At 40.8% G+C, this 124510-nt stretch overlaps 1 protein-coding gene across 2 annotated transcripts; it reads right to left on the reverse strand.

The window, feature by feature from the left end:
• Positions 1-24177: 24177 nt before the first annotated feature.
• Positions 24178-115705, reverse strand: LOC137499019 (trypsin-like). 2 transcript variants are annotated; one of them, XM_068227048.1, is made up of 7 exons: positions 115613-115705; positions 102595-102668; positions 90674-90767; positions 84937-85090; positions 44898-45014; positions 42400-42546; positions 24178-24385 (listed from the first exon to the last, which is right to left on the reverse strand). In XM_068227048.1, the coding sequence occupies exons 3-7, from the start codon at positions 90700-90702 to the stop codon at positions 24224-24226; spliced, it is 609 nt and encodes a 202-aa protein (XP_068083149.1). In that variant the 5' UTR covers positions 90703-90767; positions 102595-102668; positions 115613-115705; the 3' UTR covers positions 24178-24223. The 2 variants fall into 2 exon arrangements, with proteins under 2 accessions (XP_068083149.1, XP_068083150.1); XM_068227049.1 differs by lacking the exons at positions 90674-90767; positions 102595-102668 and having other exon boundaries at positions 115613-115700.
• Positions 115706-124510: the final 8805 nt, after the last annotated feature.

Below are 124510 nucleotides of genomic sequence, written 5' to 3' on the forward strand. Positions count from 1 at the left end.
CCACCATCTTTGTTTGCGTTTTTCTGAGAGGGATGCCTATACTTTTGGAAGCTTCTACAAATGCTTCTTTGAATTCTAACTACTTGTATGGATTCTGGTTGGAAATATTTGTTATAAAAGGGCACGAGTTTTCTTCAAGATTCGCAGTTTTCTTTTTTTTCTGATTTTGGGTCTGTTAGGTTGAAAATTTACTTTGACTAGGGATAAGTGGTGATCAGAGTCAATAAAACTCCTTTCTCAATTTTAACATTCATAACTTTCCTTAGATTTTTCTTAAAAATCGCTACATTATCTAGTGTGTTTGTTAGTTGTTTTAGCTTCCCACTTTGAAAGAAGAGTATTGATGTTTAAGGTACTAATGAAATGTTTGCGCTTGGGGTGAAGAGACTTGGTAAGCTCCGATCCATTCCCGCATGATGTTCTCGGTCCCTCAGAATCCAACGACCAAGAAAGACTAGTATGAATACTAGAGCCTGGCGTAGTAGTGTCCTGAACTGACTTTTCCATCATGCTAGTAACTTGAAGTAAATGGGGAGATTGACCTCAACCTCATTGGTATCACTAAATTGTTGAGCCTTAGCGGTTGCCTCATGATGTTTCCTTGTTGTACCTCTTTTTGGTCCGCGAGAGGTATTGTATTTCCCTCAGACCTCTGGACAAGTCCGGCGAGGCCCCCGATACGCCACATGGGACGCACCCGATAGAGGAACAGGAAAACCCCCACTATTATTATTATTATTATTATTATTATTATTATTATTATTATTATTATTATTATTATTATTATTATTATTATTATTATTATTTCTTAATCTGGATACACTCCAGGGTTGATTTTTCTCTCCAACTAAGAATGGGATCCCACCTCTACCGCCTCAATGGTAGTGTGCTGGAGCTTTAGAGGGTAGGAAGCGGCCCTGGCATTAAGTTAGGTACCATCCCGGCATTAGCTTGGAGGAGAAGTGGGAAACCACGGAAAACCACTTCCAGGATGGCTGAGGTGGGAATCGAACCCACCTCTACTCAGTTGACCTCCCGAGGCTGAGTAGATACGTTCCAGCCCTCGTACCGCTTTTCAAATTTTCGTGGCAGGAACGGGAATCAAACCCCGGCCTCCGGGGGTGGCAGCTAATCACACTAACCACTACACTACAGATGCGGACTATTATTAATATTATTATTGTTATTTTTATTACAAAGTATTTTACATGCCACTAACTACTTGCACAGTATTTCAGAGCCGCAGAGGCGCCGTCACTTTGTCCCACTGTAACTTTTTTTTTTTCCTGCTAGTAAAGCTACGGGTACGGGGTTGGCAAATTTGAGGACTTTAAAATAACAACGTACTGAGTCAGGATCGAACCCGCCAGCTTGAGCTCAAAAATCCAGCCGTCTACCATCTGAGCTACTCATCCCGGCTTTAGTTACGCAATGGCCATTCGACCGAAAATGAAACGGGAAACAAAGAAAGCCAAATCTCTACTCAGTGTCATGTAAAATTACGCGTGTTGCCGGTGGTCTCATGAAGTAATTTGTTAAAAAACCTTCTTACGAGGAACACACAACATATATCGTAATCACAGTTTAATGAGGAGCTATAGTTTAATATGGCTGCGTAATATGCTGCCACTTTGGAATAAATCCTGTGCCAATTGATGTTTGCAGTTTTCTTCAGACAATGTTAGTGCTGGAAATCAGTAGGCAGAACTGTTCCCAACCAATATTTATGTGTGACCATATTTGCGCTAATCGTTTCTTGAACCTCAACATCCCACCACTAAATCTGTTTTTTAATATATAGTGTGGTTGACCGGGTATTCTTGTTCCCAAGATCCTTGCAGCACACGACTGGATATGACATAACTTCAGATTTTACCGCATTGTGTAGCCGCAGATGTCCTATTGCAGGTTTCAGCCCAGCTTTGTGTTTATGAAGTTGCAACCACAAAATATCTTGTGGTATCGCTTCGAATACTGGCCGTATTTTAGGATGCATCCTAAGTCGAGATTAAGTGAGCGATGCTATGCTTTGATGTTATTTAATGGGACAACTTTAGTATCAATCACAAGCTTGAGATAACATCTGCGCTTAAACCTATGTAATGTATCTACAGTATGCACTGTGCCCTCCACTGCTATAAGTTATGTGGTGAGATAAGATTTTCATAAAGGAGGTGTTAGCTAACACCAAGTCAAATGGCTCTGCGAAATCTAAACGCGAATACAATCTTCACTTCGTGCATCATACCCGTGGCCTCCATGGCCTCTGAGGAAGTCATTCAGCAGATTCCCTACATGACGATTATGGTCAACATTTACTAAAAGCTTCTCATGTTCACAATTGGCATGCACAGAAGCTGTAAGGCTAACCCAGAAGGTAATTATTTTCGTCTTCACTGCACCATATTTATGCCGAATAGTTGGAAATAATTGGCAGAGTATGATCATCGATGTTAAATCTAATTGATTTGACTCGATAAGATATTCGTGCGTCTCCGGTAAAATTATCACGAAATTATTTCTTAACAGCAATAGCTACACCATTGCGGTAGGTCCTGGTCCCATTAGAGAACAGTTTGAATCCGTCTCCGATTTCATATGTTTTAACACCAGTCCTTTTAGGTTTCCAATATGCATGGGCAATTTTACATTTTGTTAATTACTGTGCGCACGGCCTCGACCAACCAGCATATCGATGTCGATGATAGCAAGCCGAATGTGTTGTTGTGGATTGTGAACTATGAGCAAATAGCCTTGCTGGTCATTTCTCACTTGATTCAGGTGAGAGTGATGATTGTCGCTTACGCGGGACACCCCAAATATTATCAAGAATACTTGCTGTGTTACATTCACGGGAAGTGACAAAAGAGGTTTTTCACAATGCCTAGCTTCAAAACAATCCTATCTTCATGCTTGAGAATGACACTGGAAACCCAGGAATTCTTGCCATTATCGGAGATAATATAACAATAAACACGAACATTTAAAATATCACAAACATATAACGCACCCTGTTAGGAATTGAATGCCTCTTACTGTTCGTCGTATTTTACGCAACATGCACATGGGGCTTGATATAGGCTTCCCCATTCAAGAGACGGTAAGTGAGATCCATCTTGTAAACAACGTACCCTTTTATTTAAATCGGAGTTCACATCTCCAATCACTCTTTATCAAATGTTACTGTACTCTACAAACTATATTCGCCCCCTGTAGCTTTTGCTGGAGAAATGTGTATCTGATTGGTTCAAGAGCCATATTACTTTGAGAGATAGAAGCTTTCGCGGATTACACAAGTCGTTATAGGTTAAGACAATTCACCCTCTGTTGTGTGCAGTCTCGGTACATGAAAATTTATACGAGAAAATAATTTCAAATTATAGTACAGACTGTGGCACGTAAAGAGCATAGACTAGCGGTGCTCAACTGGGCGCCCGTTGAGCCTAGCCAACGCCACCTGGATAACAAAGCCTTCCAGCTCTCTGCTCTGAAGCTGGTGACGTCACTATCATTAGGCGAACGGGTGTTCCGTGGTCGTATTGTCGACAGTACTCTTGTGCACGTGGTGTTTGATTTATCAATGTGAATTTTTTAAACAGGTTATTGCTGTTGATATAATAATGGATTTTAAGTGTTGTGTCCCTAATTGCAGGGGGAATTACAATAATGCAAACAAAGTGCATGTTTTTAAATTTCCCCAAAATGAAGAGTTGAGGAACAAATGCTTACGAGGCATCAAGAGGAATTATTTTGAACCTACAAGGAATTCAGTGGTGAGTACAGTTATTGACTTTATTTGTCGTGACATATGTTACACTGTTCGGGACAACCAGTTTCTCTCCTTCTCAAATATGAGCAGGCTTATAAGAATAAGAGATTCAGCAATGAGGTTATGTCAGGAATCTAATACATTATTACCCAACGTGTAGTTAAACTAAATCATACAGATAAAAGCTGACGTCCTGTCATTCCCTGGGTTATTATAGAAGGTTCATGAAACAGCAGTAGGTACATTTAGGCCCATTTGAATAATTTATTTGGTTATGGTAATCTACCTAGCTCATGTCATGTTTTTAATTTTCAACAGGTGTGTCACTTACATTTCATGGAAAATTACATATTGTGGGAATCAAAAGCTGCAGATTCAAAGACTGGGAAGACCTTAACTGTGCCATTAAGTAAACCACAGTTAACTAAAACAGCTGTACAATGTAAACTTCCAAACTGTCCATCATATTTAAACAAGACATCCGCATTCCATCGAGATGCACCATCAGAAAAGAAAGAAACACATGAAGCAAGAGCATTACAGACAGCTATTGCCAACAGTTTAAACACATTAAGTGAATTCAGGGAAAAATATTCCTTTCGAACATTTGATGACTTAACTAAGAGATTAAGTTATGTAAGAGTTGGTGATAAGTGGTCATAAATAAGAACCAGAGTGTTATTTTTCTGTACATAGATTCTGACAATGTGCCACATGATATCTATACTAACATTATAAAGAGAAAAAAATATTTGTTTGTAACGGATAGACTCAAAAACTACTGAACCGATTTTAAAAATGTCTTCACCTATAGAAAGCTACATTGCTAGCGAGTAACATGGGCTGTATTTTGTTTTCAAAACAATTCGAGGTGGGGGGCACGGGGGGTAGATATAAAAATAATAGGCTAATATAGGCAAAATATCGAATTTGTCGTATAAGGACGAGACAAAGCTCAATTTAATCCTCTTGGCGCAAAGAATAAAACTCGGTAAGCCCTACGGGCCCGAAAACCATGTTTTCCGGAGATATTGGCGCTACGCTACCCCTGCTCTAAGAATCGGATAAAGTAATGAACTGCCGTAACCATGGCAACGTCAGCTCCAGGATTCTACAGCAGCGAAATTATCTACAACAATAAATCACCAAAATCTAACATGTTACAGACATGAAAATTGATATTTGGAATCCTTTTTGAAAATAAAAGTACACAAATATTCGTTTTCAGAAAATCCACTTAAGGGGGAGGAGGGTTGAAAGGAAGTGTAGAAGGAGTTGAATTATTTATATGAGGATACATATATCTAAAAAAAATGAAGATCTTACAGACTTCAAAATTGGTACTTGGAATCTCCTTTAAAAATTAACACACTCTTTTTGGAAAATCCACTAAAGGGGGTGAAAATAATAAAAAAGCGGGTAAATTTTTAAAAATGAGTATCTTCTTCTTCTATTGCTTTACCCACACCTGTGAGGTTGCGGGTGCGAACTGTGTCGCATATGCGTATTAAACCCAGTTTTACGGCTGGATGCCCTTCCTGACGGCAAACGTATGTGTGGGGATGTAATATATACTTCTATACTAATATTATAAAAAGGAAAAATTTGTATATTTGTTTGTAACGGATAGACTCAAACACTACTGAACCGATTTTAATAATTACTTCACCTATAGAAAGCTCCATTGCCAGTGAGTAAGGTGGGCTGCATTTTATTTTCAAAACAATTCGAGTGGGCGGGGCGACGGGGGGGGGTAGATATAAAAATATTAAAATAATAGGCTAATATAGGCGAAATCGAATTTGTCGTACAAGGACGAGACAAAGCTCATTTTAAGCCCCTTGACGCAAAGAACAAAACTCGGTAAACCCTTCGGGCCCGAAAACCATGTCTTAAGGCCCAAAAACCAACCGTTATGGAGATATTGGAACTTCACTACCCCTGCTGTAGGAATCGGATAAAGACACGAACGGCCGTTTGCAACGTCACCTCCAGGATTCTATAGCAGCGAGATTATGCATGTACGTTTGGGCATAGCTGCCAACCAAAATTGATACACATATGCACACATGACTTACTATCTGGAAAAATGAACTGTTGTGTAAGACGCTCATAGCACTCCTTTGGGCGGGGATGGAAAGGGAGTGAAGTATAAAAATAACAGCCCCGGAGATATCCGTAGTACAGCGACCAGGGGTTGTCGACGAGCCTCCGTTTTTACGTACTGGCTTAGGTTTCAGCATTTTGCGGAGTCTGTTACCTATAGTTTAAACTATTTTCTGTCAAATAATGGAGTATTAGGATCACTTATGTTATTAGTGCCGATATTTTGGTCCACTTTTACGATCATTGTAACATGAAAACAACCTATATACTGTACACAATTGTCAAGATGGTGCGCCCAGAACTTGAAAAAATTTCTCAACATTTATACTCAGATTCATTATATGATGTGCGACATGAGTGGCAAGCCCTGAGAATTATAATTCTCGATAATTATGGTAGTTTCTTTTATGCATCACGTATTTCCTTGATCATTTGTAATAGTTACGAAATGTCGGATCAATCAAATACATTCAATAATATTTATATTTGTGGTACAATCTAGCGAAAGTATGCCTACACCAAACCGGCAGCTTTGTGAAGGGAGCAGGTATATCTAGGTGGGAATAAGGAAAAACATGGTAGCAAAAGATCTTAGAGGTCGACGCTAATTAGGAACTAATATTTAGAGGCCCCCATGAAGAAAAGAAGAAGAAGATACACTATAATTCCAAACATGACAAATAATACACCAGTGATATAAATATCTAATGAAGTCAGTCACACCGATAGTATGAGTGACTAAAGCCAGTTTCTGATAACCCGTACGAAGAACAGGTACTTCTGCTAGTTGTACATATAATTATAGATGAAAACCTCAAAGTTAGTGTATTTTTAGGTACTTATGGAATTAACTGTAAAGATATTCCTAAAGTAGTGCTTTCTATTCCAGAAATAGAAAATATCATGAAAACCTGTCAGAGTTTCATGTTAGAAAAAACTAGTAGTGATCTCATTGTGCAACTCATGGACAACTTAAATTGTGGAGAAAAGAAGCAAAAAAAACTGTTGAATTCTTAAAATCTCAACTTCGGTTATATGTTACACAACCTGAAAGACATAGGTTTGACTCAAACGTATTGATATTCCCATCTTTACTGTTTTTCATATCAGCCCATGCATATAAATCCTTAAGAAGTTATGGATGTATTATTCTACCTCACCCAAACACCATAAGAGAGTTATGCGGATGTGTGAATGTTGATCCTAGTAATGAAAACTTTTTTGTCATACATGAAAGATAAGGTGCCACAACTAAAGGACTATGAGCATTAGTAACACTCATGTTAGATGAAATGCATCTGAAATCATACTTAGATTATAAAGGTAGTAATGTTGTTAGAATGGCATATGATACAGCTTGCTTGCTACAACAGCACATGTGTTTATGGTTCAGGGGGTTGTTTCCTCTCTCAAGGATGTGGTTAATATTTTGCCTGTCAATAAAATGACTGCAGATAAATTGTTTGATGTAACAAAAAATGTTGTGTTTGGCTTGAAGAAATTATACAAATGACCGTAAAACCTAATCACTGATAATAACTCTATAAAAAGGAGAGCTATTTCTAATTTTACAAACCCACCTCAAATGAGTATTGTGTACCCCCACCCAGCTGAACCTACAAGGCCATTATTCTTTTTAATTGATGCTGTCCATATATTTAAGTGCATAAGGAATAACTGGATAAATTTGAACAATGATGGCTGTACATTTGTCTATCCTGATTTCATTGAAAGGGGCAACACTAACTATGCTTCATTTTCTGCTCTTCGGTGTCTGTTTGACTATGAGTCATAAATTGTTAAAATTTGGGTATGGTTTGAGTATTAAGGCTGTATGGCCATCAAATTTAGAGAGGTAAAATGTCAAGCTTGTAATGCAATTATTTAGTGGTCATATTGCAAACAGTCTCTTAAAACTAGGTCCTGCAGTCTCCAGAACTACGAAGGCACTGCCAAGTTTATTGAAATAATAAATAAATGGTGGAGTATTGTAAATGTAAAGACACCACTCAAAGGATTACGATCAAGGGAGGAGATGCAGAAACCCTTAACTAACAACCTATCAGATGAACGAAGTAATTTCTTGAAACAGTTTCTTCTTTGGCTTGATGATTGGGAAAGTATGAATTTAACAGGTGGAACCCTAACAAAAGAGACTCACTCTGCTCTTAAATTAACCACTTATGGTTTACTTGAATTGGCTGAATATTGTCTGTCTGAGCTCAAAATGTCGCATCTTCTACCTGGTAAGTTTCAAACTGATGCGTTGGAAGCAAGGTTTGGCTTATATAGGCAGTTGTCTGGTTCTCAGTATCATGTTTCTGTTAGACAGATATTTGAAGCTGAAAAAAAATTAAGACTTTCAAGTTCATTGCAACTATCTTTAAAGCATTGTACCTCCAATAAGCTAACCATAAGCAAACTAAATGTAGATGAAGAAGATTTTCCGCTCCATAATGATTGTTTAGAAACTGAACATTTCAAGCACATAAATGTATCTGAAACTGATTTGAAAATATCTGATTCAGACCTGGCAGTGCTGACATATGTTGCTGGTTATTGCTGTTATTCTATTTTAAGGAAGCTCAAGTGTCAAAAGTGTTCTGAATTTTCAGTACTGGATAAGAAATTGGCATGTGGCAAAGAGTTAGATAGGGGAGGATTAAAATATCCTCAGAAATTGCCAGTAATGATTGTTACATATACATTTGTGTTCATGCAGAAGCTGTTAGGTGAGGAGAATATTGAAACCTTTTTTAAATTAAAAAATCAAAGATCAACAGCTTTGAAACTGATATCTGAATTAATCTGGTCGATTGATGAATTTGTTATGTATCAGTTTTGTACACAGCATGAATGTAAGGAGGTTTGGGGAAAAGTTACATGGATTTGTATTAATATTGTGATGAACAATTATTGCAAAATGGTGAACAATGACAAAACTGTCCCAACAAACATATTGGTAAAATAAAGTTGAATACTCTTACCAGCAAAACAAGCCCATGTGTTGTCAGAAAGAAACTAATTTAGTTTCCACACTGTTACTTAAAAGCTCCTGCACATAATCATTGTAAATAAAATGTTCATGTTATTAGATTGTGGGCTTATTATACTTTGTTTAGTGATAAAGTATTATTTTATGGTATCTTTTATAAGTATATAGCTATTAGGTTGTAGACACTTAATTATACAGTATTTTTGTATGAAAACATTTGATTTGCTTACATTTTAAGTCTGTTAAAATTATCATGATTATCTGTTATAGTCTAATCATAGCGTATCGAAGAGGAAATGCGACATCTTCTCCGTTCGCCCGTAAGAGAGCTCAAGAGGTTGGTGGGTGGCAGCACAGGCGGTTGTGATGTCAGCGAGGCCCTTGGGCATCAGCCCGCGTTATATTCACCTTCAGTTGTAGTAATTTTTATTGCTCATTATTGTCGCTGTCAGAAATGTTTCGACAGTTTGCATTATTAGTGTATTCACGATTGAGTGATGTGAGAAGTGTTATGTTTTAAATACCTGGGTCTTTGTAAGGCAACGTGTATCAGTGCGGGAGGAAACTACCACATCATGCCCTCGTGTCTTGTACACGGCTGTAGATCTGGATATGACCGATCTTCAGGTAGGCATTTCTTTAGGCTCCCTTAAGAGAGTGGTGTTTTACTGAAATGGGAGAAGGCTATCCATAGAAAAGACCGAAAATTAACTCATAACATTACTGTTTCGTGTGTGACATTCATTTTTGTGATGACCTTCTAGTAAAAGTAGACCCGTTTACGGTGAATGGTGAAAGAGTAAAGATAGGAAGACAGCGCTGGAAATTAAAACCAGAAACATTTCCTCACATATTTCCTAATCTACCCAAGTATTTTTCTAAGGCAGTTAAGAAACGCAACTCCCCCACGAATAGGAAATCCACGCGAAGAGATTTCTCTAATAAAGGCCCTGAACAGATCGTAAATATCAGTGATAGTGATCAACCTGTATGCTCAGCAGTTGAAGATAGCTCTAATGTCGCAGATGCTGGGGAAACAATTGCGCTATTAAAGAGGAGATTGAAGAAACGTAATTTCATTAGAACGCAGAATCAACTCAATGTCACTAAAGCTACATTTGCTTGAAAAATACATATCTGATATAAAATCGAAGAGAAACTTCACTCAGTCAAAACAATTCGGTTCTCTCAGCAAACAACAGAAAATTATAGTCGATACAATGCTAAAGAAATGTCAAGCGAAAAGTAAACAAAGAATGAGAGTGATGAATTTCATCTTCATGCACTCCTTTTAAAAATAAAGTCTCCCAAGGGTTATCGGCACTGTTTAAATCATGACTTGCTGCCTTTGCCTTCTGAATCCCACTTGAGAAATTTGGTGAAGGGCCTAAAATGTTCGTACGGCATAAATCAGTATGCTTCCGCTGCCTTAGCAGATTTTTTTTAATGGAGAGGAGGAACATGAAAGCTTAGGGATGTTGATATTTGACGAGGTAATGTTACGAGAAGAAATTCGCTTTAACTCGGAATCGCTGGAAGTGAATTGTTTTGTTGATTTGGGGAAATTTACTGAAGATAAAAGCAAGGATCAGTTGGCAAATCATGCTCTAGTTTTTATGTTGTTCTTTTTCTATATAACTGGATACAACCCATCGTGATATATGCTAGCAGGAACGCCAGCCCTGGTGATATAATTGCAAACATTCTCAATTCAAGTCATCATACAATTAGAGCAAGTAGATGTTATTAAAGTGAAGTCATCGCAGCTGGGGAGCTTGAAGTTCATGTGCTGTGTTTGCTACAAAAACTCGTATTTCACTACTTGAAATGTCGATTCTTCTTCCGCACGAAGGAGATAAGAAGGGAGCTGGTTACTTCGAAGGCAGCGAAATAATCTAGGAAATATTCCAAAGTGTCCAGCAGATGAAATCATTTTCAAACGTAAGTTGCATGCTTGAGTTTCTTAGTAGATTTTGAAGTATTATTCCCGATAATGCCTCTGTTATCCTCGCGCTGTCATCACTGTGGATGGCAGTGCCATCTGTGCGACGGTCCACGGTAACTCGTGAAGATGTCGCACTTCCTCTTCGATACGCTATGGTCTAATTGTGAAGAATAATACTGATGGTACCGGTAATATTTTCATGAAAATAAAATTGCAGTTAGTTCAATACTAAGGTGTATATATTGGAGACACTGTGCTAATAAGATTAAGCTGTGAAATTAACGAGCCAAAGTACTGTTTTCAACCTTACCATTTTGGATTTTACTGGTTTGATATAAATGTAGGCCTAATAATATGTGGAACTGATACTTTATACAGAGTATTACAAGCATATTCCTAGATAGGCCTTTTGGAGTTATTGGTTTTATAAAATCAGCAAAACTGCCAGAATATCAGGTGCAGGCAATTATGTATTTTTAAAAATACATCTGACAAAGGCTGTTTAAGTTAGTGAGTAGTAATTCCATGTGCACCAAGTTATTTATACAATAACTTAGCTCTTACTTGGTAATTCAATTTAACTGTGCTATACATAGTAAGTATTATGTATCAGCATACTATAATCATATGTGTAAATTATGTGGAAGTCTGTGCAGCTGTAATACAGTAAGTAGTTCCATCCTAGTTTTCACATCAAATTTTGTAATAGATTTCTGAAAATTATTATGAATGTCTGGTTTTGGGGGACACAAATAAGATGAACCTAGCCCATTAGGATACTCAGAACACATACAATCAATCATTAATGGTATTACCATAACAACAAGTGAACTGAGTTGGCTATGCCGGTCACATAGTTGTTTCCTTTCATTCAGAAGGTAGAGGTTCAAACCCCACTGTTGGCAGACTTGAATATTCATTCTCACATGAGGCATATGCAGTGGCTGTCCTTCAATTAAAACCACAGTTGCATGCTTGTTGCTATGAGCCCTGTCTGTATCGGTGTGATTTAAAACATATAGGAAAACAAAAACAAGCAACAAATGCTGAAATATCTTCAAACTTTACCTCTTCCTGATGCAGTGTTATGTTTTCTTCCAGTATTTATTAGACTTTGAGTAACATTTAGTTAGTAATTTGTGTAAACTGATCGGAATGAAGGTACTGTACGGTATATAATCTCAAAGTTCCTGCCGGCGTTCTTGCGTTTATAAACAAATAAGTTCTTTTTGGCGATGCTCTTTAGTTGTAAGGTATGCAAAATTACAGCTGTACCAGTCATAAAGCTGAAGAGGTGCCAAAATTTGATTGCTGTGGTCTGGCATGTGTAGCTAGTTGCTTAACAGTTCCTGCCACACCATCATATGCACTCTTCCCTTTGGATGTTGCATTAAACCATACACATTAAAACCAGTCTCATTGTTACAAAGGTTAATCAAATCATTTTTATTCCTACACTGTGCAGCTGATCCATCAGAAGAAATGGTATATATGTTTTAATTTTACCTTTCCTCTTTTTGCTCAGAAAGAGCAAGGTTCAAAATTTCAGTAGTGGTGGCCTATCAAACTTTTAATTGTAGGTACGTTACAAAAACATTGTGAGAGTAATTAGACCCAGAATGAACACACCACTTAGCAAAATAAATAGTAATTTTTTTTAGTTATTGCTTCAGACTTTCAGAATACAGTATGGTAGGCAGATTTGAATATACAGTATACTTTTATGAAGATTTATGTTCTAACTTTAGACTTTCAGAGTATGTTTCATTTTAATTAAAATATTTATTTTAAATGTAAGGTGTAGGATTCTGAGAAATTGAAATTACAATTCTTGTCATTTAGTGTTTGAAAATTAAAACATTAAAAAATATGGGAATTGAAAGGTGCTTAAAATGAAAGACCGATATTTTTCCTTGAAAATAAGCTGAAACTAAATTCATTTTCAGCAAAACCAAAGAAATATCAAAATATGTGAAAGGCTGCACCTCTGATTTTAGCAATATTTCAGTAATTCATTTATTAATGACTCTTAAGATAATTATTTGGGAGATATATAATTTTGTAAAATGACATTTATTGCTGTTTGCAACAAGTATTTAAGGCATATTTCAAATCGTAGAGGGTCAGATTGTGAGCCTTGTTGATTTCACAGGGAATGCCTCAATATGTTTTGTATATTTTCAATTATTTTTAACATCAAAATGTGGTAAAAGTAAATACATTTATATCTAACACGAGCATTGCTATTGTGCTATGGTAATAAAATAATTTAAAAATGATATTTTTGTAAGAAACTTACGATGTGATAAATCGCCATAATTAAAATTGAATTCCTTACTTTGAAATGCTAACCAACAATAAATTGCTAACTTTGAATTATTTCCATATATTATTATTGCATTTTATTTATTATGAAGAATAATACTGGTGGTGGCGGCTTTTTCCGAAACGAAACTGGATTTGGTTATTGGCCCTCTCGGATGTCAGGTAGGCAGCGTTCGCCTACAAGTAGTGACGTCATGATTGTGCTGGAAGGCTTTGCCAACTGGGTGCACGTTGAGGCTAGCCCAGAGCGGCCGGGATGGCGTGACGTAAATGCGGGAAGCTTACGTTGCAGTGAAGCGAGAGAGCGGACACACTTTGCAGGGAAGTGAGGGAGCATTGACGTTCACTTGTCATTACGAAGCTCTCCTCCACTCCTCAGCGAAATGCTGACTGGCGTGCCGTATTTAAAACAAAGCGCTATAACCGCTATAAAAACTAACCTTTTAAAGTTATTTCGGATTGGTTTATATGGCGCTCGATAAAAAAACAGTCGGTTTTATTTCCTTATACGTATTTATTCAAAGAAAACTGACACGTTATAATTATTTTGTTACAATCTACATAGGTACAGGGTTTAAGCGTGCACGCTACGATTTACAATTCCTTGGAAAGACATGACACTATTTACATTTTAAATAAAAGTTAAATTCCTGTTATTTATTAAGCAGAAAGTAATGTATGTATGTTGGGTATTCAGCCCAAAGACTGGTTGGATCTTCATCAAGTCCACCATTAGCTGTCATAGATGGCCTAGGTGTCACAGAAGAGGCGTACTAGGAAAATGAGGAGTGAGGCAGTTTCCTGTTGCTTTGCTCACTGAGGCAGAAGTTGCTATTACATATCAGTCTGCCAAGCCCCCTGAAATGCGTGCACCAACCGACCCTATGAGCGATATTTCACACCATTCATAGCAGGGACTGGCTGCATAAGGAATGGCATTACTAACATCACTCATACCTCAGCCACTTTCATATTGTCAATTACAAGTCAATGAAAGTAAAAAAGTTATTCTAGCCCATACCAGAAAACATAGTGCACTTTAAACGGTACATCTTTCCAAAAATTATATAATTCAGCGTGAGCACCTCTAGTATAGACCAACCGTGATAGGTTACGCTTTAACTCACAAGCAAATTTTAAGTGAGGATTTCGGTCTCGCAGCGAATACAGAGTTATAATATGTCAAGTTGCACTCTTCAGGAAGTTGCGAGGAGTTATGTAGGCTAGAAATTTGGCATCTGACATCATGGAGGATTCAAAACTTCCTTCACAAATGGCTTTTTTTTAAATTCCACTTTCTACTCCAGTGGGATTCCTTTATGAAAATTGTACCTTTCAGAAGTCTCTGATATCGTTGTAATGAAGTTACAATAAATAAAGTACAGTAGAAATTATAAATATTACCACATAATCACCGCTTTGTGCTTTGTGTATATTGTTTTCAAAATTATGCTGAACTCATTAAGACGAGTATAATTTCGTGTGGCTATTTCTAGCCGAGTGCAGCCCTTGTAAGGCAGACCATCCGATGAGGGTGGGCGGCATCTGCCATGTGTAGGTAACTGCGTGTTATTGTGGTGGAGGATAGTGTTATGTGTGGTGTGTGAGTTGCAGGGATGTTGGGGACAGCACAAACACCCAGTCCACGGGCCATTGGAATTAACTAATGAAGGTTAAAATCCCCGACCCGGCCGGAAATCGAACCCGGGACCCTCTGAACCGAAGGCCAGTACGCTGACCATTCAGCCAACGAGCCGGACGTTAAGACGAGTGATAAGTACATACTCAATTCGCTGGGAATGGTTTGCAGCTATTAGGGATTAAGAGAAAGATAATTAGTCAATACACTGTAGTGTTTGCAGCAAGTCAAACCTATCGGCACAAACGAGTTATCGTTCTTGTAGAGGCAACCACGATGTATTCACCGTAACGGAGGTTGGGAATTAGAAGTGGGGGCAAAAAAATGTGTAGACAACGAAAAGTACCCAGGTCTGAATAGATGTAGCGAGAGGAGGGGGAGTGTACATAAATTGAATAAATTAACTAGAAACTTGTACATGTTTTATGCTCTCTGAGCAAATTTCGACAGGGAAGTAATGCGGTAATATTTGTTGTTAGAGATATTGATTCAATACTATATGATACAAATTTCACCGAAGGGATAGTAATTACACATGTGTTATAATTAAATAGACGTACGGCGTAATTATACATTAAACCATTAAACAGACTATGCCAGTCAATTAATATTATGCCAAACGTGGACATATTTCACGAGGAGAGTATCTTGTTAAGGTCAGTCTGAGGGGAACTCACACAGTAGCCACAGAAAATATTCGTACACCAACATTTTAACGTATAGCTCGTATATTAAGCACCGTGAACTAATATAAACACATACAGTGAGACATATTTATAAAGAAAAGACACCTCGCTTTACATTTGCTATCAGATTTACAGCACTCAACATAATAAACAAATAAACCCGTCTTTTAACACAACAAAAGTATTCGTACACTAGTAGATAATTCAAACACTTGCCGAAGTCTTTGTTCAAACAAAGTCTTAATATATTGTATGCATGCCTTTAGCTTTGATGACCTGTTCCAGACAACTTGGCATTGAGTTAACTAAATGTTTGGTGTACTCTTCAGATATGTTGGACCATGCATCTGAGAGTATCTCTTTAAGATGTTCTTTATTAGTAGGATGGCGTTTTTGCATATTATTTTTTTGGCTAGATGATCCTACAGGTTCTCTCTGGGATTGAGAATTGGACTCTGCGATGAAGTGAGAAGTCTTCTTCGGGAATTGTACAACCCCCATGCACAGCTTATCATTGCACGGTGCTTAGTGTCATTCTCCTGTTGGAAGAGGAAGTCTCCTTCCAGATGAAGCTTGTGTGTACTGCTGTTTAAATTATGATGCAACACATCTATGTACTTCGTGGCATCCATTCAATAAATGCCAGGTTTCCCACTCTATTCGTAGCCATGCAGCCCCAAACCATCACATTCGCTCCTCCGTGTTTTACCGTGGGATTACGTATTGAGGTGCAAGTTCGATGTTTGGCTTACGCCGTACCTTCCTGAACTTACCAGTTCCAAACTGTATAAACTTCACTTGATCAGAAAAAATAATGGTGTTCCAAAAGTGCATCGTCTTTCCACAATACTCTTTCGCGAACTGTAGGAGCTTCTGCTTATTTATTCCACTTACAAGTGGCTTCTTTCGTGGACAACCACTACGCAGGTTCGCACTCTGAAATACGTTCCTTATAGTTTGCACACTCACCGTTTTTTTGGACCTTGAAGTGAGGTCTGTAGCGATGGATGCAGCACTTCGGAACGGTTCCTTTCGTGCCGATCGCACAATAATGCGTCGCTCCCATACTGTCAACCCTTCTGGAGGACCAAATCTGGGTTTATTTTCTGTTTGTCCGCTGTGCTTGTATTTATTAACTATTGAACTCACCGTAGTAAATCTAATGCGAGCTGTTTTCTTACTTGACGACAACTTTCGCCTTGTTTATACAGTAACACTATATTCTCTCTTTGACTCAATGATAGTTCCTTCGTCTTTCGCCCCCATACAAAATAACCTTGCGGCAACGACAGCACAGTGATGACTGAAGAGATAACAACCCTTCTTGCGGGAACAGCGGCCTAAACCTGTGGCTACAACTGATTTAACCAATCACAAAGGCAGTACATCCGCACTGTACGAATACTTTCTGTGGCCACTGTAAGTTGAAGAGAGTAGCATACTTGTGTACCATGAATAATTTAGATTAATTTAGATTAACAATGTGTATTTTAGACGAATGTAAAATAATAAGTTGAAACACACACTTACCACTGTCCATGGCTCATAAGTATTTTTCTTTTTTTTGCTAGTTGCTTTACGTCGCACCGACACAGATAGGTCTTATGGCGACGATGGGACAGGGAAGGGGTAGGAGTGGGAAGGAAGCGTCCGTGGCCTTAATTAAGGTACAGCCCCGGCATTTGCCTGGTGTGAAAATGGGAAACCACGGAAATCCATTTTCAGGCCTGCCGACAGTGGGGTTCGAACCTACTATCTCCCGAATACTGGATACTGGCCGCACTTTAGCTCATAAGTATAGTATTAGGTTTCATATTTTTATTTTTAATGTAAATAATTTATAAAATTAGAAATAAGAAATGTAAATGTTCTGTAAGTGGGCAGAAATGCCTGTTGAGCAATAAATCAAATACATAAAAAATAAGTAGATAAAAATGTATATAGTATTGGCAGGGTGAGTGGCTCAGACGGTTGAGGTGCTGGCCTTCTGAAACCCAACTTGGTAGATTCGATCCTGGCTCAGTTCGGTGGTATTAGAAGGTGCTCAAAATGCGTCAGCCTGGTGTCGATGGATTTAGTGTCACCTAAAAGAACTTCTGCGGGATTGAATTCCAGCACCTTGGAGCCTCCGAAAATCGTGAAAGTAGTTATTGAGACGTAAAAGCAAATAACTTTGTATTTGACTACACACAATCAAAGAAACATACCTGGACAGAACTGCACAGACACATCGGCTAAGTGAGAATACCGGACTGGCAAATGCACGCGGCAAACAGGTGAATCATACCTCAATGTCCATGACCTTGGCAAAAATATTTCCTGCCTCCCTTCGTCGCCGCACCCGCTACATATTGCTGCGCGGTTCTCCTCTACTTGCTGTGGCGCTGTACAAATGGGTTAGCCGCGATGAACGACATTTTGTGCGTATTTTCGCTAAGTATTTTTCTTAACAATGAAAGAAATTTAAGGAATTAAAGGAAAGAATTAGCTGAAAAGACAGCAGGGTTTGCACAAATTGCTTTTTTATACAAAAAGTTTGTTAATAATTATTAGTTTCAAGCGGCTAAAATGTAATTTTATTTTTCCATAAAGTGGGTAAGGAGCGATTGCCACACACCGCTCCCTTACACACACACACACCACTCACTCCTTCCAATCACCTCCATTGTGTATACGGCTCAAAGGCGCGTGGAAGCAAAAATCATGTTGTAATGCGTCGAAGAGCGACACTTATACCAAGAACGATTTCCTTGACGAAGACTGTCAACTGTGGTTACGTCTCGAAAGGTTGAAAGATGACTGACAAAGGAAGGGGATGGGGGTTTCGTGGGTGGGATCACAACTTTGGGAGGTAGATCTGCGTTAAAAGTAAACAGATGTGTGTCCGGAATAAAGTGTCTGTCTGTCCGGTTATATCGGAAAAAAGAGCCAAACAACATTACTTAAAACTCCGTATTTTATTTCAGGAATACCCGAAGAGTGCCCATACCTTGCACGGCTTTACTTCTAAATTTACGTTTCGCAAACCAAATGAGCATCGCCTTACCTCTGTTGCCAGCGCGCTACTACCGCGAGAACAGCTGGTGCAATACGACCGCTGTAAACAGCCCTCGTAAAATGTAATACCGTACTCAGAAAAGCTAATGAACCGGATTGAAAACAAGTTCACAAAAAATACACTTACTAACAACATCTGACACTAAAGAGATAATACATTTTTAAGAATAAAAGAGAATGAGGAAATAACGCATCACTAATGTCTGGCGCAGTAAGGAGGTTATGGCCTACAAGTGAACACTCCACTGATCTCAGGGTCAATTTCTTGCCACTTGTCTAAAATGAGACATTCTAATCATACAGGAACTAGGTATACTAACGACACACGGACGTAAATAAAACTAAAGCTATTTTGATACACGGAATTATCAAACCTGTATTTTCCTAATGTATGCTTGCTAAACTGTAAACTATGCTATACTGTACTATACTAGAGAGATGAAGACTAATATGAAAGCACTAATTACTGAAGAAATATGCAAAAGTTCCCGAACCATACCGAATACCATACACACTGAGCGACATAGGTTAACCACGTGGTGAATGTAAATATTAGAGTTGGCAACTAGGTTTCGAGATCGCACTCTGTCGATATAAGTCGATATGAAGGGCTGCTTGGGATTGGTTGGATGTCTATGTCAAAGCGCATAACCACCCTTAGCCTACAAGGAATACAAAGCCTGCCCAATAGCCACTCATAGCTGTCCGCCCTATGGATGCTATATTTGCCGCTAGAGGCGCTGCAATTCAACCTCACATGAACACCTCGGTTGGCGGTATTTCTACACGTTGTATGCTTACTGGTGACTACTACGAAAGTTGAATGTTAATACTGGTAGAAATAATGAAACTCAATAATGATTTTATTTTGTCCGAATTCTTGGCTGAATCGTCAGTGTTGAGGCCTTCGATTCAGAAGTCCCCGGATTCGATTGCCGGCCGAATTGGTGATTATAATCACGCCTAATAATTCTTCTGGCTCGGCGACTGGTGTTTGTGCTTGTTCAAACACTTTTCCTTTCATATTCAGACAACACACTACACTTCCAACCACCACAGGAACTTGATATAGTGACTACTAGACCTCGGATTTTTAGGTGCTAAAATGTTATTTTAGCTGCCGAAAACAGACTCTCAAATAGGCTCTATACAATATTTTAGGCAGCTGCAGTTTTACTTATCTTAATATGTGTTACGGAGATATCCGTGGTAGTTAGAGGTGAAAGAAGGTGTGGGCTGGAATAGGTCTCAACTACAAAATTAAAGTTAATTTAAAACTTTAACAAAGGTTATATTTTCTTTTCAAAATCAATCAATAACAAAGTATAACAGGTACCAAGTAGCAGATCAACGAATTAAGAAATTACAAATTACAGTTTGTTACAAGATTTGTGCTTCGAGCCCCACACTCACAATGCTTGAGCTATGAGCCCAACTTTACTACCGTACCAAGTTCAAACAAAGGGGCAGAAAACCCCAATCATGCCAAGGAGCACTTGCTCCCAATTACCATGTTAAGCCTCCTAGAGGCACACAGAAATCAAATTTAGGAAAGAGCCGACCGGCTCTCAAAGTTCAAGCCTATCAAAGGCCACAACGAATTTCACTTCTAATTGCCCTCAAGGCACACATATAATGATACAGGGGTACATCGTACCCAATCTACTGGGCCTTCGCAGAAAGGAAAACAAAACGGGTTGAGTAAGTGGCCCAAAATACGAAGTTGAATGGAGGCGATGCCTTGCACTCCTACACAACGTTTTTGTCTTAAAAACTATGTGGCGCTAGGCCGATAATACAGGGGCTAATCCCAAGCTAGGGAGGTGACCCGTATGAGAAAAATTTACTACATTAAAGAAGAGAAGAACGGTTATGAAAACGTAGTCACCTCCATTTCAAAATGAAGGGGAGTTCGAGAGGGTGAAGCACTATCCCCGCTTTGCAGTAAAAGATATTTGTAGATTTTACATAGACAGAAAAGGAATTTACATTTTAAAGAGATGGGTTACATATTAAAGGATTCGAAACTTCTCCGAGAGTTAAACTGCTGAGCTAGCAAGAAATAAAAATGTTAACAGGCCATTACATTGTTGAAGAACTGCTTGAAGAAAGAGGTGCTTCCCGCCCCCTGCTACATATTCACACACTGAGTTAGACGTTATACTAGTGGCACGGAGACAAGAAAATCAGCAGTTTTTATACCCTCGTGGAAAATTCGAGACCTTTCAGGAATGAGTAGACACACCCCCTCAATTTTATTGGATAGCTAAAAGTTACACATCAATATCGAAAAAGAAAGACACTATTGGTCAGGAATTAATTACAAAAAATAGTGATTGGTTAAATTCAAAACAGGCGGAAAGAAAGGATAACTGTTGCCAACCCACAAACCACAGACCACAGGACAAAATTTAGTAAAAACAAAACTTAGGAATAGAATATTTCTTCAGGAGAGTACATTCCTTTACACCAGGGTGCGTTATCATAGTTTTTGGTAGAGACATCTGTCAGAGATTGTCCACACTCCTTAATCGTTCAAAAACACTCAGTGACATCTTCTGAATAACCATGGAATTAGTTCAGTAGTTAAAGTTCCAAGTTTCTCCAGTAGAGAAGTTTCAATTGGCGCAAGATTTGAACTTGCGTCGTGGAGGTGTACCGCCCGGTACAATATGCATTATTGAAAATACAATGTTGATTTTGCTAAATTCATTATAATTCGTTAGGGGGAATATAAAACAAGTTTCACTCACCTCTTTGCTGCAAACGTCACAGAATATAATTTTACCATCAGATGTGAAATGGGTAAACTCTTGTAAATTGAGGATGATTTGGAACCTGACACTTTCGGGTGAACTCACACACTGACAAAACGGGAAAACGGTATTTTTAAAATATGTCAATTATATTACACTGGTGTACTGCTGTGTACCGTTTTGTAAACAAGGCTCTAGAAATAAAGTTCCAGGAAGTAGTTACCATGAATTTCCTTGCCAAGAGTCAACTAGGGAGTAACGGATTAAAGCAATAAACAGACAAAGTATGGTAAAGTAAATACGCAGACCATGTGACGGCAAAAATTAAATTACTTATTATTATTGCTCCTGTTCTGATGATAATAATTCCCTTATTCCTTATTGTGTAGGTGGTACCAAAGATAAGTTATGGAACCCTAGTGACCGGTCCGTCGAGTACTGCAATGGCATATATTGGAGGGTATTTGCTAAGAGTTGTCGAAGACCACATGTCATGCCAAGAGTGTGTTGATAAAATTAGTACAGTAGTATCCAGAGTCCATCTCAACTAACGTCATTAATAAAAATCAAAGACAGAGGTGGTCTCACGTCTCAGGTATCCGAAGCCTAGTTTTGTTTCACTGCTGATGAAACTGGGGCAAGTAAGGGACGAAATGTTATCGGTAATACTGTGCAGTCCAAAAATAGCACAAACATTAACCGAAATACTGTTGCCACGTGTTGCTAAAACTCCTGTTCTACAGTGTGGGAAAAATTATTATCCTGAGGAACTAAGCGGAATAATACTGCAGAAGTTTCTGCGCCCCTCTGTCACTAACTACGCTAATGGCATGACAGATGAGTATCGCCGAGAATAATTCTCGAGAAGAAAAACAATTTATGAGAAGAAAATATCAAGAAAAATGGTTAAAGGCGTTCCTTTTCACTGAAAATCTACGATGCGGTAGTAAAAATATCTAGTGCAGACCTTATATCCTTTTAAATGACACATAAATTTCGACAGATATGTGTGTTATCTGAAATGAAAATCCACAGCTGAATTGAACTCCTAGGGGTAAAAGGTGAACATTTATTATTTTCTACTTCATTCTGCTCAGTAACGTATATAATATACAGGAAGTGTAGTGTAGAGGTAGATTTGTGCAGGTTTTAACTCCCGTTAGAAATGCTATTGAGTGCTGATGTGAGGTGGTATACTAGCGCTGCAGTGGTCAAGACGCGCACTGCCAGGCGGACACTGTTTCTGAAGAGAACACTGCGAGTGAACAGGCTTTGTATTCCTTGTAGGCTAAGAACCACCAGACAGAGCCAAAATCGGCCACAACGTCAATTTAGAAGTAAAGCAGTACGGAGTATAGGTCATGTATTATTTAGTTAGTATGCAGTGGCGTAGCAATATTACTGGCACCAAGACAGAAAGTGTAAAATTTCTCCGTTAATATTAGCTGTATGGAAAATTGGTCATTGTAAAATATGCAATTTTATCTGAAGAATAATTATTATAACTGAGACTTTTGCGGTTGTTGCATTTTTTAATGACTTCCAAATCTCACCAGAATATTATTTCTAAAGAGTGTACATAACGGAAATAATAGAATAGTTTTTTACTCAACGGCCTCATAAAGTATTGTCATACCGTACCAGGGACCATTTCGGATGGAATTTCGAAACAAGTGAGGCAAATTTATCACCTTAGTGACTATTGGTTCAATGTTTTATTTCATACTTTGCCTAATATACCTATTTTCCATCTCCCTGTGCCTATCCTCTATTGTATGTTTCCCTTTATCACATTTATATTTCTTCTTACCTTCCACCTCCTACGTAGAACTTCCCTCTTCCTGATCTTTCCTCTGCTATTCTAAGTGCAATGACTTACCGATACCTGTCCGAATATATCATCACACGCAGCCCTCTGCATTCGTAAACCTGGAAATCCTAAAGACATTTATCATCACTACAAACTCTATTAGGGGCTGTCTGGCCGTGGCGACAAAGGCGTGCTCGGTTCGCCCGGAAGGACGTGGGTTCGAATCCCCGTCAGGAAGTCGTAAAATTTAAGAAACGGGATTTCCGCTTCCGCAGGTGCATATGGCAGTGAGGTTCACTCAGCCTACATCAGAAATGAGTACCAGGTTATTCCTGTGAGCAAAGGCGGCCGGGCGTAGAGCTAATCACTCTACCCAATCACGTGCCGGGGTTAACAATGGTGGAAGCCTTTACCGTCCACTCCTTCAAGGGCCTACATGGCCTGCACGGAGGTGACTTTGCTTTGCTTTACAAGCTGTAATAGTCATTTGTGAACGAGTTCATTACCATTCACTTTATTACTTTAATACTGCCATATGATTAAGTAAATAAATAATCCATATGATACTACGAATGTGAATTTTTATGTAACTGTGTATCGAGAACACATCGTTGACAGATTATCATAATAATAATATAATTGTCTTTAAGTCCCACTAACTATTTTACGGTTTTAGGAGACGCCGAGGTGCCCGAATTTAGTTCCACAGGAATTCCTTTACGTGCCAGTAAATCTACCGACACGAGCCTGAGCACCTTCAAATACCTTTAGGGTCGAACCTGCCAAGCTGGGGTCAGAATGTCAGTGCCTCTACAATCTGAGCCTCTCAGCCCGGCAGTAAATTATTTTTGTTGATGTCCCAAGGAAAGAGGTACCGTATAGAATAATAATAATAAGAAGAAGTTAGTGTACGTCATAGCCATGATCCGACTCCGATTAAGATTTTGGTAAATCTGTTAAATTATTTCATTCCATTCTATCTACCTTCCAGTGCCTTTTTTAATTTCTTATAAATAAATGAGTCTTTAATCATTTCACCTAGGCCGTTTAGGGATAAGTAAGGACGCAAAAACATGTAGACAAGTAGAATACCCATAACCACCATTATATTTTCAACTTCAATACTCCTTTCACGCTACATTATTTTTCTGAGACCAGTTTTTCGCCTTATCCAATCTCTGAAGTAAGCGACCTTTGTGTACACACTGGGGTATGCAACCGGTATGCAGTTCTCGCCACCGAACGAGGTAATTCCAACCACCATGCCGTCACTGATCAAAGGACCACCGGAGTCTCCCTGAAAGAAAAATATTATCAGTAAACTATTATGGAACTTTCATTGCATGGGGTCTCTCATGATGACACAGGTGAAGAGCATTCTCAATATGTTTTCCCTAAGCATATTAACATTTGTATATATAGGGAGCTAAGTCCAAAACCGGTCATTGGCCGAATTATTTATCCAAACCTAGCTTTTGAAGTTTCATAATTGACAAAGCTTGAATTCGACGATAGATAGTCTCAAATCACAAAAACTAAGTCTGAACATTTCATAATGACCAAAGATCGAATCATTTCTATTTTCCTGACTTTGGCTGTCTTTAAATGAGCAAAGCTAGGATTGTAAAAATGAGAAATGCCCGAAGTTAGAATTTACACTTAATTCAAAGTTTCGAACGTTGGCAGCAGTGAACAGGCTCTGAAAAGATTAAATAATTGTTATCAGTCTTTTTGCATAGTCTAATTACAGTTTTATGGCCATGAACACGTGTAGCACGACATCTATAGTTTGTAAAGAAGATCTGAGTTGAATTTAAGCGAATCTAGTATTTCAAATGCAGACAAGAACTTTGTATTAACGCCTGCAAAGTACAAACTAAGAGTTACCGCTATAGACGTAAGAACAGCTTAAGAGAATCGGAGACGTGGCGAGTTACTCACCTCACTGGATTATCACCATGTTTGAAGATACGATATACTAACTTAATAGAACAGAAGTCTCAGAACAGTTACCAAATAATATATTCCTGCTCTAATGATGAATTGTGTGATAATATTCACAAAAGACACTTGGACATAGGCCACAATCGTTTAAGATGTGTGGATAAAGAACTAAAAACCGTATGGCCTTCCGAGGCCGAACGCCATTTGTAGTAATTTAAACAAAATAACTAAATAAAAATATTCTAACATCACATAATAATTGGCTGATATTTACGTGAGTTTATGCGGGCAAAGCCAACTAAAGAATAGCAAAACAGGAACGGTTTAGTGGCAAATCTGATAAAAAGCAATCCATTTAATTCAACAAGGCAATTAGATCTCACTGATATTCAGACAGAACCTCATGGAGAATGTAACTTTCCACTGAACTACCAGGATCATTTGACAAATTTTTATACCTGAAAACCTTGAAACTCCGAGAGCGGGTAAGTGGCATATAATCAAATAGGCAACTTTTGCGTCTTGCGGAAACACATGATTTACATCACATGAGCAGCTGATCAACATTCTTTTGAGTAAATCAGTAAAGTAAGTTATGTTCCGCGATCTAATGACAGTGCCTAAACGATGTGACTTGTTTATCATGAAACAGGGTCTCTTTTGTAAACAAACTTTGTAAGGGGATGAGCAATCTAAGTTTTAAATACGAGGGTTGTAAATAAAGTAGGGGCAAGGTAGTCCAGACACTCGCAGGAGATCGGGCATGCGTAAATTTGATATATTCATTTATTTAGCGTATGGCTAGAGATACAGCGTCTATTGTTATAAGATCTACACTATATACGTATGTCCAAATTGTTTATATATTCCATAGCCTCTGGAGTCGCAAAAGCAAAGTCACTAGCACTGCCATTGTATTTTCTAGTCCTGCATTCTTCGATGATGTGCTTCACTGTCTGTTGTGTAGCGCCACAGTCACACTCACGCGTTGGGATTCTGTTCCACTTGTAGTGGAAGGCTGCACAGATCCCGTGGTTTGTTCGGACCCTGTACAGTGCGGACCATAGTCTACGAGGGAGGTTGAAAGCAGGTGGCGGCTTCTTCTTGACAGAAGGCATTGTCGGGCAGTATTTTTCGTTGAGTCTCTTCTGCCATTCAGCTGAAGTTTGGTAGTTGTTGTTCCACAAGTTCATGGCATCTCTAGTTGGTGGTTTTCTCGAACGCAAACGATTCATAATCGCATCGCCGATGTCATTATGTATCGGGACTTCTGGGTTATTCACTATTTTACTGAATTCTCTTAGGAGAGCACCTTCACGTCTGAGATCTGGAGGAGGGATATGACTTAACACTGGTAGCCACTGCGTGGGTGTATATTTGATTGTGGCAGTGATGAGACGCATTGTAGTGTTCAGCTGGGTATCTATGATGTTTGTGTGGGCACTATTCAGCGAAACAGCAGCGCAGTATTCAGCAGTCGAGTACACGAACCCTAAAGCTGAACATCTCAGAGTTGCAGCTGTAGATCCCCAAGTTGTTCCACACAGCTTATGAATTATATTGTTGCGAGTTCTTACTTTGGCAGAGATGTTCAGGAGATGTTGTTTATAAGACAGTATTCTATCCAGTGTGATTCCTGGATATTTAGGGTACCTATTATGTCTCAATTTCTGGTTGTCCATGTACACATTTAACTCCCTATTAGCCATTTTATTGTTTAGGTGGAAGCAACAAACTTCAGGTTTGCTGATGTTTGGTTGGAGTCCCCAAATTTTGAAGTAGTATACCAGTGTCTTGAGGTCTTCAGTCAGGACCTATTCTATTTTCTCAACTGTTTTGTCCCTGATAGCAAGTGCCCAGTCATCTGCGTATCCGAATTTCCTTGAAAGTGTCTTCGGCATTTCTGCAGTATATAAACTAAACAGCAAAGGAACGAGAACTGACCCCTGTGGCAGACCGTTGTTCAGCGATCTCTGGCTGCTTACAGCTCTCCCTTTTTATACACGAAATCGTCTTCGACTCAAAATGTTGTTCAGGAGTCGTGCACTTATGCTACATGGGACCACTTTCAGGAACTTGTGGAGTAATCCAACTTTCCAGATTGTGTCATAGGCTGCTGTCAAGTCTATGAATGCCACAGAGGTCTTGAGTTTTCTTTGGAAGCCTGCTTCTATGTAGGTTGTAAGAGACGTAACTTGATCTGTCGTACTTCTCTGTGGTCTAAAGCCCGCCTGTTCCACTGGAATTTTCTTGAGTATTTCCGGACCAATTCTGTTGAGCAGAAGTCTTTCTAGTAGTTTATATGCAACGCTGAGCATGGCCATAGGGCGGTAACTCTCCGGTTTTACACTTGGTTTACCTTTCTTAAACAAGGCAATAATCTTTGTCTGTCTGATTAGTTTTGGTGTCTTGCCTCTTTCGAGGATATCAGTATAGAATTTAGCCAGCCAGGCATGAGCCTTTTCTCCATAGAGAGCGAAGAACTCTGGGTGTATACCATCCTGACCAGGGGCTTTACCTGATTTAGTGTCACTGATAGCTATGTTTATTTCTTCCACGCTAAATGGTTTGGAGTGTGCCACTGGGGAACTACTTTTCAGGAGTTTCAGTTCTTTCTTTAAGTTCTTAGTTTCTTGTTTCGTTTGCTTTTGGAAGTCATGACGAGATGAGAGGCGATCTTGTTTGGATTGATTTCTGACATCGTCCGCCCAGTTGCTTTTCCGTCTTCTAAGCTTCTTTAGGAGAGACCATGCTTGTCGACTCGATTTAGCGAAGTCTGGAGAGCTAAGTTTATATTCCCAAGTTCGCCTCATGGCTGCATCTAGGCTGTGTAGGAGCTGGTCTGAAATTTCATGGTCACTGCTCTCAATAAATTGTTGATAAAGGTTTTCGCTTTCCTCGTTCCATCCAGGGATGTATTCACTGCGAAGCCCTCTAGGGATATGTTTATTTGCTGTTGACACCACAGTTCCTACGAATGTTTCATAAGCGTCATGTGTAGGTGGTATCCGACCTACGCATTTAACAAGTTCATCTGCGCAGCCAGGCCAATCAGCCTTATTGAAATTCCAGCGTGGTCGAGAGCTAGATGTGATCAGAGGGATTCGGATGCCAATTTCGTATAGTACAGGTCTGTGCTCGCTATGAGGGAAGTCGTGGAGCACTTTTCGAGTTGTTGGTAGAGGTTTGTTTCCTTTGTCTCTGGACACAAAGCACAGATCAGGACAATACCCCCGTTTCCAGGCTGCTGATTTGAATGTGTCCCGGTCTTTGACATCAAAGACGTGAAAGAGGAGAGGTTGTTTCTATCAATCCATTCCAGTACTGCTTCTCCATTATCGTCATTAGTTCTGTATTTCCAGTCCTGGTGGTGACTGTTGAAATCACCAATGTAGACTGCTGGTTGTGGTCGAATGTCTACAACATGGTTGGGCCACTTAGAATTCGGAGGTTTGTATATGTTTGAGACCTCCGTGTCACCTATTATGATGACAACGGAGTGGATGTCCTCCTCGGTGCTAGTAGATAGAAGAAAGGCATTATCTACAGCGTTTCGCACGTATGTAGCATTACCATAGGCATGATGATAGGTTGCTCCCAGAAGATCGTAACCCGGAATTTTTCCTCTAGCTTGCAGCTGCTGCTCATTAGTGCAATGTGTTTCCTGTATGACTGCCAGGTCTACTTCATGAGGAAGTAGCAGTTTGGACAAGGCTTCACTTTTAGCACGACTAATACCTTCAATGTTTTGTTGACATACATGAAGGAGAGGTCCCAGGTTCCTAGTGGTTGTTTGGTCCTTAGAAGAGCCTTTGGAAAAATCATTCGTATTCACCGTAATTCTCTACTGTATCTGGACCAGGAGGTAAAACTTTACGTCTGGTCGCCTGTTCGCCGTTGCTCCCTTAGCACCACCCAGGGGTCACGTGTAGGGTACTTTCATGTTAAACCTACGGACGTGGTCAGATGGTGCTGTCATCGATGTGTAGTGTGCATTTGACGGGCATCCAGTTGGGAGTGTTGTTGCTGTGTGGCGTTGAAGTGAAGAGTGTCAATTTCACCGTTCTAAAGCATGTTTTCAAAAGGTATTCAGCGTTCGTGGATTAAAATCAGGTTTGCCTGTGATAAAAGTGCATCATGATGTTATCAAAGATTATGTGAAGCTTGTGGCAAGAATTCATTAACGTACAGGTCGATTGCACGATTGATCAAGTCGTTTCGGAGGGTCGGAAAGAGTCTGCTGATTTTTACTGCACAGGTCAGCCGTCCATTCCTTAAGATCAGATTGACATCGTGAGTGGTCTTTATTCCGAAGACCATCGATGGACTGTTCGGGAATTATCCGTAGAGGTAGGTCTCAGTCATCAAACGGTGTGGGACATACTGATGAAATTTCTCAACATGAGTAAAATTGTGTCCTGGTTAGTTCCACATCAACTCACCGAAGTACAAAAATGCCAGCGGTATGCACTGGCTGACATCCATCTGGACAGATACCGCAACGAAGGAGACGCATTTCTGCAGTGTATTGTTGCCAATGATGAGACGTGGGCATTAGCTTACGAGCCTGAATTTAGGCGTCAGTCGAATGAATGGCGTCACTGAGGTTCACCACGTCCACAGAAATTTCGACAGGAACCCGGTAGGGTGAAGCTTATGCTAATTGTGGCGTACGACTACGAGGGTGTTATTCTTATGCACGCTGTTCCTGAGGGACAAACCGTCAACAGTGACTACTATTACCGATTTCTGGAGCGACATCTGCATCCGGCTATGCGGCCCAAACGTGCACGTTTATTGCGAGTCGATCACCCCATCGTGTTGCATGACAACGCAGGTGTCATGTCGCAAATAATGCCAAGCCATTATTGCAACGGTGGCATTGGGAGGTCTTGGAACACCCTCCGTATTGAGTCCTCGTGACTTCGTCCTGTTTTCGAAGTTGAAAGAACACCTCAGAGGCCACCGATTTCCTGACGTGACGTCTGCACTCCGCGCAGTAGGGCGCTTCGTCGCTGTCATTAACAGAGAACAACAGGCCAACGGTCCCCAACTGCTTCCCGATATTTGACAAAAGGTAAAAAACTTTGCAAGCATTTGCTGACAGGATGTAGTGTTTACAGTACACTATGTCTTCTGGTATGGGCTAGAATAAATTTGTTACTGCGTCTGACTGCTCGGCTTTCAGATATTCAATCAGACGCCAGATTGCACGGCGCAAACCAATTGGAGGCCGCACATTTTCATATAAATACAGCTACTTCCCAAGCAGCCAACACAGTCGCCAGTGGGATAGAGGAAAGAGTATCTACACGACGCCCCAGAAGATGACTACCGCAGCAGTAGTCGAAACGTCTGGACGAAGTCAGAGGATTGGATCACGGCATAACAGCCCGGAAGATTTTTATTATATTGACGCCGGCCGTGAAAGCCTTCATACTTTAATTGTGATAGTGTATCTTATAAGATAGTGATTCAAAATAAGTTAAATACTGTTTGTTAATATTCTGGTAGTATAAGAAATAATAAGTTCGTTGGAATGTATAAATGTACTGTCTTCTGAGGAAATTTGTTATATCGGGTTATCACTGGCGTGTTTGTTTGAAAATTGCCTTGCAGCTAATCAAATTATGTGACTGGTCAGTGGTCCATTTCAGAATTATATTCTTTTTCAAGTGCCATCTTTCGGAAGAAATTTGGTGGTCATCATAGCATACTGTGAATATTGCACCACGGCAGAGTTCTTCTACGTTCTTCTGGTATCAGTACCTCAGGTTCTCAATCTATTGAACTCTTCGTTGGCATGATCCCCGATGACCTTCTATTTTCTTCCCTTGCTTCACGAGTTGTGTGATTCTGCACTTTCCGTTTTGTAGTACGTATTCTAAATGTTGAATTTTCCATCTTTGAATAGATAGCAGTACTTCAGCATTTGTCGTAGCCTAGTCATTAGCTCGGTATTTCTCACTTTTATGTCCACGGGATACTTGACATCCGCCGTAAACCGACATCTCGAAGATATCCAGTTTCTTGTAGAAGAACTCTGTTAATATTCACCATTCCACAGCACACAATAGCGTAAGTAACACACATCTTCTGTTAATTATCATCCTAAGATTCAGGTTTAGGTTGCATTTACGTAGTAGATTTTCTATTTTATGGATGAACTGGGTGGCATTTTAGTTAAGGTCAACAGCAGGACAGCTTAGTGCTAATGGGCGATTCCAATGCAAGAAATGGAAATAGAAATGTAGGATATGAAACGGCAATGAGTAGGATTCGATAACTATGCTCCTAAAATGCCAGAATATGCATTAAAATCTAAAATATGCATTAACTATGCTCCTAAAATGCCAAAATATGCACTACAAACAAATACATATCTGATATTAATTATCAGCTTATATTGTAAGAAATTAATGTTACACTTCAAAGATCGCCAAAATAAAAAAGAAAACATACCGTACAACAATAAAATGCTCCATTTTGTCAATGAAATTCAAACGTCTAGATTACACTTAATCATCGCATGATGTAATAGGTTTTGGAACACAAACGTATGCCTATTTTCGCGTAAAATGGCATTGTACTCCGAAAACACTTTCTCCACATCCCATCCCACAATTGAAGCCTCCAACTTGACGAAATCAGAGACCAACGCACTGTCAAACTAGGCTTTGCCTTAGATAATAGCAGAAAAGCTCTTATGTTTGAGGAGCTCGAAGGTTTTTAGCGCTACACTCTGATTTTTGCCAAGAATACCTGATTATATTTAGGTTCATTGGGGATCGTTCGACTTCTTCAACGACTCCATTACTGATGTGAAGAGGAAGTCCTTTTTGTTGCAATTTTTTGATGGCTGAAGGTATGCAATGCAAATCAGAGTGAAAAAATATAAGTTGCTTACGAAGATAATATTTGCTCAAGAATTTTGAGCTTCTTAAATACAAGCAGCTTCTTCAGAATCGAGATCTTCAACTACATTTCTTACTACCTCAAAATAATCGGCATAATAAACAGCAGCTTCGAGCCACGTTCCCCGTCTTGTATGGAACGGTGATGACTAGAGATGCTCATCATCAACTGTATCCAAAACTAATTTCCTGGGACTTTGAGCCTTCAGGAACACTCTTTTCACTGTAGACATCAACCCGTTTACTTCAGGACAGGAGCCCGGGACTGTTTCAGTGACTCGTTGAAGTGCATGTGCTACACATGTGATGTGTATAATCTTAAGATGTAATATCCCAAGACCTCCTGTGGCTTTACACATGTAAGGTGCAGCATCAGTAATGCAGGTCACCGGAACATGATCGTAAATAATGCATGATGGACACAAACAGGAGAGTGATTCTTGAAAAATGCAGCAACTATTGAGTGATTCACCTTAGGTAACACAGCCATATTTAGTAGATTTGTCTCTATCTTCTTTCTCTCCTAAAATTCCAATCACAAAGTTAGCTACATATCCTTGAGTCACATCCGTTCTTTCATCTGTTGAGCCCGAAATATATTTTTCATCATATTTATCCCTTAGTTTACTTAACATTACTTTATAAAGCTCAGGAAAGTAATTCTTACTAATCGTTGATTCATCTGGAACTGTTTGTTTCGTATACTCCTGCAGAAACCGAACTGAGTTCTTATTTGTTAGCTTAGCCAATGAGATGTTTACCGAGACAAATAATTTACACAGATCTCATTTAATTTACTTCGTGTTGGTGCCGGTTTAACTAAAGCAGTGGTTACAAGAGGCTGGTGTCCTTGTTTCAACTTTACCTCTTTCAGTTTACTATGTTTCGTTGTTTGAAGATGTTGAATTTGATACTTTATAGTTATGGTTACGACTGTGCTACAGTATTTGCAAAACAACACACTTCCGTCAGTTTAAAAGTCTTACTCGCGTACGCTCGCTCTCTGTGCTTCTCTAACATTTCTCTTGATATTGGGATTGTAAATTAAGTATCAGAAATATAGCTATTTAACGTAATGTGAACCACAACCTGTTTCAACTCGACTAAAATAAGACTGACAAGAACTAATTGTGAGTAAAAGTAACTATTTACGAAATGAGGAAAATACAGTCCTGCTGTAAAGGAAATTCCAAGAATCAGTACCCACCTAATTGCAATGCAGGTGCACAAAGCTATGGCCGGATGTAGAGCTGGTGTCGGTAAATTTAAACAAGCTGTTGACCTGACAAACACACTACCTAAGGATAACCAGCACAGCTTAACACTTCAGTCATCTCAAATACATGTGAAATTTTCCAGTAGTATCCTGCAAAAGCTGGTGTCTACATTCAAGACGAAAAATACTTTTGCAATATGCCCTAAGAGGATGAAAACTTCAAAACATGCACTGTTCAGATTAAAACTGCTCCAAGTATGCAATTACGTATTCATTATTCAAATGCATAATTATCGGAAGCCTGGTGTGAATAAATAGGGAAGGATATGGAAGGGAAGTGTTTACTGAACTTTTGTGCTAGTATGAGATTACAAGCTGCGTATCTGTACTTCTGACATAAGCCTACTTACTTTTAAACATGAAATGGTAATTTCACTAGATCTGTAATAGACTATATCATAATTGATTTTTGATGTTAGGAATGTTCTAGTGTTCTGAGCATTTCTTGATTATACATAGCATTATCTGACCTGCTTTAAAGTAAGTACGTCTCAGACCTTTAAAGAATAGAATGAAATCTTTCTGGAAATGGATAATATTAGAGCTATAGGAAGGAATACATTCCTGACTGGACTGATGCAACTGAAAAGTTATACCAAGAATTCCTTGCTAGCGGTGAACAAGGAATCGGGGATGAACTGCTTCATAACCTAGATAATGCTCGAAGAGAAAGATGGACCGAAACTGTAACATCTATGAATTTCAGAGAATCGAGTACAAAGGCATGGTTATTGTTACTGAAGCTTGGTGGGGCCACTCCCATCTTTCGTTAAAGTTCTGCAGTCACTCCAAACAAAATTTCAGCTCATATAGTTGATATGTTTAGATCACCGAGAGACGGAAATCATACAAGGAACATCAAAAAAACAATTAACCAGGCTCAAGTCCACAAGCCCCCATGATTCGGAATACACTCGACCATTTAGTGTGCAAGATATTGAGGCAGCTTTAAAAAACAAAAAAACTGGTAAAGCACGGGGATTTGATGGGATTCATACTGAGTTTCTAATTAATTGTGGAGCAAATAGGAAATTATGGTTATCTAGGTTTCTAACCTACATTCTAAGAACAGGTAATCTACCTCGTTTATTTAAAACGAGTAAGATAATTGCAATCCTAAAGCCAGGAAAGCCTAATGATGCACCAGAGAGCTATAGACCAATAGCATTGCTTAGTGTATGCTATAAATTATTTGAAAGGCTAATCTTGAATAGAATTGCTACAAAAGTGTTGGAAACGATCCCTATTGAACAAGCAAGATTCAGGCCACAAAGAAGCTGTACTGATCAAGTCTTGTCACTAACTACCTTCATTGAAGCAGGATTCCAGCAAGGACTAAAGACTTCAGTAGCATTTATTGACTTAAAGGCAGCTTATGACACAGTATGGAGAGAAGATGTAATCAGCAAACTCCTTTAAAGTGATTCCATGCAGGAGTCTGGCTCATCTTATAAATAACATGCTGAGTGACAGAACATTTCGTGTAGTCTTGGGGGATGAAATCAGTAAACCCAGCAAACTAAATAATGGACTGCCGCAAGGTTCAGTGCTTACCCCACTCTTGTTCAGTTTATATATCTCTGATATACCATCCACAAGATCCAGGAAATTTGGGTATGCAGATGACTGGGCTCTTGCCACTAAAGACCTATGCTTCCAGCAGACAGAGGAAACGTTGACAAAAGATTTCTCTGTTTTAGGAAAATACTTTCGAAAATAGAGACTTCAACCAAGTATGAGTAAAACAGAAGTTTCTTGTTTTCATCTGAACAACCGAATGGCTTCAAGGGACCTCAAAGTATACTTCGATAACACTCTCCTCCGCCACAATAGACACCCCAGATATCTAGGTGTTACACTGGACAGAACACTGTCATTCCAAGGACATCTGAGAAAGAGCGCTGCCAAGATTCAGACACGTAACAACATCATTCGAAAACTGTAAACAAGTAATACGCGATATCAAAAGGATTTCTCTTATCAAATCCCTTGACATGCCCCCAAAATACAAATATATAAGACAGAATTACACTCCTCACACTTACTGGTTATAATTCCATAGGCTTGTATGTGCATATTCTTCCCAAAGTCAACCTATGGTATGCTATCATTCAGAACTGAATTATTTGAGCCCCACGTTGGGCACCACTTTGTCGACGCCCATTAATTTAAAATTAACAGAATTAAATAATGATGAAATAAAATGCTCAATCGTCAGACTATGTAGTCTCACTTATAGACATAAATTGCTGATGGGCTCTAGCTAAACATAAACGTAACGATAACAGAATGGGCATCTTGAATATCTCTAGGGTGTAGGGTAATAAGCTTAGTTTGACAGTATAACATGTAGGTTATGGGAAAAGGACATGGTCGTTTGGTTCCCCAACTAAAATTTGAGGTTATCGGATATACCATTAAAATGAAACAATTAATTGTATTTGATACTATAAAAAATATTCTTTAATATTTGTATTTGAATGGTAAGATTTGCTGCGTTAATTTAAAATATAAAACTTTGAAATTACAATTGAAATAAACTCTAGGCATTAAATTTGAAATCCTCTTTACCCGGCATTTAAAAGTTGTACAAGAAATTTATCCCCCATTGTATCACTTAACAGTACCTTGAACACTTTGAGTGTTGTTACGACGTATTTCTTTGCGTTGGTATCAGTTGTAGGTATCTCAAACCTAATTTGATGAAGCATCCTTTCAGTTTCATAAACGAGATATATCATAGCTTGAAAATATAATCACACTTCACAATCAACTTTACAAGTAATTCACAGATAACTGTTAGTCTGCATTACGACGACTCGTATATTCGGCTGTCACCGAACTGACACAAGAACTCGACCCTTCAGATACACGAAACACACAACGAACATTTAATCCATTTGGTCACTGACGATTACGTATATATGTTACTACCATCTCAGTAGTACTCCTGAAGGCAAGGCACTGTATTCGACTGTAGCCTTACTCTCCATATGACTGACTCTTTCACTGTTCACCATCCTGCTCCACAACACTCTATGCCAAGCCTCTCCATCGAACTGACTGACAGCTATAGGATCCTCCTCTATATATAGACACTAGTTATCACATGGTATAACACCCACGTCATCTCTAAAACAGCCCATGATATCACTCCCACCTAGCTTCAATGTATTACAGATTGTGATGAAATAGCATCAGGCAAAGTAGGAACTCCCTAAATTATCTCATACTTCTACATGCATACAATGACAGAGCGATGACTCGTCAGTTACTGTAACAGTATTGCCCCATATATTGTAATGTCTTAAAGTTATTTCACAAAATATATCAATATCCGATATTAGGCAGAAGCTCACACTCTAAATTATTTTAATGCCAACATACACACATATATAAAATATATGTAGGAACTTCACACTACATATCCGGTGTTACCTAGACTACAGAATCTGTTATGATATATAGAGTAGACCGTACAGCTAGTGTCTCAACGCCGAATGTTGGACGGCGGGAAATAACCCGACCAACCTGAAAGGCCAACCGCTTCGGGCGGTTGAACCTTTACGGAGGGATATGGCCCTCAGTGGAGGAAATGCCACTGGAATCCATAATGACGGAGGGCAGCAGCTTCGCCATTAGTGCACGTTGGCATCAGCCAAGGTATCGGCTGATACGGTGATGTGACACCACTGATCTCTATACCTGGATGGTTGGTAGCTTGGGTAGCAGTAAGCCGAATAGAAGATGACTGGCGTCGAAAGATGGCAGCGAGCGCATGGTGCAATAGACCACGAGGAGCGCGCTTGCTTTGTTTATGCTTAGTTCAGTGACGCCAGGCCTCTTGATTGTAGTTTCACGAGTGTTCTGTGCTGTGTTATTGCAAATTAAATAGTAGTGTATTTTACGAATTTAGGTTCGTTGCCTTGTAGTATGCTTGTGAATTACAAGATTAAATTTAAATATGTATGTGTTTATCTGAAATATGAATGAAGAAACATTCTACGGGGTATTAACATACCGCAGTATTCAGCTTATGGATGTACAAACAGAACCGATCAGCAGAAGGAGAAATCATTTCATCGGGGAGTTTTAATAATAATGTTATTTGCTTTACGTCCCACTAACTACTTTTTTAAGGTCTTCGGAGACGCCGAGGTGCCGGAATTTAGTCCCGCAGGAGTTCTTTTACGTGCCAGTAAATCTACCGACACGGGGCTGTCGTATTTGAGCACCTTCAAATACCACCGGACTGAGCCAGGATCGAACCTGCCAAGTTGGGGTTAGAAGGCCAGCGCCTTAACCGTCTGAGCCACTCAGCCCGGCTCGGGGAGTTTTATACTGTGCATAAGAATCTTCCTAGGGTAGTGTTTTGAGTTTTAGGTTTATTGTATATTATTTCGCATATTCCGGGAGCAAAATGGCAATTAATTTTTGTAGGTTTCCTTTCTCGAGACCCGAACATGTAAGATCATCGATTAGGAGTATCAGGCGGGAGAATTGGGAGCCTTCTAAAACAACTGTTCTCTGCTCGGATCACTTAGAGGAAGACTGTTTTGATAGAAATGGACAAACTGTACACCTTAGAAGTGATGTACAGCCAACTGTTTTCAATTTTGCTGAACATTAACTGCAAGTAAAGATTTACTTATTTTTTTATTTCTCATAATTAAACTGACGGTTTCGATGAAATAATTGACGTGACCTTATAACAATCTTAGAAAATGAAGTCTGGAGGAATTCTAGACCTTATTTACATCAGTAATAATTATGGGTTTCAGACACTGGAGTGGTGGGAGAAGGGAAAGTGTGGTGGATGTTTGGGGCTATTCCATTATACTATTCGTGGTATTTGGGACTCTTTTAACTGGTGTTACATATTTCTGATGATGACTATCAATATCGCTTTGCTAGCTGAATTTAATTAAAGAGGTCTGTAATAGTACATTAAGCTGCAGGTAATGTGACATATTGACTAGTTTTGAATATTTGCTGGTTTTATAAATGTGTACATTTGCTTCAATGATATTTTAATTTGATAATATGCGCGTTATTTCTTGGAAACAGGAAACAGAAATTCATTATCAAGCACCGATTACGATATGTCGAATCTAGGCCTGTATATTGAGCTACGTTTATAGGTACATCATTTTAAGAATGCATGATTTCGTGGCATACATGTAAACAATTTACAGCAATGTTTCCAGAAACTGGTTTTCACTCGTATTGTGTTACCGATCGCTAATTGCATGTATTCAGCACCTAAGTTAATATTTGCCGGCCGTTATTATACACTCACTTTTATTGCTATCCCGGAGATTTACTGACCTCGGAATGACGTGTCAGTGATCCCAATGTCCTTATGCTTTGAGTGAACATGTCTCTATATTTTTAATTATTCCAATGCGCCATTAATTACGACTTAAAATTGACTATATTATCATTGCTTCCCCATAAGGAGAGCTCGAGGTTGGGTACGCCAACATGGCGAACCGCGCGTTCAACTTGGCGTACTTTATCCTGCAGCGGAGACCTGCCATCAGCGATCCATGTATATAGATCAGTGTGTGACACACATTTGGGAGCGTAACCATAGTGGTGTAAGCGGTCTCAAATCTGCGCGAGGTAGGCAACGGGAAGCCACCTCGTATTTAATCCCCAGGAAAATCTTTAGCATGACTGGAAAACATGAAAACAAGGCCCCCAGTCCCCGGCAGCCCTTCAGTGGGCAGGGGGTGCAAAGAATCTCCGGGCCAGTCATGAGAAGGATAGCAACGTGGAATGTTCGCAGCTTGTTTCAAAGTGGAAAGACTCATAACGCCATCAGAGAGATGGAGGGACTCAAGATCGACGTTCTTGGCATTAGCGAAATGCGTTGGCCTCATTCAGGAAAGAGTGTGGTCAGTGGTTATCAAGTATACTACTATTCTGGTAATGACGATCCTCGCCATCTTAATGGCGTGGGTTTCATTGTACATCGAGATATCAGTAAGTCTGTGAAAAAATTTATACCAGTATCAGATAGGATATGTTTATTACAGCTTAATGCACGACCAATTTTAGTGAATATCATCCAAGTATATGCTCCAACATGTGATGCGTCAGACGTTAATGTCAAAGATTTTTACACGAAAATCGAAGCAGCCCTGTCATATACCAAACCATCTGAGATAAACATTGTGATGTGCGATTTGAATGCTAAAGTCGGCCATGGTCGACGGGCTGATGTAGTCGGTGACTACGGATTAGGAACAAGCAATACTCGAGGTGATCGACTGGTCCAGATGTGCCAAGAGCAGAGCCTTATTATAGCAAACACGTATTTCCAGCTACCTCCACGTCGCCTCTATACGTGGACCTCTAATGCTGACAACAGTATTAGGAACCAGATTGATTACATCACAATTAACAAGCGGTTCAGAAATTCCATCAAATGTGTGAAAACATACCCCGGTGCTGATATCAACTCAGACCATAGCCTACTGTTTGCTTCCATGAATCTCAGGCTGAAGAAATGTCATTTAAAGGGGAGTTTTGGTCAGATTGAGATTCAAAAGCTTCAAGATCAAGCACTGAAGGATGAAGTTCAGTCAGCTCTACGTGTAAAACTTGCGGAAGTTCAAAACAGCGTTAATATAAATGATGTTGAAGGCACTTGGAATCACATCAAATGTGCAATTAACGACGTAAGTCAAGTAAAATTAATGAATGCTAGAAGAAGGAAAAACAAGCCGTGTGTGACAGAGGAAATCCTGAAGCTGATGGACCAGAGAAGGTCTTTTAAAAACAAAGATCCTGTAAAGTACAAAAGTTTGCAGACAAAGTATAAGGAATGAAAAAGTACAACAACTCTCTGAGGAATGCAACGAAATAGAATTAATGAATTCCAAACATGATTTTTTCAACATGTACAAGAAAGTGAAACAAGTAACTGGTGCATATAACAGGAAGGGTAGTGGAGTCCTTCTTAATAATAATGGTGACATCTTAGCGAGCACAGAAGGGAAACTGAAGGAATGGATGGAATATGTATAAAATCTCTTCTTGGATCGCAGAAATGTGGATCATGGTGCTTGGGCAGACGATGGTGTGGACATCGCACGTGCAGAAGTAGAATATGCCATAAGAACAGCGAAGAATGGGAAAGCTCCAGGCCCTGATGAGATGTATGCTGAGATACTGAAACTCCTTGAGAAAGAAAAATCCCTTTCATTATTAGTTGACCTATTCAACAGTATTCACCGCAGTGGAACCATTCCTCGAGACTGGCTCAAATCGACTTTCGTAATATTGCCTAAGAGAGCCAATGCAAAATTCTGCAATGAATATAGAACAATTAGTTTGATGAGCCACGTTCTGAAAGTATTCCTAAAAGTCTTGCATGCGAGAATTTATCATAAATGTGAGGAGAATATCGGAACCTCGCAGTTTGGCTTCAGACATGGTTTTGGTACTAGAGAGGCATTATTTAGTCTGCAGGTATTAGTCCAACGATGCCGAGATGTCAATGTCGATGTTTTTGCTTGTTTCATCGATTAAGAAACGGCTTTCAATACAGTCCGCCACGATGAACTTATGAACATTCTTCGGGAATTAGGACTTGATGGACGGGACATTCGTATTATTGGTAATCTCTACTGGAACCAGTGTGCTGGCATAAGAGTTGATGGTCGTGTCTCGGAAGAAGTCTCAATTATGAAAGGAGTTTGCCATAGTACATAGTTGCCCAGCAGCAATACACACTGTAATTGTTGAGAAAACAGGAAGAAACAAGACACATAAAACACAAAGTTTTAAGAATCAATATACAGTAAAACCTCGTTAATTCAAAGTCGTTGGGACTCAAAAATCGGACTTCGAATTATGTGATTTCGAATTAACCGCTAATTCGTAATTCAGAAGCGCCAACCCTTGCCGCGTTACAAAATATTCTAAGGCCCGTTACTGCATGCAGTTAACCTTGATTCATAGTTTAAACCTTTCAAATGCCATGGAATGTAAACTATTTCCAAAATGCATCCAAGAAGGTGCATTTAGAGTAACTCACTGACAATAACATAACCTCTCGCAACGAAAGAAAGAAAGAAAGAAAGAAGCACGGTTCAATAATGAGGAGAAATCTGTGCTGGCTCCCATGTGCAAGTTCTTTATTCATTGGATTATTGTACTGTATGCATTTTAGATGCCCTGTACTTACACAGAAAGTGCCCAATGCCCTTAAAACATCGTGGGTATTTGGACTCTCCTATAAAGAAGGGAGAAAGTCTCTCAATTCCTTCTGCATGACAACACAATACAGCCACTCTATCCTTGTACGATTTCCCATCATGGCACTTATCACATACTTCAGAAATATACACACTTGCCACATCACAAAGTACTCTTAAGATCCATTAATGCATTCAATCACCTTCATTCACAGTTTAAACCTTTCAAATGCCATGGAAAATTTCCGAATGTATCCAAGAAGGTGCATTTACAATGTTCAAATAATGCACTTGGATAAACCACTGACAAACATAACCTCATGCAACAAAAGAAAAAACTCACACAATCCAAAGACGAGGATAAATTATGCTGGTTCCCTTGTGCAAATGCATTATATTATTTTGGATTACTCTACCGTTTGCATTCTTAGATGCCTTGAAAAATGCATGGAATGTGCCTGACGCCCTTAAAACATTGTGGCTTATTGAACTTTCCTATGATGAGGAGAGGAATTCTCTCGCTTCCGTGTGCATTGCAGCATAGTACAATGAACCCCCACCCTTGAACGATTGCCTGGCTGGAACTTTCTCCTTTAAAACAATAAGACCGTTTGGGCTTGGCATTAAAAGAAAACAATGCAGTTTCATCGGCAATGACAATATTATTCAGTGCCTACGAATTGTTTATATGAGCCACGCTTTTTCATCAGCTGTTGGCATCGCCAGTGTCGCGGGTTCTGTTTCTCCACACACTGCCTGCTGTGTGATATTACGGCGTTCTTTAAAACATTGAATACAAAAGAATTCCGATTTCACTCAAACACTGTAGCACACTGTAGACACACCGAAGTGTGTGAAAGTGCAGAAAGCTACCGCTGCCGTTCTGAAAGACGCGTTCTATCATGATGCGGATAAATTTTGAATTTAAAGTACTCTGTAACATACTATTTGAATGGTCATAATTACTTACTTCACATGTTCCCTTTCCATTTAGTCGAGGAAGGGTGCATACGACTCTTCTATCAATGGGTATGGTTGGGCGAATATATTTCTTGCACTGCCGTATGTTCATGATTTCAAGGTTAACCTTCTGTAGAATGTCGGTTGTTTTATTTTCCTGTAACAGAAAATTGCCACTAAAGGTATAATAATCGTATTACATTTAATATTGGTTCATTATGGTACTAGAAACAAGATTAATATTACGAACACAGAATACACTTAAGAAAATGGAAATTGCAACACCTTGAAGGCATTGGTCGTTTGTGTTGGTTTTTTAAGACTTGGAACGATGCCAGGTAGGTATGTAAACGATCAAAGTTTCAGAACCATTGGATTGTTGCTACAGGTCTCCCCACGCGATTGATCATGGAGGATTCAACTCCAGTATACGGACTCTGGTGTAGCGTAGTTGACCTACAGTCTGTGCAGTGAAGTGTTCCCCGTCAAACATGCCTCGACGACAGAGAAGAGCATGCTATCAAAAACTGTCGCCGTTTTAGAGGGCTCGGATAATTGGGCTGTGTAAGGCTGGATTATCGTTAAGGACTGTTGCTGCACGTGTTGGCCGACAGGCATTTACGGTACAACGTGTATGGCAGCAGTGGTCAAATGACGGTACCCACACTCGTAGACCTGGCACAGGCCCAGCGCGACGGACAACTGTGAAAGAGGATCGCCGCATCATTCGGATGGCCCGGATGGAACCCCATGCAACAGCAGCGCAAATTCGAGCAGCTGAGGCACCCCACGTTACACAACAAACAGTTGGTAATCGCCTGCGTGCAGCTGGCTTACGAGCCCGTGTCCCTGCAGAAGGTGTTCCATTGACCCCACAACAGCGACGTGTAAGGCTGGCCTGGTGTCGAGAAAGATCGACGTGGGCCAACGAATAGCATAGGGTCGTCTTTAGAGATGAATCACCCTTTTGTCTTGCCCGCAGTGATCGCCGGAATCGTGTGCGCCGACGTACCGGGGAGAGGGGCCGCCCAGATCTTATTGTCGAGAGGCACACAGGGCCAACACCAAGCATTATGGTCTGGGGAGCTATTGGCTTTAATGTGAAATCACCATTAGTGCTTGTTGAGGGCAATATGACTGCTCGACAGTACGTCGACAGGGTAATCAATTGAGTGGTTTTTCCTATGATGGCGAACATTGCTAATGGGATGTTTCAGCAGGACAATGCCCGGGTTCACACTGCACGCATCTCCAGAGAAGCTCTCCACGACATCACAACCTTAGAATGGCCCTCCAGATCCCCGGACCTCAGTCCTGTTGAGCATGTGTGGGACATGATGGGTCGAGAACTGGCCAACCGTTCTCAGCCACCCACAACTCTGGAACAACTGACCCGTGCAGTGCAGCAAGCATGGGGCACAATTCCTCAGGAAGCGATCCAGGGCCTTATTGACTCCATACCTCGACGAATTCATCAATGTATTGCAGCTCGTGGTGGGCACATATTGTATTGATTGTTGTCCAAACTTGCGGTTAGAGGGACCTAAAAGTGTAATCATCGAATCACAACCGAACACTCGTTCTGCATGTTCAATTGCAGCAATGTAGCACCACTCATTCTGGGTGTTGCAATTTCTATTTTCTTCAGCGTATGTATTCCAAAAAGTTATTATCCTTGAGAAACTATACATTCTTTGGATACCTGTTGCCATTTCTACATCGATGCAATAGTTTTGTATCCGTCTCTTGGCACAGGCCAGAGCAAAGTGCAGCTTACACCGAGGTCAAAGTGTCATTCATGGCTGTAAAAATATGAAAGATGCTGGGGTATGGTTGATGCTAAGTGATGACATTTGGAGCACAACTAGTGTCTTAGTGTTATGAAAGGTGTTGCTCATAGGATCCGTCGTGCTGCAGTAGCACCTTCTGGTCCAGTGAGGAAAGCAATGGCCAACTACTTCACTCCTTATCTTGCCTACTACGCCTCAGTCTGGCTCTGCCATTGGTTTTTGCGGTTTCCCTATAATTGCATTTGGTGGTGCTATTTGAGGATCCACCCAGCCTCCGGGCTGATGACCTAACCGACAGATATTATTTGGTAATAGTTTAAGTCACACCAACTCAGAGAGACTTTCTGGTGGGCATGGGAAAGGAAAACGCTAGGACTGAGGAGAAAGTGATCGAAGCCTTTATTAACGTACAGTCCCAGCCTTTGCCTAGTTTGAAAAAAGTAGAAACCCGGGAATATCATCTTCATGGCTGCCAGTAATGGTGTTTGAACTCACCAACACCCCAATGCAAGCAGCCAACTTGCTCGAATACGAAACAATAAAACTGATTCTTTCACAATAATGAAAACATCATTATATTGAACACCACCGAAGGGCAATCTTCCGTAAACCTTTGATATTTACATCAATTTTACATAAAATTTAAAATCTATATTTACGTTCACCATTGAATAACTCAATAGTACAGCATTCTACCTCGTTAAGAAGTGATACTCACCCCGATATAGCCCCATCCAACAGCGGTCACATGCTTTCCTGGAGGGATGTCCGTTTCTTGAGTTGCCAGTCTAGCAGCCTTGATAGTGAAGTCATTCAAAGGAAAGGGTTTTTCGACCTGCACATTTAAGAAGAACAACACAAATAGCACTACATTACCCCGATAGAGCACTACATTACGATGACAAGTAAAACGTATGTTTTATTCAGTGACGAGGCTACCGACTCAGCAAAACCACTTATCTATTTTTTTGCTCGTTTCTGTAGAAAATAAATTATAAAAGACTTGTCCGTCACTGTTTTCCACATGGACGTTCAGAGGACGTGTGCAGATGACTTCTGGATCAGGGAGAATGTGCACTATCGATTCTAAACACAGGAAATCCGTGTCCGCTTCCATTGCGTAACGGTTATCAATATAGCCGTCGTCCACCGAAGCCCGGCTTCGATTCCCAGTACAACCAGAAATGTTAGAATTATTAAAAAGGTTCATGAAGCTCTTCGCCATTGGACTCTCTTCACACGACACACACTTACTGTGAGAACAGAGCAACGTGGATCTAGAATAATACCAGAGTTGGTTTATGAGCTGCAACAGTTCAGTATAAGAACCGACTCTCCGTTCTAAGAATCCCTGAAAATGTGTCAAAAGGTAAGTAAAAGGGGGAGGCAAACAGCAAAGAAATTATGGGGAAAATAACTGAGCGATCTACAGGGTTATTCAGCTAGGTTGTCCACCTGAAATAAATTCCCGTCCGTTAAAGATAGAGACATTCTGTTTTCATACTCTTAAATATATACATAAAACACTGTCCTGATCATTCTATTAGGTTTGTAATTACCGATAAACTTGTAGCAATTTCGATTTTTTTAATGGGACTATACTAATATTGCACAATTGAACAACAACTAAGAATCGAGTGAAAATATCAGTATTGTGTTTATTTTGCAAATCCGACGAGTACGTTTGGAGATATTAAAGGGTTTCATATATGCAGGCATTATAACTTTAACGAACTTCCAGATGTTGCGGGAAGAATGGAAGGTGGAGGAATATGTTATCCAGTTAACATTCACTGCTGTAGAAGTAGAAGGGGATTGTTGGTTCGTAAATGCTCTTCTTTTGCTCGTGTGCTTCGCTGGGCTGGTTAGCGTGCAATTCAAACCGAACCGTAGGATCAATGATATATACATTGATCTTACTTCTGAAGGCTACCATATCAATCCTACGGGTACAGCTCTTCTCCGATAACCCATGAACCACTTCACAAGCGCACTGTGTAACCGGCGTCTCTTACTGGCTGAGCGATGGATCTATCTCGTTATGGCAATGCCGACAACAGTTCTTGTCCTGCAACCTGCCTGGAAAGGCTGCAATATTAACTCGGCATCTCAGAAGCATCACGCCAGTCACTGCACGATAGACTATCACGGTGTGTTACCGAACTGTTCGCTATATGTTGTTCGTTGAAAAAGATTATACATCTTTACCCTTTGGAGAAAGCCGGCACTGCTTTCCGAACTTCTAATATCTCAGTAAATGCCCTATTTTTCATAATCTATCATATTCATCGTTAATTAAATTTTCTTTTAATTTGCTTTATGAATGGAAGCTGATAGCTACGAAACCCAAACCGCGCTGCTACTTTTTCGATTAACAGATTTTTGTGTCGAAAATAGCATCCCGAATGTATTTGAAATAATAATAAACAGTACAGTGCTCCAAAATAATAGAGGGACATGATTTTGGTCAATTGTAGCATTTAACCAGTTAATTTGTAAGCTATGAAGTGTGTTTTGTCATTATCCGAAATGATTTACAAACATACGCTCCCTAAAGATTGAACCATCTTGACTATTCCTTTTGCGACACAGTGGAACGTTTTGTGTTATGTGGAAAACTAAAGCGGGTGGCCAGCGATGCACATATTCTCTACGTGAAAAGCTCTTGTACCAGACCGTTTAAAACTGTTGTAGAGAGGGTCGATAAACGATTCAAAGAAACACGCTTGCATTCTGGCAGACCAGGCCAGGGTAGAAAGCGAAAAGCTCCGGTGAGAGAGAACAGGTATGTGGTCAATTGTGCAATTCGACGACGTACTGGTACGGCTCGGTAGCACTAAATTGATCTGCAAGCAGCAACCGGTGCAAATGCCGGAGACCAAACCTTCCGCAAGAGGCTGCGAGAGGTAGGCTTAAGGTCAATATAAGCGCTTCGTTACAGGAGAAATTGACTGAGATATTCGGATGCACTTGGAAACTGGCAACTCCGACACTAGCGCAATGTCATGCTCACAGATAAATCGCGCTTTCACCTAACGCAGTGTGAAGGATGTCTGCAGGTGTATCGTCATCATGGATAGTGGTATACAGAGGCAGTAGTCCAGGAAGTGGTGAAGTTTTGTGCTCGTCCCTCATTGTTTGGGGTGGCATCAGTCTCGATGGCCGAACGGACCTTGCGGTGATCGTAATACAGACTTACGGCTACCGAGATATTGTGATCCATCATGTGGTGCCCATTGTAGCTGCTATGGGTCTCCATATTCTGCTGCAACGAGAGAATGCAAGGGCGCCTACAGGAGCCGCTACCAGGACTACCATCGGGGAAATTCAATTTCAAACCATCGAACGACCCGCTATGTGTCTCGACTTCAGTCCAACCGAGCACTTATTGGACAAGGTAGGTCAAGTCCGACAGCGCCTAAGAGCCCCTCAGACACTTCAAGAACTTGCAGATGCTCTGGTCGAAGAATGGGAGAATATCCTCCAGGTGAAGGTTCGTCGACTGATCAGAAGTATGCCTCGTAGATGTGCGGCAGTCGTACAGGCAAATATAAGTCATACCTGATACTGAAGGGTCTCTGTATTACTTTATGTTATAGAACTTCATGGTGACTCCACTTTGGTTTATTACAGTGCTTGCTGCGTCTAAGTTTACAATGCGATGTAAGCAACCTCTTCACTCCTCTTTGATGGAGGTTTGAACTGTCTGGTGGCTACACATAATATAAAACTGTACACCTAACTGGACAGATGCACTAATACCAATGTGAGTGGCTGTATCTTATGACTGCATATGTACTGATTTTGAGTCAGGTGGTGAAGTCGCAGCTAGCACCAAGATGTAGGAACGTGTTGGATGGCAACATCTGGCATGTCTGGGTAATTACAAGTACACGATTAGGGAGAGACATTGCTGCATTAGATGTTAAAAGGGAAAGCGCGAAAAAGAACTTGTTCCTGTTGCAACTTGCTTTACAAAAATTCGGCCGGCCGACGTTTTCACCGATATTTGCTTGGACTTGCCTGTCTACTCTCAAGCTGGGAAGACGTGTTTGTTTGAGCTCCGCTGTGATATCAATTCTCAGATGTGTTCAAGTTAATTCGGACTGCTCGCCAGTAAACTAGTGTCTTATTTAACTCGTGCTTTTAGTGCTCATGTGCATTTGTGTTTATTGACGTTCGTGTGCGTTATTATCACCGGTAATTACTATATTAACCCACAACGAAAAACCATTTGCCTGATACAGGCCAGTTAATGCAGTTCTGGTGACCTTATTTATGACACCGAGCGCATCCAACCAGTACATCAACAGCTGCATTCATCATCATCGAGTTTACCTAAAAATTTCTCCAAGCATCTACCACAGCAACATTGCTATCCAGAAAATTTACGTCAAATTTACGAACTCCGCCAGTCCAACGCTAACGTGCCCCTTACTTCAGATTCACAATCTCTAAGTAAGCAAATACTCCAGCCACCTAGATTTAAGTATGCTCCTCGTGATACAGTGACTGATGACAGTACACAACAGTGTAATGAAGGCATGGACACTACTCAGTCAGTGAATACACACGATCAAATAGGACTATCAGCTTATCAACATACTCTTTCCCCAACTAATGATACACCCACAAACGGCATCGCGTGCCAACATCACCACAGAGTAGCACTCCTTACGTTCTCAATGTTTCTACTCACAATCGCTTTCAACCGCTTAGTGATCTTAACAATATAGATGATCAATGTCACGACTAAGTAACTTCAACAATTACCGAAAGATCTCATCAATCTGCTTACGTGAAGTGAATAATCATCAGCCACTAGTTCATATCTATCTAGCTATTCTGCCTTATGGCAGGTCTTGTCATGGGATGAACCTCTTCCACTGTTGCCTGTCCTGCGCCAAGTTTTTCATGTCCAAATATTTATTTCCTTGGATATTGTCCAACATTTGATATTTTTTCCTTCCTCTTCCTCGTTTGCCTTTCACCATTCCTTCTATTCCTTCTTTCAGTAAACAGTCCCTCCTCAAACAATGTCCGATACAGTTCATTTTTCTCCTAATGGTTTGTAACATACTTCGTTCTTCTCCAACTCTTCGTAATACCTCCTCATTCCTTACCCGGTCTTCCCATTTCACTCGTTCTATTCTCCTCCATACCCACATCTCTAATGCCTCCAATCTTCTTTCTTTCTCAATGTCCGAGTCTCTGCGCCATACAGCGCTATGCTCCAAATGTAACACTTAGCAAGTCTTTTCCTCAAATCTTTGTTTAGTGGTCCACAAAATAATTTTGATTTTTTCTTAAAGCCTTCTTTTGCTATGGCAATTCTTTTCTTAATTTCTGTTGTGCAATACATATCATCTCTGATCATACTTCCCAAATACTTGAAGTTACTGACTTGCTCTATTTCTTCTCCTCATATACTAATATGACAACTTCTACCTTTTCCTCCAGTTATCATACTTTTGGTCTTCTTCTTATTAATTCTCATTCCATATTCTTCTAGTTTCATGTTGAGTTTATCTAACATTTGTATCATTTCACGTTCGCTTTCTCCCATCACAACCATATCATCTGCAAATCTTATACATTCTACTCTCCTACCTCCAACACAAACTCCACTATTTCCATTAAAACTTTCATTGATTATTTCTTCGAGATAGATGTTGAACAGTGTCGGTGATAAAGAGCAGCCCTGTCTTACACCTCTTCCTAATTCAATTTCTTCACTCAACTCATCTCCTTAGTGCTCTTCTGAAGGTTACAGATGATATACGCGCGGCCACCGATAAGAGGCAGCTTACTATCTTATGTCTCTTTGATTTCTCTAAGGCATTTGACTCTGTTAATCATGAGTTGTTTCTTGCTAAGCTGAAGTCAATTGGCTTCTCCCAGAGTGCTCTGTCGTGGTTTGAATCATATCTGTCAAATAGATCACAAAGAGTCACGTTCGTTGACGGTCGATTCTCTAGCTGGGAATCATTAAACTGTGGCGTACCACAAGGATCAGTCCTCGGTCCTTTATGTTTTTCTATTTATATTAATGACATATCTGAAGTCTTTAAAAGCAGTAGCTTTCACATGTATGCGGATGACTTACAAGCTTACTTCCACTTTTGTCCCACTAACGCATCTTCTTCTATAACGCATTTTAACCATGACATCTCTCGATTGATTGAATGGAGCGCAAATCATAACCTCCAATTAAATGTGGCTAAGACCCAGCTTATTTGCATAGGTTACACAAAACTCCTGAAAACTCTTGACCTCAAATCCCTCCCAGCAATAAAAATTCTAGAGGCAGATATTCATTATAGTGACACCGTTAACAATCTAGGTCTAATTTTCGACAGAACCTTATCCTGGTCTGATCATACGTCAAATGTAATCCGAAAAGTTGTGTCATCCATGCATATTTTGAAACGTAACGTGTCATGTACACCACCTTTCATGCGAAAACTACTTGTTCAAAGTCTTATATTTCCAATAATTGACTATGGTTCAGTCGTATACAACGACTTATCTGAAACTTTGAACATAAATCTACAGAGGGTACAAAACGCATGTGTTCGTTACGTTACAAATGAACACATAACACCCTATTACATACAGCTACAATGGTTGAAACTCCATGAACGTCGGGAAATCTCAGTAGCTGTTGCTACGCAGAAAATTCTCAAACTGAAGACACCATCCTACCTTTATAATGCATTTAAACCTATGGAGTCGGTACATAACAGAGATAATAGGTTTACAAAAACCACCCTTCAAATTCCCCTTCATCGTACCACTAAATTTAACAAATCCTTTGTTTGCACTGCATCACGTATCTTTAACGTCTTTAATCTTCACCGTTTCGCAAGTAACACTAACTGTACCCAACTAAAGCAGTTCTTAACATCTATCTTTCTGGAGGAGTACGCAAGAGGCTGAGATCAGGCATTCTTGTGTCGAACAATCAGGAATATGTATATTTCGAAGAAAATTGTTTCTCTGCTTTAGCTTTATATTCTTTAAACCCATGTAGTCCAAAATAACAGAAGGGCTTAATGATTTACTTTCTTACTTATTATATAATGTATGTCTTAACCTTACTGGATTTGGTATCTGTCTTTTCATTTTTTTAAGTTTCTTGTTTAGTTTAATACTTTAATATTATAAAAATGTAGTTACTGTTTTCATAAATCTGCATTGTATTATAAGAAGACGCTGCATAAAGGGGCTTTTCAGTCTCAGTGGCATGTAAATCATGATCAATAAATTCAATTCAAAATTCAATTCTTGCTGTCTGGTTTAAATACAAATTCTTTATTAGCCTTCTATCCCTCCAATCAACTCCATGTTTCTTCAGGATTGTCATCAATTTGTCCCATCTGACACAGTCAAAAGCCTTCTCAAGGTCAATAAATACAGCATAAACCTTCCTGTTTTTCTCTATGTACCTCTCTCCTATCACCCTCAGAAGTCCAGTGGCGTCTTTTGTTCCAACACCTCTCCTGAAACCAAACTGTTCTTCACCTATAAAGTTATTCAGCTTTCCATATATCCTCCTGTTGAGCGTCCGCAGTAAGACTTTGGCTGCATGTGAAATTAGACTCAATGTCCTATGTTCTTCACATTTTTTGCTGTTCTTTTCCTTTCCATAGGGATTAAGATGATTTCACTAAAGTCCTTTGGCCATTTTCCTGTCATGTATATTTGATTACATAATCCAATCAACTCCTTTCTCCCTTCATTATTTAACGCTTTTAACAGTTCAACAGGAATCTCATCTATTCCCATTGCTTTTCTATTTTTCATCTCGTTCAGTGATGCTTCGATCTCTCTTCTCAGTATGGTTTCCCCTTTATCATCCTCTTTAACCATATCTTCCTCCTCTAATTCAAGTTCTTCTTCATTTGGTCGATTGTCCCGATCATATAGCCATTCTATGTATTCTTCCCATCTTTTCATTATTTCTTGGGGTTCATATATCATTGTGCCATCTGTAGCCTCTATTTCCTTATTGCTGTTGTTCCTTCTCTTTTATCTGAATACTATATTTGTTGCTTCTTTGTACATCAAGTCATATTTCCCTTCTTTCTCCAGTTGCTCTATCTCATCACACTTTTCTGTCAACTATTTCTTCTTTGCCTTTTCTGTTTCTCTTCTTAATTCATTATTTAACTTCCTGTAGTTACGCTTTCCTTCTTCTGTATTTACTGTTTTCCATTTACTGCGTTCCTCAATTTTACTTATCATTTCTGATGTTATCCATTCCTTCTTTGCCCGTTTCCTCTCCTTGACTCCAAGCGTTTTCTTAGCTGCTTCTTTTATCCCATTTTTAAAAGTTTCCCATCTCCTTTCTACATTTTCTGTTTCATTTCCTAATGTATTATTGTTAGAATACTCATTCTCTAGTTCTCTACACTTGTCTTTATCTTTCAGTTTCTCAATATTAATTTCTTCTCTCTTCTTTCCTTTCCATACTATTTTCAATTTAATCATTACCTCTGCTACAACTAATATATGGTCAGAATAAATGACTGCTCCTGGGTAACATTTAGCATTCTTTAGGCAGTTTCTGTACCGTTGTTGTATCATTATATAATCAATTTGATATTTCTTGTCATCTAATCGAGATATCCAAGTATACCTTCTCCTTTTGTGGTTGTCAAACAAAGTGTTTCCAACCACCATGCAATTTTCATTACAGAATTCAATCAACCTTTCTCCCCTCTCATTTCTGTCTCCCAATCCAAATTTACCAATGGTCTTACCATTTGATCCTTCACCAACAACCGCATTCCAATCACCCATTACAACAATACATACATTCTTTTCCTCTTTCTCAATGAGTTGATCTATCTTCTCATAACACTCTTCTACCTCTTCATCAGAATGATTACAGGTCGGCATATAAACTAGAATGATCACTAAGTCTTTTCTTTTCCCGTTCAGTCTTATCATCATAATCCTTCCACTGATATATTCAACCTTCATAACTTTGTTCTTCAGTCGTTTTCCAATCAGTATTCCCACTCCATGCAATCCATTTTTATCTTCACCCGAATAGTACATTCGGAAGTCACCGCTTTCTAGTTCTCCACATCCACCCCATCTCACTTCACACATTCCAACTACATCCAAATTATTTCTCTTCATCTCATATTTAGCGTTTTCTAATTTTCCTTCCTGTAAAAGGGTTAGAACATTCCATGTCCCAATTCGCAATAATTCTTCTTTCTTCTTCTCCTTCCTTCCATATTTTAAAAACCTCGTTGTACACCCCTCCCGGAGATCCGAATGAAGGGAATCTTTACCTCCGGAATCTTTTACAAAGAGGTCCATCTCATGAACGTTTTGGAAGATACTGCCAGTGGTGGTTTCCCGTTGCCTTCCACTGTCCTCCACATCCTGTCGGTTCGCTGACCCAGATTCCCGCTGGGGTTGATACCCAACCTTCCGCTGGGTTGCTCAGCTTAACAGGGGCACCACGTGTAGGTAGAATTGTGGAGAACTGGGGTGAGAGAGCCTAAGAGAACTCTCTTGTTGAGTTCTTATATTCGCATCTCACCCCCATTTATTAGCCAGAGCCACAAGGTTGAATTAATGACTCCCCCAGGTCATCTCCTGGGCCCCTACTAGTTCAAGACATACAAAAAATCACCCAGTCCGTCCTCCATACATAGTTAACTGGTGCACCCACTCGCGTTCAAGCAGAGCACAAATAACTGCCCACAGTCAGAATGTAATCCCAAGGTATGCAATTGAATAAGAAAAATATTTACTTTTTTTGTAGGTTTCGATTTACGTGGATTCCGAGAGAAAATGACTCGGCAATACGCGATAATTTCCGAATGAACGTCTCCATCCTTTCGCATAAGCGTAAAATTCACCACCGTCCGCAATATCCTATACGCAATCCGCAAGAAATTCACCTTATAAACTAAGTCCAGGTACTAAATATTACTATAAATTATTACTCATAGAATTATAAAAGTAATTAAAATCATACTTATTAACTTAATAAAATGCAAAAAGAAATGAGAACTGTCTTCATTATGAACTTCCCTAATCGCTACTTGGAATACATAATTCATGAAATCCTACAATTAAGTTAGCGCTGGCGTATTACCAAAAATAACATAACATGAATTCAATTCTTCTGAAATGAAATCAAATGGCAATAAATTGTCCAAATTATTCTTGAGAAATTAAATTAATCACTCGTATACGTTATTATGCCGCAGTTATAACAACATTAAGAAAATTTAGAGTTCCATTTCATAATTACATCTTCTCTATGTAATGAAATCTGAGTCCGTTGATATAGAATATCATTTTAGAAAATTAAACTGGGACGACTGACGTGCTAAGGTTTCACGACCCTATTGCCTCTTGAATTCGGCTCCTAATCTACTATTTCCTTATCTAGTAATTTTTTCAATAATATAAAATAATACTCAATATATAAAATAATCTATCTTCCTACTCCATTCGCATTATTCTTAATTTATAATATTTTGGCTCAATATGCATTAATTCGCCAAGTTCAAATTCCTACTGTGCAAGTCATTTACCAAGTATCTGCAGTATAATACTTCGGTGCTATGTTTCACGTCAACTCCACTATATATGACGTCTCACCTATTTCACATTTCACATGTATTGAGAATATATCACACAGCTCACATGTCTCTACATTAACAGCTGTTTTTGCTATCATATTACCTCCTAAATCTCATCTATAAATGAATATTCACAATCCATACCTTATATCCAGACAGTGCCGCGGTGTATTTCCTTCTTAATAATCGCATCGTCAAATTGAACCAATATCATTACTGAAGATATATCACTCTTTAATGCGCAAGACACTTCTTTTCATTACTCAATTCCTTTCCAATATTTACGATGCATAACCTTAAATACCTTAATTGTACAGCTAATAATGTTGCTTTACCATCAATACTCGATTTTAATTAATCTCTTCTCACGCGCGGTCCATCTGTGACGTAATCTTTAGATGAATAACTTCGCGAGATTTATCGATACTCTTTACCATATGACAATCTTAGCAATCAGCTGTTACATTATTTTCTTTCCGAATCGTATTCTCAACTACTTCATTGACTCACTTGTTCAAACATAGTCATCCGACGCGAGACATATATATAATTCAACACCATCTTAATATAGCACTAGCATCTTAAATGTAATACACTTCACTGCATGGTTTCACTTGCATACTTAAGTATTTCATTTCACAATATTCAAATCTACTGCATATACCAAAACTAAATTAAGAATTATGTTACTAATTGTAAAAACTTATCTCGTCTTTCGCCACATCCGACGTCAGTTGCTCTCGCTCGGTCCGTCACATGGCTGGTTCTACGGCCTCGGTCTGATGTTGGTCTGGACTCTTCCTCTCATCTCAAGTTGGTTTAGGGAGGCGAAATCCTCCTCTCATTTCGGGTAAGCTCATCTGTTCGGATGATACGTCTCTCCAGGTCGGTCCATCTGGACGCTTAGCAGAACATCATCTTCTTCAAATAGCTGGCAATGAAATCAAACATTTCTGAGAAGTAAATATTCATTTAAAGTTCTTGTCAGAATAATATCTCTCTCCAATTATTCTTTAGCTTTCTTCTGCGTCGTAATCGGCTAACTCTCTAACTTCGTGTAAGATATTTTATTTTGTTATGTGAAAATCTTCAAGTTTGGATTATTTATTTTTCACGAATATTTCTTCTTCTTCAACTTTTTCTTTAATGGAATGATTTCTTCTTATCCCTCTTCTCTTCTCGCAGCTTCCAAATTACGTTTCCCGCAGTATCGCTTGACTTGCGCCTTGGGTTTACCAATGTGCGTATTTGAATAAATTGCCGTCTATCTCGACGTATTTTATATTCTCCACAGTGTTTTTATGGGATGTTTTATCGTTTCCTTCTAGTTTAAACAAGTTTTTCCTAAGAATTTCCGCTTAAATTTTGACAATCCTCGTATTTTTATGGTGCAACTGCAATTCACTTCTTGTCTTGACGATTTCAATTTTTCAAGTCAATTTCTATAATAATCCATTCTATTTTACTTGTTTTTTTCGAAACAAGCTGCTTGACCTTGCACTGTTCTGCACTGCCTTTGGAATGCTGTAGCTCCAAGTTAGACATGGCCTCCTGTTATATCCCAATATTAAGATTTCGTTGTGTATTCTCTTTAGCTTGGGTGGTTTATACCTATCTTAGGCGCCATTTTGAAACAGTCCGAAAATGCAACGGGCACACTGGGAAGGTTGTAAAAGTGTTTACTACCACAACAGACTATCGAGCGCTGACTGCATTTTTCGGATCAATTCACCAGCAATACTACACTCATAGAAACCCTGTAGATAAAAAGTTTTCAGTAATAATACGAAATGTATCCTATTCGCTCAGTGATCAAGAGATCTTTGTTGAATTACAAGAGCTCAGATTCCCGGTTTACAAGGTCACTCGCTTTTAAAATAAAGATAAGAAACCCACCCCACTCTGCACTGAACTCTCTGATACTGATGAAGGAAAGGCAATACTTAACCTCACGATGTAGTCTCGCAGTATAGTTAAAGATGAATTACGCCATCATGGCAGCGATATTCCTCCATGTATACGCTGTCATACTTATGGCCACACTAAAAATTGTTGCCAGCTGTCACCACGATGTGTTCACTGCATCGGTTTTCATTATTATTCCCAATGCACGGCTCCCGAATCGGTTCCACTACAATGTGTCAACTGTCAGCAACATCACGCCGCCAACATTAAGGGATGTCCTCACTATTTAAAACTTAAAGAACGCACACTTAACAGGCATCGACCAACATCGGCCCACTGACGACTCCTGTACGCCCAACAACAACAACAACAACAACAACAACAACAGCATTACCGGAAACCAAGACATCCTAAGTCACAGCAACGACTTACGGGGGCATTCCACCACCCAATCATAATGTACGTACATTTTCCACCTCTCACGTCCACTCCCATACAACCCGCGCCACTCAGTACCAACAGCAACGTTGCAGACGGAAGATCATGATCTCCCTCTCAACAACAACGACAGCCTCAACAAGAAACCACGACCGCACCTGCTAACCAATCTCCTTTCAGTGACTTCTCTCAGCTGCTCAGTGTCTTAAAATCAGTTATAGTTTCTTATCTCCCACAAATCCGCGAATTTATCCTCTCTTGCCTATCGTCTACTCTTCAGCATGGAGGTACGCAGCATACAGATAGCTCGCCAATTAATACTTGTAAACCGAAATGCAAACGGTATTCGTTAAAAGCGCTCCATGTTTATAGCTTCCCTTGCAAGGCATAATTTTGACGTTGCTTGTGTTAGTGAAACTCACCATCTTCCAAATGAATGTTTTACAAATTTTGATTACATGGTTTACCGTACGGACAGGACACCACTAGTTGCCTCAGATGGAGCTGCCATCTTGATAAGGATGAGAATTGCTCACTGTAGTTTTCATTTAGAATTCTTTCCCACTATTGAAACAGTATGGATTATACTGAAATACAATGCCATCAATGACCTGCTGATACATGTCTACAAGCCACCGAAATATAAATTAAATGATTAAGCATATTGAACTCCTTCTCACAAGTGGATATTCAACCATATTACTTGGTGATCTTAATGCTAAACATATATCATGGGGTTACAGAATCACAAACCCAAATGGATACCACCTTCTTGACGCAACCCCATGCACCTCAGTCAACAATCCATAATTGATCCCTGGTCGTATGGATTGGTATAAGTTTCAAACGTCACTAGATATCTCGCTGACACAGCCTTATAAATTGAAAAGCTGTGAAGTAATTGACAACGCCGTTCAGAATTTCATGGTTACCATATTAACCTACGTGAAATCTTCAATGTTACACAACTCTAAACATCACGAACCTCCAGTGATCTCCCACAAACTATATTATGCCTGATAAAAGAGAAACATCGAATTCGGCGTCCCTGGCAAAGGAACGCCGTCCCTGGCAACATAGCAGGATAAATGCCCTAATACGTAGGGTCAGAACAGAACTGAACCAATATCGATTTTCTTTATCAAACATTCGCCCAGATGACCACACACTCTGGACAGCAACTAAACGAATTCTCCAAGAACCAACAATCATACCACCTCTGAAAAGTAGCGATCACACATACACAGATGATATCGACAAGTGCAATATTCTGTCAGCATATTATAAGTCCACATGTTCGCCGAACGCAACAGGACCTGAACATTCCCTTATCAGTAGAAGACGCTCTTTAAGCAGAAAACGATAAACTTGCTGCACACACCCAAATAAACTTCACCTCACCGCATGAATTTCGAAGACTTATCAATCGCCTGCCAAAGAAAAGTCACCTGGCCATGATTTAATACAAATATCGTCCTTCAGCATCTCACTAAGAAAGCTATCGTCTACCTGGCATCTATGTTTAAAGCTGCTCTGCATTAGGGTTATTTTCCATCCAAGAGGAAATTCTCCGAAATCTTTGTCTTCCACAAACCTGGCAAACCTACTAGCCTCCCTTCAAGCTATAGACAAATCAGTCTCCTTCCCACCTTATCCAAACATTTAGAGAAGATTCTCTACCGTCGAATATCTGCTGACGTCCTCAAGATTTACATACTGCCAAATTTACAATTTGGTTTTCGACTTATACACTCAACAGTCCACCAGTTTCTACGTGTCACTGAATTCATAATCAAAGGCTATGGACATAAACAATAACCAGCGGCTCTATTCCTTGTTATAGCACAAGCATTCGCCACTGCGTGGCATGAAGGCCTGCTGGTAATTTTACATCGAATTTCCCTCTAACATTACCTAATCACCATAGTCCAGAGCCTACTGACACACGGAAAGTTTGCTGTACGAATCGGAGACAAAACATCCGCACCGAAGAAAATTACAGCCGGAGTACCACAAGGATCCATTCTAGCACCACTTCTGTTTAATGTCTTCATGAGTGATATAACTGATATTACACCTTCATGCACAGCAATGTACACCGACGATACAGTTCTTTCCACCGCCCATTCTGATCTTCATGGAGCCACCTCCAGCCTACAAAATTTCCTCATTCAGCTTTTTCATTGGTTCCAGAATGGCGAATCTCCTTGAATCCAACAAAGACATAAGTGAAGATATTTTTACTCAGACCATACACCGCTCCACCGTCTGTTATGCTCTACAATAAGAGATTTACCTGGCTACCTCCTGACACGGCAGTCAAATGTCTTGGTGTTCCCTTAGACACATGCTTGACTTGGGTTGCTGATATTAAACGACTAACAACATTGGCATACGCTCGTTTACATGAATGTATATCCTATTCTAAATAGGAAAACCTCGCTGTAAACTGACTGCTCATTATTGTTATACAGAGCACTTCTCCGACCAATAATCACCTGCGCTGCTACAGTTTGGGGAGGAACTTTCAACAAGTAACTCAACAAATGCAAAATTTTCAAAATAGAGTGCTGCGCATGATCAGTAACGCTCCCTGGTACCTGCAAAATAAGCAACTCCACAACGAAATGGGAATTCTGACTGTTCGATAATTTATAAAAACGACAGCTAGAGAATTCTTCAACCGCCTTGATGCAGTCGCAGGCGCTGTGTACTACAACATCGGCGTCAAGTCACGTCAGCCAACCCTCTTAAAACGACGATTACCACGAGATATATTTCGCAGTAACTCATCACGTACAGAGGATTCAAACGTATCAGCACATTATTCATTACATTAACTAGTAACTCTATCCTGTGTGAACTCACGTTCTGCTTTCTTCTCAGTGTTCAACGAGATAGAGGAGCCAACATGGCCCACCTCAGATTAATTATTCTCGAGTGCTTGTCAGTGTCAATTATTTCTGTTCTTTTATCTTTCCTTAATGTGCGTGCTTATTATGTGTGTATGTTTATTAAGTACTCTTTACACTCTGATCTTTACGGCACAAGTGCTGGCGATCAATAAATACAGTAAATTTAAAAAAATTAGGAATGATCTTCACATAAATCGAATTGAAAATAAAGGGTACATATCTCTGCACATGGTTATGAGGGTATTTAGGTGTTGTAGTAAGGATGTAAAGGAGGGGGCATATACGCCCCTGGCAAGTCCCCACCTAGAGGTAGTTCCAGTGTATGGGACCCTTACCACGATTACTTGATTCAAGAACTGGAAAAAATTGAAAGATGCAGCTCGATTTTTACTGGGTGTTACACGACAAAAGAATAGCGTTACAAAAATGTTGAGAATTTTGGGCTGGGTAGATTTGGGTGAAAGGAGACGAGCTGCTCGACTGAGTGGTATGTTCCGAGCTGGTTCAGTGGACAGCTGGCGTGGAATGACATTAGTAGACGAATAAGTTCGAGTGGTGTTTTCAAAAGTAGGAAAGATCACAATATGAAGATGAAGTTGGAATTCACGATGACAAATTGGGGCAAATATTCGTTTAGAGGAAGGGGAGTTAGGGATTGGAATAACTTGCCAAGGGAGATGTTCAATAAATTTCCAATATCTTTGAAATCATGCAAGAAAAGGCAAGGATAACAACAGACTGGGAATCTACCACTTGAACGACTGTCCTAAAAGCAGATATTGATTGATTGATTGAGTATAATTGAACCGGAATACAGAAATACTCTGGTTAAAATCTATTTTACGGAAATTGAAGATGACATGGGCCTTCGAAATACTTGCATCAGAATTCAACTACTGTCATTCATTACCGCATCTAATAATATTAGTTGCTTTACGTCCCAATAATTACTTTTACGGTTTTCGGAGACGCCGAGGTGCCGGAATATTGTCCCGAAGGAGCTCTTTTTATGTGCCAGTAAATTTACCGACATGAGGCTGACGTATTTGAGCACCTTGAAATACTACTGGACTGGGCCAGGACCGAAACTGCCAAGTTGGGGTCAGAAGGACAGCGCCTCAGCCGTCTGAGCCACTAAGCCCGGCACCTCCGTATCTGACTATAGAACAACTGTATTCCATTATTTAGCATATCTAGTTTCAGCTTTAACCTGAAAACCTTAAAAATATTTTGGAAGGCCAATAAGCAATAACTGTGTTATATTAAAGTCTTCCGTTTTTTTTTCCGTAAGCATCTGTATTGCATAACCCATTTCTTCAGTCGTGAAATAAGAAACTGGTGTATAAGTGAACTAATAGAGTGATGACATGTTTTAGAAATTACTGCTGCATACTTAATTTATGTATACTATATATATTAATTCAAAGCCTAATTTTTTTTTTTTTTTTTTTTTTTGCTAGTTGCTTTACGTCGCACCGACACAGATAGGTCTTATGACGACGATGGGACAAGGAAGGGCTAGGAGTGGGAAGGAAGCGGCCGTGACCTCTCTGTGTCGGTGCGACGTAAATCAACTTGTAATTAAGTTATTTCTCTTTTAACTATGATACTGTTGCCATATGTTCTCTTTTTTCATGTATTTTTATAAATTCCTTTCTTTCTTCCTTTCTTTCTGGGCTCTATGGAATGGAATTAAGGGAACATTCCTTTCCGATAAACTCGTAGCCTCCTCTTCAAAGAATTCTCTTGTAGCACATATCATTTCTCTTCCTTGGTGAAGAATTGTCACACCATGGCTGGCGGTATTTTTTTCACGAGGTGGACGAGTCCTGGGCCTCCCTCTCCCTCGAGGAGTAGTCATCGTTCTCGAAATATAAATTAAAATACAATCAGAAACTTACTAACGGCCACTCACACTGAACTGCTTGCGACAAGATCTAGCTCACAAGTGAAGTGAGAGGTTTGGCAACTCCCAGCAAGACGACCTGCCCTGAAGTTTTATCTCCATGGCAACCGTCGTTTCCATGGCACCTTCGTTTCCATGGCAACCACACAGCCACTCCCTTTATCCCGCCTTGGCAGGCAGTAAACGGACCTCCCTCTAAGAAATGTCAGACACCAACTCTTATTATTAGCAGTATAGATGCGTTACAACGTGTTCAGTGTTACTAAATATTGTAAATGCAGGATACATGTGAGCAGGAGGGGCCGCCTGGGCGAGATACTGGTCATTCTCTCCAGTTGTAACCCCTGACCCAATGTCTCACTCTCCATGACTCTGCCCTTAAGGCGGTAGAGGTGGGATCCCTCGCTGAGTCCGAGGGAAAAGCCAACCGTGGAGAGTAAGCAGATTAAGGAAGGAAGGAAGGAAGGAAGGAAGGAAGGAAGGAAGGAAGGAAGGATACATGTGACCTAAGAAACGGTGCCTTACTGTATTACAGTATGTAACGTCCGATGAAAAATAGCAAATAAAAAAGCGCCTCAACTCAGGAACGAACCATCGACCTCCCAGATGCTAACCCAAAACTCTATCCAATGCACCAACTGTACAGCACGACTAGCATGTGCTGACAGAGGTAGTTACCCTACATGTGGTTACAGTGTTGACAGATTGTCACTCTTCAACGTTCTTTTTCGGCAGGATATACTCGCAGGACGAACTTTTGTGAGATAATTTTTTCTTTATTGCTGGCAAGGGAGAAGTCGCGCTGCGACGCCTGAGTGCGCGAATTTCGCTTCATCTTATCTTATCTTACTATATATAAAAATGGATGATGTATGTATGTAAATAACACATCTCCTCCTAAACCTCTGGAGCAATTTCAATCAAATTTTGAACACTTATTATTTGCTATCTGGAGACGAGCAATGTGGGGGTAAGCCACCTCTAGCCCCCTTAGGGGTGGGGGTTAGGGAGGTCAGATAAAATAATATCGAAAATAGTGTCGAATCCATAGTTTTGGGGGTCGCTGAGGTGAATAGTGACACTCCCGATTTTTTTAAAAGTCAAATTTCTGATCCCATTTGGGTGGGGCGAGGGGGGAGTGATTTATAAAATTAAACGAAAATAGTGTCGAATACATAGTTTTCGGGGTTGTCGAGGTGAATTGTACACTCCGTATTTTTAGTATCAGGAGACAAACTACGTGGGGGTAAGACAGCCCAGGAAACCCTAGGAGCGCGGGTGGGGGTGGGGGGATAGGGGTCAGATATACAAATTGACGAAAATAGTGTCGAATCCATACTTTTCGGGGTCGCTGAGATGAATAGTGACACTCCAGGTTCTTTAAAGTCCAAGTTCAGCCCCCTTTGGGGGGTGAGGGGGGAGTGATATATAAAAATATACGAAAATGGATGTATGTACGTATGTGTGTAAATGACACATCTCCTCCTAAACCACTGGAGCAATTTCAATCGAATTTTGTACACTTAATATTATTTGCTATCCGGAGACGAGCACTGTGGGGGTAAGCCACGTCTAGCCCCCTTAGGAGTGGGGGGTTAGAGGGTTAAGTAAAAAATTAATCGAAAATAGTGTCGAATCCGTAGTTTTTGGGGTCGCTGAGGTGAATAGTGACACTCCCGATTTGTTAAAAGTCAAATTTCTGCTCCCATTTGGTTGGGGGGCGAGGGGGGACTGATATATAAAATTAAACGAAAATAGTGTCGAGTACATAGTTTTCGGGGTCGTCGAGGTGAATTGTACACTACGGTTTTTAGTATCAGGAGACAAACCACGTGGGGATAAGACAGCCCGTGAAGTCTTAGGGGCGGCGAGGGGCAAGGGGGTCAGATATACAAATTAACGAAAATGGTATCGAATCCATACTTTTCGGGGTCGCTGAGATGAATAGTGACACTCCGGGGTTTTTTAAAGTCCAAGTTCAGCCCCTTTGGGAGGTTGAGGGGGAGATATATATAAAAATAAACGAAAATAGTGTCGAATACATAGTTTTCGGGGTCGCCGAGGGGAATCTTACACTTCGGATTTTTAATATCAGGACATAAACCACGTGGGGGTAAGACAGCACTGGAACCCTTAGGGGCAGGGGGTGAGGGGGTCAGATATACAAATAACGAAAATAGTGTCGAATCTATACTTTTCGGGGTCGCTGGGATGAATAGTGACACTCCGGGTTTTTAGTATCAGGAGGCAAACCACGTTGGGGTAATACATCCCAAGAAACCTTAGGGGCAGGGGGGCAAGGGGGCTCATATACAAAAATCATCAAGAGTATTGTTGAATCCATACTTTTCGTGGTCACTGAGATGTATAGTCACACTCCAGACTTTTTTAAAGTCCAAGTTCAGCCTTCTTCATGGTAGGGGGCAAGGGGGGAGTGATATATGAAAATAATCGAAAGGAGTGTCGAATCCATAGTTGTTAGCGTCGCTGAGATGAATAGTCAGACTCCGGATATTTTATCAGTTCATCCTCCTTTGGAGTGGGGGCGAGGGGGGAGTGATATATAAAATTAATCGAAAATAGTGTCAAATACATAGTTTTCGATTTCGCCGATGTGAATTCTACACTTCGAAAAGTTAGTATCAGGAGACAAACCACGTGGGGGTAGAAAACCACAGGAACCCTTAGGGGCGGGAGAGCGAGGGGCTGAGATATAAAAATCATCGAAAGTAGTGTCGAATCCATATTTTTCGGGGTCGCTGAGATGAATAATGGCACTCCGGAATTTTTTAAAGTTCAGCCCCTTTCGTGGTGTGTGGCATAGGAGAGTGATATATAACAATAAACGAAAATAATGTTGAATCCATAGTTGTAGGGGTCGCTGAGATGAATAGGGAGACGCCGAATATTTTATAAGTCCAAGTTCATCATCCTTTCTGGTGGGGGTTGAGGGGGATTCAGATTTAAAAATAATCGAAAATAGTGTCGAAGCCATAGTTTTCGGGGTCGCTGAGATAAATTGTAACACTCCCGATTTTTTTAAACTCAAAGTTTAACCCCCTTCAGTCGGGAGTGAGATATAATAATAATAATTGAATATACTGTATAATCCATAGTTTTCCGGGTCGCTGAGATGAATAGTAACATTCCGGATTTTTGAAGTCCAACTCAGCCCCATTTGATATAGAGGGTGAGAAAGGGTGAAAAAATAAATTGTCAAAAATGCCCAAGATAATAGACGTGTGTATGTTCCAGTACTGTGGGAGTAAGACGTCCCTAGAACCACTACGGAAGCGGGTGAAATATAATACATATTAATAAATAGAAGTCAGTTTGGCGCGATCTATATATATTTTACTATATATTGTGACCGTTCGTGGATGTGAGTGGTTCGAGATGATGTATTTTTCCAATTAGACCTCGGCTAGAACTGAACGGTTCGCAAGAAACTCCACTCACGGGCATGGTCATTCGGCGAGTACCGGTCACTTCTTTTCCAACGTCAGCTCTGACAGACTAATTTCTACGTCCTACCTAAGTATGTTAACGCTCTTAAATTAAAACTTTGAAATGAAAGATCGCAATAAAATTTTGGAAGGATATTCCATTTAATTAAATAATCATGAAGAGAAATATAATAATAATAATAATAATAATAATAATAATAATAATAATAATAATAATAATAATAATAATAATAATAATAATAATAATCTGATCAAACAACATGACGGAGTAATACCATTAGCACTCATTATCAATCTTTGTTGGTTCGCTAACACATTAAAAGAACAAAATATATTATCTGACGTTAACTTAAAACTCGAAACAATATATTAATCTCAATATCTGAAATATTCTCTACAAATACTGACTTTATTAACAGTCCTGAAAATCTGCCAAACATAAAATCATTCACTTCGTTCATTCATATGAGTCGATATTTGCCCATAGTTTGCCTTCCCCAGTTCTATCTGTTTAATTAATTAAATGTCTGGATATCTGATATACAACTTGAGTATCCTGACGGTTAGTCTCCCTAACGTTGCAAGATAAAATATATCGTCTGTCAATCATCCACAGGACACAAATAAATCATTAAATGAACAATTATGGTGCTGTCACACTCATCGGGATCAACCAGCTTCGCCGGACCTGAAAAATCAACATCTAACTACTGTCATGTTCAATGAAACAATAATATCGAAGGTCTGTACTACCTCTTGCTATCATCCAGTTCCTGGAAATAATGCTACTGCCAAATAACTACAGCAAGCAATTACTTTGAATGCCTACGCACTTCATCAGGTGACATTGCCTGTTAACAACTCATTTTACTATTAACTATGTCATTTATCAAAGATCCTAACAAATCATCTGCTACTACACTGACTGACAGAGCAAATGCAACACCAAGAAGGAGTGGTCAGAACTTTATGCCAATTGCAGGGTAGACTGACGTCACTGAGGTATGCTCATGATGTGAAATGCGCCGCTGTGCTGCGCACGTAGCGAACGATAAATGGGACACGGCGTTGGCGAATGGCCCACTTCGTACCGTGATTTCTCAGCCGACAGTCATTGTAGAACGTGTTTTCGTGTGCCACAGGACACGTGTATAGCTAAGAATGCCAGGCCGCCGTCAACGGAGGCATTTCCAGCAGACAGACGACTTTACGAGGGGTATGGTGATCGGGCTGAGAAGGGCAGGTTGGTCGCTTCGTCAAATCGCAGCCGATACCCATAGGGATGTGTCCACGGTGCAGCGCCTGTGGCGAAGATAGTTGGCGCAGGGACATGTGGCACGTGCGAGGGGTCCAGGCGCAGCCCGAGTGACGTCAGCACGCGAGGATGGGCGCAACCGCCGCCAAGCGGTGGCAGCCCCGCACGGCACGTCAACCGCCATTCTTCAGCATGTGCAAGACACCCTGGCTGTTCCAATATCGACCAGAACAATTTCCCGTCGATTGGTTGAAGGAGGCCTGCACTCCCGGCGTTCGCTCAGAAGACTACCATTGACTCCACAGCATAGACGTGCACGCCTGGCATGGTGCCGGGCTAGAGCGACTTGGATGAGGGAATGGCGGAACGTCGTGTTCTCCGATGAGTCACGCTTCTGTTCTGTCAGTGATAGTCACCGCAGACGGGTGTGGCGTCGGCGTGGAGAAAGGTCAAATCAGGCAGTAACTGTGGAGCGCCCTACCGCTAGACAACGCGGCATCATGGTTTGGGGCGCTATTGCGTATGATTCCACGTCACCTCTAGTGCGTATTCAAGGCACGTTAAATGCCCACCGCTACGTGCAGCATGTGCTGCGGCCGGTGGCACTCCCGTACCTTCAGGGGCTGCCCAATGCTCTGTTTCAGCAGGATAATGTCCGCCCACACACTGCTCGCATCTCCCAACAGGCTCTACGAGGTGTACAGATGCTTCCGTGGCCAGCGTACTCTCCGGATCTCTCACCAATCGAACACGTGTGGGATCTCATTGGACGCCGTTTGCAAACTCTGCCCCAGCCTCGTACGGACGACCAACTGTGGCAAATGGTTGACAGAGAATGGAGAACCATCCCTGAGGACACCATCCGCACTCTTATTGACTCTGTACCTCGACGTGTTTCTGCGTGCATCGAAGCTCGCGGTGGTCCTACATCCTACTGAGTGGATGCCGTGCGCATTGTGTAACCTGCATATCGGTTTGAAATAAACATCAATTATTCATCCGTGCCGTCTCTGTTTTTTCCCCCAACTTTCATCCCTTTCGAACCACTCCTCCTTGGTGTTGCATTGTCACTGTCAGTCAGTGTATATCCATTTTACCTCTATACTGTGCCGAAAATTCGTGCTTAACACTCAACCTCTCCGAAATACCTTTTAAAATACTAGCACTAGAACCTCACTATACACATGCGAACATCATCACGGTAGCGCCCTACCCTAGGCACTCCAGTATATAACACACAACTTCGCGAAGAATTATATATGAATTGTACCTTCAAATCCTTTTGGAAGAGAGATGTGTTCATTACCAATGCTAGGGACCCACCAACCCGCCCAAAAATAAATGTTTACTTTTATAACAACGAAAGTTTTCACGCGCCCAGCTGCGAGCACGGCCATTGGCCGACGTGACGTCATTCCCATAATTCGTAACTCGCTAGTTCCGTTACCAACCCACGCAGAAAAAAAACCGCAGCAAGAAACACACCAAGAAATATATGTAATTTAGTAGCTGTAACCTATCTTTCCAAATCGAGGCCAAGCTCTGTCATGAGAACAGTGGCCCCCTTCGGGGGCCACACTCCCTTCGAGGGGCTCTTAACTATCGCCGCGGCGCATACTGCCCGCACGGCAGGAAAAATAGTAATTTAGTAGCTGTAACCTATCATTGCAGATCCAGGCCAAGCTCTGTCAGAGAACAGTGGCCCCCTTTGGGGGCCACACTCCCTTCGAGAGGCTATTACCTATCGCCGCGGCGCATACTGCCCGCACGGCAAGAAATAAAGTAATTTAGTGGTTGTAACCTAAAACAAATTTCGCAACAGTCCGGTGGACATTTCCTTAACAGTTGGCAACAGTTCGCAGATCGCTGGCAGATCGTTAAGTACGCTCCTATCGGCAATCCCGTGAACTAAAAATAAAAGAGCATCACCGGCCGCGGAGCTTCCGTGTACAGCAAGCGGAGTGAGTGGAGTGCCTACACTAGGGCTATGCCCATCATCATTTACAACATGTACGCACTTCATCAAATTATTCCGTGGCACAAAGTATTCTAAGAGGATCTCGGCATTGACATAAAATTACGTGCAATCGCTCACTGAAACTTATCTACACAGCACTCGATATTATCTCACCGCAAATGGATCACGCTTGCGAATTCAAAATCTTTCAAATCACATGATGAACATCTCATTTCACATTACTACCTTAGGTTCATTGACATTTTCGAAGATTTACCACGTTACCGTAGTCAATTTCAACAAACCACATTCTTATAATCATCACACTACTTACCATAACATATTCGATGACCTTAATTTATTATTTACCACGTCTCATAATAATGTGCACCATGTCTACATCATTACTCAAATATACAAGCGTAAGTATCGAAGAACCTCACTATACACATGCAAACATCATCACTTACAACATGTACGCACTTCATCAAATTATTCCGCGGCACAAATTATTCTACGAGGATTATTATTATTATTATTATTATTATTATTATTATTATTATTATTATTAAAGCATTTATTGTGGTGAAGTTAGGGCTCCCGGCCCTTTCTTACACTTAACCACTTCATGTATATACAATGTATATTTTACTTAAAATTTAAACATATGAAATCTTTACAACCTACAGTATAACTAAAGCAACTAAAGTATCACTAACTAAACTAAGGTGAGTAAAGTATAACTAAATTATATACAGGAACACATTGCCATAAACAACCATATTCACTCTCATTCGTGCATCCCATTCACACTCAAGAAAGACTGGAAGTGCTTAAAAGATGACGCTGGCAAAGGATTTTAAATTTTGTCTTAGATTTAGCTTCCCTGATGTCATTGGGGAGTTCATTCCACCAGCTCGTGGCGGTGATAGTGAACGATCTATTGTAGGTTGCGGTTCGATGCACAGGAATTTCAAGCGTACACCCTGACCGGGTATTGAACAGGTGCAGGGAACTAAGGTAGCGAAATCTGGTGGATAGGTAAGGAGGAGTGTTTTCAGAAAGCACTTGATACACCAAAGTAGTTGCGTGGAGTCTACGTCTGCCATTCAGTCGTAACCAAGATAATTGTGTATAGAATGGGGATACATGGGCGTATGGTTGTATGTCGAATGCATACCTGATGCATGCGTTTTGGGCACGTTGCAGTCTCATGCTTTGCTCGTTATTGATATCAATAAAAACTGTATCACAGTATTCGAGAATTGGAAACAAGAGTGACTGAATGAGCTTTATTTTCAAGGACCGAGGAAATATATTTTTAAACCGCTTCAGAGGATGCAGGCTTTGATATACCTTTTGGCACACTTTCATCACATGTTGCGACCAGTTCAATGTTTCGCTTATAGCCACACCAAGATTCATAACTGTTTCACAAAATGGAATAATGGTATTGTTTAGTGCTACAGGAGGAATTTCGTATTGTTTTAAGGCGTGTAAGTTTTTCGAAGTACCAATGATTATTGCTTGCGTTTTAAGAGGATTAATTTTGAGATTGTTACTCAATGCAAAATTACTTATGAGACTTAAATCAGCATTAACTTTTTCTACAGCACTCTAAATTTTATCAGTTCTTGAGTGGTAGTAGATCTGCAGATCATCAGCATAAAGATGATACTTGTAATGTGTAATCGATTTGGCAACATCGTGTAAGTAAATTGCAAACAGCAATGGTCCAAGTACAGGCCCTTGGGAACACCGAGGGGTTTGTTAAGCCACTCAGATCTGCTATTATTTACTTTGACACACTGACGGCGATTTTTGAGGTACGAACTGAAAAAGTTTATTGCCGTCTTGCTGAAATTTAATGAATCCAATTTTGAAAGTAGCAGTTGAGGAACAACAGTATCAAAAGCACTAGAAAAATCAAGTAGAACCAGTACAGTCACTTGTCGAGTGTCCATTGCCTGTCGGATATCATCAGTTACTTTCAGTAGGGCAGTCGTTGTGCTGTGTCCTTTCTTGAAACCAGATTGGTAAGGGTCAAGCAGTGAGAAGTTAGTCAAGTAAGTGAGGACTTGTTCGTGTACCAAGCGTTCTAGTACTTTGGAAAGGGGTGGGAGAATGGATATAGGGCGATAATCTGATGGTAAACTAGGAGAATTCTTCTTAGGAATAGGAATGACGATACCGTGCTTCCACACAGTTGGGAATACTTCCTGTACGAGGCAATGATTAAATATATGCCTCAGAATAGGTAATATGGCACCAATAATATTTTTTATGAAAGATAATGGTATGTCGTCATTACCCGGAGCATCAGACTTGAGCGAGTAAATTACACGCTTCACATCATTCGCCCCAACATTTTTGAAAGTGAATTTTACTTGATTTACTCGGGAATGAGCATTTATGGCGTTAATATCATCATCAGTTAGGTCATCAACTGGTTGATGATGATGATGATGATGATGATTATTATTATTATTATTATTATTATTATTATTATTATTATTATTATTATTATTATTATTATTATTATTATTATTATTATTATTATTATTATTATTATTATTATTATTATTATTATTATTATTATTAGGATAGTTAGCATCATAGTCATTATTGTTAGTAATATCATTATTAGTGTATGCTGATTTCGTAAAATGAGAATTTAGATCATCAAGTGGTATTCTGGGTGTCTGCATGGTCAGGCTGCGACCTATACCCATCTGATGCAAATGTTTCCATATTAGTGCTGAGTTTCGTCTGTTTGTTATCTCTTGAATATATTTATACTTGCTGTTACGAATTAATTTCTTAACTTGATTTCGAAGAATACGGTAATTTCCGAAATCACTAGTGCTTTCAGTTCACCTAAATCGCCTATACCATGCATCACGATTTGCCATGACCGACTTAATTTCATTTCTTAGCCAAGGAGACGAAGGGTGAGAAACTCGAATTTGCTTCTTCGGAGCGTGTTTGTCATACAGTCCTAATATTAAAGAGTTCAGTCTGTCAACCTTATCATCAATGTCATTAGTCAGTAGAATGTCATTCCACGGCAATTGATATGCTTCATTTCGTATTATCTCAGTATTAAAATGCTTGAAGTCTCTTCGCATTATGTACCTGGTTTTGTACTTTGGTGCCTTGAGACAGTAACATAAGTATATGAGATCGTGGGTCGAAATACCTGGTACAGCAAGTTGTCCATGTTTTACCACTTTCTGCGGATTGTTTGTTATAATAAGGTCAATCAGTGTGTGAGACGTGTGGTTAATTCTGTGAACATGGTTAGTCGCGTCTAGTGTCAGTATATTGTAATCCATGCCATGGAATAAGTTTTGTATTGAACCCTTTAGGTCCATATTGAGGGATACCTACCTTCCTTACCTATCAGCAAAGTTCATGAGATCTGTCTCTTGGGTCGTATCGGGTTCTTCGTCACTAGCTGAGGTAAAGGTAGGGTTCAGTAATTCTAATCTATCTACTGGAATGAAAGGTCTGTTTAAAAGATTCCTATTTATTCAGGAAAATTCTGAAGCCATCTTTTATGTCAATGGTATTGAACCATTCTGTTCATGGAGCAATTGTATTAATTTGAGTATTGGATATTGGAATAATACTAGGCCACCCACGAAGCCGATGTCTTACAGTCTATGTCATAAAGGGGTCCAGAAGAAGCGTTCTTATGTGAAGTGAGTGCGAGCGTCATTATGAGAAATCTCCAGAACTCATTAGAAGGAGTTATGTCCAAAGCGAAGCCTCTTGATGAAGCTTGGGGACGCTTTCCAGTTCCCGGCTAAACTTATTCTAGGAGGGAAGAATGAAATAAATTAATATCTTTGGTTACAGAAGAGTTGCATTGGATTAGAGACAAGAATTGCAACCTGTATTATATCTGCTTTATTTTGATAGGCATTAGGGCTGCATTAATTAATGCATTCGCTAAGTTGCGCTCATGATAATTAATGCGGGAAAATTTTCCCGGGCACGCTAAGATTGCACGCAGCCAAGTGGCGTGATGACGCTACCCGGAATTATAAATTAAGGCCGCCAGGGCATATCAGAGTCATTCGTAGACCGAGAGGCTGCAGGAACGAATCGTCATACGGCGTGTTGGTACTGAGAACAACGCTTTGTCTTCAAGCTACAACGACTACCTGTACTGCGATTTCTGCAAAGATGTAAGTAATCAACTTGAATATTCAGATGAATTGAAGATTTTACCTGTGGGATTATGCTATGGGGAGATGAGGCACTGCTTATAAGAGACTAATGAGCTAGGAGCTTCATATTTCTGTGAGGTCAAGGGATTTCGGACGAAATGCTAGAATTAATATTGGCTCAGGTTAGGAATTCTAAAACTATATGTTGTCCATGTGATAGGGTGATAGAACAGTGACGGAGTGTAGTGAAGAAACTCTTGTGTACCAGGTTAAAACTCTGAACGAGACTTGGTCAGTGTAACGTGTGAGACACGCTAACAGTGAAGACCGGCATCGAGTTTGGACAGTCTGTAATATATGAATTTATTTTCAGTTACCCCAGCATCAAGTCAGAACGAGTGTGTGACAGCATCATTCCAAAGAAGCCACAACCAGGAGCTGAAGCCAACACAACAACGGGCATCGATCCAAGAACGTTGGGAGCACCTGACCAGCACAACATCGAAGAGGACACCTTCCGACTACAGAGGGAGCTGTACGAAGACGCCACACCAGCAAGAATGTCTCCAAATGGTCAGCAGTATCTGATGCAAGCTCTGCAGTCTATCAGAATGTGGTAGATCCAGTGGTCCACAGGGATGGCCGCTCCGCTATGTCCTCTTCAGAATGCTAAATTAAGGTCAGAGCTTTCCAATTCTGTTTCAAGCATGTCATTTAAATTTAGATAGATATATGGGGGCCGTCAGTCAGCAGAAATTAGTGGGAATAGGAGAATTTCCCTTGTAATTTAGAGCTAGGCCTCAAACTCGAACCCCGAACTTTAAGGTAGATGTTATTGGTAGAGTCCTTGTTAGCGTATTTATAGTTCATTTTGATTGCGTTATTTTAAAGTACGTGTTTTTGTAAGGGTCTGATTGAACTCATTTTGTCATAGGAGGTTAATCTACAGATAGGTACTTTTATTAGATCACATTCAGGCATTTGTTTCTGCAGACGTAGAAGTGTATAATTATGACCAAGTTGTGACCAAGCCGTGACCAGTAATTCACCCAGATTCATTGATAGAGCGAGCGAGTCCAGGTATTTAAGAGATTTGAGCCCATTAGAGGCAGAAGTAAGATTTGCAGTCGGCCTGAGAGAGCCCAACCATTGAGAGTTTATTGAATATATTTTGGAAATGCCTAGGATGGCAATGTGATGATCGCTTAATGATTAGGGTTTTGTAGCACTTGGATTTAGCCCATGAGAGGCATAAGTAAGATGAGCGAGATTGCTGAAGGTATCGAGACGAGGGCAGATCGCCCAGGTATATTTAAATGAGGGCTTTAGCAGCTGACTACGTGAAGTGTTCTTTTGAAAGGCAAGATTTTAGCCTGGCTCCCCGGTAGAGCTCATAAATTAGGGGACTGCCGCCAGTGGTGGGGTGAGAATGGAGGTCATTGAGCTTGACGTCACAGGCGGGTGTGTTGGTCGTCTGCAGTATTTCAAGTATGCCAGAAGGGGAAGAAACGACCTTCATGGTTTGAGAGCAGAGAGAGATTTGTTTTATGTCCTATTTGTTTACGTAATCTTTTAACACTGGCCCGTTTTTTTGACTGACACCCTTGTAGGTGTTGATTGGATCCTTTTATATTGTTTGCATAGGTATCTTGGACGCCTTACCTGTCATAGGACTAGGGTTCGTGACCAAGTCAGGTCATTGTAAATTTTGTAGTGATTTTGTTTGCACCGGGGTTCGACGGCGCGAGGCATTGTAAATTTTTATGGGAATCATTGTTTTTGTGTCAGTAAGCAGATATCCATCTTTCTAAACTTCGTTCTTACACTATGGTTACATGCTTGTTGCAGATCACGTGCTTTCGTGAAGGCAGTGAACTGATAGTCATCGGCTCAGCGTCATTTTTCCATCTCATATTAAAATGATATTTTATTTGTAAATAATTCAATTTTATGTAATAAATCCCTATTTGTTAAAATTTGAATGCAGCGGTGTTTTCTGTTAGATATTTATTTTAATTCTTTTTACTTAGTCGTATTCTTACCTGAGTAGGCACATGTCCTAGTGTTTGAGCTTTATGTTGCCCCATTATACCCATATGATCCCTGAGAAGAGCGCTCTCCCGGCTGATTGAAGAGGACAGTGTTCAGGTAAGACTATGTGCACCAGCTCACGTCTGTGAGAGTTCGTTCACTACTGTACTCTAGGTTCGAGACCGGCCTTCGCCTGGACGGAACTTTATAGTGCAGTAGGGCACAGTATCATAGAAGTCAATTGTGTCCACTGGACACCACAATCATTTTTACATAAACGTCAGAACACTGGTGTGAGACTTTAACGTAACTGCCTGACGGGCATTCTTACTAGAAACCATTGTCACAATTATTAATCATTTAAGAAAGGAAAGTCTGGAAATCCTTAAATTCGGCTTCCATGTGAGACCACATGTACCATCATAGTGATTCGTTATGGTCCAGCCCTCGTAACACGAACTCTGGACTCTGGGTATAATTAAGGCCGTCCAATCGGTGTGTGCCACACAGTGGTTCTACGGCATGGACCCTTAATTGAATCGATGTGACCTGCGTCTATGTCATGGACCGACATCTAATCTTCCAAGTTACTTTAAAGTCATTGTGGATGATGACCGCAAGGAAAAGATGCAACAATGGCATATGGCCCTAATCTAAGTCACTGAGGTTGATGACCCCCTGACCATCCTAGTTTCTAGGCTGAAGGCTAAACACAATTAAGTTACATCGGTTGATGACCAAAGTTCCACTTTACTATCCCCAGCACATACACTGCTCAATCAATCAAAGTTCAATAATTACAACAATAGCAATGCTCACAAACTTAGTGGCAGAAACATCCATTTCCTTCGGATATGTCCCCTTAATCGTTACTTTATTTTTTAAAATTCCCCAGAAACAAACTAAAATTTCCAGAATGCATCTCCAAGTTATTCGCTTGATTAAAGTTATTTCAAATGCGGTTTCACTGAATTTAATAATTAAATAAATTTAAATGATTTAACGAAATATTAATGAACAACAAATTTTATCTCCGCGGACTCTGGTTTCTTCACAAATTTCCACGCAGCTGTGATGTGAGTACAATATTGCGATGTTTATCTGGCTGGAAAAGAATTTGTTACATAATTCATGTCCAGCTATATATATCCTGTCTCGTGATATCACACTTAAAATTCTAATCTAGTCCTAACCGATATTAACACTTGGATATCCTAATAATCTACGTACAAACCAAACAACTCGCCATATAATTACGATGTCATATCTCGTCATTACCATTTATGAATTTTGCACACCCCTCACAGACAAACCGATCATCACGACCATCGCTCTATATTTTGGACAACCCTAAATTTGGTTCCTCTGTTCCTTATACTCAAAGTTCGTGATTTCAAACGTTCATTACATCCCCAATTACAGTATCTCACAATACTCAGATCATTACCGGCTATGAATTTCAAATAAATCCAGCATTTTAACGTTTCCCCTGGCCGAGAATTACAGTACAATCTCAACTCCACTCCTTTCCCGTTATCATAGCTGAGGCCTCTCGCCCCCCGACGTTCGCTTGGCAGTTACACGAAACACCTGGTTTATTCACAGTTGACTGGCTTCTCAAAATGCTCCCTTTAAACTCTGCCGACATAATTAAACAAATACGATATTCTAACCAACAAAATGTACAGATTATGCTTCAAGATGCCCACACTAATTATACGCATCGCCAATTTATACCGCTATGGATTTCTATGAATTTCTTTCCATTCCCAACATTATAAAATATTCCTCGGGCTATCATGTCCCGGCTTCAATGACAGGACTCTAAACTGATTCGCACATCTCATCTCAACTCATATAAAACATTCCTCGGGCTTCCGTGTCCCGGCTTCAATGACAGGCCCAACCTGATTCACAAAACTAACCTCTGTTTCCCAGCTCCACAATTATCATCGACAAAGAACTGGAATAAAATCCTCACTAGAAATCCCGACGTCTAATATCGCACAATGCATTAATCATGAATAACTTCGCATAAATGATATCGTATTTAATAACTTGATTTTTACGAGAAATGACTGAAACATTCTACTAGATCTTTTTATTGTCAGTCAGACACAGTTTAAAATGGGCATTAAAAACGTTTCTCTCCGTGACCAAATTCATCTCCCTATGTCCTCACCCGACAGCGCGCTTCCACTCGATTGAAAATGAGTAACCATGGATTATTATTATTAACGTCAAATTGCAGACAGAAGAATTTTACGTCGAATGAACATCTTACTTTGACATCACAAAATACAGGCAGTACACTCACACGGATGACGATCTACATTGGACGTGATATCACTTCGGAACCCTATTCAATAACTTTTACAACATTATACGGCCCTCGCAAGACTTCAAAATTTTATCCAAGTGGAAAATAAAACAAATGACTCTTTTAGTCGTACTCTCACATTTACAAAACTTAGTAGAGGTGACCACTGCGTCGTACATCCCCATTCAAATACACCTTTAGAAATCACGAGACAAGATATAAGAGGTAGTAAGATGGAAAGTCACCTACCTCATGTCGTCACGCCAGTATTCGTCATAGGGCTCACCTGTGACCCTGGCATTTTATTTAGCCATTTTTACATTCATGGATTCACAGTTCATTATTAATTTTCTTCAGGTTTCCTGGAATAAAGCATAAAAAAAAAGAAAATACCCTTCACTTGTTTGTTGAGTGCACACGATGGACTATAGTTATTTACGCACACGAATTACTTAATCACATTAGAATTTATTCAGTATTTTGACCGTCCTATCTGGTACAATTATTTCACTCAAGAAAACTATCTCCTCATGGAGTCAAGACCTAGCCGCAATGGCTAAAATCTGCAGTTGAACTCAGTCTACTTTCGTTGGTTTGAATTCGCAGAGCAGCTCAACAATTTTTCGTCCGCTTTGTATCACAAATGCCGGAGAAGGAAGACTTCGTCATGGCGTCCCTTCATATTTATAGCAGTTACCCCCTCTCTTCGGATATCTCCCTTTGCCGCCAAGAAAATTTCTATAAATTTTCTGACTTACCTAAACTGTAATTTCAAGAGTTTTGAAAGTGACTACATGCTTGCTACATTTCTGGCGGTAGTGTTCATGGACATTTAAAAATTTTACGGGTTCGGTTTGTGAGATTATTGACCCCCTTTGATAGGCACTATATTTTTTTGACTTGGCTTGGTTCGCGTCATGTACACGCGCTTTGAAATAGTTCACAAAATTTTACTTGAGATTCTTCCGCCGTTGACACGTGTGGCTGACGTCACGTACCCCAGAGCGTGGGACCGAAGGTAATCACCCCCTCGTCACGTGTCAAATCCATGCTATCAAGAATCCAACTTTTAATTTAATTGTTACATTATGCATAATGTTCTTAGGGCACAAAGGTCATGGGTTCAGTATGTTGATTCGTTACTTGTAACTAGGAGATTAGTATTGAAGTCACCAAGAATGATTATGTTTTCGTACAGCGGAGTTAACTTCGATAATGCCACTTCTAGGTCAGATATATGTTGTATGTCCGGCGCCTTGTATACCACTCCGATCAGTAGTTTTTGATTATTAACCAAGAGTTCAACAAACATGAATTCAGGTCGAAATGGAGTCTTAGGATCTGAGGTCATAATTATTTTACTTTTTTAAGTCGCTACGGCAATATATAGCGCAACCGCCCCTACACGATTTAAACGATCTAGGCGATGTAACGTCATGTTATTCACCTTTACGAGATCAGATTTGAGTGACTGCTGTAACCATGTCTCTGTTACACAAATACAATGCAAGTTACTATTACTAAATAGAGCCTGTATTTCGTCAAAGTGACAAAGAAGCGATTGTGCATTGATATGACAACACTGAAAATATTGTTGGTGGGGAGCTAACCTTTCCTTAAGAATGTCTCCTGCCACAGCTGGTGAAGGGTAAGGTAAGGGTGAAGGCGGACGACAATGAAGAGGGATAGGGTCAATGACATCACGGACATGCTGTTCGGTATAAATAATTGACTCATTTACGTTAGCCATTGTCAACAGAAAAATTCAAACTACTCACCCTAGTTGTTTCATAAGCACCTCCAGAAATATTTACACAATCACTCTCACACACACTATCACATTCACATACACAAACATTATACGCTATTATATCACTCATTGTTTTTCCTAGTCAATCTCGTCGCTCACATAAGGCTTATTAATTGTGCCATGCTGCTTACAAACATTTTCTGTCCATTGTCTTTCAAAACAACAATGCTCTCGACATTGACATAAAATTACGTACACTCGCTCACTGAAACTTATCTACACAGCACTCGATATTATCTCACCGCAAATGGATCACGATTATTCAGACATTATTAGGACATTAGATGAAATATAATCGCGCCCGTATACCTTTACTACATGACACTGACGATAGACCGAAATATACTATTACCAATGATTAGATCAACACTTCACACCGATACGTAATGATTGACACGTTAGGTTACTCAAGCCGTATTTAAAAAAAAAGTCACCCATGTGATGACAAATCTAACACTACTATAAGCTTCTACAAAATAGAATAAGGGAAGACAAGCTTGGGTACTTAACGTTTGAAGTCTCTGTTGTTCATCCCATCCTTAGGTTGTGGTAGTTATGGACATCTGTTCTCATGTAATTGGGGCCACTCCAGCAGAATTCGGATCCATCAGGATCCCAGTCGACTTAGGGCCAGTTGTACGAACAAGGAATAAAGCTGGGATAACTCTTATTCCGGCGTTAGCGCCAGAAACCAGTTGTACGACGACTGGATAAGTTGTATTCCGAGTATAACCTCGGAATACGTTACACGGGCGTGAGACGAAGGGATAGTGCGTTATTCCGAGAATAAACATGGCGGATATGGTAATAGAGTCTGATAGTGAAGATGAAATCCTTCGTGATTTATTTTTAAGAACAAGGAAGAAGCGGAATGTGAGACCTCGTCCAGATTTATTTAATAAATTTGACGATAATGAGTTTTTCATCAGATTTCGCTTGACGAAAGAGACTGTTTTGCGTCTTCTTGATATGATCAACGATCGCTTGGAGCATATGACTGACAGGTAGGTTAGCCTAATATTATTTTTAATTGATTTAAATTAATCTGCTGTGTCTAAATTGTAGTGTAGCAACGCTTATCATCAAATATAGAACTAGGTTTATTACCGTTGTTGGAAGTAGGCCTATTTTAAGTTTAATAAGTTACTTTGTGGAATTGTATGTCACTAGGAATTTGTTACACATGTGCTCATGTAGAAAACTAGTAGTGCTTCCCTACAGTAGTTCCACAGGATTTCTTGATTTGTGAGCCTGTAATTGTTCTATAGTTTTTAATGTTGTATGGAACAGGAAAACATTTGTGAGGATTTAAGAGGTTTTCGTAATGTTTAGTAAACTGTTAAAATTCGCACCGTGTATTTGTGTGTTCTGCTATGTTTGAGTTTACTTATGGTTTTCCTATATTTTTATTACCGCATTTTGGAATGTACGGTAATGCCTTAAATTCTACAGAAGTTTAACAAAAGCGGGGTTAAAATAGAATGCGGTTAGGCCAGTTCTACGGAAATTTATGAACATTACAGAGTATAAAAAGTTGTTTCTAATTAATGTTCCATAGTAGGCCTATCGCATTAGCATCTCTTGAAGAAAAACAAAATAACTGTAGCCTATATGAAATTGCTGGGATTTGAAAAATCAATTCTTAATATCACAGTACAAACAATGTAGTACCGTACAATTACCGGTATATTGTTTAAAAAGGAATTTGCTTCCACATGATTACTTCATTCGAAAAATGTAATTATTAATCACTATAGGCCTATATGAAAGAAAGAGCACTGCAGATAGAAGGCATCAGACTATAGTTCTATTTCATTGTTCTACTCTTGAAAATATTTCGAAAAAATTTCATGTCTATATGTTAGTACCTACTGTACATAATGGCACATCTAAATATTCTTCGTAACTCAGCTTAGAAAAGTGATCATTATGCTGGCGTGACCTAATGTTTAGTGTGAAGTATATCTGTGGGTATGGGCTAGATCAAATTTGTTACTATTATTGGCCTGCCTCGTCCTTAGATTTGACCATATTAAAGTGACTGAGATATGAGCGATGCTGGTAATGCCATTCCTTGTGCAGCCAGTCCCTGTTATGAATGGTGGGAAAATGTCTCTCATAGGGTCGGTTGGTGCATACATTTCAGTGGGCTTGGCTAACTGGTATGTAATATCAACTTCTGGCTCAGTTAGGTTAGAACAACAGTTGAATAGCTACACTAATAATGGACAAAGTGTCACAGTTTTAAAAGTACACATCTCCGTATTAGTTAGATCCTTCTCAAATAATAACCAGATCCGTTGTTCTTCCATCCTGAAACTTATAAAGACCAAATTAAAAATAGTGCTAAACAGAGTTTTGAAATTCACAATTTTGTTTACTAACTCGCCTTCGTATATCGGCACTATATAATTAGTTATTGAGCTCTTTAAAACTTTATAATATCTTAAAACTCTTATAATCTCCTCAATTCTTTCATTATGTGTCAGAGCTATCCCGAAATCAACCTTCTTCGCTGTTTTTCCTTCATACATTGTCATAAAACAAAATCCCATCTTTAGAACATCACAATAATACTTGGTTCGCATTTTCTGATTCATATAAAATTGCTATGTCGTAATATCCGTTACATATGTTTTTGACATTTGAGGAACTTTGCCTAACACAATCACTCTCTTCATCACGGGACTGCACAAAGGAACACATTCTGCTATTCATTTATTTCCTCAATGCATATGATACGTCATTCCGCATACGCCGATGGTAAAACTTGCACTGCTCCAGACTGTCCCATGGCCATCTGCCGCACGATGTTTCCGGACCTGAATATTACGTATGACATTTCTCCTTCACAGCTGTTAATACGATCTTTCATCTACTGGTCTTTATTGCACCCCAACTTACGTTCTTAATTCAATCCTCCGAATACCACGGGGTTCTGAGCTTGTGAATTCCTTGATTTCATTGTATTAAATTCTCTTTTAATGAGCGAGTTGTCTCGTTTTCCGTACGTGATTGGACATATAAACTGGACGCATTCCGGCTGGTTATGTATTTATTTACCGTTTCTGTTGATTTATTTACTTATAACTTTCAATGGCTCCTTCGCACTTAACCTCAAATCCATTGAAAGGTTATAAAAATTAAGGCATAAAAATGAAAACAGATGTGAATTAATGAGACCATTCTAGGCATCCTAGAATCTTAAGACTTGGTACCAGACAACCTGATGACTTCAATATCCCTAGAAAAATCTAAAATTCTCAAAATTTTATGAGAGGGACACGCTGGGAGTTTCAAATCGGAATAAGAACACAGTCGGTCATATTTATCCAGAACGATAACCTATAGGTTTCATGGACTTAAAAGTTTCCTGAAAGTCCTAATTTTTAACCCCCTCCCCAATATCAAGATGGCAGCACAATCTCCCAGACGAGTTAGAAAATTCAAATTTGGCAAAAATTATAGCTTTTAGCCTGTAACCGACTGAAAATAGACGAGATGTTTAAACATTTTATTTTTTACTCCCGGAAAATATCGAAATATGGAGGCAAATTTAATGACGGTGCAGACCTTCCTTTCGAGGTATTTGGTGGCTAAACGGTAAGTCATATCACAAAACGGATGGCACAATCTCGGTTCAATTTGGAGTGATCTACAACTTTGGTCCTATGACATTTTGTCGTATCTCTAGCCCTTATGTTAAATTTGGCTCTATTTCTGGATTTACCTATATTTTGCACTTTGTACACGTATAATTGATGGTTTGATTCACTTATGGGAAAGATGGGATCATCAAATTCTACACGAATATTGGCCCACCCAAGCCAAATTCTATGTTTGAAGCTGTCGCATAAGTATCTGAAAAGTAATTCACTGTGTGAAAACCTTACACAAATTTCACCCTATTCAACGTTTCTAAAATAATCTTGCCTTTAAATAGATGAGATAAGAGGAAATATCATAGGGCCAGCCATTTAGACCGCTAAATGAGGCCAGAGGCGTCTTTTCATACAATCCGTTTTTCAATATGAATGCACCGTTTTAGCAGCAGTTCTTCTGTAAATGAAGGTGAACACGCATATACTTCCGTATGTCGATCTACATTTATTAAGTCGATTTGTAGCGATCTAGTAGAGGGTGTGTCTTACATTGTAATTAATATTTTACAAATCAATAGTGACTGTCAGCTGTTCTAATCAGTACTCCCCACATCGACTAGCAATAGGAATAGGGTCCTTCTCCAACGCCTGTGTACCATTGTAATGTATAATTCCCTTCTTGATTTGACTAGTAGAAGACAAGGAAGCGTGCATTTTTTTTAAAAAGAACTCTTTTCTTGGATTCTCTTTATCATTAGGTGTATGTGCCTCCGATTATAAACAAATTTACTCATCAAAATGTGACTGACGTTACGCATAATGAATTGCGGCAGACAAGTGGACCTGGCGTTATCATCACAACTCTGCAACTCGCACTTTACATTGGAAACAACGTCTGCGGACCTCCCTATGCTTTTTCTCGGATAACGCCAAGAGACATGCAATTAAAAAATTCTTATTCACTTCATGTACAGCAATTTACTTCGATATCTGTATACAAGTCCGCCTCTGTGGTGTAGTGGTTAGCGTGATTAGCTGCCACCCCCGGAGGCCCGGGTTCGATTCCCGGCTCTGCCACGAAATTTGAAAAGTGGTACGAGGGCTGGAACGGGGTCCACTCAGCCTCGGGAGGTCAACTGAGTAGAGGTAGGTTCGATTCCCACCTCAGCCATCCTGGAAGTGGTTTTCCGTAGTTTCCCACTTCTCCTCCAGGCGAATGCCGGGATGGTACCTAACTTAAGGCCACGGCCGCTTCCTTCCCTCTTCCTTGCCTATCCCTTCCAATCTTCCCATCTCTCCACAAGGCCCCTGTTCAGCATAGCAGGTGAGGCCGCCTGGGCGAGGTGCTGGTCATACTCCCCAGTTGTATCCCCCAACCAAGAGTCTGAAGCTCCAGGACACTGCCCTTGAGGCGGTAGAGGTGGGATCCCTCGCTAAGTCCGAGGAAAAAACCGAACCTGGAGGGTAAACAGATGATGATGATGATGATGATGATCTGTACACATTGTAGAATACCGCAGCGAAGCACGGGTACATTTGCTAGTACTTACAGATATTGAAGAGCAGAATATGGTAATAAGAAACAAAAGCTAAACAGTTTGCAGAAGAGAAAGGTGGCAGTTGAAAATAACAATACACAAGAAGATGACTTACCTACGCACGGAAGGTGTTCGGGGAGGCAACGGCGAAAAATGGATGGGGTTGACTACTTCGTAATCTGTTTACCCTCCAGGGTCGGTTTTTCCCTCGGACTCAGTGAGGGATCCCACCCTCAAGGGCAGTGTCCTGGAGATTCACACTTTAGGTCGGGGATACAACTGGGGAGAATGACCAGTGTCTCACCTGCTATGCTGAACAGGGGCCTTGTGGAGGGATGGGAAGATTGGATGGGACAGGCAAGGAAGAGGGAAGGAAGCGGCCGGGGCCCTAAGTTAGGTACCATTCCGGCATTTGCCTGGAGGAGAAGTGGGAAACCACGGAAAACCACTTCCAGGATGGCCGAGGTTTGAATCGAACCCTCCTCTACTCAGTTGACCTCCCGAGGCTGAGTGGACCCCGTTCCAGCCCTCGTACCACTTCTCAAAATTCGTGGCAGAGCAGGGAATCGAACCCGGACCTCCGGGGATGGCAGCTAATCACGCTAACCACTACACCACAGAGGCGGACAGTTGACTACTTAATGCACATTACCCATTGTCCTCTTACCACAGAGACAAGTGAGAACGAACAAAGGTTATTGAAATAACACATATTCTAATGGATATCTTTCAATCCGACCCTTCTAGTAATGATATAATAGTAAACAGTAGCAATATTGAAGATAAAATATGACAAGTTTTTGTTAAAATTATTGTATTTACCTCCACTACTGCAATATCGTTCTGAATATTGGCTAAGCCGTCATCTTCTTTATGGATGTATTCCTCGTGCATTATAATTCTTGCTGCTCGACGAAGTACTCCTCTATCTATCTTTTCACTGCCGACTTTCACCGTTACATTTGATGCATGGACTCTGGAAATACAACATACACTATGAACAGAAATTCGCGCACTCGGGCGTCACCGCGCGACTCCTCAAATGCCTGCAATAAAAAAATGCCTCTCACAAAAATTCGTCCTGCGAGTATATCCGGCAGAAAAAGAAAGTTGAAGAGTGACAATCTGACAACACTGTAACCACATATAGGGTAACTACCTCTGTCAGCACACATTACTCTTGCTGTACAGTTGATGCAGTGGATAGAGTTTTGGGTTAACATGCAGGAGGTCGAGGGGTCGATCCTAGGTTCAGGCGTATGTTTTTTATTTCGTAAATGTAGTCCAAGTGGTATGGTATCTGGCAACTTAATCGTCAACAGCGATTGCAGCGGGTCCTCTAGAAACCATTTGCACTTACGTACTACGATCCTATAAATGGATGAACAATCGTTTCCATTGGTCAGCTTTGAAAGACGCCCTTTCCACGTTGTAGGCGTGAATTTATTCGCGGAGGGATGGGACAGGCAAGGAATAGGGAAGGAAGCGGTCGTTGCCTTAATTTAGGTACCATCCCGGCATTTGCCTGGAGGAGATGTAGGAAACCACGGAAAACCACTTCCAGGATGGCCGAGGTGGGAATCGAACCCTCCTCTACTCAGTTGACCTCCCGAGGCTGAGTGGACCCCGTTCCAGCCCTCGTACCACTTCTCAAAGTTCGTGGCAGAGCCGGGAATCGAACCCGGACCTCCGGGGGTGGCAGCCAATCACGCTAACCACTACACCACAGAAGTGTATTCTAATGCATATCTTTCAGTTCGACCCCACTAGAAGAAGATATACTCGCAGGACGAACTTTTGTGAGAAATATGTTTTTTGCTGGCATGTGAGGAATCGCGCTGTGACGCCCGAGTGCGCGAATTTCGGTTCATTCTGTATACAGGCACAAAAGTTCATCCCAAGAAAATATGAATCCCTTGGAGGCACTGGAGCCGAATTTCGGGGTGGGGGGAAGGCGTTTTCTGCCCAACAAAACTGATCTTTTGTCCCACCCGGTCAAAAAAAATTCCTCCTAGATGTTAACTCCTCATACAACATTTAGTGTGTAGCCTTTGGACACTGCTTCTTCTTCTTAATCTGTTTACCCTCCAGGGCCGGTTTTTCCCCCGGACTCAGCGAGGGATACCACCTCTACCGCCTCAAGGGCAGTGTCCTGGGGCTTCAGGCTCTGGGTCGGGGGATACAACTAGGGAGAATGACCAGTACCTCACCCAGACGGCCTCACCTGCTATACTGAACAGGGGCCTTGTGGAGGGATGGGAAGATTGGATGGGACAGGCAAGGAAGGGGGAAGGAAGCGGCCGTGGCCCTAAGTTAGGTACCATCCCGGCATTTGCCTGAAGGAGAAGTGGGAAACCACGGAAAATCACTTCCAGGATGGCTGAGGTGGGAATCGAACCCACCTCTACTCAGTTGACCTCCCGAGGCTGAGTGGACCCCGTTCCAGCCCTCGTACCACTTTTAAAATTTCGTGGCAGAGCCGGGAATCGAACCTGGGCCTCTAGGTATGGCAGCTAATCACACTAACCACCACACCACAGAAGCGAACTTTTTCTATTTACTTGTGAATATTATTGAAAACTGCGTACATAAGACTCGTTCAAAAATATATTTGGTGAACAAGTTCTATTATTGTTCTGTTCTTTTCAGTTTCTTTGTGAATATAGGATCGTTTGCATTAATAATTATTGCTCATTTCACATGCCTGTATTCCTGTTAATCATAACCCCCACCCCCTTCCTGCCATAATTACTGGAAGTCGGCGTGCCTGCTTAGAGAAGTGGAAGGTAAAGGCTTCATCTCTCCAGAACCCGTGGACTAAGTGAGATAGAGTTGTTAGATCTATATCCGACCACCTTTTCCTCCAGTAATTTTTAGATTGATTTAACGTCGCACCTACCCATGGTAAATGATCGGCGAGGCAACGATGAGAAGCGGATTGGATTGGGAAGATAATCGCCAGGCCTGAAATAATGCCGGGTTTACACGTTCATAGATTGACTGGCGCCAGTAGCTTTTGGTGTGCAAATAAAAGAAAAAGGCTTACACGTTTGCTTGCTTGTAGTTGTAAGGGGCCTAACATCTAGGTAATCGGCCCACTTGCACGTTTAAACCTCAAATGGCGCGCTAATTCAATCCATGCATGCATGCATGGACCTGAAAAGTTGGTAGCGTTCCAACTTTCAGAGATGACTTATCGCGCCACAGGAGATTTCTTGGCAAGGTTAAACAAGAAGAGATTAAAATATGCTGAAGTTGCTTTTGCGTGAAGTGTTGTGTCGTGGGATAAAAATTTCATTAATAATGAAGGCAAAGTAAATTCAGAAGAAAAAAAAATATAAATTCCTTCAAGCATACGAACAATATTCTTGTTTATGGGTCGTGAACTGCAGTTTGTATAAGAACGGGGATGCTCGAATTGTGCATTTTGGAACTCGATACAAATACTGAATTAAGGGTGTATTCTGCCCGAAGGCAGGTCCGAACCTCCGCAGAGGTGTGCCTGAGCCGGAGTTTACGTACGGTAGTGTGGCCATTTCCTTTCCGCGCCTCCATTCCCTTACCCTCCACCAACAGCGAATGGCAACCCATCCAGATCTTGACCACGCCCAATGTTGCTTAACTTCGGAAATCTCACGGGATCCGGTGTTTCAACACGACTACGGCCGTTGGCGATACAAATACTGTAAAGCAAACGAATCTTCAGATGCTACACATCTCAGCGTAATTTCCAGCTTCAGTTTTGGTGGTAAAAAACCACCCTTTGTGTTATTCTGCTTTCATATCATTGATGTCACACGCTCCAATAAAAAAGAAAATGACCTTTGTCATTCATAAATAATCTTTTAGTGGAAGTTCAGTTAAATGTCGCCCAGATGTACCGACATCATCCCTTCGTGCAATCCACTTTCTCACCCACACGCGACTTTACAAAGTTTTCGTTTTTCGAGATCATTTATCATGTTCTTAACCAACAGCGTTGTAACTATTCGGCAGGTGTCACGAGTAAGTTCAACTTCACTCGATATCGTCTGATAACCTTTACTGTCTAAACCCACTCAAAATGACACTGGCGAGACATGCTTTTAAGGTGTCCTGGCGAGCCAGTAGGATTGGCAAACGAACTGGCACCAGTGAATCTATGCACGTGTAAACCCTCCATAAGGCACAGCCCGCGCATTTGCCTGGTGAAATGGGAAACCACGGAAAACCATCTTCAGGGCTGTGGCAATAAATATATCACAAAAGCAGAGTTGAACTTAAGTCTTTGTGAACCTGAGAAATAATAATAATAATAATAATAATAATAATAATAATAATAATAATAATAATAATAATAGTGTCCGCCTCGGTGGTGTAGTGGTTAGCGTGATTAGCTGCCACCCCCGAAGGTCCGGGTTCGATTCCCGGCTCTGCCACGAAAATTTGAAAAGTGGTACGAGGGCTGGAACGGGGTCCACTCAGCCTCGGGAGGTCAACTGAGTAGAGGTGGGTTCGATTCCCACCTCAGCCATCCTCAAAGTGGTTTTCCGTGGCTTCCCACTTCTCCTCCAGGCGAATGCCGGGATGGTACCTAACTTAAGGCCACGGCCGCTTCCTTCCCTCTTCCTTGTCTATCCCTTCCAATCTTCCCATCCCTCCACAAGGCCCCCTGTTCAGCATAGCAGGTGAGGCCGCCTGGGTGAGGTACTCGTCATTCTCCCCAGTTCCATCCCCCGACCAAGAGTCTGAAGCTCCAGGACACTGCCCTTGAGGCGGTAGAGGTGGGATCCCTCGCTGAGTCCGAGGGAAAAGCCGAACCTGGAGGGTAAACAGATGATGATGATGATGATGATGATGATAATAATAATAATAATAATAATAATAATAATGCGATTATCTTCTCCATTAGTCCTTACTTTCCCACGAGCACTTTAACAACATTAGTTACTTCATTTATTTCCTCTAACACCAGGCAAGTAGACACTTTTCGTATAAACAGCAACACACTGGAACTCTTGAATTATGCTGATTCTGAAACCATAGAATGAGATTAGAGGTGTTTAATGGCGTATAGTGATCGTGGAGGCCTGTTGCTGCAGATGTTTCGAACTGACGTCTATAGGTGACTTCATTATCTGTGAGCATGATAAATTCTAATGCTGAAGAGGTAACAAAAGCCAGAGGAATTAACAAATCAATGTTAAAATCTCCCAGCCAGCCGTGAATCGAACCCACGACACTAGGACCAAAGACAAGCACGTTAACCATTTAGCCATGGAGTGAGCAGCGATATGGTTTATCTCTTTGTCTCGTGAGCTAATGAAATTCGTAAACATTTTACGGACGCCTCACACAGCTGAATGATTTCTATATTCCTATCTTACGTAGTGGGGAATTGAAGATTATATTTCTGTCTTTCACTTACCAACGTACATTATAAAACGTGTAAAACATAGTTTCCTATTATTTATGTTTTATGCACTTTCACCTTACGATTGACAATAATAATAATAATAATAATAATAATAATAATAATAATAATAACGGGGATACTAGTAATTATTACAATTTCCACAAACCTCTGAGTAGGTATCTATCGATTTACAGTTCTATCTAAAATAGTACATAAGAGCAATTATAGAACTAATTTCCAATAATTAAAAATCAAAATAGCTTTTACCGTTCGAGCTATAGTAATGGAGGTATTCACGAATTTAATTAATTTTGAAGTGCATAAACGGTGAGCATTGTTGACATGTAAATAGTGTTCAGTCGTGACAAAGACGTACGAGCTGGCGATACTGGTTGTGGTTGTTGTGAAAGAACACGTTTTGATTACCGGTTCCCTTTATTGGTCAGGAAGATAGTGAAGACTATCGAACTGAGGAGAAGAAAAGAAAGGGAGGATCACTGAAGGAATGGTAGAAGACCTAATGTCCCTGAGCCGGAAGAGAATAAAATGTGATGGCCCTAATATAATAAAACCCCCGCTAGATGGCATTACTGTTGCAATTATACAAGAACTAACTGTCAACGACGGGGTCGGTTGATGCAGAGTGGTTTTCGGCCCTTGGGCTCCGTCCGTTAAGAGGCCACGGCTTGCCCGTGGTCCAACAGCTCTGTACTCTGACCGGCCAACCGAGCAGAGGAAAGTTGGCAACGGCTCTACCGTGGCTCTACACCTCTGCATTCGGGAGACGGGCCTGGACTTCACGCCTGGCCCCACCCGTCGGCTGTCCTGAAAATGGTTTTCCGTGGTTTTCCATTCTCCTGCACTAAGGCGAATGCTGGGACAGTTCGTAGTGTAGGCCACGGCCGCCCACCCCCTCACCTTCTCCGCACATCTCCTTCACCGTAACAAATCTCCCGGCCTGAGAGACGGCGTAACCGTCTAAGAAGCCCGCCTCCCCCTTCAGGGGAGGAATGAAAACGTTTAGTAGTAGTAGTAGTAGTAGTAGTAGTCGACGACGGCAAGTCAACTAGTCATATAGGCCTAACCCGGAGATTTTTGAGCTTTATCGACTAATTTTGTATTTAAAACAACTTGATATTTTAAGCTGAAAATTAAATAACTTACCCTTCTACGCAATGACTGTGAGGATCCATCTGTCACTTATAATCGTAGCTCCACATGAATAATACCCATTGAATTTGACGTGTTTCAGAAAAGCCTGGAAAGAAGGACAACGTCTTAGTCATTTGTAAGACGATGATGAAGGTGGTGAAAATAAGTAATAATTATAGAAACAACACCGTGAGTCAGAGGTCGAATTGTGCCTTGTATGTCTGATTTAAGCGATATAGTGCAGAGATCTTCTTGCGTAAAGATTAAAGCATGTTGAAGAAGGCAAATTTGTGAACAAATACTAATTAATATTAATAAAATGGAATTTGCAACACCATGAAGGCATTGGTCGTTTGTGTTGATTTTCAAGATATGGAACGATGCCATGTAGGAATGTAAACGATCAAAGTTTCAGAACCATTGGATTGTTGCTACAGGTCTCCCCACGTGATTGGTCGCGGAGGAATCAACTCCAGTATACGGACTCTCGTGTAGTGTAGTTGACTTGCAGTCTGTGCAGTGAAGTGTTCCCCGTCAAACATGCCTCGACGACAGAGAAGAGCACGCTATCAACAATTGTCGCCGTTTGATAGGGCTCGCATAATTGGGCTGTGTGAGGCAGGATTATCGCTAAGGACTGTCGCTGCACGTGTTGGCCGACAGGCATCTACGGTACAATGTGTATGGCAGCAGTGGTCAAATGAAGGTACCCACACTCGAAGACCTGGCACAGGCCCAGCGCGACAGTCAACTGTGAGAGAGGATCGCCGCATCATTCGGATGGCCAGGATGGAACCCCATGCAACAGCAGCGCAAATTCGAGCAGCTGGGGCACCCCACGTTACACAACAAATAGTTGGTAATCGCCTGCGTGCAGCTGGCTTACGAGCCCGAGTCCCTGCAGAAGGTGTTCCATTGTCCCCACAACAGCGACGTGTAAGACTGGTCTGGTGTCGAGAAAGATCGACGTGGGTCGACGAATGGCATGAGGTCGTCTTTAGTGATGAATCACGCTTCTGCCTTGCCCGCAGTAATCTCCGGAATCGTGTGCGCCGACGTACCGGGGAGACGGGCCGCCCAGATCTTATTGTCGAGAGGCACACAGGGCCAACACCAAGCATTATGGTCTGGGGAGCTATTGGCTTTAATGTGAAATCACCATTAGTGCTTGTTGAGGGCACTATGACTGCTCGACAGTACGTTGATAGGGTACTCAATCCAGTGGTTGTCCCTATGATGGCGAACATTGCTAATGGGCTGTTTCAGCAGGACAATGCCCGGGTTCACACTGCACGCATCTCCAGAAAAGCTCTCCATGACATCACAACCTTAGAATGGCCCGCCAGATCCCCGGACCTCAGTCCTATTGAGCATGTGTGGGACATGATGGGTCGAGAACTGGCCAACCGTCCTCAGCCACCCACAACTCTGGAACAACTGACCCGTGCAGTGCAGCAAGCATGGGGCACAATTCCTCAGGAAGCGATCCAGGGCCTTATTGACTCCATACCTCGACGAATTCATCAATGTATTGCAGCTCGTGGTGGGCATATCTTGTATTGATTGTTGTCCAAACTTGCGGTCAGAGGGATCTGAAAGTGTAGTCATCGAAGCACAACCGAACACTCGTCCTGCGTGTTCAATTGCAGCAACGTAGCACCACTCCTTCTGGGTGTTGCAATTTCTATCTTCTTCAGTGTATCATCCAACGGTAACTAAGACTTTTCTATTATTATTATTATTATTATTATTATTATTATTATTATTATTATTATTATTATTATTATTATTATTATTATTATTATTATACTCCAGTAGTATAATAATTGTGCGTCTCTGTGGTGTAGTGGTTAGTGTGATTAGCTACCACCCCTGGAGGCCCGCGTTTGATTCCCGGCTCTGCACGTAATTTGAAAAGTGGTACGAGGGCTGGAACGGGTTCCACTCAGCCTCGGCAGGTCAACTGAGTAGTAGGGGGGGGGGGGTTCGATTCCCTCCTCAGCCATCCTGGAAGTGGTTTTCCGTGATTTCCCACTTCTCCTCCAGGCAAATGCCGGGATGGTACCTAACTTAAGGACACGGACGCTTCCTTCCCTCTTCCCTGTCTATCCCTTCCAGGCTTCCCATCCCCTCACAAGGCCCCTGTTCAGCATAGCAGGTGAGGCCGCCTGGTCGAGGTACTGGTCCTCCTCCCCAGTTTTATCCCCGACCCAAAGTCTCAAACTCCAGGACACTGCCCTTGAGGCGGTAGAGGTGGGATCCCTCGCAGAGTCCGAGGGCAAAACCAATCCTGGAGTGTAAACAGACGAAGTAAGTAAGTATTATAATAATTATTTATGTAAATAAAATAGTAGCATCCTCCTGTTCATTTCATTTTTAATATTATTTGTTTACATACCTCATTCCAGCTTTACTAAAGATCAGCAGAATATATTTTCTTGAAAGAGGCACACTGTTTCAGTTGCACAAGGTAGTTGTTTTTGGTGGTGGAAACCGGCCCCTTGGTGTAGGGGTAGCGTGCCTGCCTCTTATCCGGAGGCCCCGGGTTCGTTTCCCGGCCAGGTCAGGGATTTTTACCTGTATCTGAAGGCTGGTTCGAGGTCCACTCAGCCTACGTGATTAGAATTGATGAGCTATCTGAAGGTGAGATAGCGGCCCCGGTTTAGAAGGCCAAAAATAACGGCCGAGGGGATATGGCGTGCTGACCACACGACACCACATTATCTGCAGGACTTCGGGCTGAGCAGCGGTAACTTGGTAGACCAAGTTAGGTGGTGGTGGTGGTGGTAGTGATTATTGTTTGCGACAGTTTCTTTAATCCGGTCCCAACTACTGTACGACATATTTAAAAGTAGCGAATATCTTACCTTTGCACCATACAATCAAAATACCTGGGCTGTCGTAGGTATTCCTCAATTTACACATTCTTAATAATGTTATTGGGTTCACGTCCCACTAACTACGTTTACGGTTTTCGGAGATGCTGAGGTGGCGGAATTTAGTCCCGCAGGAGATCTTTAACGTGACCGTAAACCTACCCACACGAGGCTGACGTATTTGAGCACCTTCAAATATCACCGGACTGAGCCAGATTCGAACCTGCCAATTTGGGGTCAGAAGGCCAGCGCCTCAACTGTCTGAGCTACTCAGCCCGGCATTTACCAATTATTCTTCTAAAGCACTTTCATTCGTCCGATTCAGTATAAACAGAGCTGAAAACAGTTGCAGTTAAAAGGCATATTAAGACCAAGTGGAATGGCCGCGCTTGTTAACGCGCTTCTGCATTTGGGAGACCGGGCAAGTTGGCCGTGAGGTTAGGGGCGCGCAGCTATCCGGGAGACAGTGGGTTCGAACCCCACTGTCGGCAGCCCTGAAAATGTTTTTCCGTTGTTTCCCGTATTCACACTAGGAAAATGCTGGGGCTGTACCTTAATTAAGGCCGCGGCCGCTTCCTTTCCACTCCTGTCCCTTTCCTATCCCATCGTGGCCATAAGACATGTCTGTGTCGGTGCGACGTAGAACAAATTACTCAGAAAAAGCATTCGGGAGACGAGTGGGTTCGAACCTCATCGTCGGCTGCCCCGAGAATGGCTTTCTGTGTTTTCCCATTTTCGCTTCCAGGAAAATGTCGGGGTTTCTTAGGCCACAACCGTTCCATTTCAGCCTCTTACCCAAATTGTATTCCCACTCTTCATTTCATCATCGTTAGCTCCTCAACTGTGGCTGGCGTTAGGAAGGGCAGTCGGCCGCATAAACATGACATGCAATTTCATCACACCTTATTACCGACTTCGTATTAAGAAACGGGACTAAATGGTAGTAATACATAGGTCTACATACATGGAAGGCATTTTAAGACGAAAAGAAAGAAATCCATATTTAATGCATTCGTTTGAGAACCTTATTTTGCTTACACAGTGATCTTCTACTGGCCCTACTTTGAACCACTTATCAAAAAAACACTCCAAAATGCCACTTTAGATTTGAGATCACACTTGTCACTTGAACACACTGCTAGGTGAGGCATTTGAATGAATGTGCGAACTTTAGGCAGGTGATGTAGGCAGCGAACAGTGATAATTAACGATGTTATACATCAAATTGAACCGTCGATGTTCGCAATTACGACGGTAATGGGAGAGTTAAAACGTGCTGACGGAATAGTGGAATAAAAAATAAAAGAAGCGAAAGCAGAAGATATACGCAAGAAATCAGGGGGCATACTCTTAATGAGTGGAGTTTAGGAGAGAGCAAACGGCATATGGCCTACTCCCGTATACCGTAGACTACAGCCCTGCTTAGTTCGAAATCAGCCTTCAGTGCCGCCTTGTTTGTTCAGGCAAACAGTGAAACAGAATGTCTTCTGACATTTGTATTGACAATCAACAAATTTATTTCTAATTGTATAACACAACTCCAGTCTGTACCTATTCTGACTTAATTTGTATTAATATCTAGCCTCCCTACATAATTGTTCTAACAGGGAACATTTACTTCTTAGAATATATTCACGGTATTCCCTGCCTGTCGCAAAAATCATATACGAAAACTGAGAACGGGTATTGGGGACCATGGCTCCCCTAGCTGAGTCTGACACTGCTTCCGCTTACTTGTATCAGGTTCTTCACTTTCATCATTTCTGTCCGGCCTCCCTTGGTCCGATCCCGGCGGTCTCCTTTATGCATGTGGGTGATCCCCATTGCCTATAGTAGAAAGTTTGTAAAAGGAGACCACAGGGGCTTTGGACGAGGAAGCGTGGATTGGCGAACGCCGGCTTCTAGGCTGACTCTAGTATTGATTCCTTTTACTTTTACCGGTCTCCTAACTTTCATCTTTGTTATCCGACGTTGCTTGGTCAGCTCTTGGTCTCTTCTGACCCTATCAGTATTAGATTTGCGAGGCCTCAGAAGTCTTACATTTTCACCCCTTGCCTTCCTTTTGCCGATGTATTCATTCTTCGAAGTGTTGAACCGATTCCACTCTCCTTGTGATTATTGTTAAGAGAGGATGGTGCCGTGTTGTACTTCCTCTGAAAGCAATAATCGTCACATTCATTCTAAGATACGTTCATGAAACACTTCTCGGCATTGTACTGCAAGAAGACAACTATTGCATTGTCTATCTATCAGATAATGTAAACTTCTAGTGTGAAGTCATGTCTGAAGGTTTATATTGATATTCCTGATGCCTTACTCTAAAATTATTATCCAAGGTTATGATAAATCAATGCCTTTGCTGGCTGGACCTAGTGTTTACAGGTCTTCCCGTTATGGCTAGAGCAATTTTGTTACTTTCATTGATCTGACTCTGTTTTACCCTTGGCTTTAACGAGATGAAAATGGCTGAGGTATGAGCGATGCTAGTAATGCCATTCCTTACGTAGCCAGTCCCTGTCATGAATGATCTGAAAATGTTGCTCATAGGGTCGGTTGGAGCGTGCGTTTCAGTGGGCTTGGCAGACTGATATGTAATAGCAAATTTTGGCAAAGTGAGGAAAGCAACGGGAAACTAGCTCACTCCTTATCTCCCTAGTACACCTCTTCAGTGATGCCTAGGCCATCTATGACAGCTGATGGCGGAGCTGTAGAAGATCCAACCAACCTTAGGGCTGACGACTGAACATACACACATGATATATCTGTACACTTAATTCTTTTCTCCACACAAGGCTTCGATGTACATAACACAGAAATATTTTCTTCTCCTTTTTCTGCTACTACAGAGCTATCTCACCATTCTTGTAATGGTTACTAATTGGTTCCAGTGTCCGCCTCCGTAGAATAACGGTTAGCACAATTAGCTGCCGTCCTTGGTGACCCGGGTTCGATTCCCGATACTGCCAGAAAGTTAAGAATGACAGGAGGGCTGGTATATGGTTGGAATGGTACATGCAGCTCACCTCCATTGTGGGTATGCCTGAAAAGAGCTGCATACGTCAGGATGAGGCCACGAGTTTATTTTTTGTCCTCGGACACTCTCGGTACTAAAAGCCATACGTCATTTCATTACAGGGTCCGGTCTTCATACCATCAAGTTCGGCGGCGAATATCCTGCATTTTAGTATACACCTTCGAAAAAACCGTCTTCTTATGGACTTTATTTTCATCCATCCTGTTCTGTTGCTTTCAACACGCCACAATGTCGACTGCCTGCTACAAGCACCCACTACCTCGCTTGTAGCTTCGCTACAGCATTACGTGATTCCCGCCCCAGCGGGGTTTTTATTGGAAATCTCCGGCCGCACGTTTAAAAATTCTGGCGAATTCTACCCACTGCAGTATTCAGTGAGTAGCCAAAGGTTATGGGAAGACACTAAATGTGATGTGATAGACACTAAATGTGATAGATAAATACTTACACTAAATGTGATAGATATATACTTACCAGATATTGTAACAGGAGTTGAATCATGGCTGAGAAATGATATAATGGATGCAGAAATTTTCTCACGGAACTGGAGTGTGTATCGTAGAGATAGGATAGGAATGGTAGGAGGGGGAGTGTTCATTCTGGTGAAAGAAGAATTTGTAAGCTACGTAAAAGTTACGGATGAAAAGCATGAAATTCTGGATGTAAGGCTCATCTCTAAAGATAATAGGCAACTTGATGTCTTTGGAGTGATCAGACCGGGAAAGGGTAGCGCTGACGCTGATTCAGAATTATTTGATAAGTTAATCAGCTATGTTGGAAATGATATGGAAAGGAATGTGATAGTAGCAGATGATCTCAATTTACCAAATGTCAATTGGGAAGGTAATGCGAACGACAGGAAGCATGAACAACAAATGGAAACTAAGTCAATATGGGAAGGGCAGCTGATTCAGAAAGTGATGGAACCAACTAGCGTGAAGAATATATTGGATGTGGTGCTGATAAGACCAGATGAGCTCTATAGAGAAACCGAAGTAATTGATGGTATTAGGGATCACGAAGCTGTTTTTGTCGTAGTTAAAAATAAATGTGAAAGAAAGGAAGGTATTCAAATTAGGACTATTAGGCAGTACAACATGGCTGATAAAACAGGCATGAGAGTGTTTTAAAAAGTAACTATGATCGCTGGAAAATGGTAAATAAAACCGTAAACAGACTCTGAGATGGGTTTAAAGGAATTGTTGAGGAATGTGAAAAAAGGTTTGTAGCTTTAAAGGTGGTATGGAATGGTAAATATCCACTATATTATAATAGAGAAGTAAAGAGACTAAGAAGGAGGTGCAGGTTGGAATAGAGTTAGAAATGGTTATGGAAGTGAGGAGAAATTGAAGGAACTTACTAGGAAATTGAATCTAGCAAAGAAGTCAGCTACGGATAACATGATGGCAAGCATAATTGGTGGTCATACAAATTTTAGTGAAAAATGGAAGGGTTAGTATAGGTACCTTAAGGCAGAAATAGGTTCAAAGAAGGACATTCCAGGAAACATTAATGAACAAGGGGAGTGTGTATGCGAGGATCTTCAGCAGTATGTAAAGATAGTTGGTTACAAGGATAATGTCCAGATAGGGGAGGTGAGTAATACTAAAGGAGTATTAAAATTTACCTATGATAACAATTACATTTACAATAAGATACAAAAGTTGAAAACTAGACAAGCGGCTGGAATTGATATGATTTCTGGGGATATACTAAAAGCAATGGGTTGGGATATAGTACCTTATATGAAATACATTTTTGATTATTGTTTGGTTGAAGGATTTATACCAAATGAATGGAGAGTTGCTATAGTAGCCCCTGTGTATAAAGGAAAGGGTGTTAGACGTAAACCTGAAAATTACATGCCAGTCAGTTTGACATGCGTTGCAAGTAAGCTTTGGGAAAGCATTCTTTCTGATTATATTAGACATGTTTGCGAAATTTATAACTGGTTTGACAGAAGGCAGTTTGGGTTTAGGAAAGGTTATTCCACTGAAGCTTAGCTTGTAGGATTTCAGCAAGATATAGGGTAGATCATGGAAGACTACTGGCAAAAATGAGTGCTATTGGACTAGAAAAAAGAGTGACCGAATGGGTTGCTATATTCCTAGAAAATAGAACTCAGAGAATTAGAGTAGGTGAAGCTTTATCTGAGCCTGTAATAATGAAGAGGGGAATTCCTCAAGGCAGTATTATTGGACCTTTATGTTTTCTTACATATATCAATGATATGTGTACAGAAGTGGAATCGGTGATAAGGCTGTTTGCATAATGATGTTATTCTGTACAGAGTAATAAATAAGTTACAAGGTTGTGAGCGGCTGCAGGGTGACCTCGATAGTGTTGTGAGATGGACGGTGGGCAATGGTATGATGATAAACGGGGTTAAAAGTCAGGTTTTGAGTTTCACAAATAGGAAAAGTCCTCTCAGTTTTAATTACTGCGTTGATGGGGTGAAAGTTCCTTTTGGGGATCATTGTAAGTACCTAGGTGTTAATATAAGAAAAGACCTGCATTGGGGTAATCACATGAATATGATTGTTAATAAAGGGTACAGATCTCTGCACATGGTTATGAGGGTATTTAGGGGTTGTAGTAAGGGTGTAAAGGAGAGGGCGTATAAGTCTCTGGTAAGACCCCAACTAGAGTATGGTTCCAGTGTATGGGACCCGCACCAGAATTACTTGATTCAAGACCTGGAAAAAAATCCAAAGAAAAGCAGCTCGATTTGTTCTGGGTGATTTCTGCCAAAGGAGTAGCGTTACAAAAATGTTGAAAAATTTGGGCTGGGAAGACTTGGGAGAAAGGAGGCGAGCTGCTCAATTAAGTGGTATGTTCCGAGCTGTCAGTGGAGGGATGGCGTGGGAGGACATCAGTAGACGAATAAGTTTGAGTGGTGTCTTTAAAAGTAGGAAAGATCACAATATGAAGATGTTGGAAGTCAAGAGGACAAACTGGGGCAAATATTCGTTTATAGGAATGGGAGTTAGGGATTGGAATAACTTACCAAGGGAGATTTTCAATAATTTTCCAACTTCTTTGCAATCATTTAAGAAAAGGCAGGGAAAACAACAGATAGGGAATTTACCACCTGGGCAACTGCCCTAATTGCAGATCAGTAGTGATTGATTGATTGATTGATTGATTGATTGATTGATTGATTGATTGATTGATTGATTGATTGATTGATTGATTGATTGATTGATTGATTGATTGATTGATTGATTGATTGATTGATTGATTGATTGATTGATTGATTGATTGATTGATTTTAATAAGGAATTGCTTCTGCGCGATCCCTCAACACGGCAGCAATGCGGCGAGTCATCGACTCTACAAGGTGTTGGAATCGTGCTGGAGATATCTGGACATCCGCATTGGTGTTGTGTAGTTGGAGCGGGGTTCATGGAGCATACAACAGCATCGACAGCATCCCATAAATGCTCGATTGGATTAACATCGAGAGATATGGAGGGCCAATTCGTGGTCATAACTTCACTGGAGTGCTCTTCCAACCACCTGCGTGCTACCACGAAGCGGTGACATGGCGCATTGTCCTGTTGAAACTTGGCATCTCCATCAGCGTACTCTAGGGCCAGAAAGAGTTGCAGATGGTCCACATGACGTGCAATGTCAGCGCTCCCTGTAGCCGGACAATGGGGTCTAATTGCGACCATGAAAACGCCCCCAGACCAGAACAGAGCCACCACCCACCTGGACACAACCTTGATGACAGGCAGGATCCATAGCTTCATGGGGCATACGCCACACTCTCACGCGCCCTTCAACTCGATATAACACTGGAACCGGTATTCATCGTACCATACTACATGCCGCCACTGTTCCATGGTCCATTGCTGACGTTCGCAGGCCCATGCACGTTATTGAGTTCTGTGTCGAGGTGTCAGCAAATGGGACACGAGTTGGTCGTTGGCTGGTGAAGCCCATGCGGTGCAGTTGCCGCCTTACAGTCCTGGTAGAAATGGGCTCCTGACTCCCAACACTCAGCTTGGCGGTGATCTGACTCACAGAAACCCGTCGAGCGCGCAGTATGGTTTTAGATGTCCGTTCATTAAACACATGTGGTCTTCCCGTGCGGTGGTTAACGCGGGTGGTAACATTATCTCTGCGATGCTGATGATCCACCCTCGACAATATTGACCTTGGAAACCCGAATTCGCGCGTAACCTCCGCAATGCTATGACCCATGCGCCGTGCACCGATGATCATTGCACGTTCAAAGTCGGTCAACTCGCGACGTGTTGCCTTCTTCACGACACCCGTGACTGTGACAGGCTGCTCAGTTACGCCGCAGCTAGCCGCAATGCTTAAGGGTCATACACGGCATTTTTTCTAATGGGACACCCCTTGTCGTGACTTTTGGCCACTCAGTGTATATTGTACTGCTTTCCTCTGTTACTTGTTGAGCATCAACTGTGTGGTTTGCAAGGTCATTGAGTGGCCGGTGTCGTTTCATCCGGAGCAGACATTTGCCATGAACGAGGTGAGCTGAGTAGTGCTAATTATGGGTGAAACTTGTTAATATGAAAATAAAGTATGACCTCAAAGATCTATAAATGAATATGTGAAAGTAGTAGGTGAAGTTCTTGGTGTAAAAATCATCCTTTCATTACGTAAGCAATTGCTTGGCTTGAACTGTGCAGCAGTGTTAGAAATCAGTTCAACTGAAAGGAAACTCTAATGAGTATACCTCTTATTTGGACTTAAGAAGAAGCCATTTAGAAGTGTTCAAAAACTTTCATACCCAGCCGGACTCTGTTTTGAAGCATTATAGTGCTATTTGAACTTTTTAAGAAGACTAGGGCTGAATTTAATTAGTTTTAATAGAATAGGATTATATGTAAAGCTTTGCATGGATTTGAGTCTTAAATACATTCAGTACTGTTCACAGCCTTACCAAGAGTTGGCAAAGGGATGATGATGTGAATTATTTTTGTTGCAATTGGATTTGTGTTCTAGTATTTTGGTTTGAAAATTCTTGCTTCTAGTTGTTTATACAATAGGGTATTAGTGTTGGTCACCTTTCCGCCCTCTTCTATTTATATTAGGCGTTCGGCGAAAATTTCATTAGGATTAGTTTTGGTTATATATTCTGAGCGTTGGTCGTGAAGCCTTGTTAATGTCAGTCTAAAAGATTGAATTTTATATTTTTTACCCCCTTCTTTGGAGCCTACAATTGTAAGTAACTTCTTTAGTTTGCTGAAATACGTTCGGTTAACCCGAAATAAAATCTTAAAGTATTCGTTATATGAACTCCTCCAGGGGAATTTATTTTTCACAATAAATAACAGAATCTAGGGTATATTAAAGTATGATTTCTTAATTTGAAGGTTTTAATCCTCTGTGGTCTTATTAAAGCCATAATCCTTATATGCTTCCTGTCCTTTCCCTTTGCTCGATAGTGGCCTAGGATCAATGGCATCATTCTTGGCAAACTCATTATCCTAGCCCAGTGCCTCCCGTCTGACTTACTTGTTGATAAACAAACCTTATGTTTGCTCGTCAGCTGGGCCTGGCAGCCCTTGAGCGGTGTTGTGTTGGTGGAGAGAGACAGCTGTCTGAACTTGAGATGTCTGTGGAGTTTCCATAAGGGGCTCAGAATTATACGCGGTATCTTTTCTTTAACCTTTGTGTTTAGTGTCTACCCTTTTATGTTTCTTCGAAAGATTTATTGTAATGCCTTTCGTAAGTGTAAGCGATGCATCACGAACTTAGTTTTGATAGCTCAGGGTCACCCTTCCTGGTGCCTAATAACACGAGGGGTGTCACATTATGAAACGGCATTTTTGACTCCTAACATTTATATTTAAACAAGTTTATAAAGTATCCTATTAATTGTTATGGATGTGTCACGTGAAATAGTATAATTCACTTAATTTATCTCAATCATGTAAGTGCAATACACTGAGAAACAATTTGTATCAGTGAAAGAATTAATAGAACACAATCTTTGCAAAGCACTTTCATTATAAAGGCAAGAATAATTTTTCTTTTTGTCATACCATGCTTGGGAATTCGGTGATCGAAGCTTTCTTTCCTCCCAATATGCGATCACTCTTGCCATCGGTGGGTACGGCTGAAAATGGTTTTAAAAGTATGTTGTTATAAATTTTCACATATAAATATAAAACTCAGGATTATAACACTTCAGAACTAAGTCAGATTTACGCAACAAATGCTGAACTTTAAAATTACTAAACTGGAACTGGTCGTTACAAGATATATAGCACATGTTATTGGACGTTTTGCTTCTCCTAGGCTTTTGAGTTACTGAATTGCCTAATTCCCTACGGGGAAAGAGGATGGAACACCACAATTTCCACACGAAACCGAAGAAATAATGAAAAACCCTTTTGAGAAATATAGTTGTGACTGTAATTTCTTTATTTCTGTATTTTTTTTTAACCTGTGTGTATCAGAACACTGTGAGGCGCGGTCGTCTTCACATCGAGTACTCCGCTGTCGCACCAGCGTACTAAGTACTGAGTTTACGTGTATATTAGGTCTATGGTATATGTACTAATATAATTTACTTATCTGCCGCAAATAAGCTGACTGTGTCTTCTTCTTTTTTCTTGTTTCAAATAAGAATAGCAGCAGAACGAAAATTTTGTTTGTATGTGTTTTTCTGAGTGCCTCATGAACGATCCACCTGGCACGAGTCGGGTAATTAACGTTGCCTTTCGAACATGCTACGGCAACTCTCCACAGTGCCAAAAGCCCTCAGAATTCACATCAACTTCTGTCGACTCAACAACCTGTCAACACCCACTCAACAGAGATGCATGAAGCAACTGCCATATTACTACAAACAAGTCACGTATCAGTACCCATTGTTTCAGCACAGCTAGTCATGAAATCTGGTAATTCTGATTCTGACTTTTTAATTGAATTCAATCCCCAGTGAAAAATTGTGTCCTGGCGGACGTGAACCCCGTCCTCCAGAAGAGTAGGAAATGCTCCTTGATACCATAAACAGTTCCATTTCAACTGATATCACGAACATTTCTAATGGTTCAGGTGTGGGAGAAATAAATACTTTATCCCCATCTGTAAATCACCCCAACACTAATCAAAGAGTTGTAGATCGCAAGAGCAGCGAAACTAGCTACTATCACAATGATAGAAGCCCTTTCGCTCTTATCGTTGAAAGTGTCAACAAAGACGTAGGTAGTCTCCATCCTATGGCGCTCGGTAGGCTGTTATTTAACGAGCGGGTCGTGTGCCGTCAAAACATCCTTGACATAAAAACTATAGGGCGAAACAGGCTTCGAGTTGAAACCACTTCAGGAGCAGTGGCGAATCAACTAGTGGAATCTAAATTTTTTCGTAAACCAAATATAGAAGTTTACATTCCGTCTAGTGTAATTCAAGGGCAAGGTTTAATAAAAACTGTCGAACCCACACTTAGTGAAGCTGAAATATTATCAGAGATGCAAACCCCGTTACCAGTTGTTCATGTAAACCGCTTCAGTAAGATTATTCGCGGGGAGAGAAGGCCTATTCCAGCTTGTCTGTTAACCGTTCGTGCACAGCAACTGCCACCATACATCCTCTTACTCGGGACTAGATGCCCAGTGCAATCATTTGTGATGTCTGTGCGATTATGTGAACGGTGCTTGAGATTCAATCATTCTAGCCTGCAATGCCGAAGGGCACGACGCTGTACCCGTTGCTCAGGGCCTCATGATATTAGTCATTGTTAGGATTTAATTTATCCATGTTTTGTTCCCTGTAAAGGAACTCATCTTTCCACTGATAAAAGCTGTCCAGAATATAAAAAGTGGATTTCTGTTCGGGAACTTAGGGCGTTTAACGACATCTCGCAAGTGGCTGCGCTAGATATTTATAAGAAAAGAGCATACGCGTATTCAGCGTCACGCCCACAAGTTAATTATCAATGTTAGGTGGAATATCCCCTCTACCTAACATTTATGTAACCTCTAACATGTCAACACTAAGAAACATTCTTAGACAACATGAACCCTTGGCACCAATTATTACAGCAGAACCACCAATAAAGGAAAATTCTCCATAGAGTATAACACCGCGGAACTCTCCTCATTCAACATTTAAGCAGAAACTCAACCATCCATTCGCTTGTCAGCGTAAAATGTCAGTTCATATAAACTCGTCAAGACGTCCGTTACAACCTTTTAAAACCATTCTCTCCCTATTTCTCAGTTGGTCTATATTCCTTCACATTTACCTGTTAATCCGATTACTTGCAATTCATATCCTCCCCAACCCTATCGGGTACCATCAAATCCTGCTAAAAAACAACGACCAACTTGTCGAGCAAATATTCAATATTATTATGCTCGTAGTAGGTCAGCTTCAATCTTCAGCGTCCAGCAATATTCATCCAACAGCATTCCGCGACATAATTACCAATATTTTCGCCATTGAAAATGGGCTTTAAAATCTTAGAGTGGAACGGCCGGTCGGTGACCTCGAACAGAGGTGTTCTGCAACGTGAGATTCAATGCCGAAATGCATCTACAGCAGCACTATCTGGGACATGGTTCATTACTTTACTGATCTAACAATCTTCGTCTGAACCATCTGACCCTCTACAACACATGGTGATAAAGAATATCCTGCTACAGATTGTCCAGTCTAATAATGGCATTTAACATTATTCAATGGAATGCACGATCGCCTATTTCAAACAAAGTCTAGATAATGCACTTCACGATATAAAACCTCATATTTTGGTCCTGTCAGAAACATGGTTCAAACCTCAAAGATATATATATATATATATATATTTTCGCAACTATACCACTATAAGTGAAGACGGGATGATGGATATTATGGTGTAGCTATTCTGGTACACACTACATTATCTTACAGATAAATAACTATCTCCATTTCAACTGATTGCAGCTAGTATTCAGTTTCCCTTTAGAACTCTTACGATTGCATCTGTATATTGCCCACCGAGGACGACAGTCACCTTGGATATTTGGCAAGAAATCATGCCTCAACTTCCTCCCTCACAGATCATCGGTGGAGACTTCAACGCTGACTACACAGCATGGGGTTGTCCAACCACCAATCACTATGGTAATGATATAGTCAATATGGTCAACAATTTAATTTAGTCTACCCGAATGATCATTCCCCTACCTTGGTTCCTTCACCGACTAGGCAGGATTCGGCAGTTGACCTCACTTTGACCACTTCATCTTTATCCTTGTCCACTGAGTGGTCCGTATTTACTAATTCTGGGTGTTCCAACCACTTTCTCATCTTGATTAGAATAGAGACCTCTACTCTTCCTCAGAACCAGAAAGTGTCGACAGGAAAATGGGACTGCTTTAAAGCACATTGGCCAGTGTTTACAACCAATATGGATGAAAATATATTATGCCTTCCACTGCAACCTTCTAGTGGTGTCAGCTACAATGTATATATCTCCGCTATGGAGGAAGCTGCATCAGGAAGTTGGATCTACACACACGGGAAGACCAGCAGTCTGGTGGAAACCAGATTGGTCTTGGGCTGTTGCACGACGGCGGACAGTGCTTCGGCAATAACTCAATTTTGAAAGGTACCAGCAATGCTTGAACACTCAAAATAGCTCCTTAGTTTGTTGATTATCAACCACTTCAGTTCAGCACCAGTCCGAGTAATCATTTCTTATCATCTCCCTTCACATTAACTGAGGTGCAAAATGCAATAGATGAGTCGTCAAGTACTGTACTAGGTCTTAATAATATTTTTTACCCGATGCTGACCCATTTAACAATCTAAGCTCTACAGTGGTTACTCCGGATCATAAACTAAATGTGGACTCAAGGAGAATTTTCGATATCCTGGCTAACACAGATTGTGATACCCATCCTCAAGTTCGAAAAGGAACCAGGGGATCCGAACGCATAGCGTCTTATCGCCTTGTCTTCTTGTATATTGAAAACCCTCGAGAGAATGATTAGGCTCCGACTTGAATTGTGGTTATAATTTCATAATCTACTACCTCGAAATCAGAATGGTTTCCGAAAAGGAAGAAGTACCTACAGACACACATGCGCTGCTCACTACGGACACATATAAGACACTCGCTGATAACAGTTACGTACTTGCCATTTTTTGGATATTTCTCCTGCACACGACGATGTTGATGTCTCAAGATTAGTGTATAAATTGATGGACCTCGACCTTCTCCATCCGATCATCAAGCGAATTTACAATCTTCTGCATGTGCGTTATCATGACAAACTCCTTTGCCCACGCAAAGTCTCATAAGGACTGCCTTAAGGTGCAGTGCTCAGTCCCCTGCTCTACACCATTTACACCAGTGATCTAGAAACCATACTTCCACCCAGGATTAAAATGTTACGGTATGCTGACGATGTGTGTGTATATACCAGTGCAAGCTCTCTACAAATTGTAGAAGGTCAAATTGATTCAGTTGTAGCTCAATTAAACCATTGACTTCTAGAAAATAATTTATCCTTTTCGCCTTCCATGTCCTAAGCAATTATATTTACGTGAAAACACTCACGAGTAACGTCCTTAATCCCGAACACGAGACCGTTCAACTTAGCCAAACCTCAGGAAAGGTTTTTAGGTCTCACATATACATATATCAGCGCTTACACCAAAACTGGAACGAACACTGAATATTTTTCCTGCTCTCACCCAAACATGGTGGGGACTGATCCCTGTGTCCTCCTCCTAAATCGCAGTTTCATGTGATCCGAAACGGATTATGGGAGTGTGTTTTAATCATAACGGAAGCAAAATCTCTCTGCACAAGCTAGAAAGAATTCAATATATCTGCGTCAGAACCTGCATTGGAGCAATAGCTTCGACCCCAACAAGTGCGCTGTTACTAAAGTGCGCCGAACCTCTTCCCGCTGTACATCGACAGTATTTAGCAGACAATTTTGTATTAGCCAGGAAGTACAACAATGGTCGACCAATGTGCAGCAGTCTGGCTGATTTAGAAACCGTTATGGGAGAGCAAGGAAACCGAAAATGGATGAAAAATATATGCTTTCTGAACAGTCTTCAATTTCTACGCCCCACACTTCCTTCGTCAACACCCCACAAGCCTTGCCCTGCATTTGAGATTCCGTACTCCTACTTATTGTTTTCTATTCCAGTATATCTTCTTACAACACTTACTTCCTCTAACCAGAGTTCACTCTTACTTTGTAGAATATACTCAAAGCAAGTTGCTCAGTGCTCTTCAGATCTTCACTGACAGCTCGATAATACCTTCACCGCCTGCAGTGGGATACGCTTTTTACTGCCCCGCAACTAAAGAATCTCGTTTAGTTACTTTACGAAAGGACTGGACTATTTTACAGCAGAAGCTGTCACTATTTCCGAAGCTCTCGCATACAGTTTAAGAGTTGAACCTTCAGCAGTTCTTGTAATTATTGACTCTCTCATTGTCTTGAAGACTCTACAGTTACCTGCTACATACAAACAACGGTTCATCAAATACAGATCATTAAGAGATTTCGACAATTTACACGTCTTAATATTGTGCACTTTCTTTGAATACCCAGCCATAAAGACAGCGGGGAAACCAATTCGCTGCAGTCCAGCCACATCCTCTTCACTCACCTTGGTTCCCCAAATGGAATGCTTGTGCCGATACGTCACTTCTCTTATTCGCATGGGGTTCAGTCACGGCAGGTTTGTAAATCATCTCTACCGGAGAAGGGTCCTAAACTCGCTTTACTGTTTCTGTGACCGCCAAGAAACCGCTGACCTCAACTACGTCTTCTTCTAGTGCCATCGTTATGATGTCCATCGAAAAAAATTCATAACTTTAATTGAACTTCCAACTACCACTCAACATACAGTGCATTTTATCATCCCAACAACCCGAGGTTTATAATGCAAACGCCATATTCTTAAAATACAAATTTGGACGTGATACAACATCGGAAAATATTACTCAACAGACAACAGCTGGAGTGTTTCAATTTCTTCTTTATTCTTATTCTCTGCGTATGTTTGTGTGAGCATTCCGTAAGGACTCAGAACGTAATCCCAGTACATTATTATGCAAGGTGTATATGTATATATGTTCTCAGTGTGTATTTACTATATATATTTTGTATTCTAATTCATTTCTAGCTGGCTACATTGTCTGGTACCTAAAGCAAATAAATTAAAAGGAACTGTGTGTATGGAGTTACAGCATACTTGATCAGTTCCAAACGTGCTGACTACACGGTATTTGAGATCTCAGTGGTCTAGCCTATTCCACATTTGTGTGATGATTCTCTGAAATCCATCCAAGATGCAGACAAGTGCTCTGCGTCGTTCAATTGTACGTTGCAATGGTCTGAGGCATGTTTCACCGAGTTAATATAAGCGTGGGAGCGACGAAGTCTTAAGAGACGAAGCTGTTTCCTCACGAACCATAGCGTCCTACCTATGTACTGTATAGAGCGTAAGCAAACTTCATCATCGATAAGCGGCAGCCGACTTCCACACGTAGCGCCGGACAAGACATAATAAACGGTTGTGTCCGCTGAGTGACCAATCCGCTGAGCACCGCCTCTTCACTTGACAAGGATCGCCCGTGGTTGAAAGGACGTTCCGCTTAGCGGTACATTTTTCTGCCACATGCATTTAGCACAGAATTACTAATGAGAACTCGATAAAAGAATAAGCACCTTATGCGATAACTTTCTTGCTCTCCTGAAAAATGTGCTTTTTGACAAAATAACATCATACGATGCTGTTTCAGAGATGGTTTATAAAAACGCAAGAGTTGAATACCAGTAGAGGAGCATAGGGGTTACCAAGCCATAGCGTCAGCATTTTTTTTTGCTGAGTCAGCACCCGAGGTCTAGTAGTATAGCTATGCGAGTTCTGATCCTAGGTCATTGACCCCTAGTATAGTAGTTGTACAATGCCTATTTTGCGGATTTGCATAAGAGAGCAAGCCCAACCTCACAACCACTATCTTGGAGGGGCCTAACCTACGTTTTAAGGCTAGATGCCCTTCCCGACGCTTAAGAGAGCAAGCTCAACCTCACTGTCGCTATCTTGAAGGGGCTTAACCTAAGTTTTATGACGAGATGCCCTTCCTGATGTGGACAGTCGCTACCTTGGAGAGGCGTAACATTAGTTTTAAGGCCAGATGGCCTTCCCGACGTGAAATGCAAAAGGTGGAGGCTATACACAGGGTCTTATGTGACTAACTCCTGGAACCTGGGTCAGGGATTACTGTGCAAGATGGCGGCTATACACAGGCTCTTATGAGACAGCCTAGGGGTACTTGCGCAAGATGGCGGCTACACATAGACTCTTATAAGACGGCTCAGGGGCCTTTGCGTAAGATGGCGGCTATACATAGACTCTTATGAGACGGCCTACGGGCACTTGCGCAAGTTATCGGCTATGAGACGGACTAGGGGCGTTTGCGCATGATGGCGGATATACAAAGGCTCTTATGAGACGGCCAAAGGGCGCTTGCGTAAGATGGTGGCAATTCATAGGCCCTTATGAGGCACCTAGGTGCGCTTGTGCAAGATGGTGGTTATACATAGGCTCTTATGAGACGGCCTAAGGACGCTTGCGCAAAATGGTGGCTATACACAGGCTCATATGGAGAAAGCTGGCCTACGGGCTTACTGCAGAAGATAGTGGCTATATACAGGCTCTTATGGAGAAAGCTAGCCAAGGGCTACTGAGCATGATGGCAGCTGTACATATATTCGTATGGTCTCCTCCTCTGACGGGACACAGCCGCCCTCCTTCTCGTCCTACTCCTCCTCCTTTGACGAGGTATAAGACGTCATCCCGACAAGTCTAAACATGCATATTCCATAACTATGAAAACACCATCTTATGCTTAAGGCTTTTCGCATTACGGGAGTGAGATTGTGTTGTTTTTAATCTGCAGCGATAACGTCATCATCGTGACAGAACATGTACAATCCTGTTACAGTGTTTATGTCCCTATCCGACAAAAGCGCTTTCTCGCTGCGGAGAGGATTTTTTAGAATATACATACGCTAAACGGCGCTGCTAACGCAAGACATTACGATTTTCTGCGACTATATTTTCGATCGATATTTACAACTATCTTCTAATCCCGGGAACCGAACATGTGAATACTAGTTGTGCATCTACAACGTTATAATGATTGACAGGAGGGCAACTCCAAGGTAAACGCATAGTTAGCGGAACGATAGACCTAGAGGATAGATGTGCTTCCTCATAAAACAATAATCATCACAGTGTAATTAGCATGCACAAGCTATATGCTATACAGCTCAAGGAAAATAAGTATATCCGCCATCTTGCGCAGTAGGCCGCTAGGCCAGCTTTCTCCATGAGAGCCTGTGTATAGCCGCCATTTTGCACAAGCGCCCTTAGGCCGTCTCATAAGAGGCTACGTATAGCCACTATTTTGTGCAGTAGGCCCCTGGGCTCTCATAATACCGATGTATATCCACCATCTTGCGTAAGCGCTCTTAGGCCGCCTCATAAGGTTCTATGTATAGCCGCCATCTTGCGCAAGCGCTCCTAGGATACCTCATAAGAGCCTATGTATAGCCGCCATTTTGCGCAAGCGCCCCTGGGTCGTCTCATAAGAGCCTTTGTATAGCCGCGTCTTGCGCAAGCTCCCCTAGGCCGTTTCATAGCCGCCATCTTTCGCAAGCGCCCCTAGGTTGCCTTATAAGAGCCTATGTACTGTATAGCCGCCATCTTACGCAAGCGCCCCTGAGCCGTTTATAAGAGCCTGTGTATAGCCACCATCTTGCGCAAGCACCCCTAGGCTGTCTCATAAGAGCCTATGTGTAGCTGCCATCTTGCACAGTAACCCCTGACCCAGGTTTCAGAAGTTAGCTTCATAACAGCCTGTGTATAGCCACCATCTTGTACAATTCACGCCAGAAAGGGCATCAGGCCGTAAAACTAATGTTACGTATCTCCAAGATAGCGACTGTCCACGTCAGGAAGGGAATCTCGCCGTAAAACTGAGGTTAAGCCCCTTCAACATAGCCACTGTGAGGTTGGGCTCGGTCTCTTAGGCGTCGGGAAGGACATCTAGCCTCCAAGATAGTGGTTGTGAGGTTGGGCTTGCTCTCTTATGCAAATCTTCAAAATCGGCATTGCACAATTACTATACTAGAGGTCAATGTCCTTGGGTCAGAACCCGCATAGGTACACTACTAGACCTCGGGTGCTGACTCATCCAAAAGTGCTGATGCTATGACTTGGGAACCCCTTTGTTCCTCTACTAATTCCTGATCTTCTGCGGTAGATGTTCGACAAATACAATATGGAATCAAAGTCAAGATGTTTTCAGGTTGTCCTCACGAAAGTTTTTTTTTTTTTTCGTCCACGGGGTGCTGGTCTGACCACTTCCCCACAGTGGCATTCCTTTCCCCATCCAAAGATTCATTCTCTTGAAACTGAGGTGAACGTAGGTTATATTTTCCCTTGACGTCGTCTGGACAGGTTATCATAGTGATTTAGGGGATTAGTGGTCGGGGTCATGCAGCTGTGAGCTTGAATTCGGGAGACGGTGTGCTCGAAGCCCACTGGCGGCAGCCCTGAAGTTTTTCCGTGGTTTCCCATTTCCACACCAGGCAAATGCTCGGGTTGTACCTTAATTAAGACTGCGGCCATTTCCTTCCCACTCCTAGCTGTTTCCCAACCCATCGTCACCATAAAATCTATCTGTGTCGATGGGACGTAAAGTAACTTGTAAAAAAAATCTAGTTGTACATTTCTTCAATATGTTAAAATCCGAGACATTTAAGTGCGATAGCATTTAGTTTAAATAAAGTTTATGGATGGTGGTGCTATAGTTGTGTAAATTGATAAGGACGGCCATGTTTCATTCTGGAATGAGGTGTTGACGTAGTTTGTTGATTTTTATAGTTCCATCCTTACGATATTGGGGTGCCTCCGAATAAAACTGGACACGCAATCTTGGCTGTCACTATGAATTTACCTTTTCGCATTCATACATATATATTTGTGTGTGTGTGTGTTCCTCTTAGGTCATCAGCCCGAAAGATTGTTGGATCCTGTAGGTTATGATAATTATAAGGAAAACAACAAAAACCCAGGGAAACACTATAATGAGGAATACTAGGCAAGATGAGGAGCCATAGCATCCCTCACTGAGCCAGAAATACTGTTGCAGCACAACTGACCCTACGAGTATTACTTTTCACAACTTCCATGACAACTGATTGTGGGATTGTGGCATCAATGGTATTACTAAGTAAACTCATAACAGTAGCCTCCATACCCTCACTTCTATCCCTCGCGACCGCCCGTGGATCGAATCCCAGCGATTGCTGTGTAGGCTTTTCAGCGGAAACATACTGTGGATTCGCGCTAACGGTTACCCCGTCAAGAGGTAAAAAGGCCGAGGAACATTTTGTATTGTATCTCGTATTAGAGCATCTGATGACATAAGACAATTTGTCATTAGGTGGAGATCATACATCATCATAATTAGCACTTAAAAAGAAAGCAAAATTTTGACTTACGATGATAAAGCACCTAAGTAGAAATAGGATTCAGTTACACTTGTTAAAACAAAAGAAAACTATTTTAGTCAAATAATTTAATCAACTAGTTGTCCGGCTCCATGGATAAATGGTTAGCGTGCTGGTCTTTGGTCACAGGGGTCCGGGATTCGATTCTCGGCAGGGTCTGGAAATTTAACCATTAATGGTTTATTTCGCTGACACGGGGGCTGGGTGTGTGTGCTGTCTTCACCATCATTTCATCCTCATCACGACGCGCAGTTCGTCTACGGGAGTCAAATCAAAAGACCTGAACCTGGCGAGCCGAACATGTCCTCGGCGCTAAAAGCCATACACCATTTCATTTCATTTCATTTCATTCCATTCCATTTCATTTCATTTCATTTCATTTCATTTCATATCGAGTTGTTATTACTAATTCTGTAGGGAGAAACGTTATTACGTTCGTGCTAAATTTATACGGCAGAAAAATGAGCCTAAACATGCCAAACTCGTTTGAACTTTATGAACCGAAGATGGGGCACTTAGTAGAATGCTCATATTAAACTGCCTCCCTCGTACAAGTGACGACGCGCACTAATGATAATTGTGGTGCAAAATAATGACACTTGCACTATTAAACAGTGGAAAGTCATGTTGAGACATTCTTGACAAATAGGCAGAGCATTCAGCATGCTCTGGAGTATTTCAACTCTATCCCCTATAAGAGTGTATTGTACTCTCGAGCAACGATGCAGAGTATTAACGACAGGAAAAGATGTCTTGTTTCGACGTGTGAAGTGTGAAAGATATTCACATCGAACAACAACGATGGTTTTGCTCACGTCCACCCACGTACAATATACAGGAGGTGGAAAATGAAGTTAGAAGCGTGTATGTTTCCCCAGCTAACTACTCTCAACACTGCGTATACTGGAAAATGTATAAATGTTCATTAATATAAGTGTTCAAAGTAGTTAAGTAAATACCTATTAATTCAGGATAGCTGGGCTGAGTGCCTCAGACGGTTGAGGTGCTGGCCTTCTGACCCCAGCTTGGCAGGTTCGATCCTGGCTCAGTCCGGTGGTATTTGAAGGTGCTCAAATACGTCAGCCTCGTGCCGGTAGATTTACTGGCACGTAAAAGAATACTGTGGGACTAAATTCCGGCACCTCGGCGTTTCCGGAAACCGTAAAAAGTAGTTAGCGGGACGTAAACAAACTAACATTAATTCAGGATAGAAGTACAATTCAGGAATTCCAATTATAATTTTACTTTTTTGCAAATGGTATGCATTGCTTTGGATATTCCATTTCGAAATATGCCATATCTCAGCAACAACGAGTTAATAAGTGTGTTGTTTTTCCTTCAACTATAACAGAAGAAGAACTAATGTATCGCCGAGTAAAAGGGAGCCTCGATAAATTTGCTTCATTAAATATTTGATACACGCATTGATTCTGTATTAAATTTCATACAAATATTTAATAACATCCATTTATAAAATTTCATAAAAATACTCATCGAGAACACAATAACCTTTAATAGAGAAACGAATTTATATTAAATATTGCTACAACTAGCCTAAACCCATGACACTACATCCCTGAGGGGCTTAGGCCTACCAAGCGACGGCTCAGCCTGAAGCCAGCAGATTACGAGGTGTCGAGTGGTCAGCACGACAAATCTTCTCGGCCGTTATTCTTGGCTTTCTAGGAGGTAAACATGGCTGTGGAGTAGTTAAATAAGCTCCTCAATATTATATGGTGATTTTCTCCGTTTTATGGAGATAAACCTCCGATTTTATTACAGAGTAAGAATATTAATTAATTACATACCGGTATACCTTACTTTGCACATTAATTAGTAAAATAAACGGTATTTTAAAAGATGTTTACTTAAAAATGGGTACAAAGTTAACAGTGTTGACATTTTTTTTTCTTTTGCTAGTTGCTTTACGTCGCACCGACACAGAGAGGTCTTATGGCGACGATGGGACGGGGATGGGATAGGAGTGGGAAGGAAGCGGCCGTGGCCTTAATTAAGGTACAGCCCCAGCATTCGCCTGGTGTGAAAATTGAAAACCACGGAAAACCATTTTCAGGGCTGCCGACAGTGGGGTTCGAACCTACTATCTCCCGAATACTGGATACTGGCCGCACTTAAGCGACTGCAGCTATCGAGCTTGGTGACAGTGTTGACTAACAATGTTGCAAACCATATATATTTTAAAAAACATCAGTACAAATTACAAACTTTTATCTCTGAATTAATCTGTCTTACATAATACTTCAAATAGAGATAATTATATAATACCTAAACTTGATTTGTAATTCTTAGTCATAGGCTACGTACAGTAAAATCTGCTTTACACCTTGATACACGTGTAACTTATGTTCAGCTGTATGTTGTAGAGCTCGCCATTGTTACAACAAAATACTCTGAAGTAGCATAGGTGGAAGAAATTCTAAAATTCGTTCCGAAAGATGGTAAACTCTTGTCAGTGATGTAGAAACATTATGTTCCTGATAGACAAAAGTGAACTTACCTGCGTTTTCCATTACGACCAATAGGACCACGAAGAAGGATGGAGTCAGGGAGATCATCCTGGTGACAGTTCTAACCTTATGACGTACAGTAACGGAGTTTCTCGTCCTTTATAAAGCATAGATTCTGTTATTGCTTCAAGTCGTGTGTCACGACTAATTCACCCCATTTTTTTGTAGCAGAGTTAACGAAATACTCTCCACTCAATATTTCAAATTTTCTGCGCAATAAATAAGTGTTAACAGAAGTAGCATACAGACGTTTATGGCAATTTTCTGCACGTCTCTTTTGATGAATTTGTAGAACAATATGTCTCCAGTAGCCTTGACGGAAAACAAGGATAACGTTTTACGCTCACCTCTTCAGACTGCCACGTTTGTTATTCTATTTCAGCAGCTACAAATCGATTTCTCCTTGGTTGATGGAGATCGATAAAGGTATTTTAAAGTACAAAATCTCAGAAACAGACATATAACTCCGACACTACTCAAACTTAGACAGATTCACCAAGAAGAAATCCCACCTCTCGTCTTTTCTACTTAAGACCTTGGAAAGACTGGTGGATAGACATATCAGGGAGAAAGCATTCCCCTGCATTCTCATCAACATGCATATCAACCAGGGAAGTCGGTTGAGACGGCACTACACCAGCTAGTTTCTAGGCTGGAGAGTGCCTTGGATCAGCAACAACTTGCTATGGTTGTATTCCTAGATATAGAAGGGGCCTTTAACTATACATAGTTGGGCTCCATAGAACGTAGTCTAGAGAGAAGATGAGTGAGCAGTATGCTCATAAAATGGATTATGGCCTCACTGCAGGGCCGTCAAGTTCTGTTTACGCTCAACGCTGTAATGTTGAGAGCTAATATAGACAGGGGTTGTCCACAGGAAGGAGTATTATCACCAACATTATGGTGTCTGGTAGTGGATGAACTACTTACCAGGTTAAATGTTGGAGGAATATACGCCCAAGGCTATGCAGATGACATAAGCCTGATGGCGGTAGGAAATTTCCCCAGCACGGTTTCCGAGCTCATACAGATCTCTTTACGTAGGGTGGAAAGATGGTGCCACGAGACAGACTTGTCGGTTAATCCCGATAAGACGGAGCTCGTGGTATTTATCAGAAGGAGGAGGCTAGACGGACTGTCAGAGCCTTTCCTATTTGGAAAAAAATTAGCTAAGACAACCTCAGTTAAGTACCTAGGGGTAATCCTTGAGGCAAGACTGAGTTGGAAGAAACATATAGATCATGAGGTGGATAAGGCCCGCAAGATTATGTGGGCCTGTCGCAGGGCCGTCGGTAAGACTTGGGTCCTAAGACCTAAGGTGGTCCAGTGGCTCTATATCTCCATTGTACGGCCCACGATCACCTACGCATCTTTAGTCTGGTGGCCAGGCTCGGAGAGTAAAACTGTGACCACCAGGTTAAACAGTGTCCAAAGACTTGCGTGTCTAGGAATAACAGGGGCACTGGATACTACACCATTATGTGCAATGGAGACCATCCTAGGTTTTCCCCCCTTGCATTTATATGTTAAGGTAATAGCGGAAATGAGTGCCTATCGTCTCTGGTCACTCGGAGGATGGTCCTTCAAAAACCCGAATAGAGGTCATGCCTCTATTCTTACAAGGCTCCACCAGACTTGCCCTATGACAATGATGATCGGGGATCTGATGAAGCCTAGCTTTAATTTGAATTATAAATTTACAGTGGTGATACCCACAAGGGAGGAGTGGGCCGTGGATGCATCACTATCTGCAGTGTTAGCCAGGCAGCACTAAAAGCACTATGTGCAGTTAAAACAACATCAAAATTGGTATGGGAATGCCAAAGGATGTTAGATCAGCTGTGTGAATTTAGCTCAGTTACCCTATTATGGGTCCCTGGGCACACAGGTATCAGTGGAAATGAAGAAGCTGACAAACTAGCGAAACAAGGCTCAAAAGGTTCTTTCACAGGACCAGAGCCCTTCCTGGAAGTTTCACTCCGAAGTGTGAGACTGGTAATATCCCAGAGGACAAACCAGTCTCACTTAGATATTTGGAAGAGGTTAACTATAGCAAGGCAGGCACGTGAACTTATCAAAGGGCCTAGCGAAAGTTATAAAAAGGTCCCAATGAATTTGAATAGAACCAGAATGAGAATGGTAGTTGGACTGTTAACAGGCCACAATACCTTACAGAGACACCTACACATCATGAAAATCACCCAGGATCCGATGTGTAGAAGATGCGGTAAGGAGGAGGAGACCTCCGCGCATGTGTTATGTCAGTGTGAGGCTCTTGCAAGCACCAGACATCGATACCTTGGCTCACATTTTGTGAGCCTGGAAGACATCAGGAATGCCAATATCCGGACACTAGTATCCTTTATAGGAGCACTAGGGCTGGACTAGGCAAACCTGTTTAAGGGGCACAAAGGGTCTTCATAGACCTACGTGTGGAGCTCTGCAAATCCGCCATCCTGAGCTCAGAAGGCTAGCTACTCAGTCTGGCATTAGTCACACATAATGGCCACTTGACTGAAGTAGTATGGTCAAAACCGGTTCTAAAACAATGGGTGTTGAGTCAGTATTTTCCCACGAGGTCATTGACCTCTAGTAGTAGGGTTAGGGGTTTCTGACCCCAGGCCATTGAACTCTAGTTGAGTAGTAGGGCAATGTCGATTCGAGGATTTTGCGTACGAGAGCAAGCCTAACCTCACAGTCGCCATCTTGGAAGGGCCTCACCTCACACGGCGTAGTTTTACGGCCAGATACCATTCCCGACGCCATATTGGAGTGGCGCAACCTTACAGGGCATACTTTTACGGTCAGATGCCCTTACCTTGGAGGGGCCTAACTAAACAGTCGCCATCTTGGGCGCAATTTTACCGTCAGATGGCCTTCCCATAGTCGCCATCTTAGGCCCAGTTTCAAGAACAAATGCCCTCCCTCCTCACAGCCGCCATTTTGGAGGGGCCTAACCATAAAGTCGCCATCCTGAACCCAGTTTTACGGACAGATGCCCTTCCCTCCTCATAGGCGCCATTTAGGAGGGGCCTAAACTCAGAGTCCCCATTTTGGACCCAGTTTTACGGACAGATGTATTTCCCTCCTCATCTGACCTAGTTTTTTTTGGGTAGATGCCTTTCCCTCCTCATTATCATGGAGGAACCTAACCTCACAACTCCGTCAGATGTCCTCCCTCCTCCTCATCTGGCGTAGTTTTACGGCTAGATGCCCTTCCCCTCATAGACGCCATTTTGGAGGGGAACATCATAGGGGCTCTTTGTCGTCTCCCCCCTTTAAATAGTGATAGAACTGTGACGTAATAAACACGGGTGATTTAAAGATACACACAACCAAGCCCGCAGACTTTCTCCTGTGACGTCTTAGCGGGAGTGATTTGAATTGCATGACGTGAGACCTTTCCTTGTCTAGCTTCCCTACGGTGTCGGTTTTTGTGACGAGATGAATCTGTTAAGATCGATTACCGGATTCCTGACGTCAGGGAAGGTGAAATAAAATGAATGGAGGGAGGGTAAAGCCCGGTAGTGGCTCATAGACTTCTCCTGTCCAATAGCATCGAGAGGTCAATCAAGGATTTACGTCACCATCCGACGGTCAAATAACCAACAACAGCGTTATATGCCATTACTGCGGAGAGGATTGGAAGGCTATTTCAGGCACACAATCTAGTAATTATATATTGTATATTACCACCTACCTTACCCTGCCAGGCTGAATGCCTCAGACGGTTGAGACGCTGGCCTTCCCGTCGCAAACGTTTGCCTAACCTCATACACGACCCTCCTCTTCTTCTTCCTCCTAAAACGCATCTCTACTTAGTTGTCCACCTGTGCCAGACTTGTCTTCAACGGGAATGAGCACGTGCGATACTTAGGTCATTCCGTTTTAACATGCAGCGATTACGTAGACATAGTTATGCATGTTTAGACCTGTTCGTTATCAAGGTCACTCTCTAGTAAACTCAAGCCTTTACAGATGGTATACCTGTGAATATTTTCGATTGGTCTGAGGAGGCAAAGGGAATGCAATAAGTAGAACATTTTGAATTTAATGTATATGTATGTTGGATTTTCAGCCCGAAGGCTGGTTGAATCTTCAACAGGTCCACCATGAGGTGTCATAGATGGCCTAGGTGTCACTGAAAAGGCGTACTAGTGAAATATTTATTGTATAATTATTTACAAAGAACAAACTACTACCGGCTATACAACAGTATTGGTAATGCTGCCGACAAGTTTGCGCTATCCCTATCATCTTACTGTGAAGAGGTAGAATACTTCAAAAATTGTACTAGCTCACATCTGTCGTGATGTCAACTATGGTTGACTCTTACGCACTTTACATGCTAATGGTGCATCTTTCTTCTTCATCTGCCTTTACCTTCATGTAGGCCGTGGTATATATTACGGTTCCTATAATTATATACACACTTGATCTACAGGTGTTGTAATTTTGTTTAAAGTTATAGGAACAGCTTCTATCCCTACAACATTCAAATTAAGCAAAACATTTATTGTTTATGAAATTAAGTTTTCAAAATATATATTACACATTGCATGTTAAGCATCGCAAAGGTGATGCAGTCTTTACCTTAATGTTATCCGTGTGTTTAGTTCCTTCCTGAATCATTATCAGCTACTGAAAAGAAGGGAAAATGTTCATCCAAGCACAGTGTACAGTTTACAATCTTCGCATTAGGTCCATCGCAATCGCATTCGATGCAGTTTTCACTTCGGTGCTTGTAATATCGTCGACAGCGTCTGCATGAAACTACATCGATTGACATCTTACTGTGAAGAGGTAAGATGTCCCAGAAAGCTTCTACGAAAGGAGCAGCGTACGTAGATAAAATTCTTGGAGGTAAACACTGAATCCGATGTTATGGCGTCTAATATAAGGTTTCATGTTTATAGAACATCTTAATAGCCCGACTAACTTGTGTGAGGTAAATAAGATATAGCGTACTAGTTTCGCTGCTAGACGAACAGCATACACATTCACAGTATTGATTGTTATCAAGACGATAGTCTGTAACCGTGTAGCACTTTTCTTCTTTCTGTTCCATAGCGTACGGTGTAGAAGCACACACTAATGTTAATGATAAAGGGGTATCCTTATTTATAGTCTTATAAGAGTATTCCTTAGCGGATGGTAGGTGACATCGCTCATAATATTAATAATACAATAGGCTGTTGTGTTAGCAGGAATATTTTCAGATGTTTCAAATTCTAAACGTATATCAACAGGAGATTATTTCATAGATTCTTCATGATAAGAGCAGTCATTAACTACAATCGATGCTTTATTTTTAAATTCTTCAGGTGGAAATAGCGGACGATCTTGTTTCTGATAATAAGATGATTGGAATTTACAAAACATGTCATAGAGCAACCCAAATTTATTTTTCTCAAATTAATGTCCATGTATTATAGGGATACGTAATTCCGTTGAGATATAGTGTAACATTTCTTAATGTACAGTGATCAAACTGTGAGCTATCTCTTTCATGGTTGAATATACAATGGGTTTGAAATCCACAAACAATATACAAAGGCTTTTAAGTAAAAACGTGACGTTTCAACAGCCCAGCTATGCTTTGTTGAAGGTGGTAACACATGATTTTCATGCAGCTCCCAGCTCCGAAAACATATAGGTAATCGTGTATCATTTTCTATAATCTTGAGCAATCCAAGTTTTCTCGATCAGATAATGTTATATGTGTAATCCTTCACAGTATACGATGAAGTGAAATTTTCGAGTCTACCTGTGTTTCTGCAGCTTTGAGAGAATTGTAATCACTTCGATCACGGATCAAAATTAGCTTTTGCTTTGCATTGATTATAATACGTTGAAAATCATCTACAAATCTGAGAATATGCTTTATTGGTAACATACCAGAAGAAGTACCGTCCTAATAAATCATCCAGTTGTTATTAGCATTCGGTCACCATCCTCACATCCGTAAAATATTACTTTCTTCATCACTGTAAGAAAGCTAGAATTTCATTGCACTTGTAATACCGACATTCTTCGATCTATCTATTTCCACATTATTTACTTCATAACGCGCTCCAGAAAAGAGAAAAGCTAGACCATGGTTGTTTAGTTGAGATATGCTTGCTCCACTTCCATCTGACTTACCTAGGCGTCCATCAATATAGAGGTAGTTTTCGTGTGGTAGGGTATGTATATCGTACTGATTAATGATAAAGCGAATTTCAGCACTTTTATTGAGTCCAAACGTAAAAGATTGATAAGAATGTTGCTCACTTCGTACCACACCTTCACGTGTTTCTACTGTGTTCATAATGTCTATCATTTCTTCCATTTTTTGGTAGTAGCGTATTACCTAAATCTTGGAGAATCTGCTTACGGGCATCTGTTGACCCGTTGAGTTTTCGCAAACATGTAGTATGTCTCCGGAATGTACACCGTGTTTTATGGATTTTTCATACTGGTTTAATATGAAGTTTGTAAGCTAAGTACGTGTGTCGATATAAATTAATGAGCTGATTATGTTTATTCACAAGCCCAAGAGTGATGTTACTAATGGGTTTTATAGACACAAGATGATAAAGTAGTACTGACGGTTTCTCACGAGTAGTATGCCCACTTTCCTCTGTAATAATAAAAAAGTACTGGACGTGTGAAGTTTTTTGATTACTATTCAAGTCTGTAATGATATTAGAAGTGACGTTTACATGATGACCATTGAAGAGTGTTATAGTTTGATCAGGCTCGTAACGTACGTTCGGTATGAGCTCCCTTGGTGAAAATCCAAGCATGGGTCCAGTCGAATCAGGTTATAATTTGAAGTCAATCTTGAATGATGACTCAATAACTCATTTATGTGTGATGTTGCTCACAGTAACTGAGAACTTGTAATTACAGGTTTGATTAATAAAACTCTCTTCTCTAAACTGTTGAATTAATGCACTTTCAATGTAGTCAAGAATGTCGTTTACTGATGGTAGCGATAACACATTCTCATCATAATAGAACTTGTTTACGCTATCACACACATTATAGATTTTATTGTAGCTTTCAAACGACACAATCAAAGACTATGTGGCTAATAACCGACTTCGATCGGTGGATTAATGTAGACGGATTTTTCAGGTCCTACTCCGCGTACAGTGAACGTTATTTCACCGTTGGTCATCACGTGTACAGTGTTGCTCTTTCTCCACTGTCTGGGTTTGATACAAGAACATAAGACATAACCGTCCGCACATGCGTGTATTGAATTTTTGCACACAGTTTTTATTGTGAACAATGTCTGCATTGCTTCCGAAATAACGTATGAGCTCAAATGGAGGAGGTAAGTCTCCTTAGCTATCGAAAAACCATACTTAAGATTTACGGTTCACGTAGGCAACGTGATGAGATACAGGTCCGCGGCTGTTTTCTAAGTTAATTACAGAACTCCCACGTTCACGTAGGTGTGCTGGTAGTTGATCGCGCATATACACACCTGAAAAAGAATGAATTCCTAGTTGTTTAGCAAACGCAAAACCTTCTTCATGGATTAGAGCTCGATGTGGCAGTGCATTCAGTAGACGTACTACCTGTTAGTGACATTATGCCTCATCTCTTACGTAGTTCTCGTAAAACTACAAAAAGACGCCATGGAACGTTGTTTCCTTTTACTATTCGATGTATTATACCTGGCCCATCGGGATGTGGGAAGATAAATATTTAATCTAAACTGACTTTCAACCTACTATGTCGTGTTACGTACATTTATTACGTGTTGAAGAGTTGTTAAGTACAGAACAAAAATGGCCAACAAGACACCAGTGGGATCAGAACCCACAACCTCCCATTTTGTTCTTTACTTAACTTCTGTTCAACACGTACTAAATGTACGTAACACGGCCTAATAGGTTGAAAGTCGGTTTTGATTGCAATGCGGTCGTGAAAGTTCAATGTTCAAATATTTATCATTCATTACACCTATAAATGGCATGCTCTTCGTGAATATTTACCTTTTCGGTAAGTCAGTCTATCGACCGGTGTATATTATTCTACAATCTGTAATGCACGATCTGGTTAAAGACGGGATTAAATATTTACTATTTAATGCACATGACCAAGTACCGTCCCCGGCTGATGTGCTTTCCAATTCTCTTATGATCTTTGACGATGTCGCAAGAGAACAGCAAAACGTTATTCGTGCATACATTGGTATGAGGCGACATAAATATGTAGATTGCATCCATTTACGTCAAACTTATTCTCGTGTGCATACGCAGTTGATACGCAAGAACGCAAATATTATTGTAGTTTTTTGGCAAAATAAGCGCAACGTACGACATGTGTATGATGATCACGTTCACACTGATGACATTCAATGACCTTAAACGTATGTGTGCTACATGCTAGTCATAACATCATTATGGCTTTTTAGATATTGATGAAGAAAGTGGCGTTCATTATGGACGATATCGCAACGGTTTTGATCATTTTAAATGCATCAACAGAGAGTTACAGATACCACTTGATTAAAAACTACCATCATGTCAACATCCAGCAAAGAGATTACAAAATATATAATCCGTGCTTGAAAAAATATTTGACGAAAATTTAAAGAGCTTAAACATACTCAAGCAGACACTGATTTATTTTTGAAAACGCAACAAGGTACACCACCGAAAAAAATTGTAATTCTACATCATTGCCCCAGTCTACTACAAGTTTTCTTTCTATGCTATCATCTTATGATACAGAGTGTTATATAATTCGTTCAACTACTGAATTATAAGAGGATTTCACCGTCGTATCACAATATCACGTCTGTTATTAACACACACACTCATCACAGAGTAAAACTTAACGATATACAAATAAAAAGAATACATAGATATCTCGTAGTTAACGTAACC

The sequence above is a fragment of the Anabrus simplex genome, chromosome 3 (assembly GCF_040414725.1).
Source record: "Anabrus simplex isolate iqAnaSimp1 chromosome 3, ASM4041472v1, whole genome shotgun sequence".
In the NCBI taxonomy this organism is placed as follows: Eukaryota; Metazoa; Arthropoda; class Insecta; order Orthoptera; family Tettigoniidae; genus Anabrus; species Anabrus simplex.

Excerpts from the sequence above, each read along its gene's own strand:
- LOC137499019 (XM_068227048.1), bottom strand. The coding sequence starts at position 90,702 with ATGGATCCTCACAGTCATTGCGTAGAAGG. Across the intron at positions 85,091-90,673 it reads CACAGTCATTGCGTAGAAGG|AGTCCATGCATCAAATGTAA; the intron begins GTAAGTTATTTA and ends TTGTATTTCCAG. Across the intron at positions 42,547-44,897 it reads TTGGATGGGGCTATATCGGG|GAAAATAAAACAACCGACAT; the intron begins GTGAGTATCACT and ends TTTCTGTTACAG.